Below are 144,179 nucleotides of genomic sequence, written 5' to 3' on the forward strand. Positions count from 1 at the left end.
GAAGGAAAGAATCACATTTTATAATCTATTAGGTTCCACTTAGGACTAGAAAGAAAGAAGAAAGAAGCAATTTTCTATTTTGAGCAAATGCACAGGGTGACGATGAGTCAAGTAAATTAGCTAAGAAACAGTGCTAGGAAGAAGGAGAGAAAATAATTTGCTATTTTTTTAAAAAAATGGCTGGGGTGACAATGATTTAATTACTTTAGCTAAGAAATGAGTCGTGCTTATGGTATCTTTTAGGGGAGAGGTCTGGAGACTTGAATCTAGGACAAATCTGGAAGCTTGACAGCAAGCAGAGAAAGAAACAAAGATTTGATAAATGATACAAAATGATATTGTCATCTGTATCTGTCTTTCTGGGGAATCATTGGGAATGGTAATGAAAAGTTCAGGGGGCAGCCCAGGTGGCTCAGCGGTTTAGCACCGCCTTCAGCCCAAGGCCTGATCCTGAAGAACTGGAATGGAGTCCCATGTCAGGCTCCCTGCATGGAGCCTGCTTCTCCCTTGGCCTGTGTCTAATGCCTCTCTCTCTCTCTGTTTCTCGTGAATAAATAAATAACATCTTAAAAAAAAAAAAAAAAGTTCAGGGTTCTATGTCCCACATTCATGTCTTCCTGTATCCATGTCAGTCTGTTAAAGAAGTCTGCTGAGATAAAACCAATGGACAAGAAGCAGAGAGTGTATCATCTCAGGCCAAAATAGGATTGTAGGGGATTCATTTGGAATAGACACAGTAGAAACGCAAAGGAAGGGACGCCTGAGTGGCTCAGCGGTTGAGTGCTTGCCTCTGGCTCAGGGTGTGATCCTGGGGTCCTGGGATCAAGTCCCACATCGGGCTCCCTGCATGGAGCTTGCTTCTCCCTCTGTATGTCTCTGCCTTCTCTCTGTGTCTTTCATGAATAAATAAATAAAATCTTAAAAAAAACACACACACACACAAAGGCAAGTTCAGTGATATGTAAGTCTTCATCTCTATTCATTTTGTTTGTTTTTAAAAAGATTTTGAGAGAGAGAATGGATGAGAGCAAGAGCAAGAGTGAGACCAAGAGTATATAAGCAGGGGAGGGAGCCAGACAGAGGGAGAGGGAGAAGTAGGCTCCCTGTTAAGCAGAAAGCCGGATGCAGGGATTGATTCCAGGACACTTAAGGATCTTAAGGCAGATCCTTAACCCACTGAGCCACCCAGGCACCCCCCATTTTGTTTGTTTTATGTTTCATTTAACAATAGCTCTAGTTTCTTTTGATTCAGTGTCATTATCAAATAATGCAAATAATAGGTGATACGTAAAGAATTTACAAGGTGCCAGGCACTATGCTAAGTAGTTAAAATTTATTAATTAATCTCAAGAAGGGACTATTATTTATTTTCCCTTTATAGATGAGGAAATTAAGATACAGGAGAGGTTGGATAACCTAAACCTGCACACAAAGCTAGTAACAAAACTTGTGTTATTGTCTACTCTGGAATATTCTCAGGACTTTTAGAGTGCTAAGCACTTTTTATTGTATTTGTGTGTTTGTGCAAAACGTTTTTTGAATTATGATATTCTATCCTAATACTGAAAACTGAGGGGCACCTGGGTGGCTCAGTTGGTTGGGTGTTGGACTTTTGGTTTCAGCCGGGCTCATGATCTCAGGGTTGTGGGATCCAGACCGGGTCAGGCTCCATGTTTAGTGTGGAGCCTGCTTAAGATTCTCTTTTTCTATCCCTCCCCCACTTGTGCTTGCTCTTTCTGAAAAATGGGTAAATCTTAAAAATAGAAAAAAAGAACGAAAAGAATAAGGGGTGCCTGGATGGCTCAGTTGGTTAAGTGCTCAACTCTTGGTTTCATCTCAGGGTCTTGGAATCAAGCCCTGGGTCAGGTGCCACACTTGGCAGAGTCAGCTTGTCCCTTTCCGTCTGCTCCTTCCCACCCCTGCTACTCTCCCCCATAAATAAATAAAATCTTTAAAAAAACAATTAAAAAAAAGAAAACTGAGCAGAACTTTCAGGTCTTCACAGAGATTTTAAGGTAGAAAAACGTAGCTACTCTTTCTTGTGAATTCAAACAATTTCTGGGAGCATTCATCCACGTGAGCATTATGTAATTGTTGAATCAGAGCTGTCTGGAAGGTTTGGGGAATGATATATTATTCATATTACTAATTGCCTTATCACTAAAATTATGACTTTACACAATGTTTATTGTGATATTCTTTAGGTAGAGTTTAGTTATTAAATGATTTCTGACTTTAGGTATACATATGAATCAAGGATAGCTTGCCATGTTCTTTTCAATACTGATATTTAACAACTAATAAAATATTAAATTTACACAATTCACCTACAGAAAAGAGCTGATGGGAAGTATGAAAAGAGATGGCTGCAAATAGATTTAAAAAGTGTGAGAGAAAAATTTATTTATATAAGTTAGCAGAACCCTGTCCCCCTCTTTAGAATTGTAAAGGATGAAAAGTGAAACAAAGAAATCAGAAGATATTCTTGTTAGGCATAAGGTCTCTCCATCCTGTAATATAAGTAGTTCATAAGAGCACTACTCCATCGTCTGGAAAAAGAGTGGGTATTCTGGGGTTGCTTCCCCTCCTTTTTTTCCTCAATGATAGTGTGCTCACACGAGAATACTATTATACTTTAAACTCTAAGGGTGGAATCAAATTTCTTCATTTGTATTTTAGCTACTATCTAGTGCTATGCTTTGCGTAGTGGAGGGTGTTAATATTGATTTAGCTGGGTGTGCCGGTTAATTTTATGTGCCAGCTTCACTGAGCTCAAGGATGTTGGTAAAACATTATTTTTGGAGAGCTGGTGGTAGATTTCAGCTTGTAAAACATTTCTGGATGTATCTGTAAGGAGGTCTCTGGAAGATTAGGATTTAAACAGCAGACCAAGTAAAGATCTCTCTTACCAATGTGGTTAGGCGTCATCTAATCCACTGAGGGCCTAAATAGAACAAAAATGTTGAGGAAGGGCAAATTCATTCTTTTTGTATGAGACATCCACCTTCACCTGTCCTCAGACACTGACACTCCTGGTCTTTGTGGTCTCAGATTCAGGACTGGGGGTCTCAGGCTTTCAGATCAGGATGGACACCACTGGGCTCCCCAACCCCCAACCCTCTTCCCGAGTCTTTAGTTTGGACTGGTTATACCAGTGGCCTTCCTGATTCTCTGGTTTGGAGATGGCAGATAGTGGTTGACCTCCATGACAGTGTGAAACTATTAGTTATATATATTGGTTCTGTTTCTCTGGAAAATACTAACTACTACACGAGGAGATAGAATGGATGAGCAGATATTTAGTTTCAGGTGAGAGACACACAAACATTTGGCCTTCAAGACACACAAAGAAGTGTGTATAACTTGGGAGATTAAAGTCAAATATACACAGGCACCAATAATGCAGAACTGTGCCCTAGTAATTAGTCCATAGCACCTGCTTCACAAAAATACCACTTGACAAATGGCTCATCCTGAGAAAAATTCCAGGAATAGTTCTGTCCTGATTTGCTTTCTGATCTTAAATAATTTATTACCTTCTATCATTCTACCTCATTTTCTACATCTATAATAGGATATTCTATCAAGGTGCCACAAGAGTCCATTAGCTAAATGTGCTGTTGCAGATGGAATTAGGTGTTATGTGCTGCCTGCTTGGAAATATTTTCTGAGAAACAAGTCAAAAGTATTTTTAAAATAGAGTTATTCCTAAAACAAATGACATAATTAAATGCAAATATATGGGCAGAGCATTATGTGCTGACAGCTTACACTTATAGAAAGTCAGTACATCTAAGTATTTCCTGTATCAACCATTACTCATCCAAACTGATATAAAATATAGAGGAATTCGTGATCATAAGCAGATATAATCAAAACCTTATTTTGATAGATACCTACATTACAGTTACTGTGGCAACCCACAACTTTTCTTTTCCTGCATCACATATTAAAGCCACATGATGTTTTGGCAAATGACATTTTAGCAGCCCGGGTTCTAAGTACAAAAGTTAATGACCCATCTCGGTGAACTGTATTATTTTTCAGTCTTACTTGTTCAGTATTATGGAGGGAAGTAATAAAGTGCTACAGTTCCTGGAAAAAAATGGTCAAACTTTATTTTTAGTGTAAATAGTCAGAATTGAGGTATATTCACAATAAGTAACAAATATATAAAAGCTTTTAGGGAGCTTCCTAGTGCCAGACTTATTTAAATGGTAATTGATAATTTTTGAATCTATAATTTTTGAATCTTTTGAATCTTGAGCTTCACTTATTGGTTTAGTTTATACCATTATTATTATTATTATTATTATTATTATTATTATACTGTTATTAAATAACAAAAATGTTTTTTGTTTTTCAGATATGTGTTGTGTTCAGGTCACCACACCAAGATCACAGGTAGGGGCTAACAATCTATTGTAAACTGCACATTTTTTTGGAACTTCCTTTTTAAATAAAAGTCTTTTTTGTTAGCATAATACACACATATACAGAAAGGCACATAAACTGCATGTAAGCTCAGTGAATTTTCAAAGTGAACACTGTGTAATCCCCACTTTGATCAAAATACAAGAGCATTAGTAATACTCCAATAATTTGTTTCCAGTTTGGGCTAATATATTAGTGACCACTTTTGTATGTCTTTGGTAAACATAGTTCCATAGCTCAGAGTGCAAATACTGGATCATAGGGTATACATATGTCTAGCTTTTGTAAATACAGCCAAACAGGATTCCAAAGTTGGACCAATATGCATTCCTGTCAGCAACATATGAGAGCCCTAGATGCTCCACGTCCTTATCAACTCTTGTTATTATCTGTCATTTACATTTTAGTCATTCCAGTAGGCATGTAGTGATGTTGCCTTCCACTTATATTTTCCATTTCCATGATGAGTAATACAGTCGAATACCTTTTGCATAGATTCATTGACTAATTAAAAAATCCCCTGTTGGAGAGGTCTGCTCAAGTCTTATGCCCATTTTTTCTAATGTTATATCTTTAATATACTGATTTGGGAGAATTATTTACATAATTTGGATATGAATCAGATATATGTATTACAAATAACATATTCCACTCTGCAGTCTGCCTATTCATTTTCTTAATGTATCCTTGGCAAAAGGTTCTTAAGTTTAATGTAGCCTAAATGATCATTTTTTTTCCTTATGGTTAATTATTTTTTGTGCTTAAGAAATTCCCTACCCCAAAGTCATAAAGGCTTTATTGTTTTCTTTTTCATATTTAAATCTACACAACATTCAGAATGGATTTTTTTTTTTAAGATTTTATTTATTTATTCATGAGAGACACAGAGAAAGGCAGAAACACAGGCAGAGGCAGAAGCAGGCTCCCTGCTGGGAGCCCCATGCAGGACTCGATCCCAGGACCCTAGGACCCCAGGATCATGCCCTGAGCTGAAGGCAGACACTCAACCACTTAGCCACTCAAGCATTCCCAGAATAGATTTTTTAGTATGGTGTGAGATATGGTCCAATATATTTTTTTCATATTAATATCCTATTCACTCACTACCATTTGTGGAAAAGAACATATTTTCTAAATCATGTTTTTGAGACAAACCTATATGAGAAGGCACATTCAGAAAACATTAAGTCTTTAAAAGCAGAACTGTATATAATCATGTGACTAATTTGGAATGCTTTAGATTGCCAATATAGATGTAAGAAATTTGATTTATCTTTTTTTTTTTTTTTAAAGATTTTACTTATTTAGTCATGAAAGACATAGAGAGAGGCAGAGACACAGGTAGAGGGAGAAGCAGGCCTCATGCAGGGAGCCCGACAAGGGACTCAGTCCTGGGTCTCCAGGATCCCGCCCTGGGCTGAAGGCGGCGTTAAACCGCTGAGCCATAGGGGCTGCCCTTGATTTATCTTTAGAGTTGGCAAACTTCTTATGTAAGGAAGGAGACAGTAGGAACACCTGACTGGCTCAGTCAGTTCAGCATGCAACTCTTGATTTTGGGGTAATGAGTTCAAGCCCCATGTTGGGGGTGGAGCTTACTTAAAAAAAAAAAAAAAGAATGAGTAAATATTTTAGGCTTTGGGGTCATATAATTTCTGTCCTGACTACTCACTTATTCCTACAGTGTGCTACTGTAGCAAAAAGAATAGCTATAGACAACATGTAAATAAATGGGCATGGTAGTATTCCAATCAAAATTTATTTACAAAACTAAGTAGAAGGTTTGATTTGGCCTGATGGCTATGGTTTGTCAACTCCTGCTCTACATTGTCAAAAAATGACCAATAATTATGTATTTCTCTATTTCTTTGTATCAGTGAAAACGTGTTACAGGAATAGGCCTTTGGCAGACAGATGGTCTGATCCCTCTTAGGAATGGTTCACAGGAGATACTGATTCATCCAGTCTAAGCTACCTTAGCTGTTTCATGTGTATTTAAGTTAAGACTGAATGGATCAATATTACTTCTCCAGTGAATCATCCCTAGGCAGTCCTTTAGTGAGACTTTTCAGAATGGTTTGGAAGGAAGGATTAATGTGGTATAAAGTTCCCTGAGAGGAAAGGGAATGGAATTCTTGAGGACCTGATTGGATCATCCTCCCAAGTCAGGCTATTTTATTGGCAGCTTGATAACTCTGTGGGGACCTGAAGATCGGGGAAGTTTGCACCTAACACTGGAAACACTGCTGGGTTCCTTGTTTTAGTGCAAATGAACTGTGTTCTCTACCTAAACTAAAGACTGTATCCTCACCCTGTGTCCATAGCCTGTTTTTGTCAATCACTTCAGAAACTCTCAGAATAGGGGCACCTGGGTGGCTCAGAGGTTGAGTGTCTTCCTTCAGCTCGGGTCATGATCCTGGGGTTCTCCTCATGAGGAGCCTGCTTCTCCCTCTGCCTATATATCTGCCTCTCTTTGTGTGTCTCTCATGAATAAATAAATAAAATCTTGAAAAAAAATTAGAAACTCTTATGATAGTTACTTTTCTTGTTACAGAAAATAACCTTCATTGTAAGTGAATATCAGAAACTGATTTAAAAGCCACACACCAATCACAAATCAAGAAAAAACATCTTTAATCCATTTACATTTATATTTACATTTTCCCCTTCTGAAAATGTTCTTTTTTTGCACTTCATGATATTTTATTATCAGCTTAATGAACACTGTCAGTTTTGTATGGGTCTAAACAGAAAAGTGAAGTTGTCAATGCATTTTGCTGAGGGATTTAAGCTTCAACCTCTCGTTTAATTGTCAAATTTCCATTCACAATTTATGTATTTTAATCAACCACTATAAGTTTTAAATGGCATCATTCAAGAATCTGTGAAAAGTGAATCAAATTTTATTTAAGTAGCTGCTTAATCAAATCATAGGATTTTAGAGATAACAGCAGTGGACAAGTTAGCTGCCACAGAGCATTGTCCTAAATGTTTTCTGGAAACTTCTCTCCTACTAGGTTCCTCAACTAGACACAGCTGTTTGAATCAGAAGTTGTTCCCTTCATACACATTTGGCCAACAAGCACTGTTCCTAGACAATCTGGAACTGAGACCAAGGGATTTTTAGCCTGGGTGTGGCTGCTGTCTTGAATACAGGAAATGAAAACTCAAGAGCTGCTGTTTGTGTTATTTTCCACATGTGACCTGAAAATCATAGTGAGCTGGACTACAGCAATAGTGAAAAATAAAACAAATGCAGAGGTTGGGATAGAGGGCGTCCCTGCATGGCTCTAAGCCTTCAGTCTATTCCTGAAGCTCAGCTTCAACCCAGCTTCTGTGAAATGCACATTTATTCTTTAAACCAATTCCTTCTTCTCTCTTTCTATCTCAAGCTAGGTAAAGGGGGTTTCTGTTAGTCATAATTAAAAATATTTCTAACTAATACATCATGTAGTCCACACTCCTCATTGTACAAAAGAGAAACACAAGTTCAGGAATGATAAATGATTTGCTCAAAGACCCCCTTTTCAATGACAGACTAGAACCTAGCCTTCTCCCTCTTTGCCAGGTTTTGCTCCAGGTGATGCTAGATAGACATTTATTGAATAAATGAATGAATGAATGACCCCATGAATGAATTAATCTTTAATTTCAGCTTGTAATTAGCTTTTCCTAATGGGTTTGCTCTCTTCTTTTGGCCCGAATAAGTGACAAACTGCCTCTGGACTACTTACTTCCAGAAGGGAAAACACTCAGCTTTAGAGTTGTGCTTCTCCTGCTCAGTTTGAGCTAATTATGGAAAGGCCTTATTTGGTATAGTAGATTCTGTGCACTGCCCAGGTGTCCCCTTCAGAAGGAGGCATTCATTTCTCTAGCTCCTGGCTGCTGAAGGTTTGTAACTGTTGCTCCTTCTAGTTGTCCCACTGAAGGGAATTGCCTTGGCAAGATTATGCAGGTTATGCCTTTTCCTTGGGGTCTGTCCTCAATGATTGCTGATGCCAGGAAACAAAAGTCCGGTCCCTTGCCTCAGCTCAGCACAATTCTGAAGGTCATTTCATCTCCAGGCTTCCTTTGCAGCTGTGTGGAAGTTCAACAACTCCCTCTGCCCAATCTTCCTTACTCCCTCACAGGGGCTTATTCCTGAGCACACTCCTTAATTTAAAACTTCTGCATGCACAAAGTTGGTTTCTGTGGGAATCTTATCTAAGACAGTACTACTTTCACTCTGTTACCAGAGTAAAAGATAAGAGGAGCAGAAAAGCTACATAAAGCAATTTGTGTCAGAAAGTTTAAGATTCCCCCAAAGTTCTCCTATCTCACAAATGAAACTCTATTTTTTTCATTCTAATTGATATTTTTAAAATAGTGTTAGCTGTGAATTATTTTAAACTGTTTACTTAAGAGATGAAAAGTATAGCATCTTGGGCATCTGAGGGGCTTATTTGGTCAAAACATCTGCCTTTGGCTCAGGTTAGAGTTAGATCTGGGCTCTGGGGTCCTCGGGCTGAATCCCGTGTTTGCCTCCCTGTTTAGTGGGGAGTCTGCTTCTCTCTCTGCCCCTCCCCACCTGCCATTCTCTCTCGCTCAAACGAATAAGTAAAATCTTTAAAAAAATTTTTAAGTAAAAAAAAACCCAACACATCTTGTATCTTGTATTCTATTAACCACTTTCTAATAAATTACTTTTATATTTTTAAAACTCTGCTTAATCCATATATAACATTAATTACACTACAGCTGTCTCCTTTGCTGGTCTTTCCTGCTAGATTGTCTTGTCTTTGAATATCTAGCACCTAACTTTCAGACTGTCTCTGAGCAATTCAGGTAATGTTGGTTGAATAAATAGGTTGCATTCAGTTGAAAATCAGAAAAAGATTATAGCAGGAAAATAATTCTTAAACTGAAGGCCTGAATCACATTTCATTAAATAAAATTTTTTTAAAAATTTTTCTTAAGTTTTTATTTATTTTAAAGATTCTATTCATATCTTTGAAAGAGTGACAGCACAGTGGTGGGGAGGGTGGGAGAGGGAGAGAGAAGAGCAGACTCCCCACTGAGCCTGGGGTCATGACCTGAGGGACCCAGGCGCCCCTGAATAAGATTTCTTAAACTCAGAAGCCTTGAGATATTAACAATGGATTGTCAGAAAGACATTTTAGAAACTTGTTTGTCTCTAAAAGAATTAGTATCTGGATTTCTGAGTTTGGCAACATGTGAACTAAACAAATGTAGAAAACCATTCCCTTGGGATCCCTGGGTGGCGCAGCGGTTTAGCGCCTGCCTTTGACCCAGGGCGCGATCCTGGAGACCCGGGATCGAATCCCACATCGGGCTCCCAGTGCATGGAGCCTGCTTCTCCCTCTGCCTATGTCTCTGCCTCTCTCTCTCTCTCTCTCTGTGACTATCATAAATAAAAAAAAAAAAAAAAAAAAAAAAAAAGAACCATTCCCTCAACAAAATGCTGAAAGAGATTCAGTTTTAGTTTCCTTCAATTTTTACTTTGAAAAATTTCAAAGCTACAGAAATTTTTTTCAGTTTGGGGCCATTACACTCAAAGTCTGTAAACAAACAAAAAACACTTGCCCTTTTTTTTCTTTCTCTGAGTGTCTTTATGAAGTCATGGGTTATTTTTTAATTAAATTTATTAGTCTATGAGAGTCTTATTATTTTTGATCCATAAATTGTCACAAATTTGACTGAAGAGTTCTTTTGATCTGACTTCTGTATCTCTTTAACATTATATTAGTCTTTTAGTATTTCTTTGCATTCTCGCTCATATTACATGGCTGACCTCACAAGAAAACAAAGGAAATTCCTATTTGCTAGAAAAAAAAGATAACTGAAAGCCAAAGCAGATTATAATTATAAACTGACACTGAGGTAGCCTGGGAGGCTGTGAGGGGACCTGGAACTGGATCTTAACAGCTAGGGGTGATGAGCCCCTTAACCTGGGTGTAGCATGGAATAGAACTGAGATCTCTGTATAAAGCAAGTGCCCTTCAAAGAGCTGCAAGTACCATGAAAGGGGACTGAAAACTGTTCATAAGGCCAGAGAGACAGCAAAGATCCAGAAACTCAAGGAGGAGGAAAAAAAAAATCCCCGGTGAGAGAAGAAAATCATTACACCATTCAGTGATTCAGGATGAATTTTAAATTACCTGAGTGGGCAGTCTGGGTGGCTCAGCGGTTTAGCCCCGCCTTCAGCCTAGGGTGTGATCCTGGAGACCCAGGATCGAGTCCCAAGTCAGGGTTCCTGCATGAAACCAGCTTCTCCCTCTGCCTGTCTCTCTCTTTCTCTCTCTCATGAATAAATAAATAAAATCTTAAAAAAAAAATTACCTGAGTGGTATGGACATCTCCAAGGTACTCTTGGCATACCTGGCAAAGGCATTCATAAAATCCCTTTGGAGGGACACTGTAATAATCTACAATTCCACATTAGATTTTCAGAGAAATAACAACTGCCATCCAAGATATACACATAATCAAAACGTTAAAAGACACATGAGTAATGACTGTCATGAACACAGGAGTACTGAAAATCTAGACAGTTGATAAAATAGAATATTTGGAGAGATACTATAAAATTAGTATCTTTTCTTAGACAGAGTATATATGTGAGCGAGGGAGTTGGGGGGGAAGGAAGAGGAGCAGACTCCACACCCAGCATGGAGCCATTACCCTGAGATGGCAACCTGAGCTGAAATCAAGAGTTAGATGCTTAAATGACTAAGCCACCCAGGCACCCTTAAATTAGTATCTTTTTTTTTTAAATTAGTATCTTTAAATGATCAAACATATAAGGAACTATGACTAGAGATTAAATCACTGTGCAAAAGTGTATTTGATATAAAACCCAAACACAATGACCAGAAATGAAAAATTAAGTCAATGAAATTATAAGAGAAACCCATGGTGTGAATAAACAGATCAGATACAGATGAATAAAGCGGTAATCAATTAGAGCAGATACTAAGCCAGTAAAATTGAGCAAAGTACCGGAATGAAGAGATAGATGTCTAAGAGAAGCTCTACTAGAAAAAAACTGTAGAGAATGTTTGTGAGATAATAGTGGGTAAGAAATTTCCAAAATTGAAACATGGTATGAATCCTCAGAAAAATGAAATACACAAAGTTTGAGCAGCAGGATAAACAAAAATAAAATCCCTACCTAGAATACCAAAGAAAACACAATAATCTTAAAACCAATCATAAAGAAAGGGCAGATTAGGCAAAAAGGATTGAAATTAGACTGCTAATAAATATCTAAGCAGTAAAACAAGGTTACAAGACAATGCAACAGTGTCTGTGAAGTGCTAAGAGCAAAAAATAAAACATAGAATTCTGTACCTAGTAAGTAAACTATTATTTAAGAGAAAGAGTGAAAATTAATATTTTCAGATACAGATAACCACTGAAAGAGATATTAAGAATGTATAGAATAGTCAACTGCTACTATTTTTCAGTTTTTGACCAACACTACACTTAAAAAGAAAACCACTGGCTTTGTAGAATATTTAAATAGCTTTATTGTATTATAATTAACATATAAGTTAACTATATATAAGGATACATATGCATTTTGTACATTTTTTGACATGTGCATACACCTATGAAACCATCGTCACAATCAAGGTAATGAACATCTATACATCAACCTCCAAAATTTCCTCATGCACCTCTTTATTTTTATTTTTTAAAGATTTTATTTATTTATTCTTGAGAGATACAGACACCGAGAGAGGCAGAGACACAGGCAGAGGGAGAAGCAGGCTCCATGCAGGGGGCCTGACATGGGACTCAATCCCGGGTCTCCAGGATCAGGCCCTGGGCCGAAGGCGGTGCTAAACTGCTGAGCCACCGGGCTGCCCCTCATGCACCTTTTTAATCTCACCGTCCATCTCATCCCCTGGAAACTACTGATATGCTTCCTATCCTTATGAAATTAGTTTGCAGTTTCTAAGATTTTATATAAACAGAATCATAAAATACGTACTTGTTTTTATCTGGTTTCTTTCACAGAGGTTAAGTATTTTGAGATTCATCTATGTGGCTGCAGGCAGCAATAGCTCATTTTCTTTTTTTATTCCAGAGAGGTATTTCCTTTGTATGAATATACTAAAATCTGTTTATTCATTCATCTGCTGATGAATATCTGGATTGTTTCCAGTTTGGGGCCATTACAAAGAAAGTTGCCAGAAATAAGTCTTTTTTATTGAGATATAATTGACAATAAAACATTGTATCAGTTTCAGATGTACAATGTAATGACTCAGTATTTGTATGTATTATGAAATAATCACAATAACAATAATTAAAATAAAAGTCTAGTTAAAATCCATCATAGCACATAGTTGCAATATCTTTTCTTGGGAAGAAAACTTTTAAAATTTACTCTTAGCATCTTTCAAATATACAATATTACTAACTATAGTCACCATGTTGTACATTACATCCCCATGATTTTTTTTACAACTGGAAGTTTGTACCTTTTGAGCACCTTTGATCACCTATTTTGCCCATCCCCCACTCCTTGTCTCTGGTAGCTACCAATCTGTTCTCTGTACCTATATGTTCAGTCTTTTTGTTTTCAGAGTCCACATATAAATGAGATCATACAATATTTGTCTTTCTCTGAGCATAAACTTCACTTAGCATAATGTCCTCAAGGGCTATCCATGTTGTTGCAAGTGGCAAGATTTTATTCTTTTTTATAACTGAATAATATTCCTATGTATGTATGATACACACACATTTCCTTTATCCATTCATCCATCGATGACACTTAGGTTACTTCCATGTCTTGGCTCCTGTAAACTTACTGCATTGAACACAGGGGTGCATATATCTTTTCCTGTTAGTGTTTTCATTTTCTTTGGATAAATACTTAGAAGTGATGGATCATATGGTAGTTTTATTTTTAATATTTTGAAAAACTTCCATACTGTTTTTCCATCATGACTGCACCAATTTATATTCTACCAACAGTGTTCAAATATTCCCTTTTTGTCCAGTCACACCAAAACTTGTCTTTTAGATAGATAATAGTTATTCTAACAGATATGAGGTGGTATCTCATCGTGGCTTTATTTGCATTTCATGGATAGTGATTGTGAACATCTTTTCATGTACTTATTGTACATTTGTATCTCCTCTTTGGAAAAATGTCTATTCAGATCCTCTAGCCATTTATTAAACTGGATTGTTTTTTGCTAGTGAGTTGTATAGATTCTTTATATTTTTTTAATATTAGCCCCTAATCAGATATGATCCGCAAATATTTTCTCCAAGTCCACAGGTTGCCTTTTCATCTGGTTGACAGTTGCCTTTGCTGTGCAATAAAAATAAGTCTTTGCATGGATAAATACTTTTATTTCTCTTAGGTAAAAACCAAGGAGTGGAAAGTGTGGATTATATGGGGAGTATATGTTTAACTTCTTAATAGTTTTTAAAAGTTGTTATTTTGCATTGCATTCAGTGATGAGTGGGAATTTCAGTTCCCCTAGATTCTTGCCAACCCTTGGTATGGTTACTCATCTTAATTTTAGCCACCAGAAAAGGTATGTAGCAGCATCCAATTGTGATTTTAATTTCTAATGACTAATGATGTTGAATATCTTTTCATGTGTCTATTTCCCCTTTGTACATCTTTTTGATAATTTGATAACTTGATAATTTTTTCAAATATTGATCTATTTTAAAAGTTAGGTCATCTCCTTATTGTAAAAGTTTTTTTATATATATTTGGGATATAAGTTCTTTATCAGTTTACTATTTGTGAATATTTTCTCCCAGTCTGTGGCTTTCTTTCTTTTCATTCTCTTTACAGTTGCCTTTGACAGAGCAAAGGTTTTTAATTTTGATAAAATCGAGTTTATTAATTTTTTTCTTTAATGTATGGTGCATTCTGTGTCATATCTAAGAAATCTGTGCCTAACCCAAAGTCACAAATATTCTCCCATTGCTTCAAGGTTTAAGATTTAGGTTTTACATTTAAGTCTATGATCGATTTTGAATTAATTTTTATATATTGTGTGAGGTAGGATTAAAGTTCCATTTTTTGCATATGGGTATCTAATTTTACTCTTTTGTTATAGCTGATTTAGCTATTTATGGACCTTTATTTTTCCTCATAAATTTCTGAGTAAATTTTAGTAGTTCCTCAAAAATCCTACCACAATTTTAACTGAGATTACAATGAATTTAAAGGTCAATTTGGGTAGAATCAATATGACCTTAAGTTTCCCCAATTACATCACAGAAATTCTCTTGCCTTAGTCGTCAAAACCACCTCCATATTTCTAAATCCTACTGAAAATTTCATTGTGATTACACTATAACACTGCCTCTCCAATGAAACACTTTTTTTCACTTTGCTTCCAGGACCCTACACCAGGGGTCAACAAACTTTTTCTACATGGGGACCAGATAGCAATTTGAGTTTGTGGACCAAACAGTTTCTCTTACAGTTACTCAACTATGCCATTACAGTATGAAAGCAGCTAAAGAAAATATATAAATGAAATGTGGTAGTATATTCCAATAAAATTTTATTTATAAAAAAAGGCAGTGGGTCAGATTTAGTATCTGTAAGCCACGGTCTGCCAATCTCGCTTTTTGTTTTCATCCCACCTTACTGAAAACTTCTCTGTCTCTTGTGCTTATTGTTCCCTATCTCCTTAACCTCTCAACACTGGAGTATTCCAGGACTCAACTTTCCTTCTGTAGGTATAATCAATTTCTTGGTGATTTCATCCAATATTAGGATTTTAAATACTTTATCTATATTAATGGCTGCCAAATAGGTAGGTCCAGTCCAGACAACTTCCTGAAATCCAGCTGTTACATTCTATGTCTTATTTGTTGTGCCCAAGATTGCGAATCCGAGAAACCACCAAGGAGCTGACACCAATGCAAGCGCACGAGGGTTTATTAGCAAGCTCGAGCTTGGTTCCAAGTATACCCGACACAGAGGAGCAGGGACTTGGACCCCGAAGTGGGTTACAGCTGGGTTTTTTATAGGCTGGTCTAGGGGATCTCCAGAAGGGATGGAAGAATTCTAAGATGGGACTTTCTACCATGGGCGTGGGCTCTGTTGTCTTTCTGATATGGGATTCTCTGCCGAGGGCAATTCTGAGCTCTGTTGTCTTTCTGATATGGGACTATTTGCTGAGGACATTGAGGACATTCCGCAGTTTTTCCCCTTAAAGTTCAGCTCTTATTCACAGAGACCTAAGATGGCTGTACTTGTGCTAATGCTAAACTTTAGGTGGGATGGCCTTAATTTTTCTCGGCCTCCACATTATTAATATCTCCACCTGGATAACTAATAGGCATTTCAATCAATATATGTTCAAAACTAAACTCCCAATCTTTTTTCATAAACCTAGTCTGCTTTCACCATAATAATTGATGACAACAATATATTTCCAGTTGCTCAGACCAAAACCCTTGGCAATCACCCCTTCCTTTTTTTTTTTTTTAAGATTTTATTTTATTTATTCATGAGAGAGAGAGAAAGAGAGAGAGAGAGAGGGGCAGAGACACAGGCAGAGGGAGAAGCAGGCTCCATGCAGGGAGCCTGATAAGGGACTCGATCCCGGGACCCCAGGATCATGCCCTGGGCCGAAGGTAGGCACTAAACCACTGAGCCACCCAGGAACCCCCATCTTTTCAAAATCATCCTAATGGCTCTGCATTTTATTAAGAGTGAAAACCACAGTCCTTGTAATAGCCCACGTAAACTGGCACCCACTCCCCACCTCCTTGCACCACCATATCATTTCTATGATTTCATCTCCTACTATTCACCCATAAACCACTTTGCTCTGGTCACTGCATTATCTTTAAAGACAGCAGCCATGAATCAGTCTTACAACACTGCACTAGCAGTTTGCTGTTTGGAAGGCTCTCCCCTTCGATATATGCATGGTTAGATGGTTTATTTCCTTGTCTTTGCTCAACTATCACTTTTTTTCGTGAGACCTTCCCTGATCACATCATCACCCTATAGTTCCCGGCTTCCCTCCTTTTTCTTCCTTACCTTTCTTCAACTTACTTATCACCTTCTAATTTACTTGTTAATTTTGTTTACTGTCTATCTATCACCTCCAGAAGTAAGTTCCCCCAGGGCAGTGAATTAGTGAGACTCCCAAAAGGAAATAGATGGTACATTTAAAACAGTTTGAGAATGATTTACTTGTAAAGAGACTATTTACAAAACTATGAGTATAGGGGAACCCACATGGATAGTAGCAGATGAGCTGTTGCAACCCAGGCCTGAAGAGGAAAGGGAAGCTCTTACCCAAACCGAAAGGAGAGAACTATACAGAACTCACCTTGAGAAAAGCTTTGAAGGGTTGTGCAGCCTGAGGCAACCTCCCAGGGATTTTGGAATGTTGAATGCTGTGAAAACAATCCAGTGGAGAGATGGGGGGGAAAAAAGATTTGGTAGAGGAGAGGGATAATAATTGTAAGAAAAATGTCCTTAAATGATTCTAATATACAGTAACTTGGGATATGATCAAAGTTGTCTTATATGTAATTAGGAAAAGAATGGGCTATCTAGGGCAGCCCTGGTGGCTCAGCAGTTTAGCGCTGTCTTTGGCCCAGGGCGTGATCCTGGAGACCAGGGATTGAGTCCCATGTTGGGCTCCTTGCATGGAGCCTGCTTCTCCCTCTGACTGTGTCTCTGCCTCTTTCTCTCTGTGTGTCTCTCATGAATAAATAAAATCTTTAAAAAAAAAAAAAAAGGGCTATCTAATAAATGATGTTGAGGCAAACCTTTTCTATAAAAAATATAAAATTAAACCTCACCCTCATATTACAAACAAAAATAAATTCTAGATGGCATAAAGGACCAAACATAAAAAGCACAACTTAAATGCTCAAAGGAAAATGTATTAGAACATCTTTATGACAACAGAGTAGAAAAGAACTACTTAAAAAGTTACAAAAGCAAAATAAATAAAAGATCTTTTAAAATGGATACACTAAAATAAACTTCCATACTACTTTCAGGTTTATTATAAATAGTGTTAAAAGACAAGTCACATTATGGAAGAAGACATTTACATCACAGATAACAGGATTAGCACCCAAAATATATAAAAAGGAATCAGTAAGAAAAAGCCAGACAATCCAAGAGAAAAAAGTGGACAAAGGATATGAACACATTCATAAAGGAAAACTGTAATGACTAATAAACACAAGATGATCTACCTCACCTGTAATTCAGAAATGCAATTAAAACATGATGCCATTTCATATCCATCGATTTGACAAAAATGAGAAACCATATATAAGGATATGGAAAAATGGGACTGCTCTCACAGTGTTGACTAGAATATAAATTGTACAACTACTTTAAAGAACAATTAAAAAATTCCTGAAAGGGGACACCTGGGTAGCTCAGTGGTTTAGCGCCTGCCTTCAGCCCAGGGCATAATCCGGTAATCCTGGGATCGAGTCCCACATCGGGCTCCTTGCGTGGAGCCTGCTTCTCCCTCTGCCTGTGTCTCTGCCTCTGAGTCTCTCATGAATAAATAAATAAAATCTTAAAAAAAGAATTCCTGAAAGGATTTATGTATATACCTCATGAGTCAATGGTTCTGCTTCCTCATATAAATTCAGATAAACTTTGGGTACAAGAATCCATGTGCTGGAGTTTTTGGTAAATTTGTTTGCAATTTCAAAAAAACAAGACAATACTATTGTTCAAGAGACATGGATAAGTTAGTCATTCTTATAATGGATTGAGACATAAAAGACCCAGAAATTTATGCAACAAAATAGATAAATCTCAAATAAAAAAATAGATCTCTAAAACCTAATGTATGATGAAAATAAATTACAGAATACATGGAACATAACACTATTTTCATTTTAAGATCTCAAAACAACATATTGTTTTGAATATACACATATTTGGTAAAAGTATAAAAATAAGTATGGAGTGATATCCACCAGTAGTAAAACAGTAATTATACCTGAAAAGAGGAGAAAGAAAAGGAAGTGGGACTTCAGCTTTTTAAGACTTTGTGACTTATAAGGAAGGACATTTTTAAACAAATATGGCAAAATGTAACCTCTGTCAAATGTGGGAATGAGATTCATGAGCATCTGATACTCTAGATGCTAAAATTTGAACTATTTCATAATTAAGTTTTAAATAAATCAGTAGTAGGAACGCCCAGGTGGCTCAGTGGTTGAGTGTCTGCCTTTGGCTCAGGCTGTGACCCCTGTGTCCCTGGGTCCCCACAGGGAGCCTGCTTCACCCTCTGCCAATGTCTCTGCCTTTCTCTGTGTGTGTCTCTCATGAATAAATAAATAAAATCTTTAAAAAAATCAATCCCTAGTAACTTAAGTACTGTACTTTAAAAATTAAACATTGTTTTACTCACTGAAAAAAAAAATTTAAACATGTATTAGTTACCATAATAAAAACCCCCAATTTACCAATCTTTTCACCAAATCTCATTTTTGTACCTAACTACAATTGGCCCTTGAACAACAATGGGGGTTAGGGGCATTGAACTCCTCACAGTTGAAAACTGACACATAACTTTTAATTGCTCCAAAACCTAACTACTAATAACTTCCTTGTTGGCCCTACTAATAACATAAATAATTAACATATATTTTGTTATATGTATTATACTCACAATTTTAATAATAAGGTAAGCTAGAGAAAAGAAATTAGTAAGGAAATCATAAGGACAAGAAAATACATTTATAATACTGTACTCTATAAAAAAAATAAGGCCCACATAGAAGTGCACCTGTAAATAGTTCAAGTACTTGTTGTTCAAAGGTCAACTGTACTAACATAAAGCATATGTATTTTTTAAAAGTATGTAGATTTTTATTTATTTGTATGTATCTGTATATGCATAAATGTGGGCAAAAATACTTTTTTTTTTTAAGATTTTATTTATTCATAGAGATGCAGAGAGAGAGAGAGACAGAGGCAGAGACACAGGCAGAGGGAGAAGCAGGCTCCATACAGGGAGCCCGACGTGGGACTCGATCCAGGGTCTCCAGGATCATGCCCTGGGCTGCAGGCGGCACTAAACCGCTGCGCCACCGGGGCTGCCTCAAAAATACTTTTTTGAATGTAAATGGCTTCATAGAGAACATAAATTCTGCGACTTGCTTTTCACTTGATGGTATATATATTTTGCACTTATCTTTTCAACACGTGCATAATATCCTAAAGCTACACTTCCTGTAATTGTTTCCCTAAATTTGGAAATTTAGGGTGTTTTCAATTTTTTAAGATTATAAACAATGCTACAGAAATTCCTGTACATATCTCTGAGTGTTCACTTATTTATTACTCTTGTGTACTATGGAGATAAAGACTGACAAACAGGCCCGTGCCTGGCTGGGCTGGGTGGTATAAGTCCTCCACCCCTTACTGGGACACAGAGCAGTCACGTTGCCTCAGCAGCCAAGGGCTGGTGCTGGGTTTGGGGAGGCTCTGGAGATGGAACAATAGACTACGTCTGTGCCAGGACAGGCTTTTGGATGACCCAGCAGTGGGGAATGACAGGAGATCAGGAGTATCCCCAAATGTAGGACACTTGCCCCACCACCCTGTTGTCTCTCGCTCAAGTCCTGGAGTCTAAAACACAGTCTTAGAAGGGTTTTCCTCTGGTAGAGAGTCTTAGCCCACTTCCTGGAAGATTATGGTTTCTTAAATTTTAATGTCAGTTTTCCCTTCAAAAAGGCCCTATCACTTACATCCCTTCCAGAAATTTATGAGATTCCCCATTTCCTCACATCCATGCTACCTTTACAAATAATGGATATAATCAGTTTAACTTTTGCAAATTTCATAAACAAAGAAACTTTCATTTTAATTTACATTTTTCTGATCACTAGAGAGACAATAATTCTTCTTTTGTGAACTTTATATAATTTGTCCATTTTTCACGGGGTTATCTTTTACTGAGTCATAGGAGCACTTATATCTTAAAATTATTTTGATCATTATGTTGGTGGCAAAAACCTCTAAACTTTATAGTAGCTTTCACAGAGTACAGAAATTTACACAGATTTATCTATAAACATAAATCTTCAATTTTGGGGGATTTTGATAGATCATGTTTAAACTGTTCATGTCCGTAATTTTCAATTGTCTCATCTAGGAACATTGTATGTCTTTTATTTTAAGGTACAGGTTTTTTTTTTTTTTAAGATTTATTTATTCATGACAGACATAGAAAGAGAGAGAGAGGCAGAGACACAGGCAGAGGGAGAAGCAGGCTCCATGCAGGGAGCCTGATGTGGGACTCGATTCCAGGTCTCCAGGATCACACCGCGGGCCGAAGGCAGTGCTAAACCACTGGGCCACCGAGGCTGCCCCAGTTTTTTTTTTTTTTTAAGTCGATTGCTATTTTATAGTTTTGTCTGCTAATATAAACAAGATTTTTTTCTTATATATATATATATATATATAAATATATATATCTTGAAGAAAATTTCAAAGCCACTGGTTTTAATAAAATAAACATGTAAATTATTAATCTTTACTGCTCCTAATGGTAAGTTTATTAAAAAAATCTGTTGAGATATTCAAATTAATGTAAATAAAGAATGGGACATAGGATTAATAAAATTCAAGGAAAAAAAAATAGGAACTGCTAAAAATGTTCAGTGATACTGAAATAATTTAAAAACATTAAGTTAACCTAAGTCAGTCAATTTTCCTCCATATATATAATATAGATACTTAATGAAACAATAGCAAGTCAGGGAATTTACCAGTGACTGCGTTTTAACAACTTTCAGCATTCTATTCTAAGAACAAATTTCAAATATGAAACAACTTTTTATGTAGGTATAATTTCCACATAAATAAAGCTAAACATGGGAGATGAAAAATTAATGTAGCAAACCTTTTGACATGCATAAACCATTTTACAGACTACTAAATACTTTATATATATATATATATATATTTTTTTTTTTTATTGGAGTTCGATTTGCCAACATATAACACCCAGTGCTCATCTCATCAAGTGCCCCCCTCAGTGCCCATCACCCAGTCCCCCCGTCTCCCTGTCCACCCCCCTTTCCACTACCCTTTGTTCGTTTCCCAGAGTTAGAGGAGTCTCTCATGTTCTGTCATCCTCTCTGATCTAAATACTCTTCTTACAAGTATAAGAAGGCATTAAAGATAGTCAATGACTTCATGTCAAGTATAATATGAAGAATTTAGAAAAGTCTTTGATCTCCTAAAATCATTTTATTATTTTTAAATTATTTTAAAATATGACATTTTATATCCAGTATGGATATACCTATGTTTTGCCAACAAACAAAGCTTGCATTAAGAATCCTACAAAAATTAAAAACCCTGTATCATCATTGAATGGGAGAAGAAACACAGTCCCAGAGAACACAATGTTCACTAAGAAAAGAGAATGGGGATCCCTGGGTGGCGCAGCGGTTTGGCGCCTGCCTTTGGCCCAGGGCGCGATCCTGGAGACCCAGGATCGAATCCCACATCAGGCTCCCGGTGCATGGAGCCTGCTTCTCCCTCCGCCTGTGCCTCTGCCTCTCTCTCTCTCTCTCTCTCTGTGACTATCATAAATAAATTTAAAAAAAAAAAATTAAAAAAGAAAAGAGAATGGTAAAGATACACAGATAAAAGAGAAACAAGAAGAATATTAAGTACAATTTTATAGTTCCCACCATTTAGATGGTAGGATGGCAAGCTGTTTTGTGATACTGCCAATCACATCAGGGATGGATGGGACATGTGGAAGAAGAGCCATTTAAGTTTTATTGATTAAAATGGGAAGAATGTAGCCACATAATACATTTTCACAATAAAGTCTAGCTGTGGTCTAAGTACATTATTTCTACTAAGGCTGTATTATATAGTTTGATTAAGGTCATTATTTCCTTAAAAAAAAATAATAAAGGATTTCTTTATTCTACAGTGATCCTAGGTGATTTTGATATTTTATTCATCTATCCTTGAAAGACTTATTAGAAAAATATCTTTACAGAAACAGAGAGATATATTCTATTTCTGAGAGGAAACCAAATAATTATTTCTTAGCTATAGAAAGAATTTCAGTGCTTTAGGAGACAAAGGCCACTTTCTGTTGAGAGTTGGCACATACTATGATTTTTTTTTTGACCAATTTAATGTTTGTGGGACTAAACAAATTTAATCTAATAATTTCAATCTGTTTCATTTCACATGGGAGGAAAATCTACCAGTTTGTCAAAAACACTGCATTCTTAGTTAAGAACAAAATACTCTTCAAGGTCAAAGGGAAATGAATATGACATACCTCCTGAGCATATATTTTAGTTCATAAAGCTTGATTTTCAAAACAAATGACATGTCTTATCTAATGCTATTTAGAAATATTTAACTATGTTCTGCAGTTTTCAACAATGTTCTCTTAATGTGAAATTTAATTATGAGACTTTAATTCATTCATTTTCAAGAAGCTAGTTCTGAAATATGTGCATTTCTAAAACTTTTGCCAGTGTTATATATTTAAGATTAAAAACTACAAAGACTTGATTTTATACTCATTGCTTCTGAGTTGGTGCATCACAATATGGCACATTTTCTACAAGGAGTTCTTTCCTAGGGACCAATTCTGAAAGAAAAACAAAAAGTAATTGATATCATTAAAATTAAAATAAAATGAATATACACTCTTCCTCCTAACATTTGTAACAGTAAAATAATGAATTTTAAGGTAAGTCTTCCAGAAATATTTTATTTCAGTTAACTTCAAAGGTAAAGTCCTTGATTTTATTTTTTTATTTATTTATTTTCTTTAAGTCCTTGATTTTAAATGGAGACTGTTAACAGGATTCTCATTTCAGATTCTATCAAAATATATATGATCAACTTAACCCTTTATCATTTATTTATTTATTAAATATAACTAATTACTTGAACAGAATTCTGCTAATGCACATTATCACCTATCTGATGACAGATTACTGAGAATTAAAACAATCAACTTGAAACTTTGTTAAACTGCCTACTATACAAAAAGCAAGACCATTTTCCTAATTTAAAGATTCTAAATTTTACTGAATAGTGGTTCTCAAATGGGGGTATTTTCGGTTGTCACACCAAGTGAAGAATGCTGCTGGCATTTAGCAAGCAGGAGCCAGGGATGTATGGGACAATCTGGTGCTGTAAAGAACTATGTTGTTTAAAATGTCAACAGTGCCTTATTGAGAATCCCAGTTAAACAACAACAACAACAAAAATCTTACTGGAGGGATGCCTGAGTGGCTCAGTGGTTGAGTGTCTGCCTTCTGCTCAGGGCGTGATCCCAGGATCCAAGATTGAGTCCTGCATTGGGCTCTTGCAGAGAGCCTGCTTCTCCCTCTGCTTGTGTCTCTGCCTCTCTCTGTGTGTCTCTCATGGATAATTAAATAAAATCTTTAAAAAAAATAAAAATTATATAAAAAAGCTTACTGGAGATCAAGTGAGATATAGCTTTTAATTAAAATACAAAATTTTGTAAAGATCAATGATTTTTCCTTTTTTTCTCTAGAAGAGCTGAATGATTAAAAAAATGCTCATATCACATTCTATGAAATAACTTGGATATAGTCTTCAAAAATATCAGGGTCACGAAAGACAAAGAAAGACTGATCGCTTCAGATTAAGGAAGACTAAAAAACATGGTAACTAAATGCTATTTGTGTGATTCTCAACTGGATCCTAGGCCAGAGCGAATTTTTCTTCTTTTACAGAAAACAAGTTAGGACAAATGAAAACATTTGAATGATCGAGTTTGGTAATTACATTGTGGTTTTATAAGGGAATATCCTTGCAAATTTAGCAAACATATATGTAGGTATTTTTTAAAAATGCACTCTTTCTCCAAATCCAATCCTAGTGGGCTGTTATGATTTTAAAAATGACCATTTGGGGTAAAGAAGCATTATGTTTACAATTTATCCTCAGACCATTCAGAAAAAAATTGAAGGACGGATAATAAAGCAAATGTGGTAAATGTTAGCATTTATGGAATCTGGGTAAAGAAAATTTCTATACCCTTCAACTTTTCTTACATCTTTCCTGTAAATTTGAATTATTAAAAAATTTTTAAAAGGTATCACTAAAACAAATTCAAAAGGAAAAATAACTTAAAAATAATGTTATGAGCCAGATTATAATTGTGGTTTACCAAAATGAAAATCAGCTAAGTCATTATTATTTAGCCATTGTTTGTATCTCATCTACTACCAATCTTTGGCGATACCACCAGAGAGCAAATTATAGTTTAGGTTTTAACTTATTAGCAATGGCAGTAAATTGTTTCACTTATCAAACACATATGTGCCATTTTATGCTGAACATCACCAAATGAAGATGCAGAGGTGAATATCTAAGTCTCTTCTGCACAGCATGACTACAGTCAATAATATTGTATTGCATATCTGAAAGCTGCTAAAAGAGTAGATCTTAAAAGTTCCCAAGAGAAACAATTTGTAACTATGTACTTAAATAGACATTAACTAGACTTACTGTGGTAATCCTTTTGCAATATATGTATTGAACAGGGGACTCGAACCTCCCCTGCTGAGGGCTGCATGCTACTGCATTTAAATTGCTACCTTGGCTATGGGGTTAACAGCTGTTGTTGTGGCAGCACTTGGAGAGCAAGTCTAATAGGCCCACGTGTAATCTGCTGTGAAAAACCATTTGTATAGTGTGTGTTTAATTTTTTTAATGTGTGAAAATAAAGACAATTAAAGGGAAAAAAAAGGAATCATGTACAAATGAAACTATTATTTTCAATTATACCTCAATTTTAAAAGGAAGAGATTTAATTTTCTCAAATATCAAGAAATACAGATTAAGGCAATCCTGGGCTACTTCATACCTCAGGTCTTTGCTACCACTAAGAAGCCAGGCTCTTTTTACTTTTTTCCTAATCATTGTTATGTACAGGTAGCCACAGGCAAAGATCCTGATAGTTTTTAAGCGTGAAGATTTTCATCCTTTGGTAATGGTCTCTGTGTTCTGCCCATTCCCCCAACTCTAAGATTAATGGATACTTCTTAAAGTAATGAAAAATTACAGGCCTCAGTAAGTAAATGAATTGTATGTATATCTGATCTTTTTCTGGCAAATGGAAATTGCTTGAGGCGCTGATTTTATTTCATGTCAGAACTCAAAAGCCACCTGTCTGTACTGGCTATAGGGTGAGTGGGTAAGAGCAATTCTCATTTTCAACACTGCAAGACTGTAAATCTCAAGTATAGGACTCTCAATCAGATAGAAAAGTGCCCTTAGCAAAATAGTACTTCCTTCCATATTTGCTTTGCACCAACTAGCTTAATCTGCATTCATCCTCTTTTTCAATGTTTTGCTGAAGGCAGGAAGAAATAACCAGAACATCTTGCCATTCTGGTTATTTCTCTTATTTCTGTAGCCTCAGCTGGTCCTTGGTCTGTGTCTCAAGAAACACAATGAGCCACTGACCTTATGTTTCATTACTACATAATGAGGACCATCAGCCTAAAGGTTGTAAAGGTCAGGTCCACATAGTCCTATCCCCCCTCTAGTTTTTTGCCTTCCATTCAACTAATTCCACATTTTAGGTTATGTAATTTTCTGTATCCTACTTCTGATAACAACTTCTATTGTTTTTAGTTAAAAGAAACAGAAGATGACTCTGGCTGATGAAGCAGAAAAGTCATTTATTAAAAAGGTTATTAGTCTAACTCATGCAATGATTTTAAGGGCTTAAGCATCAGGCAAGCTTAAGGCTAAGCTTCCAGGAACAACGTATAAAAATTATACTGCAAAACTGGCCTCATAATGAAAGCTGCGGGTGCCTACTGGGCACTAAAAGAAACTGCCACCACTTATACTACCATGGAAAACAAGATGTTACATTTCAAACGCTGCTGGAAACTCAATTTTACTACATCTACTCCTGCCACCACACCTATGCCACTTCTCAATCAGTAACTTGACTCTGCAACCACTGATGCTACTTCTGCCTGCAATAGAGATTCTAAGCCAACCCTCTTTTCTCAAGTTCATTTCTGAATATAAGTAAGTATACTGCACCTATATCAAATTCTATGCCTGAGGTATAAAGAAAACTGAGGAACTGAATTTCCTAGATTTTATAATGGGAATTTAGAACTCAGCAAGATGGATATCCCTGAAACAAAATGATCAATTCAAAGAGTGGTAAATAACCAGAAAACTTGCCAAAATTCACTACTCCATCCCTTTATCCAATTCACTTTAAATGATTTTTGAAATCAAAACTGCCTTACAATTGAATTTTTCTAAATTAACTCCTAGCACTTTCATTAGGCCAAATATATCATAGGCATATTTACATGCTGTTATGCTATTTTTCACTGTAATACTGCTTTATGGATTATAAAATCCCTGATTTTGCTCTCTGTATTAGACATCAACGTATCATAACAACATAAGTTTACTGAAGTTGTCAAATCTTGAAAAAGAAGTATACTGAGATCATGATTTATTTCCTCTACTTTAGGCCCCGGAAAAACCTTATCTATTATGGTCATATGAAATATAACAATTAAAAAGTAATTTCGTCAAATAAAAAGCCTTTAATTCACTTGTGGCCCAAATCAAAATGTAGGTCAAAATTAAAAATAAATAAATAAAAGAGGAAGGAGTATTTCTTTTTCTTTTTTTTTAAAGATTTTATTTGTTTATTTGAGAGAGAGAGAGCATGAGCTAGGTGAGGGGCAGAGGGAGAAGCAGACTTCCCGCTGAGCAGGGAGGTGGACGTGGGGTTTGATCCCAGAACTCCAGGATTATGCATAACCTGAGCCGCAGGCAGATGCTCAACCAACTGACCCACCCAGGTGTGTGAGGAACGAATACGTCCAAACTCTTTATGAAGCCAGAATTACTCTGATACCAAAACCAGACAAAGACACTATAAGAAAAGAAAACCAGAGGCCTAGATTTATTTATTCAACCAACGTTTGTCGAATCACATGAACTTGTCTTAGAACAAAAACCATAAGATAGTTTTAGGCATAGACATGTATGAAAAACCACAGAACAGAAGTTTAAAAATGCACCTGAAATAAAGAATAGTTTCCTGGAACTTTTTTTTTAATGTAACACTCATGTATTTTGTTTGTCTCAATATATGTTAGAGAAGAAGTTAAAAAATATGGATAATGCTGTTTAGAAATGAAGTATGATTAATACATAGCCACCTGAAGTCCTAAGTTTTCTTTTCTTTTTTAAATATTTTATTTATTTATTCATGATAGACATAGAAAGAGAAGGAGAGAGGCGAGACACAGGCAGAAGGAGAAGCAGGTTCCATGCCGGGAGCCCGACGTGGGACTCGATTCTGGGGCTTCAGGATCACGCCCTGGGCCAAAGGCAGGCGCCAAACTGCTGAGCCACCCAGGGATCCCAGTCCTAAGTTTTCTTGTTCACAATTTGTTTATCATACATTTTCTTATTCATAATTTTTCTAATTCACAAATTTGGTGACTGTCTATAAAATACATGTTTGATAAAGGTCAACAATGAAACCAGCTGCCAAAGTTCATATGAGAAAGAGGGCTTTCACAAATGTCAATAATCAATGAACAGTGTAATCAAGGGGATAAATTCAATATTTTTGTAAGACATAGTTATTATTTTTCTATGCACTATCTAGGAAGGATAGGCTAAGACCAATGATGAAAATGATATGAATCAAAGATTATGATCAATCCAAATGCATGTACTTGAGATACCAAAAACAAATACACAAATAAACAAGCTACACACAGAAAAAAGTAGGGGATAAATGGAAAGAAGAGTTTCCCTAACATTTTTCCTTTGTCCTGCCCCCAGTTTCCCCAATATTTTAAAAAGATTTTAGAAATAATGAATCAACAAAACTAAAATTCAACCTAGGGAATGGGAGAAGATATGTGCAAGTGACATATCCAATAAAGGGTTAGTATCCAAAATATATAAAGAATTGATACAACTCAACACCAAAAAATCCAATTAAAAATGGGCAGAAGATATGAACAGACTTTTCTCCGAAGATATACAGATGGCCAATAGAAATGAAAAAGATGCTCAACATTACTCATCATCAGGAAAATGCAAATCAAAACCACAATGAGATCTCACCACACGCCTGTCAGAAGGGCTAAAATAAAAAAGACAGGAAACAAAAAAGTGTTGAGGATGTGGAGAAAACAGAACCTTCAATCATTATTGGTGAGAATGCAAACTGGTGCAGTCATTGAGGAAAATATGGACATTTCTCAAAACATTAAAAATAGAACTACTCCATGAGCCAGTAATTCCAATAGTGGGCTTTTACCCAAAGAATAAGAAAACAATAATTCAAAAAGATACATGCACCCCTGTGTTTAGTGCAGCATTATTTACAATAGTACATAGGCAGAGGGAGAAGCAGACTCCCTGCGGGGAACCCAATTGCAGGACTGGATCCCAGGACCCCGGGATCATGACCTGAGCCAAAGGCAAACACTCAATCACTGAGCCACGCAGGCACCACTGTTTACTGCTCTTATAAATACAATTCAGATCTAATAATTTCTGATATATTCTCATGAACTAAAAATAAAGCTCTGTAGGACTTACACTATTAAATATGAAGATTTATTATGAGGTTGCAATTATCAAGACATTATGACATATGATTCATGGATAGAAACACTAATTAGAGTATAAAGTTCAGAAACAGATATATGCATATATAGTTATCTGATTTTACAAGAGTGATCCTGCAGTGCAGTGGGGAAAAAGTGTTCTCAATAAATGAGGCTGGATTATTAACTGGACAGTCACATGTAAAAAAGTAATTTTTGACAAATAGCTTATGATTTCACTTCTATGTGTGACCAATAAACAACAAAAACAATGGATTAAAAAAAAAAAAGCAGAAAGAGACCTAGAGATACAGAGAACAAACTGGTAGTTGCCAGAGGGGACAGTGGTGGGGGAGTGGGCAAAAGGGGGTTAAAGGGGAGTAGGAGCTACAGGCTTCCAGTTTTGGAATAACTAAGTCACAGGGAAAAGGTACAGAATAGGGAATATAGTCAATGATTATATTATTATACTATACAAAGTGCCGTCTGGTGACTAATGGAAGCTACACTTGGGATTAGCATAGCATGTACAGTGTTGTCGTATCACTATGCTGTATACCAGAACCTAACATAACATTTTGTCAACTATACTTCATTTCAAAAAAAAAATCTTGACTCCTATCTCACACCATATACAAAAATCAATTCTAGTTGATATGAACAACCACAAGAAAAGATCAAACAATAAAGCTGGGAAGAAAGTATAGGAGAATCTCTTTATGACCTTGCTTGAGATAGACAAAGATTTTTTTTTTTTTGAGATAGACAAAGATTTCTTAAACAAGACTCAAAAGTATATACAATAAATGAAAAAACTGACAAAGTAGATTACATTAAAATTAAGAACTTCTTAGCAAAAGATAACATTACCAAAACAAAAGGCAAGTCACCAAATAGAAGATTCTTGCATATCCAACAAAGAATATGTTTTCAGAACATACAAAGAATTTATTCAAGTCAAAAATAAAAAGGCAGATAAGCCCTTGGAAAAATGGGGGAAAGACTTGAACAGACATTTTATAAAAGAGAGTATCAAAATGGCCTTTTAACAACTGAAAAGGTGCTAATACTTCATAGGTTACCAAAGAAATGCAAATTAAAATCACAATGCACTAACATTACACAACCATCAGAAAGGCTAACATTCCAGAGATAAAGAGTACCAAGTGTTGGTGAGGGTGTCAAGCAACTGGAGCCAGACACTGCTGCTGGAAGTGTAAATTAGTCTAACCACTTCCGAAAACTGGTTAGCAGTATCATACATTAATTTTGATAATTACAGTGGAGTATTACAAATGTATTTTTCTCTTATGATTTTAATATTCTTTTCCCTAGCTTACTGTACTGTAAGACTATAGTATATAATATATATACAAAACGTGTTAATGTACTGCTTATGTTCTTGGTAAGGCTTCTCATTAATAGTTGGCTAACAGGGGCTAAGTTTTTGGGTAGTTAAAAGTTAACTAAGAATTCTTTTTTTTTTTTTTTAAGAGAGAGCGAGCAATTAAGCAGGGGGTAGGGACAGAGAGAGAATCTTAAGTAGGTTCCATGTCCAACTCAGAGCCTGATGTGGGGCTCTTGTCCAAGACTCTGAGATCATGACCTGAGCCAAAATCATCAGATGCTTAACTAGTTGAGCTACCCATGTGCTCCTATACATTAATTTTCTAATGTGCAGGAGGATAGCAACTCTAGCCCCTGCACTGTTCAAGGGTCAACTGTACACACACACACACACACACACATGTAAATGTATATGTAAATATATGTAGAAAATTTTATTTTTCATATATGTATAAATTTTAAACCAAAAGGCACATTCAATAATGTTCAAGGAATCAATATTCATTATAGTCCAAAACTAGGAATAACCCAAACAAACAGGAAGGATAAACTGTGGTATATTTAATCAGTATTTTTTTTTTAAGATTTTATTTATTTATTCATGAGACACAGAGAGAGGCAGAGACATAGGAAGAGGGAGGAGAAGCAGGCTCCATGCAGATGTGGGACTCAACCCCAGGACCCTGGATTCATGACCTGAGCCAAAGGCAGATGCTCAAACGCTGAGCCACCCAGGTGTCTCTATTCAAACAATATTTATCGAATTGTTACTATAGAACAATACAGATGAATCTCCCAAATACAATGTTGAGAGGAAGAAACCAGACAAAGTAGTAATCCTATATGATTCCATTTACATGAAGTTCAAACATTTTATTATATTAAATTAAACAGTTAGGATAGTTGTTAGCTTGTTGGAAGGCGGTATCTGGAAGGGACATGAGGGGCTTTGGGGATGTTGGTAATATTAAATAGCTTACTATGGATGTTGGTTACATGGATATTTCACTTTGTGAAACAGGATGCATAGTTACAAATTGTGCACTTTTCTGTTTGTATGTTATACTTCAATAGTTTACTTTAAAAAAAGAGAAGGCTTTCAAAAATTTGAGTATCATTTTTGTTGTTGTTGTTGTTGTCTCCAAAGACACTTTAGGGAAATTTTAAAAAATGTAACGTGAAATAAAAATTCTGCTGAAGCCCTATAAAGAGTCTGGAAGTATAACGGAGGATCCTCAACCATATTTCCATTTCCTAGAATTATTTTTAAAGTAACTCTAATCATAGAATAAAAGGTAAAGAACTAGATAGTCTAGGCACATGATAAATGGTAAATGTTAAAAACCCCAAATATGATGAAAAACAAGTCATACTGTCTTTTAACTATAGTTCTGTAATGTAACCAGTAGTTAAGATTAAAAAGAAAAAGTAAAGTCAGAAAACATTTTTCTTTAATTTTACTTACTTAGTGTATTGTGGTCTGTGTGAATACCTTGTATAACAGATGTTCTGAGTAACAATTCAACATCGGAACCTATTTTTATTAGCTGTTAAGAAACCAAACAGAATAAATCCTTTGGGTATTTTTTTCAATGGTCCATATGAATGCACTGTTTTTGAAAATTGTAGATTTACTGTTATTTCTTTTTTGGTAATGCAGCCTTTAACTTACCATTTCAAGCATACAGAAAACTCAGACATGTGTGTACTTTTAACTTTTATCCATCTGTTCTGTATTTTGTTTCAAAATAGATTCAGAGTATTTTTTGTTAGAATATATATTTTATGTTTAAAATTCTGTTTTCTTTTTCTTTTGGAGGAGATTGAATCTTTTTTTTTTTTTTTTTAAGATTTTATTTATTTATTCATGAGCAACAGAGACAGAGAGAGAGAGGCAGAGACATAGGCAGAGGAAGAAGCAGGCTCCATGCAGGAAGCCTGATGTGGGACTCAATCCAGCCATTCCGGGATCATACCCTGAAGTGAAGGCAGGTGCCCAACTGCTGAGCCACCCAGGCATCCCTGATTCTTTTTTTATACAGTTGGATATTCTAAACACTAGGAAAAAAAAAAAAAACACTAGAAATAATACTGAATTAGGAGTTGGAACACTTGGATTCCATAAATGGCTCTATCATTAAGTATAAGGCTTTGGGTTAATAACTAAGTTTCAGTACTTATAAGCAAAATTAAGAAGTGGACTAGAAAAGATTCTCAAAGCTGAGGATCCCTGAGGGACCCTGAGACCCTTTCAGATATCATGAAGTAAAAATGATTTTCTCAATAGTAGAGCTTTCTGCATTGTTTGAGTTGTGAGCAGAAGTAGAACCTGCTCCATGGAATACCATTTTATATGAATGAACCACAGAAAAAGTATGATCATTCAGACTTGGGTATATGGCAAACATTTCCTTGAAAATGAACGAGCTGACTCTGTTACTTCAAGAAAACAAGTGTATTTGCTAACAATAATGAAATTCAAGTCTTCAAGAAAAAATTAGAATTCTAGGGAAATTGTATCTGCCACTATGAGCTTGATAGTTTCTCAATAATTACAGATCTTTCTGATAAGATAGATATTAATATTAATAAATACAATTTTAAAATATTATATACTGAACTATGTCAACATTTAGAAGATATGTATACTTGGTGAACCTATATTTTCCAAATCAATGGTACAAGACGTTACAAAATCATGCATGGTTAAAAATCTATTCAAACAGAAAGATAGATTAAATCTATTGGTCTAGTAAATGAAGACTTGAGGGCAGCAGATATCATATAACGCCTCTATTTTCATCATTTCCTCTTAGTGGCTAAGAAAATTATAAGGGCTTTGTAATAATTGAAAGACTCAATTACTATACCTCTTCTATTTTCTTGGGAGAAGTTTCACTTTTATTACTTTTGAATTCTTCATTTATCTTTATTCTGGCTGCTAGAGAAAGAAAAAATATATAATTATTTCTTTTCTAATTCATAATTCCTATCCCAAGAATGTATATGTTACTTGTTATAAATGACTACTTCTCTAGTAGTCGAAATAGTTTTGCCCTATGTGAAACTAATTCTAAAAAATTAGGTATTTATTTAAAAAGTGTCCTGGAAGCCTTTGACAGGCTGGCAAATTTGTAATTAAACCTACTGTATTCTAATACTTTTGTTTCCTGCTTTTTACTTCCAAGTTCATTTGTATACTTATAGCTATCAGATTCCAATGAATAATTTTCAATGCTTTCTTTCCATGAATCTAAAAATTTAAATTAAATGCCTTAAGATACAAGCATGTTAAATTTCACACACACACACACACACACACACACACACACAAATAAAATAAAGACACAGTAGCAAAATATATATATAAGTGGTTTGGGTGGCACGTAAAGTGAATGATAAATAAACCTTTTGTTCCTGTATACCACTGACACTTTGACATCATTATAGTATAATATAGTCTAATATGAAACTCTTATTGTTGCTGTGAGCATATAATGGAACAACCCATGTAAAGTGCATGGTAATTATGCAATGTTAGTTGTTCTCATATCATTTAATAACACTTAAAATGCTGTTGATGGAGAAGAGTCAGAAAACCTTCCTTCTATGTTTTATATATTTCAGTATAAGGTGGTGAAGATTGGGATTTGGAGTCAAACTGCTTAGGCTAATTCCCAGGTCTACCTCTTACTACTAAGATGTGGGACAAATCCTTTCACATTTTGTCAGTTTTTTCCCATTGGAAAAAAAAACAGAAATTATAACAGTAACTACCTCACAGGGATCTATGAAGATTTAAATGAATTTGGTAAAGTATATATAACATGATATATATACTTTAATGTTCAAGAAATTATTCTTGGTGAATTACAAAAACTTGAATTCCTGATGGGGATACTACCTAGGTGTATCCTAGGTGCCCTCTTAAAGAGCTTCAGAAATCTATGTAGTACTGCATATGACCAACACAGAACCTAAGCTTTAGAGCTATGACTTCCAGATATAATAGAAGCCACTTAAAACATGAAATAATAAGTCTGTAATCATTTGGAATACATTCTCTTTCATAGCTGCTATCACTTCTAGAATGATATAATATGGAAGTATCTGGTCCTAGAGAGTGTGAAAATGTGATTATATAATAGAGAAATAAGTTTAATGACTTGACAAGCAATGGAGCATGCTGAAATTCTGATGTTTCCTGATTCTTTATGAAAACTTGATCTTTGAAAATTTTTCTTTAAGTATATACTCCTCAAACTAGTGTAATGTAAAGTAATCTTTATAAAACGTAACATTACAGGAGAGATGTGAAGATCATTCTCTAAGATGGGTCTTTAAAAAAAAAAAAAAAAAAGATTTTATTTATTTATTCATGAGAGACACAGAGAGAGAGAGGCAGAGACACAGGCAGAGGGAGAAGCAGACTCCATGCATGCAAGGAGCCCCATGCGGGATTCGATCCAGGGATCCTGGGATCATGCCCTGAGCCGAAGGCAGATGCTCAACCACTGAGCCATCTAGGTGTCCCTCTAAGATGGATCTTGATCATACAAGTTCTCTTGGATATATCAGTAGCCATGTGAAGAACTGACTTACTCCAAAATGGCAAAAAATAAACCTACTTTTTAAATTTTTTTTAAAGATTTGGTTTATTTATTCATGAGAGACACACACAGAGAGAGAGGCAGAGACACAGGCAGAGGGAGAAGCAGGCTCCATACAGAAGCCCGACATGTGACCCGATCCCGGGACTCCAGGATCACGCTCTGGACCGAAGGCCGGTGCTAAGCCACTGAGCCACCCAGGGATTCCCTAAACCTACCTTCTAATGCTCTGGTATCATTTTTAAAAACCTGTTGTCTGGTCCTGTGTAATGTTTTAAAGAGCTGTAAAACCTGTAAAAAAAAAAAAAAATCAGAATTCAGATCTTAAAAGAAAAAAGATTTATATTTTATGTAATTACAAGGATTACAAAGTGTTTCTTTTCTGCTACTTAGACTATTTTTCAAAATAGCTGGTGAAAACCAGCGTTTGCCAAAACAACTTTCCCTTCGCTATTTACTTTTAGATTGTAAAAAATTAGCTTTATTTACAAAAATAATACCAAATTCTTTGAAAAAGAAAAACAACAAAGGATGGTTAAAAAACATTAATAATCTCTCTGCCAAAATCAGACTGCTATAGTAACAAACTTTGTCCGGTATGTATTTGTTCTCACTTTTCTTAACATGCTGCGGCCTTTCATCTGCTCTTAAAGTTTACACACAGATACACAAACTCATGAACTTATTATATCTTACGAGAGCCCAGAAGGAAGATCTTTCAGATAATTTAGTAAAATGTAATTGTGATTTCCCAAAGAGAAGTGGAATGCTGATACTTCAGAATATACTAAGACTGTTAAAAAAATAGAAGAGCCTGACATTTTGGTAGAAGACAGATTGTGTAGAGGCTTTGGTGTCAGGCCAAGCCTACCTCATACTTATCAGGTTTAAAAACGTACTCAATATTGTTCCCTCAATATTGCTTTTTCTCCTGTCTTCTCAATTGTAGAGAATAGAAGACACTGAGTTTTTCAAGTTGGAAATCTCTAGGCAATTCTTTAAATCTACATTACTCTTTGCGTAGAAATTTTAGGAATGCTTAATGTTTTTTTTTTTGAATGCTTAATGTTTTTGATATTCTCCATCCCTGAAAATTTTTTAAGTTCAGACCCTCCCATCTCCTGTTTAGACTACTTAACACAGATTTGTCACTCTGCCACTATTCCCTCCTTTCCTTCAATCCATTCACTAGATAAAATAGCTAATATTTATTTACTAAGTATACCCTGTGTGCTAGGCAGTTTTAGGTATTTACATATATTAGAAAATCTATAACATGAAAGGCAGACATCAAAACAGAAACAGGAAACATGGAGCAAAAAACATAAAAACAAAAATCAAACCACAATGAACTTCCTCAGAAACATAAGTAACTGAAAGATGGAATAACAACAAAAAGAAATCATAGTAAATTAAAAAAGGAAAGTTCAGAAAACGCCCCAAAGCTCTCAGACATCAAATGAATGATAGCAAATATTAAGGTGAGAAAAAACAGCCAAGAAATAGAATAAAAACACAGAAATTGAGGGGAGAAATGAAAATTAAGAGAGTAGTCTAGATGGACCAACAGTGGGATGCCTGGGTAGCTCAGCGGTTGAGCATCTGCCTTTGGCTCAGGGAGTGATCTTGGGGCCCAGGGATCGAGTCCCACATCAGGCTCTGCACAAAGAACCTGCCTCTCCCTCTGCCTATGTCTCTCTGCATCTCTCATGAATAAATAAGTATCTTAAAAAAAAAAAAAAAAAGATGGACCAACAGTTACATTAATAGCGTTTATAACAAGAACAGTGGGGGGCCTGGGTGGCTTGGTTAAGCATCCAACTCTTCATTTCAGCTCAGGTCATGATCCCAGCATTCTGGGAGGGAACTCCTGAGTTGGGCTCTACATTCAGCATGGCGTTTGCTTAAAATTCCCTCTCTCTCAAATAAACAGATCTTAAAAACAAAAAACAAAAACAAAAACAGAGAAAGAAGACAAAAGAAATTAAAGGGGAAAAATGTCACCAAGTAAGGTGCAAAAGTTACTTGATTGAAAAAACTCCAAGTGCCCAAATCAAAACTCGTACTATAGTACATCATGATAAAAATTCGGCACAATGCTAATAAAAAGAAAAATTTCGAAGATAAAAAAAGTTCACATACAAAGAACAGAAAATCAGAACGTCTAACTTCTAAATAGCATCGCTGTGAGAAGACAATAGTCTAATTTCTTCAAGTTTTAAAAAAATACCCAGCTTAGAATACTGTATATAGCCAAATTATCACTTAATGCAGCAGGAAACAGACATTTTTAAAAAATGTGGAGTGTCTTACCTGCCATACATCCTTTCTTGTAAAGCTATAGAATAATGTGCTCCACAAGGGGATGAACTGGTGAGACAGGTGATCCAACACAGAGATGGTAAAGGACAAATACATGTCAGCATTTGTGCAGTCAGCCTAGAAAGCAACCAGTCTAGACTACAGAAAAAGGTTGAACTGCTCCAGAAAAGATGTTCCCAGGAAAAAAATCAAACTGACACTGATTTTGGGAACAGATAAGTAGGAAACCAACCAATGTTAATAAAATCAAGGCTATTAATTTCAAGAGAAACAGAATTAGAAAAGAAAGGCAATGTAATCATATATTAGAGGACTCAGAGGTGGACAATTTAATACAACCATAACAAAAAAAAGAAAAAGTGATTCACCAAGATTTGTATAATGAAAGGACTAAGACATAAGGGGGTTGCTTAGTCATCAACTTTCCTTTTTTATTTTATTTATTTATTTTTATTTTTTAGAGATTTTATTTATTCATGAGACACACACACACAGAGAGGCAAAGACATAGGCAGAGGGAGAAGCAGGCTCCATGAAGGGAGCCCGACATGGGGCTCAATCTGGGTCTCTAGGATCACACCCTGGGCTGAAGGCGGCGCTAAACTGCTGAGCCACCAGGGCTGCCCAACTTTTCTTGTTAAAAGTCAGTAAATAGCACCTCCAAAGAGAAAAAAATTAATGAATAGCAGTTTAAATATGTTCTTTAGAAACATGGAGGCAAATATGAGAATAGCTAAAAGACTTAAAAGCACTTTTCTCTGGGGAGCAGGAATTAGGAGTATTAGAAGGAAGTACACACCTATTAGTTTCTGTAGTAACACTATTTGATTTCTTAAACCTTACACATTTATCAACTTTATAAAAACTAAAAAAACTTACTTTAGAAAGAGAAAGGGAAAAGACATTATCAAAAAAGAGATCAGACAAGCCTTGACTGGAAGAAAATATTTGCGAACCATATATCTGGTAAGGGGCTATTATCTGGAACATTTAAAGAACTTTTACAATCAGTAACTAAAACACAGACAAAGGATTTCAAAAGACATTTCTCTAAAGATAAACAAATGGTCATCAAGGCCATGAAAAGATGTGTAATATGATTTGGTATCTGGGAAATACAAATTAAATCTCAGTGAAGTACACTTAGGCCCAGCAAAATGGCTGTAATGAAAAAGAAAATCAGGAACGAGTATTGGGAAGAATGTGGAAAAATTGGAACTCTTTTGTTATTATCTGATCTAGCAATTCCATACTTAGGTATATACCCAAGAGAAATGAAAACATGTTTACTCAAAAACCTGTACATGAATGATCATAGTAGCATTATTCACAAGAGTCAAAAAGTAGAAACAACTCAATTCTACCAATTCATGAACAAATAGATAAAATGTGGTATATCCATACTGTTACCACTTGAACTGTGTTCCCAAAAAGGTCATGTTGTAGTCCTAATTCCTAGTACTTGTAAAATGTGACTTTATTTGGAAAAAGGGTCTCTGCAGATGAATTAGGTTAAGATGAGATCATTAAAACGGGCTCTAATACAATATAAGTAGTATTTTTTTAAAAAGATTTTATTTATTTATTCATGAGAGACACAGAGAGAGAGGCAGAGACATAGGCAGAGGGAGAAACAGGCTCCATGCAGGGAGCCCAATGTGAGACTCAATCCCAGACCCCGGGATCACGCCCTGAGTCGAAGGCAGATGCTCAACCGCTGAGACATCCATGTGTCCCTATAACTAGTATTCTTAAAAGAAGAAGCAAATGCCATGATTACACAGACACACACAGACGGCCATGTGAAGACAAAGGGAGGGCTCAGAGTGATGCAAGAATAAGCCAGCAAGCCAAAGAGCCGATGGACACCAAGAATTGACCGCCACTATCAGAAGCTGAGAAGAAGCAGGGATTCTACCAAGTTTCAGAGGAAACATGGCTCTGCTGGCACCTTCATTTCAGACTTCCAGCCTCCAGAACTGTGCAGACAATAGCTTTCTGTTGCTTTAAGCCATCTAGTTTGTGGTACTTTGTTAGAACAGCCATAGGAAACTAATACGGATTTTGGTACTGGGAAGCAGGGTACTGCTAATGAGTACCTAAAAATATCAGAAGTAGCTTTGAAATTGAGATGTGTAGAGGCTGAAAGAATTCTGAGGTGTCTGACAGTAAAAGACAAGACTGCCTTGAAGATTGTGGAAATATGGACTTTAAATGTAATAGGGTAATAGAAATCCAGGCAGTTTAATATTAAAGAGTGGTAGAAGACAAGTTGCATGGAATTAAGAGTGGAGAGTTAAATAAATCTAATCACTTTACAAGTTTAGGGAAAAAAGAAAGTAATTTCATTAACACAACAGCCAGCATCCCTAATTTAAGAACTAGTATACACAAAAATAAATTCAAAATGGATTAAGGGGGCAGCCCCAGTGGCACAGCAGTTTAGCGCCACCTGCAGCCCAGGGCGTGATCCTGGAGACCCTGGATCGAGTCCCAGGTCAGGCTCTCTGCATGGAGCCTGCTTCTCCCTTTGCCTGTGTCTCTGCCTCTCTCTCTCTCTCTGTGTGTCTCTATGAATAAATAAATAAAATCTTAAAAAAAAATGGATTAAGGACCTTAATATGAAACATGAAACCATAAAAATCCTAGAGAACATAGGCAGTAACCTCTTTGACATTGGCTGTAGCAACTTCTTTCTAGATATGCCTCCTGAGGCAAGAGAAACAAAAATAAACCACTGGGAATACATCACAATAAAAAGCTTCTGTGCAGTGAAGGAAATAATAAAACTAAAAGGCAGCCACAGAATGGGAAAAGATATCTGCAAATGACATATCTGATAAAGGGTTAGTATCTAAAACATACAAAGAACTTATAATACTTAATACCCAAAAAATGAATAATCCAGTTAAAAAAGAAGACGTGAATAGACATCTTTCCAAACAAGACATACAGATGGCCAACAGACACATGAAAAGATGCTCAACATCACTCATCATCAGGGAAATACAAATCAAAACTACAATGAGTTATCACCTCACACCTGTGAGAATGCCTAAAATCAACACAAGAAGCAACAGGTGTTGGTGTGGATGTGGAGTACAACTGCACCAATAGGTACTTACCCACAGAATACAAAAATACTAATTCAAAGAGTTATATGCACCTTGATGTTTATAGCAGCATTACTTACAATAGCAAAATTATGGAAATAGCCCCACTGTCCAGGGACTGATGAATGGATAAATAAGACATGGCATATAAATATACAATGGAATATTACTCAGCCATAAAAAGAATGAAAATTTTCCATTTGCAATGTTGTGGATGGAGCTAGAAGGTATTATGTTAAGTGAAATAAGTCAGAGAACGACAAATACCACGTGATTTCACTCATATGTGGGATTTAAGAAACAAAACAAATGAGTAAAGGGGAAATAAAGGAAGAGAGGCAAACCAAGAAACATACTCTTAACTATAGAGAATAAACAGATGGTTATCTGAGGGGGGATGGATTAAATAGGTGGTGGGGAATAAGGAGTGCACTTGCTGTGATTAGAACCAAGTGTGGGGATCCCTGGGTGGCGCAGCGGTTTGGCGCCTGCCTTTGGCCCAGGGCGCGATCCTGGAGATCCGGGATCGAATCCCATGTCGGGCTCCCGGTGCATGGAGTCTGCCTATGTCTCTGCCTATGTCTCTGCCTCTCTCTCACTCTCTCTCTCTGTGTGTGTGACTATCATAAATAAATAAAAATTAAAAAAAAAAAAAAAGATAGAACCAAGTGTGATGTGGAAGTGTTGAATTATGATATTGTAGACCTGAAACTAAAATTACTCTGTAGGTTAACTAACTGGCATTTAGATAAAAACTTAAAATAACAGAACTAGTATAAGAAAAAGAAAATGTCATCGGTACTGTCTTGGAACTATAAGAGCTAATGTTACCTTGGAGTCAATAAATTTTTATTAAAATGTAAAAAACATGGTCACAGATTATCTTCTCTCCCTCATTTACTTATACTAACTGGTTAATTTAGGTAGTGTAAATGGCAAGTGGATTCTCTACAGATCAGTTGGAACAAGATATTGTTACTTACTGTAAGCTTGGACAAGTTACTCAGCTTTTTTGTCTACATTTTCTTACATAATGTGTTAATATTAAAGATGTATGGGGTAATTTCTGTACTAGGTTTCAATTTAGTTATACCTACCTATCTCTTCTAAGTCTAGGTTATATGCCCTTCCTGAGTACATCCACAGCACTGAGCACTTACTATACTGTATGGGAATCAAATGTTTACTTGCTGTAGTCCTATACTTCCTCAAAGGCTATGTATTCTTTACACTTACCATAAGTATCTTCTATATGTGGTAGACCTCCCCAAAAGGGTTTTTGGAATGAATCTTACTTCTTTTGTATTCAGGTTTTCCAAGCAATTTCCCACTTCAAGGACTTTCCATTTACTACTTCCTCTTTCTGAATTACTCTTTCCTCTCTTCTTCTGGCTAATTTCTAACCAAATTTCAGTCCTCAACTTACCTTTTAATTCTAGGAGAGCCTTTTTTTCTTCTTTAGAGTAGGCTCCATGATGGAGCCTAACCGCAGGGCTCCAACTCAGATCCTGAGATGAAGACCTGAGCTAAGATCAAGAGTAGGATGCTAGGATGCTCAACTGAGCAGGCACCCCAAGATTTTTTTTTTTTTTGCATCCCTCCGGAGAGGTTAAACCCCAGTTATAAGCTCACAAAATACATATTTCAACTCAAAATCTCCCTACCTGCTAAATTTCTTGATGAAGGCAAAAGTGGTCTGTTTACCGTTGCATCCACTATGCCTAGACAGTGTAGGCTAAATGCTGGCCGGAAGGTATTATTGGCAGCTATTATGGATAGTCAATAAATTATCTGAATAACTCTGTACAATTGTTTCTACTGGTGTTCTGACAGATACTAAAATGTACTGAGAACACCAAAGTAGTACAGGAGGCACCGCCTGATGGTTCCTTACTACTGACCAACCATAGGCATTGCTTTTTCCTCACTGTACTGTAACAGGCCTTTCCCCGCTCTTTACCATGCTTATATTGCAGCCAGTGACAGGGACAGGACTCGACTGGCCATGCTGATATTTAAAGTTAGGGACGGTCAGTCTCTGAGAAAAGTGTGCACCAGCCAGGAACGTGCATCAGTTGGACAAGAGCTGAATCTGAGACCAGGTCCTGAGGAAAGCACCCGAGGAGGCCATCACTTCCCAAGGTCATTGCGAGTACTCAGGTCTCGTGTTCATTTTTGGCAAGTGATTCTGCCGCGATTTTCCGGTCATCTGACTAAATTTTTCTCCCATCTGACCTTTCATTCATTAGATGGTTGCAATCGTAGGCTGCCTTTGTCGTCTCGTCCACCTCTCAAGGATGTTAAAAAGGTCCCTCAGACAAACACTCGGTGTGGGGATGAAACAGGTGCAGAATTTGCATGACGGAGAAACAAACTATTTGCACCCTAGGAGGCGAGGAAGGAAGCACTGGTACCACCCTCCCTCCTTGCACCCGCGCAAACCCTCCACCGCCCTTCCACGGTGGTCACCGGGCTCCTCAGCGGCAACGTTCACATGCTCCATGGGGGATCCTGATGCCCCATCTGCTGAGATTCCAGACAACCTGTGCAAGGCCGTCCATTTCCCCTCCCTGTCCGCAACGCACCCAAGCCCTCCAGGCCCCCGTCACCTTGGCCGCCTGACCCATGGCTCTCCTCACCGCGGCGACCACCTCTCCTGCGGTCGAGTCGCCCCGCCTCTCGGCGACCAATCACTGCCCGGCGTGGGCCATCCAACTTCGAAGTCACGTTCCTAAAGTGACGCAACCAATCACCGCGCAGAATCCCCTTTTTAGCCCCGCCTTCCACGGAGGAACACAGGAGACGAGTATGCTGCTGGTAAGACCGCGAGAAGCTGCCAAGCCCAACTACTGGAGAGAGGAGAACGGAAATGACGTGAACGCCATGTTAGTTAGGGGCAGAGCCACTTCCGGTCTTTTCTGACGCGGTCAAGTGGCGGAGGGTGGTTTGAGATGTAGCGGGTGGCTTCGTCGTCTCTACGTTAATCCTATTGTTTGGGGGTTGGGGTTAACTATTAAAGAACATTTATGTTAACGTTTCCCAAATGGGATTGTCTCCTTGTGAAAGTGCATAAGAGCCAGGCCGTAACTACTACAACTGTCGTTAATTGGAATTCTGGCTCCCCAAAGCGCTGTTTGTACATTCTCTCAATCCCCGTAAAGGTGAGGTAGAGTTACCTGCTCTAGACCTAGGCTAGAGGGGTGCCTGGGTGACTGGGTGAGTTAAGGCTGACAACTCGATTTCAGTTTAGGTCGTGAACTCTGGGTGGTGAGATTGAGTCCCCCTCCCCCCTCGGACTCCACGCTCAGCGGGAAGTCTGCTTTTCCCCTTCTTCCTCTCCCCTTTGCTCCTCCTTGCTCAGGTGTTCGCCAGCACACTCTCTCTAAAATAAATAATTCTTAAAACAAAAACAAAACCCATACAGCTGGTAATGGAGGTCTGAGACACAAATCCGTATGCCTGATCTCAAAAACCTAGCGTTAACCCTCTACACAGCCACCTACTCTGGTTTTGCTGGTCAAGAGGTAGAGAAATGTTATTTAAGTATATTTAACTTAGGACCTGGCAAACTTCAAGAAAAATCTCAACCTTTTCCCCCATCGCATAACCATTGCTTCTTTCCCTACTTAACAGCCTTTCAGATTAATTTCTAGGTAAAACTGACTTTTAAGGTTTACCTAGTAGGAGAGAACGATTTGAAGCAATGGATCTTAAAGACCTTTTTCCTTCTCTGTGGCTTATGTCATTTTAAAGAATATTGCAAGTCATCAAAATAGCAAGATAATAGTTGACTTTTTAAGTTATAATTCATTAGATTTGCTAATAAGTGTTTAGCTTAAGTTTTTTTTATTTTTATTTTTATTTATTTATTCATGAGAGACACAGAGAGAGAGAGAGAGAGAGAGAGGCAGAGACGTAGCGTGAGGGAGAAGCAGGCTCCTTGGAAGGAGCCCGATGCAGGACCCGGGGATCAAGCCCCGGCCGAAGGCCGCTGAGCCACCCAGGCCTCCGTAGCTTAACCAAGTTAAACCAAATATACACTGTAGTTTTATATAGGAAACAATAGATGATCTCGTGACATTGCATGATGGTGCCTTCTAATTTTTAAAGAATGATTGAAACATGCTTATTTTCATTTCTAATTTAGAATCCTTGCCCAATTTCCTGAAAATTCATAATTTATTGTTATAATTTCTGGCTAACTAGGGTCCTGTATTCAGTTAACTAAAACCCCTCATCTGCCAATACTTGAAAATATAGTTCCCACAGGGCCAAAATCAGTTCAGTACTGAAGCTTCTCTTAGGTAAACCTGTATGGTTCCTTCAGCTGTTCCATAAACAAGATGACTATTTTGGTTATTCTACGAATATGTCCTGGTTTGTTAACATCTCAAAGCATGAGACCCAGAACTGAACAAGAAATTCCGATTTGTTAATCCCATAAGTTCATGGAACTATAAGTAGGCAGAATAAAGCCCTCCAAAAGATGCTATTTAAATCCCAGGAATTTTTTTAATGTTACCTTCTATGACAAAAGGGACTTTACAGATGTGATTAAATTAAGACTTTTGAGAAGGGAAAGTTCTCCTGAATTATCTGGTGGGCCCAATTGTAAGTAATCAAAAGGCTGCTTGTAAGTGGAAGAAGGAAACAGAGTCAGGGAGAGGTTTAAAGATGCCCTGCTTCTGAAGATGGAGAAAGAGGCCTCAAGCCAAGAAATGCGGGGAGCTTCTAGAAGGTAAGGTAAATGTTCTCCCCTAGAGCCTCTAGAAGAAATGCAGCCCTGCTAACATCATGATTTTAGCCCAGTGAAATTCAGATTTCCAACTTCCAGAATGTTACCTGTTTGTGTCCTCTTCCATCTTGAAAGCCAATAGTAGGGCATCTTCAATCTTTAACCGCCACCTCTGCTTCCATCATCATATCTCCTATCTCTCCCGTGTCCCTCTTTGATTTATGAATGCCCCCATGATTACATTTAGCCTACCTGGACAATCAGGAATCTCATCACTGCAAGATCCTTTAATGACATCTGGAAATCCCCCTTATCATGTAAAGTAACATATTCATAGGCTTCAGAGATTGGAACATGGGCATCCTCTGCCCACCACATGCAGTCTGGTTAACACTGGTCAATAATCTTGAAATGCATGGGCCTGAGATCATGTGAGAACCCTATGCGCCAAGGTAAGGATTTTGGATTTAATTCTGTGATGAAATGCTTAATAAGCAAGACAATGAGATCATGATTTGTATTTTACAAAAATCACTTTCTGTGCTGAATGCCAAATTGACTATAGTGGAAGCAGAAGCAAGCTGGAAGGCACTCAAAGTACAATGGTTTGGATTAGGGTGGTGTAGTAGAAGAGGTGAAAAGTGACTGGATTCATAATATATATTCCAAGTGTAAAAGAGAGGAGTTAAGGATGATTTCAAGGCTTTTGACGTGAGCTATTTGGTGGATGGTACTATGGTAGACGTAGAATTTGCAGGAGGAGATTTTATCATTTGCTTATTGTACAAAGAGTAAAAATAAATTTGAATTGCCTGGTAGACATCCATATGGAGGTGATAAGTAGACAGTAATATATATACCATAGGCCAATCTAGAATTAAGGGGAAAGGTAGTTCAGGAGATGATACATGCTGGAAAATCATTGTTCTGCAAATGATAAAGCCTTAGTGAAAGGTGACCACATTTATTATCCAAACCAGTATATATCTCTTCTTAATTTTGTATTTTTACAATTTCAGTCTTACAGGAAAGTTGCAAGAATAACAGGATTTGCATATACCTCTCACTTGGATTCCCCAAATGTTAATATTTGACTACAACCACTGTATCCTTTTCTCTCTACATATGAACATTTTTTGGTATTTCTTTATTGTTTGAAAGTGAGCTGCAAATGTGATACTCCTATACTCCTAAATACTTCATTATTTTTTATTCCTGCAAAAACAAAAACAAAAAACAAAACCCATAGCAGTCTCTTATATCAGTGGCACTCAAAGTATGATTCCAGGGCAAGCAGCAAATGTATCACTTGGAAACATGTTAAAAACCTAAACTCTAAGACCCCACACCAGATTAACTAATTTTGATAATTTTGCTGTGGTTATGTGAGGAAATTAACACAACTTTCAAAACTATCTAACTTATAGGCATTATTTAGAATTTTGCCAGTTGTCCCAGTAATGTCTTTGATAGCAACAGTAGCAAATGGGCCACTTTTGAGATTCAAAGGATCCACTATCAATAATTTTTATTAGCAAGGGACAAGACAAACTGGTAAAGTATTATCATGTTGAGTACTCCTGGAGCTACAGTTAATTTTTCTTAACAAGGGCATGTGGAAATTAAATGTTGGCTAGAGAGGATGGCTAAGTATGGAACCTATTATGAAGTCTGGAACTGGAGGCTTACTGTGAGGTTGAAATAGCAACCAGAGGGATAGGAGACAAGACTACAAACGTGAAGACTTCCTGAAAAGAGGAAATGATCAACATTAGCAAATGATGCTAAGAGGTCTAGTATGATAAGAAATGGAAATGTTCAGGGACGCCTGGGTGGCTCAGCAGTTGAGCCTCTGCCTTCTGCCCAGGGTGTGATCCTGGAATCACAGGATCAAGTCCCGCATTGGGCTTCGTGCATGGAGCCTGCTTCTCCCTCTGCCTAGGTCTCTGCCTCTCTCTGTGGGTGTGTCTCTCATGAATAAATAAATAAAACCTTAAAAAAAAAAAAAAAGGAAAGGAAAGAAATGGAAATGTCCACAGAATTTTTTAAGTGGAGGTCCTCAAAAACATTGGCAAGAGCGAAATGGGTTTAGAAAGGATGAGAAAGTAGACACAAAATAAAGAAAAGTTTTAAAAAATCATCAAAGATATGAGGGGGTATGTCAAATTAAGGAAGGTGTTATTTCGTTAAGATGGGGCATGTTGCATTATGCTGATTACTTCTGGGGAGAAGTCTTTGTTTTAGAGTGGAGGGAGAATTACAAGCTACAGATGCCTGAGTCCCAACTCCGGAGTCTGATCTAATTGATCTGGCCAGGTTCAAGAGGATTTTTCAAAAGTCCCCCCAAGTGATTTTAATATGCACCGAAAACAACTGCTCTAGAGAGGAAAAAACAGTGGTGCAAACAGAGCTTACTTCCCGGAGCCAAGCCCTCCTGTAGCCGAGAAGGTAAGTGGTGCCTCAGCACGCATGACCAGCACTTTTTGGATTATCAAATCTTTTCAGCTACAGTATCTAATTTTTCCTACAAGTTCCATAAAGCAAGTGAAGAAGGGCGTATACAGTAACTCTACTCCCCAAGACACACTCAAGGAAATTAAAAAAAAAAAAAGAAAAAGAAAAAAGACCTCAGCGCGGCTCCCTAGGGCCCCAGACCAGGAGCCTCCCTTCCGCCGGGTCTCGACGGGCTGCTCCGGGACGCTCCCGCGCGCTCTCTGCACCCGCAGCGCAGCGGGCCAGTGCGCACGCGCAGGACCCGTCCGGGCGCCCGAGCAGCGGTCCCCGCGCAGGCTTGGCCGCGCACTCCCGCCCTCCGCCCGCCGCCCCGGCTCCTCCCTCCTCCCGAGCTTCTCCCCGGGGCGGCCGCGCGGGAGGAGGCCGCGATGGCCGATGAGATCGCCAAGGCTCAGGCCGCCCGGCCTGGAGGCGACACGATCTTCGGAAAGATCATCCGCAAGGAAATCCCAGCCAAAATCATTTTTGAGGATGACCAGGTAGGCAGCGGGCGTCGCCTCGCCGGCAGGCTGAGCAAGGCAGTCGCCCGAGGACACGCGGGTTCCTCGCGGACGGAAGGGACGGGAAAGGGTCGGGCGGCGTGGCGCAGGGAAGGAGCCGGCGCCCCGCACGGCCTCCGCCGCGGGCCCCCAGCCAGCGGGCAGGGCCGCGGCCGCCCCGAGGCCGCCTGCCGGCGCGTGCCGGCGCTCCGGTTACGCGTTATCAGCCCGGGGCGCGGGTCAGGCTGCCGGGCGCTCGCGGGGCCGGCCCCGCGGGGTCCGGGCGCGTGTGGGGCCGCGCAGGCTCCTCGGCGTGGGTGCCCGCCTGCTCCGCGGCCGCCTGGGACCCCGCCCGGGACCCCGCCCGGGTCAGGAATCTCACAATCTCGCCCGCGCTCTGCCCGGCGGGGAGAAATCCGATCGCGCCCTGAGTAGGGCCCAATCTCCGCGATCTCCCGCGCGCAGCCTGCTCGCCTGGGCTTCCCCGGGCGCCGGCGCGCCGCAGTGCGGGAGGTCGCCGCGGGCCGCCGCGGGCCGCCTGGGCGGGGTGGGCGGGGTGGGCGAGTCGACCCGCCCCTCCCCCGCCCGCTCGGGCCGCCGGCTCCCTGGGTCCGCTTCGGGGCGGGGGGGGGGGGGGGGGGGGTTGTTTTCCTTTGGTCCCGCCTGGTAGCAAAGGTTCCTTTCCTAGTTGACAGGAAGCGGTAGTTTTTGTTGACTTCATCGTCGGTGAAATTCCGTGTAGATCTGTATGCCAAGTACACGCGACATCTTGTGTAAAAGACTTCCTGGGCAGTTGTATTCATGGGTTTGGATCTCAGATAAAGCTGGGCAGGAGGTTGGCCCATCCAGACAAATGATTTTGTAAACTGTCAAATTAACTTTAAGAAATATGGAGCATCGGGGAAGCATTCTCTTTATACTCCCAGTAGCGTTCTTAGATTCGAAACGTTACCTAAGATTTAATTAGATTAGGTAGCTTTTTATTTATTACCAAGTTCTTCTGTTCTAGAAAAAATGCGTATTTCCTTTTTAAGTATTTTTCACTTGCTTTTTTTTTTTTTTATAAATGATGCCTGAAATATTGATTTTTGAGCCACCTAAGACCCAACAGTACAACTGCATGAAGCAATCTGAATGATACAGCATTTTGCATGGATTACTAAATAGAATTAGTCCTGAGACCTTTGAGCCTGGAAGGTCCTATTAAGCAGCTTCCACCTTGAGTAGAGAAGAAGAGATTTTAAAAATTCATGTGGTTTTATAATTTGTCTAAATGCTACTTCAAAAAAAAAAAAAAAGAAAGAAAGAAAACCAAACAGGTATATTACTTAAATAGTTGAGTAGGGTGGGAAGAAATAGATGTCAAGTCAAAATATCAAATACATAATTACAAAGCTGATCATTGTAGTAAAGAAAAAACAGGAAATTGCACAATCAGGACTCCTAACCTAGGGAAAGTGGGGTCGGAAATCAGATTTCTTTCAGAAATTTTATATATGCTGGGAGCTGAGGAGTGAATATCAGGTGAAGACAGAAGTTGGGGTTGAAGGGAGAGAAGACCATTGCAGTAGAGGGAATGGCCTTTGAAAAAAAGCCTGGGAGTGTGGAGAGAGATGAAAGATACTGTGATTTGAGCAGAAGAGTTGCATGAGATCAAACTGAAGAGATAGACAACGGATTATCATGCCTAATTTCTACTTCACTTTTGGATCTCACTTTAAATGTCCCTACCTCAGAGTGGTTGTCTTTGATTCCCTAGTCAAAATTTGGCTTTTTCTGTGATAATCATTTATTTCAGTCTTTACTCTTCTTTTGTAATGTGTAGGTAGGATCTTAACTTTTTTATACCTTTATTGGTTTAAGGTCAGCCTTTCCATTAGACTAAGTTCCATGAAACTGACCAGGGATCACATGTATTGTGTACACTTCTGATTTCCTAGCAGTGCTTCTCATGGGGCTAGTGTGAAAGAATAAATGTAGCCTATAAGATAATATACTAAAACTGGTTTTTCTCCCCTTTTTCTCTAGTGTCTTGCTTTCCATGACATTTCCCCTCAAGCACCAACTCATTTTCTGGTGATACCCAAGAAGCATATATCCCAGATCTCTGTAGCAGAAGATGATGATGAAAGTGTAAGTAAATTTACTAACACAATTGATTTCCTTGCCTTTTTTTTTTTTTTTAATTTGGGAGATTGGGCAGCCTGGGTGGCTCAGCGGTTTAACGCCGCCTTTGGTCCAGGGTGTGATCCTGGAGACCAGAATCAAGTCCCACATCTGGCTCCCTGCATGGAGCCTGCTTCTCCCTCTGCCTGTGTCTCTGCCTCTTTCTCTCTCTCTGTGTCTCTCATGAGTAAATAAATAGAATCTTTAAAATAAATCTATAAATAAATTTGGGAGACTAAATTTTGACCTGAAAGTGATGTCACATTTTCATCTTCTTAAGGGTATTATTGAGGGGGGAAAACACAATCATTTGGAAGTCAGTGCAATGTAGAAAAAGTTTGATTTCTTAAAATTGATATAGTTGACACAAAATTATGTTTTAGGTGTGCAACATAGTGGTTTGATATTTGTATATTACAAAATGATCACCACAGTCAAGTTAACATCCATCACCACAAATTCTTTTTTTTTTTTTTAAATTTTATTTATTTATTCATGAGAGACACAGAGAGCGAGCGAGGCAGAGATACAGGCAGAGGAAGAAGCAGGCTCCATGCAGGGAGCCTGATGTGGGACTCCATCCTGGTCTCCAGCCAGGGCGTGCCCTGGGCTGAAGGCAGCACTAAAGTGCAGAGCCACCTGGGCTGCCCCATCACCACAAATTCTTAAACACGATGGTTCCTAACAAGAAATAGTTGGTGAGACCCGTTTTTCCTTTTTTTAAAAAGATTATTTGAGAGGAAGAGCGGGAGTACATTTGAGTAGGGGTGGGGCAGAGGGAGAAGGAGAAGCAGGCCCCCCACTGAGCAGGGAGCCCCAGGCTGGGCTTGATTCCAGGACCCTTAGATCATGACCTGAGTCGAAAACGCTTAACCAGCTGAGTCACCCGGGCACCCTTCATTTTTCCTCAATAAAGAAATAGTACGTCATACAGGGGAGGGTTCAGTGATTCTGTTTCTGTTAATGATTTAAAGGAGAGAAAAATCATTATTTGGTTTTGCCAGACATATAGGCCTTAATTAAATGTTTTCCTAATGCTCCTTGTGGTAGATTGTATAATTGTTTATAAATACTGGCTCTTCTTCAGAAGTGCTTTAATACTTGCTGCGTTATTGAAGTCAGGCCTGGTCATGTGACTTGATTTGGCTGGCAGTTGCAAGCAGAAGTGATATTTCTTGCATAGAAACTATAAGAGAGGGGGATCCCTGGGTGGCGCAGCGGTTTGGCGCCTGCCTTTGGCCCAGGGCACGATCCTGGAGACTCGGGATCGAATCCCACGTCAGGCTCCCGGTCCATGGAGCCTGCTTCTCCCTCTGGCTGTGTCTCTGCCTCTCTCTCTCTCTCACTGTGTGCCTATCATAAATAAATAAAATAAATTTAAAAAAAAAAAAAAAAAAAAAAAGAAACTATAAGAGAGGGGATCCCTGGGTGGCTCAGCGGTTTGGCGCTGCCTTTGGCCCAGGGTGCGATCCTGGAGTCCCGGGATGGAGTCCCGCGTTGGGCTCCCCGCATGGAGCCTGCTTTTCCCTCCTCCTGTGTCTCTGCCTCTCTCTCTCTCTCTCTCTCTCTCTCTCTCTCTCTCATGAATCAATCAATCAATCTAAAAAATTCTTTTTTTTTTTTTTTTTAAATTTTTTTTTTTTTAATTAATTTATTTATTTATTATAGTCACAGAGAGAGAGAGGCAGAGACATAGGCAGAGGGAGAGAAGCAGGCTCCATGCACCGGGAGCCTGATGTGGGATTCGATCCCGGTTCTCCAGGATCGTGCCCTGGGCCAAAGGCAGGCGCCAAACCGCTGCGCCACCCAGGGATCCCAATCTAAAAAATTCTTATAAAAAAAAAAGAAACTATAAGAGACTAGCACTTGGTTATGTTGTGGCTTCACTTTGCCACTATGGTCTTACAGAGACTACTCCATCAGCCTAGTTTTCAAGGTGAAAAAATTGAGGAATTTAGAGCCTAGTCAACTTGTGATGAGCATGTAGTGAGCACAAGAAATATATCTTTGTTGTAAACCAGTATTTGGGGTGGTTTGTTACCACAGCTTAACCAAATCTAGCCTGATTGATATACTCTCCTGTTAAAAGAAAGGAAGATGTATTTAACATTTAAACAACCCACTTGGAAAATGATTTTAAAATTGTTTTAATTGAGCAGATTTATATCTAATTTGTTTATTGGAATTAGTAATGAATAAATAGCTAATCTATGGGTTTTTAATTATAAATTATGTTGTGTTAGTATTAATGCCCAGTAGGGTACGTTTTAATTTGGTAGTCTTTTAATATATGAACTTGGTAGTATGTTATTTAGTGGCAAGAATTTGTAAATTGCCTATTGCTTAAGAAACTTTTTTTTCTTTTCCAGCTTCTTGGACATTTAATGATTGTTGGCAAGAAATGTGCTGCTGATCTGGGCCTGAAGAAAGGTTATCGAATGGTGGTGAATGAAGGTTCAGATGGGGGACAGTCTGTCTATCATGTTCATCTTCATGTTCTTGGAGGCCGGCAGATGAATTGGCCTCCTGGTTAAGCATGTTTTAGGGATAATTTTCCCTTCTCTAGGCAATGATCAATATTTCTAAGTTCCAGTATGTTAAACAGTATACTTACTTTTGCCTGTGTATGGATAGATTGAGGAAGTAATTTTTAAAACCCATATATAATAAAAGACAATGTTGCATGGTTTATAGTTTCTCTGACTCTTGTATTTGATTTTTTTTTTTTTTAAGATTTTATTTATTTATTCATAGACACAGAGAGAGAGAGAGAGAGGCAGAGACACAGGCAGAGGGAGAAGTAAGCTCCATGCAGGGAGCCCGATGTGGGACTCGATCCCGGGTCTCCAGGAGCACACCCCAGGCTGCAGGCGGCGCCAAACCACTGCACCACTGGGACTGCCCTTGTATTTGATTTATTTAAAAAAAAAAAATTGTTGGAACATCTGAAGGTAGAGTTCATAATTTGGGAGGTTTTTGGGTTTTTCTTCCCAAAGAGGACACTACACATGTACATTGTTAGAATGGTGTGACTGGTTTCTGAAGGCGAATTACAAGATTTCACCAATTTGGTTTTAGCTTTGAAATAATCCTTTTAGGGTAAGATATTAGTCCAGGAGAAGATTTCCTAATCTAATTCTCTGTTTTCTGAGGAACAAAGGAGTATCCTAGAGTATGGGGATAATTTAGAAGGGATGAAAATAGATTTGTCACAGAATCTTTGATGACCATGTGAAGCCATACATTGGTATTTCTTTTGCTATCTAAACTGTCTAAATATTTATTATAATCATATTGCTTAGAATTAACTTTCCAAATTGAAAACTCACTGTTTTGAATGTACATGTGCACACTAGCAAAAATATTTAAGTTGTACATGAATCTGGCTTATGTGGAGTTGGGGAGGGCACCTCATGGTATGAGTTCTCCTTATATAGACTGACTAGCCTTTTTTAGTTGTACCATGCACCTTAGCCTTTCTGAGATGCTGTAGGGCAAGTAGTTTTGTCTTTTGGCTTTCCTTCACATAGGCACTTAACATTTTCAGAAACTTACTTGATATTTCCTGTCTGCCTTACTTTCCTCTTTGATAATCTTTGTGCTTATGGATTACTTCCATTATTAATCTCTCTATAGACCATTTTAGTAAGGTTTGACACTAATTGAAAACTTTTTTCTCTACATTTTAAATTATGTTATTGATTTTTAAATATCTGGGGCAATTAGGAATATTGGCATTTCAGTCTTAAAATAATTTTTTCCTAATTGTCATTTTTAAACTTTTTTATGGTGTTTAAAATATTTGCATAATGTGTCAAGTTTTTAATTTATTTCATATTTTAAAAAGCCTTCCCATCCCAGGAAGATTTTTAAAAATCATTATTTTTTCCTCAAGACTTTAATGGGTTTATGTACTTCTAGGACTTTTTTTTTTTTTTAAAGTGAGCTGTAGCCCAAGATGGGACTTGAATTTATGACCCTGAGATCGAGAGTCAGATGCTCCGTTGACTAGGAGCCAACTAGGCACTCTGACTTTTTTTTCAATGAGGGAAGATGTGGGGAGTGTGGGGAGGAGTTTGGGAAGGACTTGTACCATTATAAAGGATGTAATAATGAGAGAACCATTTGTATTATGTTTAAGAGGGTAGAATCTGCTTTCTTGAGGCATATTCTCTTTCCCACCGATTTCTTCAAACCAGTGCTAATAAGTCAGGTAGACAACTAAGTTGTCTTGCTGGTTGTGCCTCTTGACCTTTCTGCCTTAAACAGGCTTGTGGAAGCTGGTCATCACCGACTCATTTCTGTGAGTATAGTAGGTACAACTTTTATTCCAAGTTAAAGCTCCTTCCTTGCTGCATTCATTTATGGTGTTTTATTATACTGATAACTTTTTGTTTTGCTGTTCACGTTATGTACGAAATAACACGTAATTAAATTTTAAAAAGCCCTTTTCTTATAGCACGGATTTTAGTTAAATAGAATAAAAAGTGGTTAAGCCTTCCTCAAATACGTACTGCAAGTATCCCAAGAGTTGCTTCAAACTTTGCATATCAGTCCTTTAATTAGTTGGAAAGCAAAGTATTTGAGAACACAAGCAGGTAACAGTAATTACTTTTTGAATTGTTGTCCATGATATACAGGATCATTTAATAAAGAGATTTTTGCCTATCCTGGCATACCCTGGAGATATTGCAGGTTCTGTTCCAGACCACTGCAATAACATGAATATCACAAAAGCTAAATCAAATGAATTTTTTGGTGTCCCAGTGCATATAAAAATTATGTTTATACTATACTGTAGTCTGTTAAGTGGTAATAGCATCATGAATAAAAAAACAATGTACATCCTTTATTTCTAAAAAATGCTAACCATCATCTGAGCTTTAAGGGAGACAGTCTTTGCTGTCAGAGGGTCTTGCCTTGATGTTGATGGCTGCTACCTGATAAGATTGGGGTTGCTGTAGCAATTTCATAAGACAACAGTGAAATTTGTTGCAGTGATGGACTCTTCATTTCATGAATGATTTCTATGTGGCTTACAGTGCTGTTTGATAGCATCTGGCCACAGCAGAACTGCTTTCACAACTGGATTCAATCTTCTCAAACCCTGCCACTGTTTATCAACTAAGTAATATTCTAAGTCCTTTGTTGTCATTTCAACAGTCTTCACAGCATCTTTCCAGGCACAGATCCTATCAGAAGAAAGCACTTTCTTTGCTTACTCTTAAGCAACTTCTTATCCATTAACATTTTATGAGATTGCAGCAAAGCAGTCGCATCTCAGGCTCCACTTCTAACTCTAGTTCTCTGGCTGTTCCCACTATATCTGCAATTAAACTTTTTGTTTTTTAAGATCTTACTTACTCATTTGAAAGAGAGTGAGAGAGCACACACACGAGTGGGGTTGGGGAGAGGCAGAGGGACAAGGGAACTCTCACTGAGCATGGAGCCTGTTGTAGGACTGTCATCTCAAGACCCGGGATCATGACCTGAGCCAAAGTCAGACACAACCAACTGAGCCACCTGGGCACCCCATCCCTATGCTATTTTAAAGGGGACAATTTCTAATCTTTTTCTAAAATTTCAGATACTCTCATTTGTGCCACCATTTACTTTTTAGTTTTTATTTATATTAGCACCATTTGGAATTACATATGCTTAAGAGTAGGCCAAGAGAGTGCCTATCTTAGCAGGCATGAAAACAACCTTAATTTCATTGTACATCTCCATCAGAGCTCTTGGGTGACCGCATACATTGTCAGTGAGCAGTAATATTTTTAAAGTAATATTTTTAAAGGACTTTATTTCCTCCCTAAGCAGCAAATATCAAGAGTGGGCTTAAAATATTCAGTAAATATTATTGTAAACATTGTAAACAGATGTACTGTCATCCAGATTTTGTCCCATTTATAAGGCAAAGGTGGAGCAGATTTAGGATAATTCTTTCTTTCTTTATTTTTTTATTCATGAGAGACTGAGAGAGAGGCAGACACAGGCAGAGGGAGAAGCAGGCTCCATGCAGGGAGCCCAGTGTGGAACTCGAACCCGGGACTCCAGGATCACACCCTGGGCTGAAGGCAGGCGCCAAACTGCTGAGCCACCCAGGGATCTCCAGATTTAAGATAATTCTTAAGGGCCCTAGGAGTTTCAAAATGGTAAATGAACATTGGCTTCAATTTTTAAGTTTCCAGCTGCATTAGCCTGTAACAAGAGAGTCAGCTTGTCCTTTGATGCTTTGAAGCCAGGCAGTGACCTCTCTGCTATGAAAGTCTTAGGATCTTTTTCTGATAGAAGGCTCTCCCGTCTATGTTGAAAATCTGTTTAGTATAGTCACCTTCATTAATTATCTTCACTAGATCTTCTGGAAAATTTGCTCCAGCTTTTACATCAGCACTTGCAATTATGTTATGGAGATGGCTTCTTAAATTTCCTGAACCAACCTCTGCTACTTTTAAACTTCTGGACCCTCCTTACCTCTCTCAGCCTTCATAGAATTGAAAAGAGTTAGGACCTTGCTCTGGATTAGGCTTTGGTTTATGGGAATGCGGCCGGTTTGATTCTAGACCATTAAAAATTCTCCATATCAAGGGTGCCTGGGTGGCTCAGACAGTTAAGTGTCTGCCTTTGGCTTAGGTTATGATCTCAGGGTCTGGGATTGAGCCCTGTATCAGGCTACCTGCTTGTTGGGGAATCCGCTTCTCCCTCCTGTCTGCCCATTCCAGTTCCCCCTACCCCATCCCTGTGTGCGCTCTCTCTCTCCCCCTCCCTCTCCCCCTTTCAAATAAATAAAATCTTAAAAAAAAAATTTCTCCATTATCAGCAGTAAGGCTGTTTGCTTTCTTATCATTCTCACATCCACTAGAGTTGAACTTTTAATTTCCTTCAAGAACTTTTCCTTGGCATTTACAACTTGGCTAACTGGTTCAAGAGGCCTACCTGTCAACCTGTCATGGCTTTTGACATGCCTTCCTCACTAAGCTTAATCATTTCTGTCTTCTGATTTAAGCAGAGGATAGAAATGTGACTCTCTGTGACTCTTTTCACTTGAACACTTAGAGGCCATTATAGGGTTATTAAGTAGCATTTGCTTGAGTATTATATGTGTAATGGACACTTGTAATTATTGGTGTCCAGCATTTGAACGCTCTTCACATTTGAGGGATTCCATACCTCCCCAAAGAGGAGCTGAAATGAAGAGACATCTAGTTTTCTAGCTCCTCTGCCAGCTGGGAGGTAGGCCCTTGACTTAGGCTCTGCCAATCAGATACACTCATCTGGGATTTTGAATTTGAAACTAATGATACAAAGAAACAAGGACAGTGGAGACTTCTTTCTGGTGTCAGTGGCAGCAGCATCCAGTTGGCAGGCACAATAGTACCTGTGTTGCCAGTCGTTGGATCCGGTATTAAATACCAGGGATGACAGCAATGCTGGCCGTGGTTCCTGTGTTCAGCAACAGGGGTAGCAGTGCTCTACTAGACTAGCTCTCAGGTGTTATTTTTGAGTGTGGTATTATCTATATAGCTTCTCTTTATTCTTGCCCATTTTCCTAGTTAATCTGTGACTAGCCATTAAATACTGTTTCAAGAAATGGATGGCTGGAGAAATTTTTACTAGGAATGTTTACAGACCGTAATAGATTCTCCGTTAAAGGTGGAGTGAGGTGCTGGAGAGCTGAGATTAGCTATTTGGCCCGGTTTGGTATGAAGGCAAGAAGGATCCAGTAAACATTAAGAACTATTTTCAAGGCCCATGGTAAATAGTATCAAAGTAGCTAATTAAGTCATTCTCTGGGTCACTTGTACCGATATGCCAGTTGAAGGCAAGGCTTGGGTTATCAGGTGCTACACCATAGGATAGTATGAAGGATAGGGAGAATTCAGGGACCGTGGAGGTGTTGTGATTGCTTCTAACTGCTGACCATCTTAAAAGATGATGACAAGCTAAGGTTTAAATTTTTTTTGATAAGCTAAGATTTTTTTTTTTTAAAGTTTATTTATTTGAGAGAGAGAGAGAGAGCAGGTTCAGGGTGGGGAGGGACGGAGAGAGAGGGAGAATCCCAGGAAGACACCCCAAGAATCAAGGAGCCTAATGTGGGGCTCAATCCCACAACCCCAAGATCAAGATCTGAGCTGAAATCAAGAGTCAGAAGCTCAACCTACTGAGCCATCTAGGTGCCCCAAGCTAAGATTTCTAAATTATTAGTCCAAGTTACCAGATGAAACCCAAGGGCTTTCTATGACAATGCTATTAAAATCTATGAGAGCTTTTTTTTTTTTTTTTTTAAAGAAATAAGCTGTTTCAGCTAAAGAACTCAAACAGTTGTAAGCCAAACACATTTGATTCTTAAGGTTGCCAAATTTTATTACTTCAATTCATAGCTTAGTGTCTTATGAGAAAGTTAGAATATCGATAAGCAAATAATGGTATCTGAATGAAAGGAGCTATATGGGACAATTTGATTGACTCAGAGCATCCCAAATTCCCAACCTACTGAGCCTTTCTTGTCAGCTAATGCAGCATCTCCTCTTGTATAAAAGGTACTGAATGCTTAAAGAAACTTCTTAATTATTTCTCTTATTTATTGCAGCTATTCCTGTGTCCCACTATTTTTTCTAAATTTATTTATTCATGAGAGACACACAGAGAGAGGCAGAGACATAGAGGGAGACATAGACACAGGGATCCTGATGTGGAACTTGATCCCAGGAGCCCGGGATCATGCCCTGAGCCAAAGGCAGACGTTCAACCACTGAGCCACCCATGCGCCCCTGTGCCTCACTCTTTAAGGAGAAAAGGAAACTCTCATGCTTAATCTTCCACACACCTCTTAAATTTATTTCTCTGCAATTATATCAGAAGATCCCAAGAGACCCTAAGTAGTATATTTGGGACCATTCTCAGAAGTGAAGAAAAAGAAATCGCCAGCCAAAACGAGCACTTTCTACTACTGACAAGGATGGAGGAAGGCTGAAAACACCCAAGAGTTAAAAAGCTAAATGTAAATTAAAAAGATAAAAAGTAGAGCCTAAAATCAAATGCAATTAGAATCAAATGAAATCAACTATATATAAATATTAAAAAACATAAACACAAAATATAATTCAAGTTGCTTTTTAACACAATACATGGACTCTAGATCCTAAACCAAATAAATTCTGAGGACAATAACAATTACAAAGAAATCCTAAATATTATCTCATGATATTGTTGTTTGGAATATAATTTGTAACAGTTTTTGTGTGTATCATAGGATTGAGCAAACGAGCAGAGATATTGGTGTGAGTGGGAGTCAGATTTTTATGGTGGAAAAAGGGAGATAAAGATACGGAACGAGGCAAGATGAGAAAGAACCTCATGAAGTTGAGAAATACCAGTATACAGTGATGGTTTAAAAAAAAGCCTCGTTTTATCCACTAGGCCTAGTGACAGTAACACTATGTAATGCCTAACTTTTGGTCTTTAACTAGCATTCCTCACTAAAAGATTCCTTGAAGAAAATGGCTGATTCCAGGTGTGGAAAGGGAAAGTACCAGGTGAGCATGGAGTATCTTGTTCTTGTAGGCTGGGCAGTGGGAGTGCTCACAGGCTGAGCAGGTCATGTCCAAAGGACACGGGAATTAGACTGAATGGGCTCCACGTGGCCAAATTTGGGATAGTTTGAGCAAAAGAATAATTAATAATGGTTATAATACATGAATAAATAAATATGTGAATATATATTGATATGAGAGAGAACGTTTTTTTTTAGCTTAAGTGCCAACTAGTAAATGTAAAAAAAATGATCAAATGAAAAAAATCACAATTTTTCCACTCACAAATGACATATATACAACAAGGTAACACAGTATAACAACTGATTCAGTCAAGGATCATCAATGAATGCTAGCACCATTGGGGGATATAGTCTCAAAGCATCACTTTGTTGGTTTGCAACCTCAGAGTTTCTCAGGTGAAATTCAAAAGTGGGCCTCAAATGTGGAGGGCAAAGAGAGACTGAAGAAACAAGCAGACCCCTTCAGAGTGGTGGGTAGAAGTTTTAATGAGCAAGGGAACTTACATATGAGGATACGAGCCTTACTTGGGACGAGTAGATCTTGAGACGAGTAGATCTTGAGACGAGTAGATCTCTGGATCTACACAACAGAATCATTACGTTTTTATTTAGAGGTCTTAGCAAAGCTCAGGCATATTTATTATCCAGATAGTCTCAATAACAGTCCTTTTAAGATTGCATCCTTGAAGGGGCTGCTAGTAAAGGAATAATAGGTGGAATATAGATTCCAAGGATGAGGAGAGAGTAAGGAGCCTTTAATCACCTGGGTGCAGTTCGCAAGTCAACCAGTGGTCACATCCTCTCCGTGACCTCCTCCAACACATTTCTAAGTCACTTTTTAGTTACAAAAGAAGAAAGTGTATATCCACGGTGAAGAGATCTGATAGCACATTAAGTATATGTACAAAAATAGCATTGCCAGTTGTGGTGTAATGGGTATATGACACTAGCTGGGTAGTATTCTTGCCAGACGAGTTTAGTCTGAATCTAATAAAAGAGGAAACAATCAGATAACTCTTCAAATTCAGAATGTGGGACATTTTATAAGGGTAAAACTCTTTTAAAAAGTCAGTGTCATGAAAAACATCAATACCACAACTATCAACATCACAAACCATAACCACCAGCACCAGAAGGTAATTATAGTCTAGATTAAAAGTGCTTTAAGGGACTTAAATATACAATGTATTTATAGTGATTGAGTCTTGGATTAAAAAAAGGCTACTAAAGACATTCCTGGAACAATTGGGAGATTTGAATATAAACTATAGTATTATTTTTTGAATACAAACTGTATATTAAATAACACTATTGAATTGTTAACTTCCCTAGGTGGGTAACTGTGTTGTAGCATAGGAGAATATCCTTGTTCTTAGGAAATGCATGCTGAAGTATGGAGGGATAAAGTAAAGTGTAAGGATCTCTACAACGTACCCATTAGCAATCATGTTCCATTTCCCTCTAAACCCACTAACCCCAGGCCTGGACAACCATTATTTTCTGTCTTTATGGAGTTGCCTATTCTGGACATTTCATATAAATGGAATCATACAGTATTTGGTCTTTTGTGACTGACTTCTTTAACTTAGCATCCATGTTGTAGCATGTATCAATAATTCATTCCTTTTTATATGCCATGTTTTTCCATTCAACAGTTGATGGACATTTGGATTGTTTCCACATTTGATCTTATGAATAATGTTGCTATAATTATCTGTGGACAAGTTTTTATGTGGATATAGGTTTTATTTCTATTAGGTATTTACCTAAGGAATTGGAATAGGGGTAGAATTGCTTATAAGGTTACAAATTTGGTCACATGATTAGTCTACACGTAACCTTTTGAATATTTGCCAAAGTGGGGGCTGACCCACTTTCCAATTCCATCAGCAGTGTGTAAGGGCTCCAATTTCTCTACATCTTGACCAACATTGCCTTTCTTATTATAGTCATCCTAGGGGGTGTGAAGTGGTATTTTGTAGTTTTGATTTGCATTTCTCTGATGGCTGATGATTATCTTGATTATCTATTGATTATCTTTTCATGTGCTTATTGCCCATTAAATATCTTCTTTGAAGAAATGTCTATTTAGATCATTTGCCCATTTTTAAAATTGTCTTATTTGTCTTTTTATTAGACCCTTATTAGATATATGAACTGTGAAAATTTTCCATTTTTTCAGTCATTTTCTTCCTTTCTTCATTGTGTCCTTTGAAGCACACACTTTTTTTTAATTCTTTTTTTTTTTAAGGATTTAAAAAAAATTTATTCATGAGAGACACGCAGAGAGAGGCAGAGACATAGACAGAGGGAGAAGCAGGCTCCATGCAGGAAGCCCCATGTGGGACTTGATCCTGAGACTCTCAGATCACGCCCTGAGTCAAAGGCAGTGCTCAACGGCTGAGCCACCCAGGCATTCCTGTAGATGTTCTTTATTAAGTTGAGGAAGTCCCCCTCTATTCCTAGTTTGCTGAGAACTTTTATCATAAATGAGTGTTAGATTTTGTCAGATACTTCTCCTGCATCTACTAATATTATGTAGTAATACATTACTACATTAAATGATTTTCAAATGTTGAACTAATTTTGCAGACCTGGGATAATTCCCACTTGGTCATGGTGTACAATTCTTTTTACACATTGGTGGATTCAATTTGTTAATATTTTGTTGGATATTCCTGCATCTGTATTCACAAGAGATATTGGTCTGCTTTTTTGTTTTGTTGTTGTTTTTTACTTTGTAATGTCTTTGTCTGGCTTTGGTATTAGGGCAATGCTGGCCTCACAGAATGAGTTAGGAAGAATCACCTCTGCTTCTGAAAGAGATTGTATGTATGGTAAAATTTCTTCCTTAAATGTTTGCTAGAATTCATTAGCAAACCCATCTGGGTCTGGTGCTTTTTCTTTTGGAAGGTTATTGATTATTGATTATATTTCTTTAGTGTATGTAGGCCTATTCAGATTGTGTATTTCTTCTAGTGTGAGTTTTGGTAGATTGTTTCTTTGGAAGAAGTGGTCCATTCCATCTAGGTTATCAAATTCGTGAGCAGAGAATTGTTCAGAGATAGTATTCCTTTATAATCTTTTTGATATTCATGGGGTCTGTAGTGATGTTCACACTTTCTTTTTTTTTTTTTCACGCTTTCATTTTTGATATTAGTAACTTGTGTCTTCTCTTTTTCTTGGCTAGCTTGGCTAGAAGCTTTTTAGGTTTTAGTGATCTTTTCGAAGAATAAGCTTTTCATTTCAGTGATTTTCAGTATTTAATGGAGAAGTTTAATTTTATCAATTTCTTCTTTAATTTTTATTATATCTTTACTTCTGCTTACTTTGAATGTAATTTACTCTTCTTTTTCCAGTTATAGGTAGAGCTTAAATTAATGATTTTAAATCTTTCTATTTTAATACATGCATGCATTCAATGCTATAAATTTCCCTCTAAGCATTGTTTTTGCTGTATCCCACAAATTATGTTATAGTTTCACTTAGTTCAAAATATTTAAAAATTATTCTTGAGATTTTCTTTTGATCCATATGTCCACATGAATTTTTGAATTAGCTTGTTATTTTTTGCAAAGCAGCCAGTTAGAGTTCTTATTCTTCAATAAGAATAAATGAATTCGGGCTGCCAGGGTAGCTCAGTGGTTTAGCGCCGCCTTCAGCCCAGGGCCTCATCCTGGAGACGGGGGATTCAGTCCCATGTCAGGCTCCCTGCATGGAGCCTGCTTCTCTCTCTGCCTGTGTCTCTGCCTCTCTGTGTGTGTGTCTCTCATGAATAAATAAATAAAATCTTAAAAAAAAAAAGAATAAATAATTTCTAATGACTAAAAGTACTTTGGAACCACTGTAATTGAGGTCTACAATTATTACAATTGGGGTCTACAATACTCTCCTCCTTTATCTTCACTCTTGCTCTGAATGCACCACATTAAAACAGGAATAATTTAGAGGCACCTAGCTGGCTCAGTTGGTTAAGTATGTGACTCTTGGTTTTGGCTCAGGTCATGATATCAGGGTGGTAAGACTGAGTCCTGCATCAGGCTCAGCATGTGTGTGTGTGGGGGGGGTGAGGTGGGGGGGGGACGTCTGCTTGAGGTTCTTTCCCTCTCCTTCTACCCCTTCCCCTGCTCCCTCTTTCTCTAAAATGAAATAAATTTTAAAAATATTAAAGAAAATAAAACAGGAATAATTACTAAATGATTCACAATTCCTCCTAGTATTTTTTTTAAGATTTTAATTTTTGGGATCCCTGGGTGGCGCAGCGGTTTGGCGCCTGCCTTTGGCCCAGGGCGCGATCCTGGAGACCCGGGATCGAATCCCACATCGGGCTCCTGGTGCATGGAGCCTGCTTCTCCCTCTGCCTATGTCTCTGCCTCTCTCTCTCTCTCTCTCTCTCTCTCTCGCTGTGTGGCTATCATAAATAAAAAAAAAAAAAAAAAAAAAAAAAAAAAAAAAAAGATTTTAATTTTTAAGTAATCTCTACACCAAATGTGGGGCTCAAACTTACAACTTTGAGATCAAGAGTCACGTCTTTCACTGACCAAGACAGCCAGGCATCCTCCTCCCAGTATTTTTTATGGCATATTACAAAATGTATTTTGTCACTATTCTATCTCATATTTCCTCTTTTTTGATGTATCTGTCCTGTGGAAAGCATCAACAATTCCTGAAAATAATAGAGCCCAAAGGCCATCACTAGCTAGAATAATGATAAGAATCTTATTCTTGAGAGCAGCAGTGTATCCTTTTTAAATCTTATTTTTGAAGAAGAAAAAAAAATCTTATTTTTGTCACATTAGACACTTATATTTGGCAGCATAGTACAGGTTGGGTTCCGGAGAACATTAAGCTTTGCTAAGACTGCATTTCATCATTCAATAAAAGTCTCATGGAGCACATTTTTGTTATTAAAGAAAATAAATTAGGCTCTATTCAATAGGTCTTCCTCTGGATTTTAGTTAATGCTGATTTTTAAAAATATCTGGTATAATAAAAGGAGTTGCAATGATTTTCCTTTCTGAGTTCAGGAAATGTCTCATTCAATTATTGGTTTGCTATTAAGTACTGTTAGGCAGAAAACAAAGGAATGAACTCTCTTTCTGGTATAAATAATAGAAAGTTCAGCATATAGTAAATGTTTTGCAGTTTATACTACTTATATTTTACTGACCGTGGCTGTAAGTGATTCAGGGAAAGATGGATATCAGAGAATGCTCATGTTTGCTAAGGGGAGGATATAATTCCTCTTAATATTGATATTGCATGTCTTCAAGATTCAGCTATTTGGTGTGTTTGGGATTCTGTAAAAGGTTTTGTTTAAGAGTACTCATCATGATAGCACTGAGTAGTGTACAGAACTGTTGTTGAATTACTTAACTATATACCTGCAATTAATATAATCACTATATTTTAACTATACTGGAATTATTATTTTTTTAAAGATTTATTTATTTATTTATGATAGGCATAGAGAGAGAGAGAGAGAGAGAGGCAGAGACACAGGAGAAGGGAGAAGCAGGCTCCCTGCCGGGAGCCCGACGCAGGACTGGATCCCTGGACTCCAGGACCGTGCCCTGGGCCAAAGGCAGGTGCTAAACCGCTGAGCCACCCAGGGATCCCCACTATACTGGAATTAAAACAAGAAAGAGGTTTTGTTATTTACTCCTCTGAAATCATAATGAATAGCATTTCTCTTTGGAAAATATTAAGTCCCCAGGAGGACCCCCAATAAATAGTACTTCTTTTCCTTTCTTGATTTATAGACAAACTGAGAAAATAAAACAGAGTATATATAGAACCCACATTCTGATTACATCTTATTGTTGGTAGAAATGAGGTTGAAGAAGGATATGGCTCTAAGTCTGTAGCCATGTGTTCTTACTAATAGTCATCTCACAATTAAGCAGATTTAATCCAGAAGGGGTAAGGGAACTGGGGGACTACCTTAGGATAGGAGCTTCTTGAGGGCAGCTGGCTTCTAAGAGGAAGAACAGCAGAGCAAAGAATTTGCATTAGTGGTTTTCTTCAGAGATTTACTAAACAGATAAATCACCCCATTCTCTTGGGATGTAGTGGGAAAAAGGGAAGAGTGTGCTTAGGAAGAAGCCTTCCTCAAGTAAGCCAGGAGTAGAAGAAAGGAATTCCATTCCTACATTCCCCAGTTCTTTGTTCTTTGGGTTCATTTATTTAGCTACTAAGCCTGTGGAGAACCACAGGCTATTCTGTTTAATTGTATTCATAAAACTGCTCTTCCCAATACATACACTTTTCTTTTGGGCATTATTCTGGGACTGTTGGTGGGAATTTAGATTTTGATTCAAGAAGCCTAGGAAATGAGTGAGCAAGTATACTTATTAGTCAATACTAAAGATATTCCATTTCAAAGGCTAGAAACTAATTCTCCACTTTCCATTCCAAACTAAGCACAGTCACAATGCCCAACAGAGTGTATCAGAGGTGCCACATGAGACTGAATGAATATATTGATATATAATAAATAATAAAAACTGAAAATATGGAATTTTATCAAATGTGAATGTAAATCTTTCCTCATTATCAAATTCCCGGAAAGAAATTAAAGTATAAAGATAAAATCTTTTTGCAAATTTTGTAAACCAGAGACAATTAAGTACAAAGGAATTAAAATTCCAAATTAAAATTTTTTGTTCTTTTGAACTCAAAGTTTGAAGTTAAAAATTTTTCAGGTCCCAAACTCATCCTCTCAAATTTCTTTTTTTTTTAGTTTTAGCCAGAGACTATGATTGAGTGGGACTGAGGTTCCTTCTATAGCCATGGTTTCAGCTGGCTGTCATGTAGGGAGTATGCTTTCTTTAGAATTTCAGAAATAATACCTGTTCAGAGCCATGTCTTTCCTGGGTCTCTCATTTTAAAAAGTTCAAAGTGTCCACAGACCCTATAACAGCCACAAATTTAGGAAAGGAGATTTCTCTATCCCAAGAGCAAGAGATGAGGGAAAGCCAGACCACTCCGCTTTATCTCCACTCAGGAGATGGGGAGTGCATGAATCCTTGGGCACAGAGCTCCAGGCTGGAGAAACCCACTGTCAAGAAAACCCACATTCACGGCTACATGCAAAAGAATGAGACTGGACACTTCCTTGCATCATTAAGCACCAAATGCTTAAATGTAAGAACTGAAACCATAAAAACTCCAAGAAAATATGTCAGTCTTAGCAATATTTTTCCAGATCTGTCTCCTCAAGCAAGGGAAATGAAAACGAAAATAAACTATTGGGACTATATCAACCTAAAAAGCTTTTTTGCAAAGTGAATGAAACCATGAAAATGAACAGACAATCTACTGAATGGGAAATGTTTGCAAATGACATATACAATAAGGGGTTAACATCTAAAATATATAAAGAACTCATAATCATTCAACGCCAGGGAAAGCAAACAATGATTTTAAAAATGGGCAGAGGACCTAAATAGACATTTTTCTAAAGAAGACATACAGATAGCCAACAGACACATGAAAAGATGCTCAACATCATTAACTATCAGGGGAATGTAAATCAAAACCACAATGAGATTTCACCTCACACCACTTAGAAGAGTTAGTATCAAAAAGTAACAGACAATAACAAAAAATGATGAGGATATGGAGAAAGGGAACTCTTAAACACTATTGGCAGAAATGTAAACTGGTGCTGCTACTATGAAAAACAGCATGGAGGTTCTTCAAAAAGTTAAAAATATAAACCATCCAGTAATTCAACTTCTGGGTATTTACCCCAAGAAAATGAAAGCACGAATTCAAAAAGACATATGCATCCCTATGTTCACTGCAGCATTATACATAGTAGCCAAAATGTGGAATCAAACTAAGTAGTCCATTGATAAATATATGTGATGTAATATTACTCATATAATGTATAAAAAAGAATGAAATCTTTCCATTTCCAACAACATGGATAGGCCTAGAGAGTATAATGCTAAGCAAAACAAGCCAGTCAAAGAAAGATAAATACCATATGATTTCATTTATGTATGGAATCTAAAAACAAATGAACAAACAACAAAAAAAGAGAAACAGAATGATAAATAAGAGAATAAACTGGTGGCTGCTAGAGGGGATGGGGTGGGGAGATGGGTGAAATAGGTGAAGGAGAGTAAGTGGAATAAATTCCAGTTATAAAATAAATGAGTCATGAGAATGAAAACTACACATAGGGAATATAGTTAATAATAATGTAGTAACTTTGTATGGTGACTCATAGTAACAACAATTACTGTGGTGAGCATTTTCTAATGTATATAATTGTCAAATCATTAAGTTGTACTCTTTTTTTTTCCCCCAGTATGATCCATGCTCAACGCGGGGCTCAAACTCACAACCCTGGTATCAAGAATTACATGCTCTACCGATTGATCAAGCCAAGCACCCCACTATGTTGTACTCTCAAAACTAATATTTATGTCGATCATATTTCAATTTAAAAAACTCCCACACTCAATCACCATTTACTTCTCAAAACAGCCCTGGTGATCAGGTGTTCCCCCTTTGCCTCTGTATTTGTAAGAGTTTTTCCAGGGAAATAGAGCCAACAGAATACAGAGAGATGTAAACAGATATAGATACAGATGAGGAGATTTATAATAGGAATTGGCTCACTGTGGTTATGGAGGCTGTCCCATGATCTGTCACGTGCAAGCTGGAGAACCAGGAAAGCAGTTTATATTTAGTTTGAGGCCTGAGAATCATGGGGCTGCTGATGTAAGTTCCAGAGTCTGAAGGCTGGAGAACCAGGAGTTCCAACATCTGATATCCAGAGTCAGAAGATGGATGTCCTAGCCCCAGATGAGACAGAGAGACTGACAGAGAGATACACAGAGAGAAAATTCTCAAAAACAACTGAATGATACCTGCCCACATTATCAAGGTGGAACTTCTTTACTCAGCTCACTGATTCAGATACTAATCTCTTCCTCAAACGGCCTCACAGATGCACCCAGCAACAATGTCTGATCAGCTCTCTGGGTATGCCTTAGCTCAGCCAAGTTGACAAGTAAAAATAACTGTCAGAGCCTCCTATGGAGACACAGCATAGGAGGGTACTCCTTGGCTGTACTTCCCCAACTCTGAAGTTTCTAAGCATCTACCCAAGGTCACTTAGTCCCCTTATTTGTCTGCTCCTCTCATATGCACAGGACTTCATCTTAAAATTAACCTAATTTTAATCCTGAGGACACCTGGACACTGGGCTGCTGGTAAAGGCTTAACAACTGGCTGGGGGTTATTGGGCGGGGGGCTTGATTTGTAGAGTTGGCTGATCTTTGTGGCATAAGTACTCCCACCAGGGCCAATTTCAAGCTGCTAACTGAAAGTGAAGTTGAGAGGAGATATGCAGTAGCATAATATTATATAATGTTTCCACCATACAAGTATAATACATATAAATAACATCAGGGATATAGAAAATTACAAATTGTAGTAAAATAATCAGGAAGTGTTGACTTTTGAATATTATAAAGAAAACTGACCTTTTTAATTTTTACATTGTTTTAGATTCACCAGAAGTTGCAAAATAGAGCAGGGAGGTTCTAGGTATCCATCACCTTGTTTCCCTCAATGGTATTACCTTTTTTTTTTTTTTCCTCAATGGTATTATATGATGATAATATATTATGAAAGTCAGGAAATTGAGATTATAATTCCTTTGATTTTTTTGAAATTTTACTTTTTTTTTCTTTTAAAGAGGGAGAGAGAGCACACAAGTGAGCGGGAGAGATGGAGGGAAAGGGAGAGAGAATCTTAAGCAGGCTCCATGCTCAGCACAGAGCCCATGGGACTCAATAGCAGGATCCTGAGATTGTGACCTAAGCTGATATCAAGGGTTGAGGTTACCCTAAATTTTACTTTTAACTGTGGTAAAATACATGTAACACAAAATTTACTATCTTAATCATTTTTCAGTGTACAGTTCAGTATTACTGTTTATTTACAATGCTGTGAAAGTAATTCCAGAATTTTTACCTTGCAAAAAACTGGAACTCTATACTTACTAACTCCCCACTTCTCCTATCCTCAACTCCTGGCAACCACCATTCTATTTCCTGTGTCTATGAATTTGACTACTTTTGGTATCTCATATAAATAGAATCATAGAGTATTTGTCTTTTTGTATCTCACTTATTTTGTGTCTGACTTAGCATAATGTCCTTAAGATTCGTGCATGTTTTAGCTTGTGTTAAAAAATACTTCCTTTTTAAGGCTGAATAGAATTCCAATGTGTATTTCCAGGGAATCATCCCTGGAAGTTTTGTGGACTGCTTTAGTTTTCCTGAATGCCTAACATACAGTCAGAGAATTTCTGCTTGGATTGTAAATTGGGAGAATGGGCCTTAGGAAGTACTCAAGTGGAGCCAAGAAGGCTTTAACATAGTTATGGTTTGTTAGTACACTGTTAACTTTCCAAAAAAGAGTATTTCTTTTTTTGCTGTAAACCATATTATATTTATTTAAAAGCCAAAAACAATATGATGAAGCATGAAAACACACAAATTTCAGAGAGTAGCTTTTTTTTCTGTGAATCTGGTCAATTTTACACAATGAAACACTATTAAGAAATATAGAGATTATAATATGAACCATAATATAAAAATATAAGACACATAGTAATACTTTTAAGAAAAGTGAAATAATAACTGTAAGAGACAACTTAATACCACAAAAACTTTAAATGTCATATGTTAAAAGTAACTTTTTTCTTAGTATTATGCAGCAGGTCTTGGGATGTAGGGATATAGGCAAATAAAAAAGGAGGTTTATAGAAATAAACTTTCTCAATACTATTTGTCTGATTTCATATATAAAATGTCAGACATTATAAGAAATAATATAAATGTTTAAGACTAAATGTCTAATTATATTTTCAAATATAAGGTAGTTTTTTAAAAAGCAGAAGTTTTCATTTTTTTAATAAGCTAGTAGTAGCACCCAGAAATAAAAATTACAATACATTGAGTAAAACAACTTTACCATGAAAAGATAAATATAATTTAAAGACAAAGCACCTTTCTTTGACTTCAATAGGAACTGTGGGCAAAGGCCCTCATCTCCGAATAATCCCATCTGAGTACACTCAGGCTTGTTTTATTTAACAAGGAGAATTTAAGCTCAAATTTTGAAATCATTATGTTCACACAAGGTCCTGTGTCATCATGAACCTATTTCTTTTTTGAGAGTGTAGTATTCAATTAGAAGTTGTAGTAAGCCATTTACATGGTACAGTTATACTTTTGATGAGTGCTATTCATAAACATTAGCCATGTACTTAGGGGACTCATTACATTTCATTTAGGTGACACATTTAAAAATTCATAGTTTTTAAAAAATATTTTATTTATTTATTCATGAGAGACACACACGCACAGAGAGAGGCAGAGACACAGGCAGAGGGAGAAGCAGGCTCCATGCAGGGAGCCCGACACGGCAACCCAGGTCTCCTGGATCACATCCTGGGCTGAAGGCGGCGATAAACTGCTGAGCCACCCGGGCTGCCCTAAAAATTCATAGATCTGATAGGAAGTTGTAATTAATCTCCATTTCTCTGCAGGGTAGAAGCTGAGAAATGTGTTTGCTTATGACTTGGTATTTTTGCCAATTATTTAGTAAGATTAAAAGTGTGTGTGTTCCTGTGCTTTTTTTTTTTTTTTTTTTTTTTTTGCCAATTACACAGCACGTACCACCCAATGACATCTGAACATTTACTTATTGAATAAATTTATCTTGAGATTCCTTCCACGTAGTCTGCCAATGTGTTATTTCTCCTTAGGGAATAGACTTTGCTTCCTGTACAATAAGCATCAATTAGGTCTTGGGCAGGAAGTCCTACATGCAAGAATATCATTTTGGTGTATTAGATAAAAACCTTAGAGACATATTTTAGTGATAAATAAATGTGTATGTGTGTGTGTGTGTGTGGTTTTCCTTGCACTGTTTGCAAGAGAGTCCAGGTTTCAGGAGTAATGGCTCACTAAATTGAGAGAACAAACCAGTTGTAGCTCAGTATATATGGCAGTCAACAATTCCACGCAGATGGCATTTAGTTCAGTTTTGATTTAAAAAAAAGAAAGATGCTTGTGTTTTGGCAAAGAAAACCAGGGTGTGCCTGTTATTCTTGGCTTATCACGGAATGCAAGGATTTTAGGAATCTCATTCTTTTTTTGCAGATAATGTATGTGACAGAGTCTACCCTTGACCACACTTTAGTCAGGTTCATTGGAACTCTTTCTTCACCTGGTACTGATTTTTGGACTTCTGTGTCTTTCTCTGCATTACCTAATTTTAGCAAGAATCCTGTCAAGTTGGTTTAGACAGACTCTCCCACCTTCCATAGCTGATCACCCTCGATATCTGTTTGGGTTCCTCATCCTCCACTGTTCCCCAGATGGTCCCATCACTCTGGCCTGCCTCCAGCAAGTATCCTGTTAGATGGGCTTAGCCAGAATCTTCTCTTACCCCTGATATTTCCTCTTAATAATTCTCCATTCACCCAACCCACATCCTCCCACCCAACCTTGCTCATTGGCAATACATTTCCACTTTTCCTTGCTGTATTTGGAGTTGAGCCTGATTTCTCTCCCCATCTACAGAACTCCTTTGTAGCAGCCCCCTTTGAATAGTTTTCTTTACCATCTTGAAAATGTGATTGCATTTTTTTTTTCTTTTAGCATATGAACACTTGCTTAGCTGAATGGTGAGCAGAGTTGGGTTAAGGATAGGATGTGTCTTTGTTTCTCAGATGGCTGAAATGTATTACTAAACTTTTGGAGGAAAATGCTGATTCTAATTATAAGTGTTTTATAAAGACATGTGTGCACAGGCACACACACCCTGCTTTGACTATGAGAACCTTATCACCTGTGGTAGAATTTGGATTGTCAGCTTATCTCTGGGGTCATAAGAGATAGAGCAGCAGGTGGGAAAAGCAGACAAAGATTGAGGCTCCTGGCCTTAACCATACTTCTAAAAACTCCTCCCATGCCCCATTTTTCTCAGTGTTTTACTTCATTTTTTTAACTGCATGAAATTCCACAAAATGAAAATTAACTTGGGGGCACTTGGGTAGCTCAGTGGTTGAGCAACTATCTGCCTTTCGCTCAGGTCATAATCCCAGGGTCCTAGGATCAAGTCCGGCATTGGGTTTCCTGCAGGGAGCCTGCTTCTCCCTCTGCCTATGTCTCTGCCTCTCTCTGTGTGTCTCTCATGAATAAATAAAATCTTTAAAAAAATGAAAATTAACTTATATTAGTGAGTATCATCACTAAAAATATGAAAAATCTAGAGGGCTGAATAACTACTCAGTCATTTATAGTTAGGGTGAGTGAATCCTCTTCTTGAGTCACATGGGGCTCTCCTCCTGGGATAATCTATTCAGCTACATCAGAGATTATACGTGAAATTCATGAATTAATGCACATTATAAAAGTGTCAAACAAGGGGTGCCTGGGTGGGTCAGCCATTTAGGTGTTTGCTTTTGGCTCAGGTCATGATTCGGAAGTCCGGGGTTGCACCCTGCACCTGTAGGGCTCTCTGCTCAGTGGGGTGGGGGGAGGGTGTCTACCTCTCCCTCTGTCCCTCACCCTGCTCTCATTCTCTCTCACTCTCTTTCTCTTTTTCAAATAAATAAATAAAATATTTTTAAAAGTGTCTACTTGGGTATATATGGAGTAAAAATACAATCCACTCATCTCAATTCCTTCTCACTCCAAGTTCTTTTTTTTTTTTTTTAGTGAGCCTTTTTATTGTTGTGTGTGTTGTTGTTTTTTTTTTTAATTGAAGGTCCCTTACTGGTCCTGTTTCCATGAGTGCCAAGACCAGGGGAAAAGGGGAGGGGAACCAGGTGGCGCAAAGAAGGGTCATCTCCACAACATTCCATTTATACACAGAACTAAACAGACAAGCACAGAGTCACTATTGCAGTTAGAAGTTGGCAGCATGGGAAAAGGGAGGAACAGGTGAGGAACTGGGGTGTCATTAAAAAAAATACAGGCCCCCCCCAAACTGGGGTGCCTGGGGGGAACTTGGTCTGCTTCAACCCAAGAGGAATCAGAAGATCAAAAGCGGTTTGGGAAAGCCAGAACCGTCAGGGATAGAGGGAGGAGGAAGGTCCAGGGGGTGAGGGGGCTGTTTGGCAACTGGGGTGAAGGGATTGCCCTCCCCCTGCTGGGATCCCCCCAGCCCCTCCGGTCTGGCAGGGAGGGGGCAGCCTGCAACCCCCATGGGCAGGTCTGGGGCTGCCAGATGCTCCAGGCAGGGGGCTGGAGGGGGCTCACAAAGGCTTGCCCTCCAGAGAGATGACGGCACTGACCCCCAGTTTCTCTGCCAGGGTGCAGCGGTCCTTGACCTCCTCGTAGCAGTTTGCTTGTAACTCATGCTTGATCCCAGTCAGCTTTTTCTTGATGGCATCCTTGGAGCTGGCATAAATCATTTTGTTCTTAAGGGGTGCAGACTCAGGTGCCCAGAAGATAAACACCAGGTCCTCCTTCTTGCTCTCCTTGGTCTCATAGGTTGCGTCATAGAGGGCATAGTGGCAGTCCTTGTCTGGTAGCATCTTGACAAAGGTGGCGTAGGGGTCATCTACAGTCTGGCCCACATCACCTACCAGGATCTCCTTGCCCTCCTCGAGGATGATGTTCTTCTTGTCCTCGCTCAGGCAGAAAAGAACTGCCTTCTTGCGCTTCTTCACCTCCTCGGGTGTTGAAGACTTACGCACCTTCATGTCATTGAACACTTTGATGACGCCATCAGAAACCGCCACGCCAGAGGCCATGTTTCCGGAAGCGAAAGGGAGACAGCAAAAAGGGTCAGAAGAGATGAGAGCCGCTGCAGCTGCCGCCGGGATCCGACTGAACCTCACTCCAAGTTCTAAGCATATATATACACATATATTTTTCACTGAACAATATATCTTAAAGATCTTTCTATACCAGTGTACAATGATTAGTCAAAATTTAAACAAATTGCTGTGTGGTATCATGTTAGGTGGACAAAAAATTATTCAGCAGAAGTTCAGCTTTGGTTAAAATAAAAAAAAAAAGAAAAAGAAACTTTCCAAATCTCAATGGTAAAGAAATATCAAGGGGGGGGGGGGGAAGAGGAAGAAGCTACTTATCAGGTTAATTTCCAAAAAGAAGGAAGTGCGCTTAGAATTGGTTATCTCAAGAACACAGCAGACAAAACCTGAAGCTAAGACAAAGTTCTTGAAGGTTGATTTTGATGTTCTTTTCCTGCAAACACAATTATACTATGTTTTAAATTTTTGTGGTAACCAGCTACTAAAGGTTATAACCTGTAAATTTAAGAAAATACAAAAAAGGCTCTTTACAGGAAATTGTAATTTGCTCTAGGGAATTGTATTTGTTCAGGAAATTAAAAATTTTCATGAGCCTCTGATAATCCATTTATATCGTCTCATTCACCTTATTTTTTTAGAGATTTATTTATTTATTTGAGAGAGACAGAGAGAGAAAGAGAAAGAGAGGAGGCTCAGAGGGAGAGCAGCTTAGGCAGACTTTGCACTGAATGTGGAGCCTGATGTGGGCTTCAATCTCAAGACCCTGAAGTCATGACCTGAGCCAAAATGAAGAGTCAGACGCTTAACCAACTAAGCCACCCAAGCGTCCCTACGATCTCACTCATTTTATAGTAATACATTGGTATATAAATTATGTAAATTCTCCTGCTATGTAATGGAAAATAAGTAGGCTCAAAATTGTAGATATCTTTCCTTTCTTGTAGTTGAACAAATTAAAAAATTTGGCATCGCGAATAGACATACTTCCCAAAACAAAACAAAGAATTTCATTCTTTAACGGGAGTATGAAAGCACCATAACATACGATGGTATTGTTGTTCTCTAACTGATGACCATTTAGGTTGATTTCTATATTTAACTATTACAACATCTGTGACAAACATCTTTGTATAAATCTTTGCAAATATGTGCAAATATGCACCAATAGAAGAGAGGTCTAGATTTGGAATTTCATGTCAAAACATATGTGCATATTATATTTTGAAAGGAATAATCTTCTTTAAAGGTTGCCTATTTCTAGCAGTATCTAAGAATATCTTTTATGGATTTTGTGGGAGCGAAGCGGTCGCGGGGCTGCTCGCGGGTCGGTCGCTGCTTGGGTTTTCCTGTTGCGCTTCCCAGCCGCGGGCTCGCGGAGAAATAAAGAGATGTCCGAGTCGATTCGGGTGATGGAGAGAACGACGAGCGCATCGAGATCCCGTCGGAGGGTGACCGCACGGCGCTGCTGTCCACCGTGACCGCCCGGTTCCCCGGGGCGTGCGGCCGGCGGAGGGGATCCTGCACGCCCCCGACGCCGGCTGGGGCAACCTGGGGCACGTGGTCAACTACCCCAAAGATAACAAAAGAAAATTGGATGAGACAGATGCTTCTTCAGCAGTGAAAGTGAAAAGAGCTGTCCAGAAAACTTCTGATTTAACAGTGTTGGGTCTTCCATGGAAAACGACTGAACGGGATCTAAAAGAATATTTTAGTACCTTTGGAGAAGTTCTTATGGTTCAGGTCAAGAAAGATATTAAAACTGGTCATTCAAAGGGGTTTGGCTTTGTTCGTTTTACGGAGTATGAAACCCAGGTTAAAGTAATGTCACAGCGACGTACGATAGATGGACGGTGGTGGGATTGTAAACTTCCTAATTCCAAGCAAAGCCCAGACGAGCCTCTGAGAAGTAGGAAGGTGTTTGTTGGGCCTGTACGGAGGACACGACCGCCGAGGAGCTGCGGCAGTTCTTCTGCCAGTACGGAGAAATGGTAGACGTCTTCATTCTCAAACCGTTCAGGGCCTTTGCCTTTGTTACATTTGCAGATGATCAGGTTGCCCAGTCTCTTTGTGGAGAGGACTTGACCATTAAAGGAATCAGCGTACATATATCCAATGCAGAACCTAAGCACAATAGCAATAGACAGAAAGAAGTGGAAGATTTGGTGGTAATCCAGGTCGCTTTGGGAATCAGGGTGGATTTGGTAACGGTAGAGGGGGTGAAGCTGGTTTGGGAAACAATCAAGATAGTAATATGGGTGGAGGGCTGAACTTTGGTGCTTTTAGCCTTAATTCAGCTATGATGGCTGCGGCCCAGGCAGCGCTGCAGAGCAGCTGGGGCATGATGGGCATGTTAGCCAGTCAGCAGAACCAGTCAGGCCCATCAGGTAACAACCAAAGCCAAGGCAACATGCAGAGGGGGCCAAATCAGGCTTTGGTTCTAGAAATAACTCCTATAGTGGTTCTAATTCAGGTGCAGCGATTGGTTGGGGATCCGCATCAAATGCAGGGTCAGGCAGCGGTTTTAATGGAGGCTTTGGCTCAAGCATGGATTCTAAATCCTCTGGCTGGGGGATGTAGACAGTGGAGTTGGTAGAGACTGGTGGGATTTCAGATTTTTCTAAACACATGGTAAGTATATTGTAAAATACATATGTACTAAGAATTTTCAAAATTGGTTTGTTCAGTGTAGAGTATATTCAGCAGTATTTTTGACATTTTTCTTTAGAAAAAGAGGAAAAGCTAAAGGAATTTTATAAGTTTTGTTACATAAAGGGTTGAAATATTGAGTTTTTGAAAGTGAACTGCTGTTTGCCTGATGGGTAAAAACCAACGCACTACAATTGATATCAAAAGGTTTCTCCTGTAATCTTTTATCCCTGGACTTGTCAAGTGAATTCTTTGCATGTTCAAATGGAAACCATTGATTAGAACTACATTCTTTTCTCCTTGTTTTAATTTGAACCCCACCATATGGATTTTTCCCTTAGGAAAATCTCCTTTTTGGAGACCATGGTGTCATAGTGTTTGGTTCTTTTGTTTTTGTTTTTTTAACACTTGTCTCCCTTCACATGCAAAAGTACAATATGAAGCCTTCATTTAATCTCTTCAGTTCATCTCATTTCAAATGTTTATGGAAGAAGCACATCATTGAAAGTAGTGCTGTAAATGTTCTGCCATAGGAATACTTCTTCTGTCTGCAAGCTTTCTCATTCAAGAACTCGTGAGCATGCTGCACAGGCCGTGTCTTTGACGGTGGGTGTCCCATTTTTATCTGCTACTTTTATTTTATTTCATGGAGTCGTATCAACGCTATGAATGCAAGGCTGTGATATGGAACCAGAAGGCTGTTTGAACTTTTGAAACCTTGTGTGGGATTGATGGTGGTGCTGAGGCATGAAAGGCAAGTAGGAGGGAGAAAAGGCGAGAGCGCGTGCAGAGACTTGGTGGTGGTGCATAATGGATATTTTTTAACTTGGCGAGATGTGTCTCTCAATCCTGTGGCTTTGGTGAGAGAGTGTGCATAGAGCAATGATAGCAAATAATGTACGAATGTTTTTGCATTCAAAGGACATCCACATCTGTTGGAAGACTTTCAGTGAGTTTTGTTCCTCGGTAACCCACGTTAGTTGAATGTGTTAAGTGAACCGATACTTGTACTTCCCCACCCCTTTGTCAACGGCTGTGAATGCTGTATGGTGTGTGTTCTCCTCTGTTACTGATCTGTAAGTGTGCTCATGTGACCTGAAGCTGGTGGGTTGAGAACTTGGACTGAGCTTGTGGTGTGCTTTGCAGGAGTACTTGGAAGCAGAGTTCACCAGTGAGTTGGGGGTGTCGCACAGAAGGGTGGAAGTCCTAATGTCTGTTAGCTCCCCTAAGAATGCTGTCTGAGGCAGTTCTGTGTCCTGTGCTTGGATGCTTTTTATAAGAGTTGTCAATGTTGGAAATTCTTAAATAAAACTGATTTAAATTAAAAAAAAAGAATATCTTTTATGCAGTATAATCACCAACACTGCATTTTAAAAGATTGTTTTACTGAAATATAAATCACATACTGTAAAATGTGCCAATTTAAAACGTATAATTCAATGGTTTTTAGTGTACTCACAGAGTTGTACAACCGTCACTACAATCTAAATTGAGAATACTGTCTTCACTCCAAAAAGAATCCTTGTTCCCACTAGCAGTCACTCTATTCTCCCCTTACTCCTCGTCTTTCAGCCCTAGGCAGCCATTAATCCTCTGTTTCTACAGATTTGCCAATTCAGGACATTTCACATAAATCAGAATCATAAGATATACGATCTTTTGTATCTGGCTTTTCATCAATCTTTTAATTACTGTCAATCTGATAGGCGGAAAAGTTGTCTCACTGAGTATTTTATATCATTTTCATCAGGTTGAACTCATTTTTTAAAAAGTTTTTTATCTTTAAGTAATCTCTACACCCAACATGGAGCTCAAACTCACAACCCTGAGACAAAGAGTGGCAAGCTCCACTGAAGATCCAGCCAGGTGCCCCAACTCACTTTCATATACTTACTAGCTATTATTAGTGTTTCTAATGTAGGTAGCCTGGTTTTATATTTATCACGTTTTGTTAAAATCTAGCTAATAAAAAATGTGAATAAAATATTTGGTTCTAGCCTCCTTCTTTGCGGATACACCATTGTAAGGACTTAGAAGACTAGATTTGAATTTTTCAGACTCTTAGATTTCTGTAGACTGTGGCACTGCAGGGAGGGCTAGTCTTCAGTCCAGCTCTAGGTCCATCCCATTCTTCCCTTTTTTCTGAGGCAGTGCACAGGGTGCTTATACTCTGGCTCTCATGAGCGCATTCCTTCCATCCCCCTATGGAAGACTTGTGTATCCCCACCCCTGCTGAACCAGGGAGTCCAGGTACCAGTATTTGGGGCAGACTGTGTGTGTGTGAGGGGCATGCTCACTGCTCTGTGGACTCCCTACTCCTTGCCTCAGGCAGAGGGGGGAGCTGAATGAAGTGTCAAAGCTGGCACAGGGACCCTTGACTCCCCTGTAAATAAAATTTTGTAGCCCACTTATCCCTGTTCTGTCAAGTCCATGTTAATTTGATCCTAAACCTTGCACTTGTTAATTTATGTTTGTAGTTGTGAACTGTCAGGAAGACAGCCTGATGTTGGGAATTTTATTTTTGGAAACATAAAATATATAAAATGTCTTGATCTGGAGGAGCTTCTTTGGGGAGATCAAGCTAAGTTTAGAATGTAGTTTTCAAATACAATTCACCATAAGATTAAAAGTTACAAATCTAAACGATGGCCATTGTTTGCCTCAAAGCAACTAAAAATCAAACCATCAAAACAAAAATACGGGCAGCTTGGGTGGGTCAGCAGTTTAACACTGCCTTCTGCCCAGGGCATGATCCTGGAGACCGGGGATCGAGTCCCACGTCAGGCTCCCTGCATGCAGCCCGCTTCTCCCTCTGCCTGTGTCTCTGCCTCTCTCTGTGTCTCTCATGAATAAATAAATAAAATCTTTAAAAAACAAAAACAGGCTCTCTGCTCCTCCCCATTCGACAGACAGCCGCATCTTCTGGTGCAGTGTCACCCACGTTCCCAAGACACGATGGTGAAGGTTGGAGTGAGCACATTTGGCTGTACTGGGTGCCTGGTCACCAGGGCTGCTTTTAATTCTGGCAAAGTGGATATTGTCACCATCGATGACCCCTTCACTGACCTCAACCACATGGTGTACATGTTCCATGATTCTACCCACGGCAAATTCCATGGCATGGTCAAGGCTGAGAATGGGAAACTTGTCATCAACGGGAAGTCCATCTCCATCTTCCAGGAGCAAGATCCTGCCAACATCAAATGGGGTGATGCTGTGGAGTCCACTGGGGTCTTCACCACCATGGAGAAGGTTGGGGCTCACTTGAAGGGCAGGGCCAAGAGGGTCATCATCTCTGCTCCTTCTGCTGATGCGCCCATGTTTGTGATGGGCGTGCACCATGAGAAGTATGACAATTCCCTCAAGATTGTCAGTAATGCCTCCTGCACCACCAACTGCTTGGCTCCTCTGGCCAAAGTCATCCATGACCACTTCGGCCTTGTGGAGGGCCTCATGACCACCATCCATGCCATCACCGCCACCCAGAAGACTGTGGATGGCTCCTCTGGGAAGCTGTGGCGTGAAGGCCGAGGGGCTGCCCAGAACATCATCCCTGCTTCCACTGGCGCCACCAAGGCTGTGGGCAAGGTCATCCCTGAGCTGAACAGGACGCTCACTGGCATGGCCTTCCGTGTCCCCACTCCCAATGTGTCAGTTGTGGATCTGACCTGCCGCCTGGAGAAAGCTGCCAAATATGATGACATCAAGAAGGTGGTGAAGCAGGCATCAGAGGGCCCCCTCAAAGGCATCCTGGGCTACACTGAGGACGAGGTTGTCTCCTGCGACTTCAACAGTGACACCCACTCTTCCACCTTTGACGCTGGGGTTGACATTGGCGTCGATGACCACTAAGTCAAGCTCATTTCCTGGTATGACAATGAATTTGGCTACAGCAACCGGGGGGTGGACCTCATGGTCCACATGGCCTCCAAGGAGTAAGAGCCTCCTAGACCACCAGCCCCAGCAAGAACAAGAGGAAGAGAGAGACCCTAAGCTGCTGGGGAGTCCCTGCCCCAACTTAATCCCCCAACACACACTGAGAATCTCCTGAGCTCCAATTTACATCCCAGACCCCGAGGAAGGGAGGGGCTTGGGGGAGCCCTATCTTGTCATGTACCATCAATAAAGTATACTGTATCCCAAAAACAAAAACAAAAACAAAAACAAACAAAAACAAAAACACAAACAAAAGCCAGAATGAACTGGTGGCCTGTCAAGACTGAGTCTTATTAGCTCCTTGAGAAGTCTCATATGAATGCCTAGATGTTAGGAACTGGACATAATGAGGTAGGTCATATCAGTGGGGAGAAAGACGGAAAGTTCAAGTTAATTTTGGGTCTTCAGATGGGGCTTAATGCTAATTAACTTATCTTAAACCAAATCTACTTAACATATAATGGAATAAGTAATTATGCCTTGTTGTTTTGTGACTTAGCATTCTTTTCTTCCAATGTTAAAAACAGTGAAGAGAAAACCTGTAATTGTCAGATGCAGTCATAATACTTTCTGTTTATTCAGCTTTGATAGGTATTTCTCAATCAAGATTAGTTTGGTTGATGTCTTTTCCTTAGGGCTGTAAAGCAAACATCTTTGTGCCAATGAAATTAAATACTGCCCTGGGAGTCAGGAGACTTGGACTCTGATTCCGTTCCCTAGAAGTCTACCTACCTATTCAGTCCCAGGTCTTTGAGGCGTCTTGGGTATCATGAGGTTCCCTGTCTCCCTCACAGCACTGTGTAGGGAACAACAGAAATCACTTCTGTGAAAGTGCTTTGAAAAGTATCCAGGGCTTGTATGCCACGTCAGGAGTTTGTTGTGAGGATTAAAGAAATTAATATTTGCCTGGTACCTGATCTATAGTAATGGCTCAGTTAATGTTAACTGTTATTATTTTTTTAAAAGATTTTATTTATTTATTCATGACAGACACAGGGAGAGAGGCAGAGGGAGAAGCAGGCTCCATGTGGGGAGCCTGATGTGGGACTTGATCCCGGGTCTCCAGGATCACATCCTGGGCCAAAGGCAGGTGCTAAACCACTGAGCCACCCAGGGATCCCAATGTTAACTGTTATTATAGTTATCCCTGCTTTTCACATTTAAACCCATACCGTGTTTTACACAGCATCAAATTCTTACCTTGGAAAAAAGAGAGGTATACAGGAATATTAAATTCAACTTTACAAGTGGATAAATTAAAAAGAAATCTGACCTTCGCTGCTTTCCCTCTAGGTCCCTCTAGGTTTATATGTTACTCTTTTTTTCCATAATACTGTGCTCAGAAATAGGAATATTTAATATTTTCTTATTAAAAGAAAAGCCTCTGTTTTTTATTTGTGCTTTGCCTGTTTCTCTGACTGAAGGCATTTACATTAGCTGATTCCAAGTCTTCTCATGCACTTCTCAGCATTCCCACAGCAGGGCAGAGCAGCACCATAGAATGAACTCGAGTCAAGCTGAGCTGTAATGGAACACAGGGTCTGCGGCCCTTCACCTTGCTTGAATATGCAGTCTCACATGTAACCCTGTGAATGCTCCGTTTGCAGTTATTCTTATCACATTTACCAGGCTGTTCTTCAAGCACTGTTATGCCCTCTTAGCATTTTGTGGGTGTGTATGTTCAGTATAATCAGAAGGGCAACAACTAAATGTATACCCTATAAAACTGCCCTTCCTTTAGTTGGATGCATTCTTCTGTGGAAGGGAAGACAAACTTAACCTGGTGCTTGAGACAACCACTGGTTTTGCTGTTGAGACTGAGTGCAGCCCTTTGAGAAAGCAGGAGCTTGCTGCTGCTGTTGGTGTTTTCATTCCTTACGTATAGAAGTGAAATTATGAAAGGCTGCATCTGAGGCTTACATGTTGTTTTCACAGCCACCGTTTAACACTTATATGGGGATCCAGACATTTTGTGGAGGCTTTCACTACAGCCTGAATTTTAGAGTAATCTGTAGATAGGTCTCTGAGTAGACATTGATAAATTTTTGACACACACACACACACACACACACACACACACACACACAGAGAGAGAGAGGCAGAGACACAGGCAGAGGGAGAAGCAGGCTCTATGCAGGGAGCCCGACGTGGGACTCGATCCCAGGTCCTCAAGATCAGGCCCCGGGCTGAAGGCCGCGCTAAACCACTGAGCCACCCGGTCTGCTCTAGACATTGATAAATTTAAAAATAAAATAAAAAAAAAATAGAGTAAATGACCTTACCTGGGCAAAATATTCCAATGACTATCTATTTGGATGTAAATCTAATCACTCACTATTAACTTTTCTTTTTCTATCTTGACAATGCTTTCAAGGAAAGCACCCATGAAAGAGAGCATTTACTTAGCTACCTTACTCTTCATAAGACCTAGGACCTTTCATGATACCAATAGTATTTGTTCTATGATTAATTAATGTAGAAAAAAAAAGACTTTATAATACCCCTGTTTTGAGCAGTTATAGTGGTGTGTGTGCATGTGTGTGCATGCAAATGCGCTTGTGTGCACTTGCGCGTACTTATTGCTCATTTGATAGATCCACATACAAATCAACAAGTATTTGTTAAACACCATGTATAGAACACTGACAAAATGGGGGATTTCAATCAAGTAAAGAAGTAGACTTTACAAATGTACTCAAGTTTGAGGTTGAGAGGTAAGACCTGTGTTAAATAACTATTGGCATTCTAAATAACTGATGTTAAATAACTAACTGATGTTAAATTTATTTATTATTCTAAATAAATAACTGATGTTAAACACTATTGGCATTCTAAATTTTTGCCATCGACAATGGTAAGTACTGAGATTTTTCTAGTTGTAAAATTTTGCGTCTATGATTTAGAGGACAAAGAAAATGAATATATATAAAGAGATACTAAATTTTATGGCATTGCTCTAAGCACTGCCTTGGAAGATTAATGATGATGATAATGATTTAAGGTTGATTTTTTTTAAAAGATTTTTTTATCTATTTATTCATGAGAGACACAGAAAGAGAGAGGCAGAGATATAGGCAGAGGGAGAAGCAGGCTTCCTGCAGGGAGCCCAATGTGGGACTCCGTCCTGGGACTCCAGGATCACGCCCTGAGCTGAAGGCAGACGATCAACAGCTGAGCCACCAAGGCGTCCCAAAGTTGATTTTTTTTCTTTTTTTGGTCCAAAAACTGTTACTAGTGATTAAATTAAGGCACAAAAGGAAGAATTCTTATTTTTTCATTTTTTCGGGAAAGAAGTAACCAGAGTTTTTCCAACTTCTGTGGGCTTTTTCTATATTCTTAACAATAGGTACTTAGGATAAAAATTGGACTCTTTAAATGCTTCCCAATGTCTTTTTAAGGTATATTAACCATCTCAAAACTAGCTGTCATTTTAATTTAATCAACAAGTATTTTGGGGCCAACAATTGGGTGCAAGACAGGAAATACAAAGACAAATAAGAATAGGCTTTATTGTTCTGCATGATCTATACTGACTTCATTATATTTATTGTGACTTCTAAAGAAAAGTACTAATTGTGAAACAGAGTCTTCCTACTTTTCTCTCACTTGGGATTACAAAAACATAGGGAATGATTTTCTTGTGGGTCCACATAAAAGAGCCACAATATCTGTGGCTTTTCAGAAGTCAGTGACTATTCTCAGACTGTAATTTCAACATTGGCAGAACCCTTTACACAGATGACTTCCAAATCCGCATCCCTAGCTTTGAACACTTCTGAATTCCAGTCATAAAACTCCAACCACTTAGTGGAAATACATTTGGATATCCTGCTCTCCTCAGTTGAACCTAACTAGAAGAGTCATCATCCACCCCTCCCCCCACCCCCTTTCAACTTCTCCTCATAGTTGTGTTCAGCTAGGGTTGAAGGTCTAGACTTATCTTAGACACCTTCTTCTTTCTATGGCATAATCAGTCACTAAACCCTGTCAGTTCTTACTTCATAACTTCTCTCAATTAGACTCCTTAACTTGACTTCTGAAGTCATCATTAATGAAGTATAAGCCCTTATCTCCTGTCTCTTGTCTTTTTGCCTCCAGGTTCTCTGTTCTCTAATCTAGCCAGCGACCATTTTCATATTAATCTTCTGAGAGCACTACTTAGATCTCTAAAGGCATTTACAGTTCAAAAGTACTATAATTTCATTACTCAAGAACATTTAGAACTTCCCTGTTGTTTAGAAGATTAAGCCCAAATCGGAATTCAAAGATTTTCAGTTCCAACACATTTCTAATGATGTCCTCCAGTACACTAATATCAGGATCCTATATAGCATTCATACCTTGGTACTTTCCACACCTTGTTTATCTGATGTTTCTTCTTTATATTCACATGTTAATTATCTGTCCGAGTTGAGCCCTATTATCATTTTTTTTCCCAATTGAATCTTCCTTCACTGCTCTATTTGTAGTGATTTCTCCATGGTTAAATCAAAAGTGATGTCTGTGCTCATATATGGCATTGTTATGTGTATGATGGTCTAATTCTACCACTTAAAGAGGCTGTCTATTATTTTCCATATCTCTTATTGCAGATAAAGCTGCTCTCAGAACATATTTGTCAATCAGCCAACTGAATGAATGATTCAGTAAATAGAGAATGAATAAAAAGTTAGGCCAAGCTGACCGGAACTCAAAGCCTTACATGTGATTTTGACCACTTAAAACTTCAAGACTGCCATTATGTTCTTCCTAAATGCTTTGACTGGACTGTAATCAAGTCAGGAAGAAGATATCATCTGTCCTTCTGGAGGAGCTTACAGGCTTGGGAAGTCAGTCAGGAAGCTTCTGCTGGAATGCCCAAAGGGGACTTGTAGTCCTACATTCTTCTGAGCTTCAGGTCTCTGAATATTCTGTGAAAACTATAGGACACTTGCAGGGAAAGGAGTTCAAAACTTGCTTTTACTCTGTCCAGAATAAACTAAAGCCACAAATTAATATCCCTGATCCTCTTCCCAGACTTCTGGAAAATGCATCTGCCAAGAAGGCACCAAGCATCCCTTTGCATTAGGTCAAGAGGTTTTGACAAATATCAAGTGACCTCTGTTGGATATTTACCAGTAGAGCTGTCAAATTCTATCTCTAGAGCTAGGTGTCCAATGTCCCGGCTTGATTAGAATTACCTTAGGATTTAAGTCTCAGAGTTTGTCTGCCCAGATTAGCACACACAGAAGTCCACAGAATAGTTAAGGGTCTACTGAATAACTTCCAATGGGTAATGGGATTGAGATGGAAAATTGATTAACCCACTCTGTATTTTCTTTACTGGCAGTACAAATGCTTAGGTTTATAAATTTGTATACAGTAAGTATGATGAAATATTTAAAAGTCTTACTTTTTTATTGAGATTGTTTTATTTTGAGATTGTTTTATTGTGCTTGGTTCAAAAAGTGAAAGAAGAATTTTACTGACACTTGCATTATATCAGTAATCAGTTATCTGAGTGCACGATTCAGATATATCCCCTTGGCTCAATTTCCATGACATCACTGCTTTGAATCTATGAGGTTGTTGACCAAACAAGTTGACTTGTAGAAGCTCTAATTATGCCACCTTTCTATGATTGGTTTCCTACATGGCAACAGAAAGGGACTTTCTTTCTCTTTTCATATACTTGTTGTTTACAAAGGAAGGGAAGGAACCCTTTATTGACACTGTGATAATGATTTAGTGTAAGGCTGAGCTCTCACAATAATCAAAGCATACCTATACAATTTCCACCTTCTCAACAGCAGATATTCTGAGCCTACAAATATTCCTCTATTTTCCTTTTCCTAGGAAGTTCACTGATGATCACTATGTGAGCCTCTGCTTCTTCTTTAAAGCCCAAGCAAAAGCATTGTGCTTGCTCAGATAGTTGCCCCCCCTCCAAAATTATTTCCTGAAGATCTGTACTACATTTCCTCATCTTTAAGGATTTCTAGGGTGTAATGATTTCTAGTGACTCTTCATCAGTTTTAAATAGATATCTACTTAATATCAGTCCTACTATGGTGACAGAGCACATTACTAAGAAATCAGTAACACCAATACATGATTGTCAGATAGTATGGGATAATGAAGATGACTCTTTCAATCAATAATAATTCATTTTGATCAAGAACCATTCATTCATTCATTCAACAAGTAATTCCTGAGCACCTACTTTGTGTCAAGTGCCATGCTAGTATCTGGGGATACAACAATGAACAAGGTAAGGAAATTCCTTATTTTCAATGATCTTATATTCTAGCAGGTAAGACAGATTGTAGGCAAGTAGACAAGTGAATAAATAACACAAGTGCACTTTATATTGTGTGTTATTAAGGAAATAACCAAACATTGCAACTGGGTGGTCATGAAAGCCTTCTCTGAGGAGGAGAAGTATGAGACTTGAGGCCTGTAAAGAAGCTAGACATATGAAAAGTCAGGGAGGGGATTCCCCAAAAGATCAAACAATAAGTGTAAAGACTTTAAGAGAAGAAGTGAAACTACATAGATTAGAGAGATGGGTGGGATCCAAATTATGTTTTGAGAACCTCAGAGGATAAAGTATAGAGATTGTTCACTATAAAACTCCAAGTAGAATGGGAAGATCTGAAGGGTTTAATCTGGGTTATGGTAGGAAGTGAATTTTATTTTGAAAGATCATTCTGGATGCTGTGAAGAGGTGGAGATGGGGAAAGGTTAGAAGTTCAGTTAGAATATACAAGTGCAGAATGTCTTGTTTGTACCTACATATCCACCTTATACCCTATCCTAGGTGGCTAATCTGAATGGATTACTTCAACAGGGTTCCCATGCCCCGTGTCTTCAACAAGGTTTGACCAAAAGTTAGTTGAAGGTTAGAGAAAGAGAATGAGGTTAGGCTAATTATTCACTTGGATTCTTTCCTGCAGGAGCTGTTTTACTTAACTAAGACCCTTGCTTCTCTTGATGTGGTCTACTCTTTTATGATTCTTTCTTTTTTTGGGTTCTGGTAACCCTTCCCTCCCTTAATCTTTGTGAGGTTAGATAACAGCTCTGATACTGCTAGCCTGAGTTGCTTCAATCCTTCATTCCCTTAACTTTACTTTGTGTGCTTGTTTGAAGATACACCTTGAATTTCTAGAAATCTGACAGAGTCTTTCAGACTAAAACACTCCCAGGATTCCACCTTTCACTTCTTTAGTTTCTGTAGATTCCTTATTTCCTTGCATTTCAGAAATTCATTCAATATGATGACTGTTATTATTATTTAGCTTTTGTAGTCAATTCTTTGGGAGAATCCTTAGTATATCTAAACAAGAAGCTTACCCTCCATTTATCCTTGTAACAGACCCTGAACTTCCTGATCATGGGATGGACACATGACATAGGCTGAGGCAATCTTAGCCTCTAATTTCTCCAGGACCATGATTGGTCCAGGTGGAGCATGTGACCCAAATGGAGATAATCAGAGAACTTCCCATGGATTCTTTTAGCCAGAGCCAATAGGAGAAAAAGACTTTTTTATCTTCTTGGTTTTGTGCTGTGAGGATACAAGAAACCAGGATTTCCAGCAATCATTTTTCCCGCTGCCATGGAGCAAAAGTCTGTTTGCTATGAGAGAGGTTGAAGACAAGCAGACATCCACAAAGATTAGAGATGGGTTGAAAAAGAGAAAAAAAGAGTACTTTGGAAGTATCAGTTTTCTAGTTCCAATTGCTGAGATCCTTGGAACTGCATGAGTCTCTGTAGCCCTCCCTTTGATTCTGTGGCAAATTTCAATATCCTTCCTGTAAATTCCTTAAGTCAGTATGGGTAAGCATCCCTATGGAACTCAGGGCCTACATTGTGGGATATTCAGGAGACAGCCTTACAGCTACACTTTTAGCAGTATGACCCTGTTGGAGACTGGCAGTTTTTGAAAATAATCATGAGTTTTCCTTCTAATCCCAAAGTAAGATGACTAAACAGCCTGGCTCTCAGGCTAAGGATTCAGGATCAAACAGTCTAGTTATGAGCTCTGCACAGGGTACCTGATTCAGAAGCCAAATCAAAGATAGCTTAGATGAGGCAATCTTTACCATGACCTCAAAGACAAAATTAAAGCTGTAGCCCCCTAATCTGTCAATCCAGAGCCTTCACCAGCTCTCTGTCAATTCAAATTAACTCTTAGGAGAAATTAGCTTTCTTATATTTTCTGTTAAATTTCCAGTCATTGTCAAAATTCTGGCACATAAGATATCGTGAAGCAGGATTGAATATTTAACATATTTTAGAAAGTGAATATGAAGAATTAATTTCTAGATTAATTTTATTTTTTCTTTTAGAAATTAAACTAACACGAGATTTTACAAAACCGTTTAACATTTACTAAAAAAAAAAAAGAGAAGCACATTACATTAGCATTCATGTTCCACTTTTGAACTTTGTCAGATTTGAAGTTTTAAATAGCTGATAGGCAAAACAGAGTCACTGCACTATAATCAAGTTACTTCCCTCTTGATGTCAAGGAGTTTGTCTTGTGATGTTAGATTTATTTGAACTGAAGTCAATAGGTGGGAATGGAGATGTGCAGCTCTTTGTTCTTCATGATTAATAAACTCAATTTCCCAACAGCTTCCTGAAAGACTCACTAAACTCTCAAGATCAGTCAAGATCCTAGTACATTTATATCACCATTACTGGAGTTCCTGAACTCTAACAGGCAAAACACTTTAAATGATCTACGAGCACATGATGCAAGTGCCTCTACTCCCAACCGTTCTTTTAAAGATCAACAGGATCAAGTGAGATGACACCTGATCAGCCTGGGACATCATCAAAGGGACTAGATGTGCAAATACTACCTAATGGTGTCTCTCTCTCTCTCTCTCTTCTTCCTTCCCTCACTCTCCCAGCTACTATGCTTTCCTATTGCTGCTATAAGAAATATGCACAAATATAGTAGCTTAAAATAACGCAAAAACTTTATCTTATTGGTCAGAAGCTAGAAATGATATTCCCTGAACTAAAACCAACATGTCAACAAGGCTCCATGCTTTCTAGTGGCTCTAAGGAAGCCCACCTTTTCCAGCTTCTGAAGGTCACCTACTATATTCCTTGACTCCTGACCTCTCCAATCATCTTCAAATCAGCAACTGGAATATTTTGACCTCTGCTTTCCTAATCAAATCTCCTCTGACTTCGACAAAGACTCTTCTGCTTCCTTCTTTTACACTTAAAGACCATTGTGATTACATTGGATCCACATAGATAATCTGGGATAATCTCCCCATTTCAAGGTCAGCTGATTAGCAAACTTAATGTCATTCACAATCTTAATCTTCCTCTTCTATGTAACCTAACACGTTCATAGGCCCTGGGGATGAGGATGTAGACATTGGGTGTTTGTATATATATATTATTTTGTCTACCACACACTCTCTCTCTTAAACCATTACAAATTAAAATTAATTTTTTAAAATAAAAAATAAGTCTAGGATGATAAAAATGTTCTAGAATGGAACAGTGGTGATGGTGCATATCCTTGTGAATATGCTAGAAAACAACTGAATTGTATACTTTAAAATGGTGGATTTTATGGCATATAGATTATATCACAATAAAAAATTTATGTATACATATCCTGTGGGCTTACTATATGCTGGTCAAATGCTTGATCACTAAAAATAATCTTAGTGGAGTGGCGCTTGGGTGGCTCAGTCAGTTAAGCATCTGACTCTTGATTTCAGCTCAGGTCATGATCTCAGGTTTGTGAGGTTGAGCCCTGTGTTGGGCTCTGTGCTGGATGTGGAATTTGCTTAAGATTCTCCCTTTCCCTCTCCCTCTGCCCCTACGTACTGTCCCTGCTTAAAAAAAAATCTTAGTAGAAAGAAAAAGTATATATATATATACATATACATATATATATATGTCTACAACAAAGTCTTGGTTGACTATATGGGTTCTATCCACTTTGTTTTACTTTTCTGTAAACAGGAAATATCACTCACAGTCACTCCTCCCCAACTTCATCCAATTCAATTTTCTCCTCAGTGGGAAAAAGTTAATGAATCCAGACATATCAATTTCAAGAAAGATTAAAGAAGAGATAGATAAGCAATAAAATAGGGTATATTGACCCAGAAGTGGACCCTGAACTTTATGATCAACTAATATTCGATAAAGGAGGAAAGACTATCCATTGGAAAAAAGACAGTCTCCTCAATAAATGGTGCTGGGAAAATTGGACAGCCACATGCAGAAGAATGAAACTAGACCACTCTCTTTCACCATACACAAAGATAAACTCAAAATGGATGAAAGACCTAAATGTGAGACAAGATTCCATCAAAATCCTAGAGGAGAACACAGGCAACACCCTTTTTGAACTCAGTCACAGTAACTTCTTGCAAGATACATCCACGAAAGCAAAAGAAACAAAAGCAAAAATGAACTATTGGGACTTAATCAGGATAAAAAGCTTTTGCACAGCAAAGGATACAGTCAACAAAACTCAAAGAACCTGCAGAATGGGAGAAGATATTTGCAAATGACGTATCAGATAAAGGGCTAGTTTCCAAGATCTTTATAGAACTTATTAAACTCAACAGCAAAGAAACAAACAATCCAATCATGAAATGGGCAAAAGACATGAAGAGAAATCTCACAAAGGAAGACATAGACATGGCCAACAAGCACATGAGAAAATGCTCTGCATCACTTGCCATCAGGGAAATACAAATCAAAACCACAATGAGATACCACCTCACACCAGTGAGAATGGGGAAAATTAACAAGTCAGGAAACCACAAACGTTGGAGAGGATGCGGAGAAAAGGGAACCCTCTTACCCTGTTGGTGGGAATGTGAACTGGTGCAGCCACTCTGGAAAACTGTGTGGAGGTTCCTCAAAGAGTTAAAAATAGACCTGCCCTACATCCCAGCAATTGCACTGTTGGGGATTTACCCCAAAGATTCAGATGCAATGAAACGCTGAGACACCTGCACCCCAATGTTTATAGCAACAATGTCCACAATAGCCAAACTGTGGAAGGAGCCTCGGTGTCCATTGAAAGATGAATGGATAAAGAAGCTGTGGTTTATGTATACAATGGAATATTAGCCATTAGAAACGACAAATACCCACCATTTGCTTCAACGTGGATGGAACTGGAGGGTATTATGCTGAGTGAAGTGAGTCAGTTGGAGAAGGACAAACATTGTATGTTCTCATTCATTTGGGGAATATAAATAATAGTGAAAGGGAATATAAGGGAAGGGAGAAGAAATGAGTGGGAAATATCAGAAAGGGAGACAGAACATAAAGACTCCTAACTCTGGGAAATGAACTAGGGGTGGTGGAAGCGGAGGAGGGGGGGGGTGGGGGTGAATGAGTGACGGGCACTGAGGGGGGCACTTGACGGGATGAGCACTGGGTGTTATTCTGTATGTTGGTAATTGCACACCAATAAAAAATAAATTTATTATAAAAAATAAAATAGGGTATATTGGAGCTTTAAAGATGTTTTAAGATAACTGAGGCTTTCAGCCCCAAGAGCACCGTAAGTCACACTCCAGCAGATCTTATTGGGCTCTAGCAGAATTTAGAATAATCCCCAAGTAAATGGAGTGCGTGCTTAAAAAAGTCCTGGGAAGGGGACACCTGGGTGGCTCAGCGGTTGGGTGTCTGCCTTCAACTCATGGCATGATTGTGGAGTCCCAGGATGGAGTCCCACACTGGGCTCCCTGCATGGAGCCTGCTTCTCCCTCTGCCTGTGTCTCTCCCTCTTTCTCTCTGTGTCTCTCATGAATAAATAAATAAAATCTAAAAAAAAAAGTCCTGGGAAGGTACAAATAGATAGATGTTTAAATGGTATATGTTAGTAAATATCTGAAGGAGGAAATAGAGGTGATGACAAATCAGCTGCAGTGCCCCCCAGAATAAGTAAGTAAAGGTCCCCCATGACCGAAGAGAATCCTAGGCAGGTTTTTATTTTTTGTTTTATTTATTCATTTATTTTTTAATTTAAATTCATTTTGCCTATATATAGTATAACATCCAGTGCACATCATTTCATATGCCCTCCTTAGTGCCCGTCATCCAGGTCGGTTTTAATGACAATTATGAAGAAAATAAAAGAAGAAAAGAGCTCCAGGGGTCCTTTATGTGAAACCACAGGCTTAAACCACATAGAATCAACCAAGTAAGCCTTATTCTGACAACACGGCCTCAGTAGAGGAGGGAGTGGTAAGGCTCCCAGGGCACAGAGCCTAGAGCACAGGGCACAGCCATTATGTGGACCAGTGGTTTGGAAAGCTTCTCTGTGCTATACATCTGAAAAATCGATGTATAGAATATGTGTGAATGTTGCAGCAAGCCTTCCCAGCTTTACTTCTCAAACATCAACTTGGTTAGAAGTGAGAAGATATTAGAAATAGGGAGGGTGGAGATGGAGAAGGTGCAGTGTCAGGTAATAACGAAAACTGAACCCTTGAACTGGTGTTCATGTCTGGGAATACCGTAATATAACAACTAACTAGTTACCCTGGCTGTCTCCTTTATCTCTCTACTCACCTTAGGGGAAATTCAAAACTTATGTTGACAAAAATGGTATTTGTATCTATTAAAACTATTTTTATTCAGTCTGAAAAGTGCCTTTATTCTTCAGGAAAAATCTCACAACATTTATTAATCCTCCCACAGTGCTGTCATAAAAGACAAACCTGAGATGAACTTTTTTTTTTTTTTTTTTTTTTTGCTTTTGAGTTTGCATTTAAAAGAATATGATGCTGGAAGAGAGGTTTCAAGAATTTACAATGAACTCACTGAGTTATTTATTGCTGAACTTTTCCTTCACTCTCACCAAGGGAACACATTTATTATATTTTCTTCCTCTGTGCATTTACATTTCTGAGAAGTCTCCAGAAATGCAAGGAAATGGGGAATCGGTACACTTACTCCGCAGCCAGGGAGACTCTTCATTTTTTAATAGCTCATAATACCAGTGGGATGGCTGAATCAAATAAATTTCTTGGCCAGAGACTGTGTCAGTCTAGCTTGATTTTTTAAACTGTAATCAATCCATTTCTATGCTGCTCTTACAGCTGGATGTAGTTTATATTTCAAAGTCTCTGAAAACACAGGTTACAAATTTTCTGGTTTTAGATGAGGTGGGAAAAACTTTTGATGTTTTTGAAGTGAAAATTACCCATCAAAGTAGAGTTAAGCATGTGCACCAGAAAAAAAAAAAAATCCTAGTTCCATACTGGAAAAAAAAGAAGGAAAACAAAAATCAAAGACCTGTAATTCAGCGAATGAATTTTATTAATTTTGGCCTTTCCTAGTAATATTATCCTGATCTCTCATGGGCTCTAAAAGATGTTAAGACAATCAAACCAAAATTATCAGTAGGTTTATTATCCAAGCCATAACTTATCCAAAACAAATTATGAAACCTCAGATTGATTTTGCATTAAAAATATTTTTGTATTATTAACCTCAAAATTCTCCCTCCTTCTCCCCCTTTCTGTCTCTCTCTCTCTCTCTCTCTCTCTCTCTCTCTCTCTCTCACACACACACACACACACACACACACACAGTATCAATTGGTTAGCCTTTATGTATTCCAACAAAGCTTAATGCAGTAAAATTCTATCCTAGGACAATTTGCTTTCCCACAGATTCGAAGGACGGTGTGAAATATAGAATTCATTTCTTTTCCAAGCTTAAGCAGTTGGGTTCCAATGCAATTAGCCTAAGGTATATAAACTCTCAGGAAAAGTAAACAAATAATCACTTCCTCAAATAGGTTATCTAAAGCAGGGTTTCTCAAGCTTGGCATCATTGACACCTGGGGCCAGATAATGCAATGTTGCGGCTGTTCTGTACACTGTAGGATATTTAGCAGCATCTCTGGCCTCTACCCACTAGATGCCACTGTCACTCCTCCTCCAATTGTGATAACCAAAAATGCCTCCAGACATTTCCATGAATTCCCAGAGGAGTAAAACCATCTCTAGTTGAGAAACATTGAATGAAAGTAATTGAGGGGCACCTGGGTGGCTCAGTGGTTGAGTGTCTGCCTTTGGCTCAGGGCATGATCCTGGGGTCCTGGGATTGAGTCCTGCATCAGGCTCCCCAAGGGGAGCCTGCTTCTCCCTCTGCCTATGTCTCTGCCTCTCTCTCTGCATCTCTCATGAATAAATACATAAAATCTTAAAAAAAAAAAAGAAAGTAATTGAGATTTTTGGATACTAGTTTCGGATCATCAGCTCTACTGCTCTTCTTTTATCTCTATGAATTGGGCGTGCATTCTTCTGTAAAGTAGTTTATGTAAAATATGGACATTATGCAAAATGGGTTACTAGACTTATGCAAAGTCCTATTCCTCACCCAACTGCAATTTCACAGAACCAACACCTTCTAGATTGATGGTCAAATTGCTTCACTCACATTGTTCAGTAGTTCTTTTTTTTTTTCACTTAAACTTTTTCATAAAAATTAGAGAGGGAGACAAACCATGAGAGACTCTTGGTTCTGGGAAACAAAGTGTTGCAGAAGTGGAGGAGGGGGGCATAGGGTGCCTGGGTGATGGGCCCTAAGGAGGGCACTTGATGGGATGAGCACTGGTTGTTATACTATATGTTGACAAATTGATTTTGAATAAAATATTAAACAAGCAAATAAACAAAAATAAACCATGATGATCAAGCCAGTATTTCTCCCTGTGTTGTCAACTGGGAAACCTGCAGACCCCTTGCAAATCACACCTTGCATTATCTCTTGGGTCAATACTACCTCACTTGCCTTGTTCTGTGGGCCTTCCAAATCCTCTCAATTCAGTAGTATAATCACATTTTCTTGAGAGACACTTTCTCAGTAAAAGGTGCCTTAGTCATATGCTTTGTTGCAGTTTAACTTTGCTTGGCTGGGCCTTTAAAAAAAATCTTTCTTTCATTCTTGAGGGATGTGTGTATGTGTGTGTACACTAAAACTGCAAAAAGAAGTTTTTAAATAATCTCCAGTCTCCCAAAGCCTTAAAACAACCTTTTTTTTAAAAAAAAATTTTTTTAACTACTTTATTCCAGTTTTATTAAGATATAATTGACATATAATAGACATTGTATTATTTTAAGGTGTCCAGTATATGACTATATTGCAAAATTATCACCACAATAAATTTAGTTACCATCATTACTTCATTGCGATACCAAAAAAAAAAAGAGAGAAAGGAAATTTTTTTTTTTTATGTGATGAGAACTCCCAAGATTTACTCTCATCATCCCTCCTACTTGCATCTGGAAGTATATAACTTTTGACCACCTTGATCCAATTCCTTCCCCTCTTCCCTCTACCTTCTGCAACCACAAATCTTACTATGTTTTTTCTTCTCTCTTTTTTTCAGATTCTACATTATAAGTGAGATCATACAGTGTTTGTCTTTCTCAATCTGACTTGTCATTTAGCATAATGCCCTCAAGGTCCATTCTATAACCACAAATGGCACGATTTCTTTTCTTTTCTTTTTTGGCTGAATAATATTTCATTGTGTATATATACCACACTTTTTTTAATCCATCCATTCATCCATCAATGGATACTTAAGGTTGTTTCTGGGTGTTCTCTATTGTGAATAATGCTGCAATGACAATGCAGATGCATATATTTCTTTGAGACAGTTTCTTTTCTTTTCTTTTTTTAAGATTTTATTTATTTATTCATGAGAGACAGAGAGAGAGAGGCAGAGACACAGGCAGAAGGAGAAGCAGGCTCCCTGTGGGGAGCCCGATGCAGGACTCCAACCTGGGACTCCGGGATCACGCCCTGGGCTGAAGGCAGGCGCTAAACCACTGAGCCACCCAGGGATACTTGAGACAGTTTATTTTCTTAACAGTATCCTTTGCTGTGCAGAAACTTTTAAATTTGATGTAGTCCTGCTTATTTACTTTTGTTGTTGTGGCCTTCTCCTATGGAGTCAAGTCCAAAAAATCATTGCAAGACCAATGTCAAGGAGCTTATCCTCTATGTGTTTTTATAGGAGTTCTATGGTTTCAGGCCTTCACTCAACACTTTAATCCTTATACCTCTTATATCTGCTACTACTGTATTTTTAAAATTTTCTTAACCACTTAGTGGTCCCTGTTACTATAATCTTCTGTTACAGGTTAATAATTCTATTAAACTTTTTCTATTTAATTACTGTGTGGTCTCTGTCTACTGACTAGACCCTAACTGATACAAACTACCACCATTTGACTTTATAAATACTTTGCCATCCCATTATTTTAGTTTCAAAAAAGCAGGGTGCTAGGGCACCAGACTGGCTCAGTTGATAGACCATGCAACTTTTTATCTCTGAGTTATAAGTTCAAACCCCAAGGTAGGTGTAGAGATGACTTAAAAATAAAATCTTAAAAAAAAAGCAGGGTACTGATTTAGAACAGGATGAATCAATAACTCCCATATCAGCTTTGGCTTTGCCAAAGGAGACCACATTTTCATGCTACAGCAGTGTGACCAGTCAGAACCTCATTTGAAAGAGACAGTGGTCTTTAGAAAACAAACAGAGATCCTGGGTATCAGTCAAAGCAGTGAGTGTTTGCAGTATCACATATATTAAAACCAAAAAAATATACTTTATTAGAAGGAGTAGGCTAAAAGTACTAGCAGCCCAACTTATACTAAATTAAGCATATAAAGGAATTTATTAGAACGATATTGGGATTTGTATTAGAATCAAAGGAAGGGATACAGAAACTCATGCAGCTCCAAGGGTCTTAGCAATTGGAACCAGAAACTCGATATTTCTAAAGTACTCTTTTTTTCCTCTATCATTCTTTTCAAACCATCTGTAATTTTTGTGGATGTCTGCTTGTCTTCAACCTCTCCCACAGCAAACAGACTTTTGCTCCATGGCAGGGGGAAAAATGAATGCTGGAAATTCTGGTTTTCTACATCCTCACAGCGCAAAACCAAGAAGAGAAAAAGTCTCTCTACTCTATTGGATCTGGTTAGAAGAATCCCTAAGAAGGTCTCTGATTGTCTCCACTTGGGCCACATTCTCCACCCGGACCAATCATGGGCTTGGAGAAATTGGAGCCTAAGATTGCCTCAGCCTGTGTCATGTGTCCATTCCATGATCAGGAAGTTCTGGGTCTGTTACAGTGATGAATGGAAGGCAAACTTGTTGCTTAGATATTCTAAGGATTCTCCCAATGAAATGACTAAAAAGCTACATAATAAGCTTTTTTCTTTTCTTTTTTTTTAAGATTCATTTCTTTATTTGAGAAAGAGAGAGACAGACACACAGTAAGCAAGCTGGGGGAGGAGAGAGGGAGAGGAAGAAGCAGATTCTCTGCTGAACAAGAAGCTCAACTCTGGGCTCGATCTCATGAGCCTGAGATCATGACCTGCACCAAAATCAAGAGCTGGTCACTTAACTGACAGCCGCCCAGGTAGCCCTAAATAATATGCTATTAGTAATACATAAACGACCATCATGTTAAATAGTTGCTGAGATGGCAAGAAAGTAAAGAATCCACAGAAGTAAAAAACAAAGTGAAAGGGAATCCTGAGAGTGGTTTAGTCTAAAAGACTGTCCAATGCTGGTTACTGAGAGCTTCTCTCATGATTGCTACAGCAAGTACGAGAGATAAGATATGTTTTTATTGTAAGGTTTTAAACTCATGGCTGCCTTACTGTTGATGTTTCATTAAAGACTAAAGCGACCTTGTCTTAACAAGAGCTAGCCCTCCAAGATCCTGGAGACCTTGCTTTTAACATGCACACACATTCCTCAGAGACGTAAGTTATCTCTAACCCCCACCAACTAAAAAGTGTATAATCAGTTACTCCTCATGATCCCAGTGCAGCATTTTCTGCTAACAGATCCTGTCCATGTGCTGTAATAAAATATCATTTTACACACACACACACACACACACACACACACACACAGTGTTAAAAAAAATGTGACCTGAAAATATGAGCAAGGAACAAAAGTCTGTAAAAATGATCTAGCAGACTTGAGAAAGAGTCAAATAGAACTTCATGTCAGAGACTGTCTGCCTAGATTTTGTTCCCGAAAGACATAGAATGACCTTAAGCTACCACTCGGACATGCCACTGATCATCTCTGGGGACTGTGAACTGAGACTTTGGGCCTGTGATAAAATTGCCTTCTGTGCTCTAAGTGATCCCCTTTCAGCTTCATTTATTTACTCATTCTACAAATATGCCACCACCAGGTTGTGTGTGCCCTGAAGGAGGTCAGAGCATAATATGTACTCGGGTTCACAATCAGATCACAACAATGCTGGGTGACAGGTGCTATAGCAGAAGAGGGCACAAGGGGTGAGAGGAGTTCAAGAGGAAATTCCTATATCTAGCTGGGTAACTAGGAGTAGTTTCAAATTGTGGTCTGAAGCCAGACAGTTGAGATCGGGCATCTTGGGCAGTGGGGAGAACATGTGCAACAATAGCATGTACAATGGGCACCTAGGAAGGAGTGTGGTACATTTGGAGAATTTCCAGAGGTTCAGTATTCTTGACTCACAGGGAGAGAAGGATTCAGGGGGCAATCAACAGGGACCAGGCCCCAAAGACCTTGTCTGCCATGCTTAAGAGCTGAGATTATATTCTGCAGGGTAGGGGAGGGGTGTTATAGGATTTTAATTTGGGCAGTGACAGGACACTCAGGACTGTGTAGCAGCTTATCCAGACCAGAGGTAGCAAAGGCCTAAACCGGGCAGTGGGAGCCAGGGGGATGAATCTGAGATACTTAGCAGGTCAGAACACCATTATTACTGAGAAAGTACAATAAAAGAGAGAGGCAGGGTTTTTGGGTAAATGGGTGTAGATAAAGTTTGAATAAATATTGTCTCAAGAAAATGAAAGGTAAATGTAAGTTATAAGAATATAATTTTAAAACTATAGGAAACCTGTAGCAAAAAATCCCAAGGAGGAAAAAAAATGGCCTGAATTTATCAGCTGAGCATAAAGAAATGTTATTGGACAAAAGTAGAAAGGGCTGGCTTTCAGAAAGGCTCAGGGCTGGTGAAATGAGCCAAAGAGAGGAGGAAGAGGATTTTCTTAGTTTCCTGGTGCCATAAAATGCAGCTGGGATGGATGCCCAGGATCCTAACTTAGCAGTTTTAGCCTCCTCTAGAGACAGAACTTCTGCTGCTTCTTACTTCACCAATGAGACCAAGGAAAGTTTTTGGTATTTTACATAGAGTGATTATTTCTCCAAAGGAAAAATTAAATCTTACTTTATCCTGTCAGGCTTATAAATGTTTTAGTTAAAACATCAAGACAATCAAATGTGCATAGGTTACTCTCACCTGCATTTAATGCTGCCACTAACCAACTTGCTAGCTGGCTTTGCTTCTTGCTAAGCATGGAGTGTCCTCAGAACACATACACTGGCATATGTGCTTTCCAAAGGGAAGGTGGGAAAAAGAACAATATCCAATCATTGCTGGGCTTGTTAAAACTTGTCATTCTGCTGTCTCATTCTGTGTCTGACTTGACCCACGAACCATGAAGCTGAGTCCTTTTTTTTTTTTTTTAATTTTTTTTAATTTTTATTTATTTATGATAGTCACAGAGAGAGAGAGAGAGAGAGAGAGAGAGAGAGAGAGAGAGGCAGAGACACAGGCAGAGGGAGAAGCAGGCTCCATGCACCGGGAGGCCGACGTGGGATTCGATCCCCAGTCTCCAGGATCGCGCCCTGGGCCAAAGGCAGGCGCTAAACCGCTGCGCCACCCAGGGATCCCCTGAAGCTGAGTCCTATTTTTATATTCTTTGCCTCTGCTACTGCTCATGTCTGCAAGCCTGACTTGCACCCAACTTTTCTGCTCAGTGGCTTCTCCTCACCACACGGTACACCTTTCAGCTGTATTGCTCTTATAACCTGAGTGAATTCAAAGGCTCCACGTTGCCCAATGTCAGCATGCTGTCACATTCAAAGAACTGATTAATCAGAAGCAATTAAAATTCATTTGAAACCTTGCTTATGTCTCTCAAAGAACATTGAGGGAGATCCAATTCAAAATTCACAGGAGCACTTTTTAAACTAGCCATTTTCCCATTCTTTTCATTCTCTCTCTCTCTTTTTTTTTTCTAGCAGCTTGACAGTTGCTTCCATGCCATTAGTTTCCTGTCAGATTCCTGGTCCTAACTTATGACTTGTTTCTGCATAGTAGGATTAGGGTGGGGTGGTGGGGGTGGTGGGGGGGAGGGACATGCCAGATGTTCCTTAGTGGGCTGGGGTGGGAGATGCTATTGGTTTTGGTTACACTGTTCTTGAACTTTTAACACTGTATTGTAATTATTTATATTCTTGTCTCTATCACCTAGATCAGCAGGCCTCCACAGAAGTATCCTAGCCCACAGATGTGTTAGAGTCAGGCTAGAGGAAGGGCTGGGGTTATAACTATTGCTCAGGGAATGTGTTTAACTCTCAATCTCTGCCAAACTCTCAGTCTCTGCCAAAGCCTGGAGGGAGTGACCATAAAGATCTGGATGTATTAAGACAGTAAAATCCTAGACAGTAAAATGGTAGGAAAGCCACTATATTAATTTCTATTCTTTACCTGCAGAAGGAATGAATAAACTCATTTTCACACTGTAGATTAGGATTTACTTAAATGTGTTAAGCTCCAGTGGTTATAAGTCTTAGTCACAAGTTAGTTGCTTTCAACTTGAAGTTATTAACACAAATTTTGTGATTCACATATTCCTAAAAGGAATACATGTGGTAGGAAGAAAGAAGACAAAAAGCAATTCTAAATTCATCTGATGGATGTAGTTGTTGGGAATTTTTTTCCAGGAGAAAAAAAAATGAGTCTCACATTATCAGTTCAGATCTCATGATGCTGGATTTGCTTGAAACTCAGTATGATATTTGCTGCTAAAATTTTTATATAACTCTGTATTGATTCTGTACTAAAGGATATAGAAAACTGGTTTTAGGCAAATAGTGTGTGCTGGACTGTTTTTCTTTTTTTAACTTTGCCTTGTCATATATTATTGCCAAACTCCTCGTGCTTATGTGGCTCATAAGATTTTGCATTTCTGGATAGCATTCCATCTGATTTATCAAAACTGTGAAGCTGTCTCTTTGGTTTGGGGAAAAACAGGAGATAGAGTTTAGGTGCCAGAATATGAAAAACTTGTTCTCTTTCTCTTAATACTTATAAAATAAGCAAATCACCAGTAAATTACATATATATAATAATTATATATATATATATATATATATATATGAAAAAGAGAGAGATTCTCTGAAAATCTAGCCCTTTTCCCCTAAGATACATATTCATACAACCAAGTGTCTAAAAAGCCCTTCAAATATAATACATCTACAAAAGATTCTTAATTTATTCCCTTCTCAGTTTACGCTTTTCCAGCCTGTTCATCCTCATAATAAATGGTAGCACCATCCACCCAATTCAAGGACTAAAAGCTAGAAGTCATCTTTTTAGTTTCTCCATTTATCACCCTCCACATATAATGCATTAGCAAATTCTATGGGGTCTACCTTCAAAAGCCTCTTGAATTTGTCCATTTTTCTCTATGTCCCAAACTACTATCATAATCCAACTATATTACCTTTCCCCCCCCTAGACCTCTATAATAGCTGCCTAACTCGTCTTCCTGATTGTATTCCCACTCTCCACTCCATCCTTGATATAGTCCATTCTTCACACAGAAAAGTGAACTTTTATCTTTTGGTCATTATATTCGTTTCTTAAAACCGTCTAAATATTTCCTATTATTTAAAATAAATTCCAGACTCTGTACCTTGGCCTGCATGGTGTTGTGTGCCCACTTGCCTGACCTCAACTCATGCCCCTGTAATCCTCACTGCCATGCTGTAGCCGTGACAAGTTTACTCCCATTTCTGCACCTTTATAGCCACTGTTTGTTTGTTTGTTTCTTTCTTTCTTTTTTAAGATTTTATTTGTTCATCAGCGACACAGAGAGAGAGGCAGAGATGCAGGCGGAGGGAGAAGCAGGCTCCATGCAGGGAGCCCGATGTGGGACTCGATCCCGGGTCTCCAGGATCACGCCCTGGGCTGAAGGCAGGCGCCAAACCGCTGAGCCACCTAGGCGTCCCTCCACTGTGTTTCTAACAGGGCTTTTTTTTTTTCTTACTAATGGAACAACGGTTCACCATTTGTCAGAGATCAGTTTTCCTGGGCACTGACACTGAGATGGAGATTTATGTGCACAAAATACACTGGGAGCTCTTGGGATGGATATCCGTGGGGGGAGTGAACCAAGCAGAATTAGGCAGAGGGAGAAGTTGAACTGCAATATAGTTGCAACAGAGGCATCATCCAATTCTAAAAAACTGGCCAAATTCCAAAAAAAAAAAAAAAAAAAAAAAAAAAAGAGCTCTGGAATTGGGTCCTGAATTGGGGCAAGGTGGCTGAACCTCTCTAGTCTTTTATCAGCCAGTCATGGGGTAAGAATGCCCTGGGAAAATGGTATAATCTTAGGAGAAAAAGCCTTTTTCAAAGTGAACATTCCCTAGAGAGGGGCTCAGCTGAGGGCTGTCATCAGGCAAGGCTCCTGGGAGCTGAGAGATGAATGATTCATTCCTGATTGAACTGGGTAGCTAGGTGGTGCTCCATGGCAACCACCACAGCTTCAAGGCGGCGGCTGTGCCTCAGCTTGCTCACGTTCTTCGTCACCTTGTGGCCCTTGTTGTGGCTTCTGCTCCTCAGAGAGAATGGTCCATGACCATTCCTAAACTGACAATGCCCACCTCTTATCTCCATCTAAAACTATCTTACCTATTTGTGACTTCTCTACTTTCTGACTATACAAACAGTATGTACACATTAGAAAAACAGGGTTCTTGGTTATCTTGTTCGATACTATTGCCGCAGTACCCTGAAAAGTGTTTGGTAGGCCAACAATTGATCCAAATGAATAATATCCTGAGTAAGTTTAGTCTCAGACAGGCAAAAGCTTTTTATATTCTATATCCTTCCCCATAGAAATGGAAAATCATCATTATGAGTATGAAACCCTCATGAAATAGATTTAAAGGAACTGATTTTGAAAAGAAATCCTGACCTGTAAGAGAGAAAAATAAAATCTTCCTGCTCCCTAGCAAATAAACATCCAACCTGGCTTAGGTTACCTATTTGGACCTCAATGTCATCATGTTAAAAAAGCTTCTATAATGCTGATATTAATGATTCTAAGCCTAAGGCATGTGGAATATAAATACATAATTACTGATTTAAAAGGTGAAAGGACTCCACTTCTGTAAATATAACCTCAATTTTGTGTTTACAACAAAAATAAACTTGCCTTATTAAGTAAGACAGTATCACTATTGGACAATTATAGTTCAATGTGATAAATACAAACTTGTTAGGTGTAAATAATATAAATAACCAGAATTTACTCAATTGCTGGTTTACTTAAAAAATATTTGTTTTTTGGGACACCTGGGTGGCTCAGTGGTTAAGCATCTGCCTTTGACGCAGAGCATAATCCTGGAATCCGGGATCGGAGTCCTGCATCGGGCTCCTCGTGGGGAGCTTGCTTCTCCCTCTGCCTATGTCTCTGCCTCTCTCTCTGGGTGTCTCTCATGAATAAATAAATAAAATCTTTAAAAAAATCTGTTTTTCAAGTAATTCAATTAAAAATGGGCAGAAGATCTGAACAGTCATTTTTCCACAGAAGACATACAGATGGTCAACAGACACATGAAAAGATGCTCAATACCACTAATCATCAGGCTCAATACCACTAATCATCAAGCTTTCAACTTGACATTAACAATCAAAACAACAATGAGATATCACCTTTCATCTGTCAGAATGGCTAAAATAAAAAAGACAAGAAATAACAAGTGTGGGTGAGGATGTAGAGAAAAAAGAACCCTTGAGGATTGGTGAGAATGCAAACTGGTGCAGCCACTATGAAAAACAGTATGGAGTTTCCTCAAAAAATAAAAAATAGGAATACCATATGATCCAGTAATTCCATTACTTGTATTTACCCAAAGAAAATAGAAATATGCATTCAAAAAGATATATGTACCAATATATTCATAGCAATATTTACAATAGCCAAGAAATGGAAGCAAGCTAAGAATTCATGGACAGATAACAGATAAAGAAGATGCAGCTCTCTCTCTCTATATATATATAAATATATATAATGGAATATTAACTAGCCATAAAAAAGGACACAATTTTGCCATTTTTGACATGGATACCCCTAGAAGATATTATGCTAAGTGAAATAGGTCAGAGAAAGACAAATACCATATGACTTCACTTTTTTGTAGAATCTGAAAAACAAAACAAATGAATAAACAAATAAACAAAAGCAGAATCAGACCTATAAATATAGAGAACAAACCAATGGTTGCCAGAGAGAACACAGGACAAGAGGAGTGGTAGATACAAGCTTCTAATTATGGAATGAGTAAGTCATGGGGTTGAAAGGTATAATATAAGAAATATAGAAAATGGTGTTGAAATGGCATTGTAAAGTGACAGATGGTAGCTATGCTTATGGTGAGAATATATAATTTCAAATGATGCTAATAATATAAATAAAAACTAAAAAGTAAATGGTGGCCACAAATGATAATATCTGAAACCTTAGTAAAAGGTCAGAAATTGTCCCCTTTAAAATTTGTCCCCCTTTAAAAATAGCATAGGGATGGGGCACCCGGGTGGCTCAGTTGGTTGTCTGCCTTCAGCTCAAGTCATGAGCTCAGGGTCCTGGGATCAAGCCCCACATCGGGGTCCTTGCTCACTGGGGAGTCTGCTTCTCCCTTTCCCTCAGCCCTTCTCCCTCTTTGTGCTTGATCTTTCTCCCAAATAAAGAAGTAAATAAATAAAATCTAAAAAAAAAAATAAAATAGCATAGGGATCATTAGAATATAGATAATGTATAATATACAGTATTAAGATATAGCTAATTTAAATGTCTCTGTAAGCATGATGTTGGTATAACTAGGGTGTTAAATACATCTCAGTAAGAATTAGGAGCATCCTTGAAAACAGAGATATCAAATTCCAAATTAAGATGGCTAATTGAACAGAGACATAGAATTTCATTACTTCTAAATGTAACTAAAGCTAGAGTAAAGGATTAAAAATATTAATCCACAAAGGCAGTTGAGAATAGAAAAAGGGAAAACATACATGAAATTCTGGAAGCTAGAAAAGAGGTGGATACATAGTAAGCAACTAAGAATATAGAACTGAATACTAAGTGAATAATTGGCAAAAACTGAGAAATAACTTGATTTTCACTGAAGAATATTTAAAGACTTGGAAACCAGCAGTACCAAGTACCTCTGAAATGGATGCCAAAGAAAATACTAAATGATATTGATTTGATGAAAAGTGTATAAAAATGGTATTTCTAGACCCATCTGCACCGTTATATGTTTCTGGTAAATTGACTCTACTCTACCCATGATAATAATTTGGGACGGGAGAAAGTAAAACACAGGGCATTTAGCCTGGGGAATGTAGGCAAAGTTAGAGGTACAGGTACAGAAACAAAAATAGGTTGATTAAATGGTCTTGTGCAGACCACCGGGATCCCCAACTTCCTTCACTTACTTCCCAGAGCTCTGGTAGATGGAGCTTTACCCTCCAAAGAGAAAATAAAAGACTTCTATTTAGAAAACTGATGATCCAAAAAAAAAAAAATCTAAAAATATTGTCCATTGGTTTCTCAGCAAATAACCTACCTGATCACTCTACCAGAGAAGGCTAAACTCAGCGAATCAATCCACTTGTTCAAAACTTCTGATCAGCTTTTTAAATGCTTAATGGGAGACGTATAAAAATAAGTAAACAAAAAGAAAAATAAAAACAACTTGCTGGAGACAGAAGTTATGTCATTAAAAATAAAACAAAACTATAGAAGACTTAGATGAAGACACCAGGTGTATGAATTGAGAGATTCAATAAGGAAAATGTTCAATAACTCTAATTTGATCTACAGATTAAGTGTAACCCCAATAAAAATCAAGGTAAGAACTTTAAAGATAGAAATTAATAAACTCATCCCAAAATGTATATGGAAATGCAAAGGGTCAAAGATAACTAAGATAACTCTAAAAGGGGATGAAACTTGTGAAATTTTGCTTCAAGATGTCAAGACTTATTGCAAAGATACAGAAAATATGACAGTGTGATATTAAACAAGAATTAATAGGTAGATCAATGGGACACAATAAGAAGCCAAATAAAAAAACAGAAATATAGACAAATGCATATGGAGTTATTTATTCTACATGTAGTGTCATTCTTATGCTGTGAAGAGAAAATGGTCTTTCACCCAAATTTCAGGTGTATAATTGACAACCATATAGAAAGATTATCTATCTAGACCACTCCAATCCATATCATATCTATGCCAGGAATGTCTTCCTCTGGCACAGCAGAGTCAGTGTCAGAGAAATATTCACAATGGCAAAGTTGTTACCACGACTAGCCAACAAGAAACTTAGAGCTACTCATACTGGCAAGTTGAGAATGATCTGTAGCCCATCTAAGAAAGAGGTGATGTCATTAATAACTTCTGCCAGAGTTGGTAATAAGTTCCTTTCAGTCTTTCATTGTTTTTTTAAAGATTTATTTATTTGAGAAAGAGAAAGAAAGCATGAGAGCCAGTATGAGTGGAGGGAGTGGGAGAGGGAGAGAAGACTCCACATTTAGCTTGGAGCTTGATGTGGGGCTCAATCCTATGACTCCGAGATGATGACCTGAGCTGAAACCAAGAGTTGGATGCTCAACCACCTAAGCCACCCAGTTGCCCCTATTTTAGTCTTTTTATTTATAACATTCTCACCATTGGGAAAACTGCTCTGATTGTATAAACACCGAGTGAGTAATTCTTCCGGTTAGAGTTACCTAAATAATCCAAGGTAGCCACATTTGGGAAGTCTGTGTAAGTTGGAATTTCCAACTTTAATGCTTTACAGAATTATATTTCAGAATACTATTCCTAAAACACATGACATATTAAGGCAAGATGGACCATGAGTCCTGGAATGTAAATGTAGTAGTAGCTGGTAAGGGCACAGGAAAAAAGAAGGTGTTTAAAAGATCAGTACCAACATCTTGCATTGGCTTGGTTACATATTTGGATTTCTATTAATGTCTTCTAAGTGGCAGTTTTTGGCCCCTTATCTAATGAATGGTGTTGATTTCATATTTAAAATCACCTCTAATTGATCAATTGAAATAATTAGTTTTTTTTTCTGGGGAAGGGAGAGCCATCAAAGTCAGACATTAAGGTCACTTGTCCACATAGGTACAATGGAAATGCCATTAGCTACAATTCCCTGTGTCTCGTTTGATGAGAGCTGAACTGCCCAGAGGTTTTTTATTATGGAGGTCTGGATGGATGGCATATTCAGCAGCTGGTAAGATTAAGTGTAGTGGTTACTGTTTGGGAAAACCTAAAAATACCATTAGAATAAATTTGCTCTAATCTAACAGTTATCACAGAGAGGAAAGAAAAGAGAAATAGGGTCATTATGGGTGGACAACAACAATGATCAAATATAATTGAAAAGACAAAGGTATATCCTGAGCACTTACCCTTGATTATGAATACAAGAGTCCTTAGGAACCTCTAGAAATATTCTTTTTGGTGGATATATAATGTTACAGTCCTATTTTTTACAAAGCAAGTCTCTCTTTGTTAAAGGAGTGATGATGTAGGGCAGGGAGAAATATTTTTCAGTCAAGGGCCCAAGAATTACAGGTCAAGGATTAGGAAAAAGGGTCTGTGGATTATTTAAAACACCTACAATCTGTGTGGCATGTTTACTCCAAAGAAGAGACTGAATAAAGATGGCAGGGTGTTTTGTTTTGTTTTTTAAGATTTTATTGATTTATTTGACAGAGAGAGAGAGAGAGAGCAAGAGAGAGCAAGAGAGAGAGAGCACAAGCAGGGGGAATAGCAGAAGGAGAGGGAGAGGCAGGCTCCCTGCCAAGCGATGCTAGGCTCAATCCCAGAACCTTGGGATCATGACCTGAGCCAAAGAGAGACGCGTAACCAACTGAGCCATCCAGGCGCCCCAAGATGGCAGGTGTTGTTGTTGTTGTTGTTTTGTTTTTTTGAGCCAATGGTTCTTTTACTTCCACAATTTTATATAAGGGAACATGCACAGAAGTGAGTCTTTCTTTTTTTTTTTTTTTGATAAACTTATTTTTATTTTATTTTACATTTATTTTTATTTAAATCCAATTTGCCAATATATAATATAACACCCAGTGCTCATTCGGTCAAGTGCCCTCCTCATGCCCATCACCCAGTTACCCCATCCCCCTGCCCATCTTCTCTTCTGCAACCCTTTGTTTGTTTTCCAGAGTTAGGAGTCTCTCATGGTTTGTCTCCCTCTCTAATTTTTCCCACTCAGTTCCCCTCCTTTCCCATATAATCCCTTTCACTATTTCTTATATTCCACATATGAGTGAAACCATATGATGATTGTCCTTCTTCAATTGACTTATTTTACTCAGCATAATACCCTCCATTTCCATCCATGTCAGAGCAAATGGTGGGTATTCTCTCTTCTGATGGCTGAGTAATATTCCATTGTATACATAAACCACATCTTCTTTATCCATTCATCTGTTGAAGGACATCGTGGCTCCTTCCACAGTTTGGCTATTGTGGACATTGCTGCTATAAACATTGGGATGCAGGTATCCGGCCATTTCACTGCATCTGTATCTTTGGGATAAATACCCAGTAGTGCAATTGCTGGGTCATAGGATAGCTCTATTTTTAACTTCTTGAGGAACCTCCACACTGTTTTCCAGACTGGCTGTGCCAGTTCACAGTGTAAGAGGGTTCTCCTTCTCCATATCTTCTCCAACATTTGCTGTTTCCGGTCTTGTTAATTTTCACCATTCTCACTTGTGTGAGGTGGTATCTCATCGTGGTTTTTATTTGTATTTCCCTGATGGCAAGTGATGGCAAGAGCATTTTCTCATGTGCTTGTTGGCCATGTTGGCCATGTGTATGTCTTCTTTGGAGAAATTTCTGTTCATGTCTTCTGCCCATTTCATGATTGGATTTTTTGTTTCTTGGGTGTTGAGTTTGATAAGTTCTTTTTTTTTTTTGATAAGTTCTTTATAGATCTTGGATATTAGCCCTTTATCTGATGTGTCATTTGCAAATACCTTCTCTCATTCTGTAAGTTGTCTTATAGTTTTGTTGACTGTTTCTTTTGCCGTGCAGAAGGTTTTTATCCTGATTAAGTCCCAATAGTTCATTTTTGCTTTTGTTTCCCTTGCCTTCATTGATGTATCTTGCAAGAAGTTACTGTGGCCAAGTTAAAAAAAGTTGTTGACTGTGTTCTCCTCTAGGATTTTGATGGATTCTTGTCTCACATTTAGGTTTTTCATCCATTTTGAGTTTATCTTTGTGTCTGGTGTAAGAGAATGGTCTAGTTTCATTCTTCTGCATGTGGCTGTCCAGTTTTCCCAACACCATTTATTGAAGAGACTGTCCTTTTCTCCAGTGGATATTCTTTACTGCTTTGTCAAATATTAGTTGACCATAGAGTTGAGTGTCCATTTTTGGTTTCTCTATTCTGTTCCATTGATCTATGTGTCTGTTTTTGTGCTGATACTGTACTGTCTTGATGATCACAGCTTTGTAGTTCAGCTTGAAATCTGGCATTGTGATGCCCCAGCATTGGTTTTCTTTTTCAATATTCCTCTGGCTATTTGGGGTCTTTTCTGATTCGATACAAATCTTAAGATTGTTTGTTCCAACTCTCTGAGGAAAGTCCATGGTATTTTTATAGGGATTGCATTAAATGTGTAAATTGCCCTGGTAGCATTGACATTTTCACAATATTAATTCTTCCAATCCGTGAGCGTGGAATATTTTTCCATCTTTTTGTGTCCTCCTCGATTCTTTCAGAAGTGTTCTGTAGTTTTTAGGGTATAGATCCTTTACCTCTTTGTTTAGGTTTATTCCTAGATATCTTATGGTTTAGGGTGCAATTGTAAATGGGATTGATTTCTTAATTTCTCTTTATTCAATCTCATTGTTAGCATATAGAAATGCCACTGATTTCTGTGCACTGATTTTGTATCCTGCCACATTGCTGAATTGCTGTATGTGTTCTAGCAATCTTGGGGTGGAGTCTTTTGGGTTTTCTATATACAGTATCATGTCAAGATGGCAGGTTTTAATGTAGAAAGAATAATGGTGATACCTACTGCAAACTGATGAAGATTACCATCTATATTTATAATCAATTCACTTTGAGTGTTTAAGGTGGAGGTAGCAATCTAAAGGATCAATGGGTGCTTTATCCATGCTCAGAGCATTCTCATTGATCTGAATTGAGGGATTTTTTTCTTTGTCTCAATTTTCTGTAAGATGGATTAATGGTTTTTGCTAGTGTTCTTTTAACTTATAATATTTACAAGCGTTCTTGTTAATAAGTGGTCCTTTAGGAAGAGGGCTACCCACCTTCTGTATCTGTAAGGCCATTTAAGTTTATTTGTTAAGGCTTTGTTTTGTCCTGGACCCCTTTCAAAATGTCTTGACAGGTATTGCAGGACTAGTTCCCATTCTATTTTCTGTTTTCTAATTAGGTCTCTGATGCAGGTTTCATTCTGTTGCTAAAGAGAAAAAAGGTTTGCATTCGTGCCTTCTTTAACTTTCAAATTTTGATAGTTAAAAGTTGTCAGAAGACATTTTCTAGTCTATCCCATAAACATCCTATCATTAAAGAGCCTAACTTTCTCTTGGAAAATCACAGTGCAATCAATGAAATCAAAATCTCTGACAGATCCTTCAAACAGAGAAATTTTCCTATCAGGGATAGTGAAACATTGTGGGAAATGTTGTATTATATAAAGTGCTTTTATGAGCTAGAAAGATCTATCGTCAGTTAAGATTAGTAAATCATTTCATAAATTGAGATCTTATTAGTTTGGCCAGGTGACTCCTATTCACAGAGCAAGAATACAATTAATGAAATTAAACAACTAAACATGCAAAGTTGAGGTCGTAATTCTGAATTTTCAGGCGCCCAGTAAAGTACAGATGCCCTGAAGTTTCAGTCATAGCTGCAGAAAAAATGCAGTGTGTTCGTCTTTACTACTTTGCTGTAGTGCTATCATGTGGCATAGAATTTTAAATTTAAATTATATATTTTTAAAATATTTTTAAAGGTCATTCAATTTTTTGATTGAGTCTATCTAATTCACTGTTTCCAGAAATGTGTTCTTTTTTTTTTTTTTTACTTTTGTGTCTGCTTATTTACTTATTTATCTATTTTAATTCCAGTGTAGTTAACATACAGTGCTATATTAATTTCAGGTATATAGTATAGTGACTCAACACTTCCATATATTACTCACTGCTCATCAAGAGAAGTGCACTCCTAATCCTCATCACTTATGTCAACCATCGCCTACCCACCTCTCCTTTGGTAACCATCAGATTGTTCTCTAGAGTTAAGAGTATGTTTCTTGGTTTCTCTTTCTCTTTTTTCCCTTTGTTTTGTTTCTTAAGTGTCACATATGAGTGAAATCATACATATTTATCTTTCTGTGATTGATTTATTTTGCTTAGCATTAATCCATCCATGTTGTTGGATGGCAAATGGCAGGATTTTCATTCTTTTTTATGGCTGAGTAGCAGTTCATTGTGTGTGTGTGTGTGTGTGTGTGTGTGTGTGTGTGTGTATACACCACATCTTCTTTTCTATTCATCTGTCCTTTGACACTTGAGCTGCTCCCATAATTTGGCTATTGTAAATAATGCTGCAATAAACATGGGGGTAAATACACATATCCCTTCAAATTAGCATTTTTGTGTTCTTTGGGTAAATACCCAGTAGTGTGATTACTGGATTACAGGGCATTTCTGTTTTTAATTTTTTGACAAAACTCTATACTGTTTTCCACAGTGAGTGTATCACTTTGCATTCCCACCAACAGTGTATGAGGCCACCATTTTCTCCACATCCTCACCAACACCTGTTGTTTCTTGAGTTTTTTATTTTAACCATTCCAGAAGTGAGTTCTTTAGAATACCCTCACTGCATCTTATAATACCTCACAGGTGTTATAAGAATATAGGAGAGGAGGTAGGGAGAGATTGAGATCAAACGAGTTTAGGAAAAAAGTAATGTAGTAGTCAATGAAAAATCATTTGGTTTTGTTTTTCCCTTTAAATATTTCTCAAAGTATGTCCTTTATTTCAAAATGGAAACATATAGTTTTATTTTTCAGTGTATAAACCACATAAAACCATTAAAACGCATTAGGTCATGAAATTATCAGACAAGTCAATCTTTTGTGAAGAAAATGGCTACAGGGACGCCTGGGTGGCTCAGTGTTTGAGAGGCTGCCTTTGGCTCAGGGAGTGAGTGATCTTGGGGTCCTGGGATAGACCTGCATTGGGTTCACCACAGGGAGCCTGCTTCTCCCTCTGCCTATGTCTCTGCCTCTCTCTGTGTGTCTCTCATGAATAAATAAATACAATCCTTAAAAAAAAGAAAAGAAAAGAAAAGAAAATGGCTGCAAAGAAGCAATGAATAAGTGCTTAAATAGTTTGTTCAGTTTAAGAAATAATGCCACAAGGAACACAAAACTAGACCTTTCAGAATTTTCTCTCTCCAACAGTTGAATCCTGTGAAGAATTCCAGCTTCAGGGGAATGAATCATGGCAGCTGCCTTTCTGTCTTATTAGAATGGCATTTCTGGCCTGATTATGTTGAAATTCTTTCATAGCATTCATCATATGATCTTTCCTATGAAAACCTGTGAGAATACTAAATTTAAATTTATCCTCAATAACATTTAAGAAAAAAGCATCTAAAATTTTAGGATTCAATTAATGTAACTAAGAAAAATAAAAAATCTTGCATTCAGAAGATGGACTAGAGTAAGTACAAAATTTAAAAGGGTGTATGTAAGGGTAGAAACATTAAGGATTAAAGAATAGCATGAAACACTAAAAACAGGCAATGAATATTATTATTATGGAAGTTTTTTTATTTTTTATTTTTTTATGGAAGTTTTATAAATAGATTTTTATGGAAAATTGTTCAAATATTATTCATGACACATTTTACACAAAGCTTCACCCCTAAGGAAGAGAAATTATGCCTTGGTATTAAGGGAAGGTGGTATAAAACTTAACAGGGAGTGGAAAAAAACTGTAAATTTTTTGAAGCAAACATATTCCTCTATAGAGTATTATACACACCCCCGCTATTCTCTCTTGCATCATTCTACTTGCTCTCTCCCTTATTCTTTATATTTTGCTGGTGTATGCCATGAAGTTGATTTCATGAATCTTTCTCAGGTTGAGCTTTAAAGATTTTATTTTTATTTATTTTAGAGAGAGAGAGAGCATGAACGGGGGAATGGCAGAGAGGGGGAGGGAGAGAGAATCTGGAGCATACTCCTCACTCAGCACGGAGCCTCACGTGGGGCTTGATTCCCTGATTTCGAGATCATGACCTGAGCTGAAGTCAAGAGTCAGATGCTTAACCAATTGAGACACCCAGGCACCCCAGGTTAAGCCTGAAAATAAAGAATAAAAGGAACATTCAAGGATCATATATATGCCTTTATAACTAGCCAAGACAGGAGTTCAGGTAGGTTATCAAAGCCATAGCTTCAATAACACTTTCAGGCATCCAGGTGGGTGCTGATGCTCATGAGGCAGCAACATTCTGGGTTTCAGAAATCCTGAGGTCATTACCTCAGGAAGAAGGACAGTACAAATATTTTTGGTGAAATTTCAAAGAATCTTGCTTGGATTACAAAACAGCAATCTATCTGGTAATATGGAACCACAGGTATATGAAAAAATATTTGCCTGCATTGTGAGCCATATTTTTTTAATTAAACATGTTTATTGCCTGGGGTTTGCATAATTTTAAATGTTAGATGTGCAGGTCCAATATAATTTATATATTCGGCATAATATCTAAAGTTATCTGAGGACAATTGAAAGGTTTTGAGGGTTCTATATTGTCAAAGCAAAAACCGACAAAGTTAAAGATGCCAGGAAAACTTTATTCATGGATATTACCAATAGGGGAAAAAGTTCAAAACTGGTCTCAACACTACTGAAACAAAGGGCAGAGGGGTTTTTCAATGCTGGCATAAGAAGGAAAACACAGGCTGTATTTGCCAACTGACTTTACCCAAAGAAAGAATAAACTTTCTCTTATCCTTGTGACAGCAGGTAGTTTTATAACTTGGGTCAAGGCACCCACCCAAGTTAGCCATCTATTCTCCCACCCGAACTGAAAGGTAGGGGTACTTTCTTTACTGGTGATTATATTTCATAAGGGATGGTTCTCAGCTCAGCAAGTTGAGAAAATCTCTAGACAATGGGCTTGAAAGGTGTTTAGATGGTGGAGTAAGAATGGCAGTGGTAATCCAATGGATTTCCGGATTTGCAGTCTGAATGTTTTTGATGTGACGTAAACCTCAGAGAGGTTTTGGTCAGATTGTCCATAGTAATGGCTATTTCCTGCAGCAGAGGATGGAAGTCAAATGAGTGGCTCATAAGGTAGCAGTTTCAGGCATGAAATGTGCCTACACACGATTAGCTCTAGTATAAGCTTCAAGCAATCCAGCGTTAGCTTGCAGGATTTCTTCAGATCTGTGTGTGTGTTGGCGGGGGGGTGGGGGCGAGAAGGCCAGCCATGAAATAATACAGAGTCCCAGAAAGTATCTGGGCAGTCAGATTTTAGTTCTCAGTGATGCCAAGATGTAAGGGCCAGAAAAAGTTGGAAGCATAAATTTGTAGTGTTGTAGTGAAATACTGAAGGAAGTTACAAACATTTAAAATTTGGAAAGGGTTGCCAATTTGTGCAAGATGACAGGATTGAATGTAACATATAGGTAGGTCACAGAACCAAGTAGTTTATACAGAGGTGAAAAAATCACTCAAAGACAATGAACAAGACTCGAATTTCAAAACCCACAAGGTTGAGCTATAGTTTTCTACTAAAACATAAAATTTCTCTCTACAGTTTATGCTCTTTCAATCAAAGTTAATCAATTAAGATTATGTTAAGTCACATAATAAGTCTGGTCTCATTAGATTTGGTTTGATCATTTGTGTTCATACAGAAAGAATGGTAATAGATTATATAGGCCTTTTATAATTTACTTTACTGGAAGTTTTCATAAGAAATCCAAGGCAAGAATTTGCTACCAGATTTCACCCTTAGTATTTACAGATTTGGGTGAATTCCTCTCTTTCTGGGGTCCCCCAAATACACTAAAATACCTGTGTCTACCAGGAAGTGATCTTCCTTACTCATCTCTAAGGCTGGGAACCCTATAAGCCAGATACCAGACTAGTTTTCCTGAGAGAGCTTTGTACTGACTCCATAAAGTCAACCTTAGTTCCTTAAAATCTCTGGTCATATCTGATTCTGGGCACATCATTCTCAAATATGGCATGCCAGTTAAAGCCTTATACAGCCAATGTTTCCAATTATGTCTTGTTATAAGGAAGATAGATTCTTATTGAACCTATGAAAATAATGATATTGCAATGATATAAGTATACTCATTTAGAGTTTCTGAATTCTGGAGGAACCAGGCAGGGAGAAAAAGATAATGTTTTATTTCTGTTTACAAAAAGTATACTGTACTAAGTTGTTATGAGTTATAGATGGCTTAAGAGAAAAGAAAGGAGTTCCTTATATCCAGAAAATAGAACATTAAAACATCAGCAATATTTCAAACAAAACCCATAATCATCCTTCATTGGTTCATTCAGCTCCATGTAATTATTTCCTGTCTGGTTTGATCATGGGTTAGCAGTCTCATGAACCCATCTGTATCTCCACCCATCTCATGAACCCATCTGTAAAGAAATTCTGACTCAATTCAGTGGTATAGTCTTAAAGTCATTAAGCCATTATTATGTCCTCAAAATTTGTGCTTCCCAGTACCTTACATAGTCCTTTCCATGGGTTTCATAAACAGTCTCTTTACATTGAAGACAAAGTGTTCTGATCTATAGCTAATTGCAAGTGCTTTCCAAGAAGAATTAGAGTAAAACAAACTATCTGTGGATAACAAAAGAATTAAAATGGCTGTGGTTAAAAATCTGATGAGAGTTCATTACAAAAATAATGCAATTGGGCAAGCAGTTTGGTTGCTGGGAATGTAAACTGGTGCAGCCACTATGGAAAATAGTATGGCGGTTCCTGAAAAAACTAAAAATAGAACTACCATTTGATCAAGCATTCTCACTTCTTGGTATATATTCAAAGAAACTGAAACAGGATTTCTTTTTTTAAAAGATTCATTCATTTATTTATTCTAAAGAGGGGAGGCAGAGGGAGGGAGAGAGAGAAAGAGAATCTCAAGCAGACTCCCAAGCTGAGCAGGGAACCTAACATGAGGCTCCATCTCATGACCCTGAGATCATGACCTGAGCTGAAACCAAGAATTTGATGCTCAACTGCCTGAGCCACCCAGGTGGCCCTGAAGCAGGATTTCAAAGAGGTGTGAACACTGTCATGTTCACTATAATATTACTTGCAATAGCCAAGACATGGAAGCAACCTAAATGTACCCTAACAGATAACTGATGGATAAAGAAAACATATATACATACAATAGAACATTACTCATCCATTAAAAAAGGAAATCCTGTCATTGTAACAATGTGGATGACCTGGAGGACAAATACTACACTATGCCATTTCTATGAGGAATCTAAAACAGTCACTCATAGAAAAAGAGACTAGAATAGTAATTGCTGGGGATGGCAGCAGGAGGGGAGAAAATGTACCCTTACTCAAAGAGTACAAGGTTATAGTTATGCAAAATTAGTAAGTCCTACAGATCTACTATATAGCATAATGTCCATGGTTAACAATATTGTATACTTAAAATTTTTCTTTTTTTTTCTTTTTTAGATTTATTTATTTATTTATTCATGATAGACACAGAGAGAGAGAGAGAGAGAGAGAGAGAGAGAGAGAGGCAGAGACACAGGCAGAGGGAGAAGCAGGCTCCATGCCAGGAGCCTGATGCGGGACTCGATCCTGGGACTCCAGGACTGTGCCCCAGGCCAAAGGCAGGCTCTAAACTGCTGAACCACCCAGGGATCCCCATACTTAAAATTTTTGTAAGAGGACAGATCTTATATTATTATTATTATTTTTTAAAGATTTTATTTTTATTTATTTATGAGAGTGAGAGAGAGAGAGAGGCAAAGACACAGGCAGAGGGAAAAGCAGGCTCCATGCTGGGAGCCCGACGCGGGACTCGATCCCGGGACTCCAGGATCGGGCCCTGGGCCGAAGGCGGGCGCCAAACTGCTGAGCCACCCAGGGATCCCCTTATATTATTTTTATCATCAAAGTAATAATAATAATTAATAATAATAATAGTAATAATAAATAAAGAGCCAGAGGAAACTTTTAGGGGTGATAGATATGTTAATGGCATAGATTGGGTGCTAGTTTCACAGATGTATGCTAACCTCCAAATTCATCAAATTGTATATAGTAAATACACAGTTTTTGTATGCCAGTCATACCTCAATAAAATAGGTTAAAAGAAAAAAAGATTTCTTTCAGTATTTTACTTCATTAAAAAAATATCAAAAGTTGTTAAATTTGTTTTTGTTTTTTTTAAAAGATTTATTTATTTATTCATGAGAGACACAGAGAGAGGCAGAGACATAGGCAGAGGGAGAAGCAGGTTCCATACAGGAAACCTGATGTAGGACTCCATCCTGCCTGAGCCTAAGGCAGACACTCAACCACTGAGCCACCCAGGCTTCCCAAAAGTTGTCAAATTTGAACACTTGGTAAATAGAATCACGAGTCACTGAGAAACAATATTTAGCTACTTAGTAATCCAAGGGACAATAAAATATTTAAAAAGTAAATATAAAAGTTAACGTGATTTTAAAAAATACACTTTAACTCATTCAAAACTATGAAGGTTTGATTTTCTTAAATAATCAAGGATATGGAAATGTCAACATAAAGAACAGGAAATAATTCTAAGGCACAGATTGTGTTGTGTCTTACAAATTAATTTTTCAAAAGGTAAAGAAAGAGCTTTTACAACCTCTTATTAGGAGTAGACCAATAATCCAAGAACATATTTCTCATTTTAAAAGACAGAAAACCAAACTCTAGTGTTGCATCCTTGTGCTATTGATACTAAAGCTTTTTAAAAAAGCCTTATAAATAAACCCATCAACTCTGTTCGCCAATGTTTTTCTGAGGTCCACTTACTCATCTGGGAAGATCTCAAGCATACTAAAATGCAGGGGTTCTATGTAAAAAAATGAGAATCACAAAATTGGAATTCACAGGGTTGAAGATATGTATTTCCTGCTAAAAGCAAAGAGCTAACTGTTAATGATCTCTTCCAATTATCATTGGAACCACATTTAATTCCATTTGCTAGGTAAGAATTCCCTTCTTCCCTGACCAAAGCAATTCCCAGCCAACAAGTTTTAAATTGTGAGTTAAATGAATATGAGTCTTTGATCAAAGATACCTACTTCTCTTCCCATCTATCCTTTTGGAAATCCAGTCACTTGTTAGCACTAATTGAGCTTGCCATATGGTACTGCATATGACATTGTTAATCAATCCCTTCTTCAAAGAAGTTTTTCTTCCCTTGTTTTTTCATTTTTCCCTTCTCTCCCAGAAAGCTATCCAAATAAGAACCCAAAAGTTATTCTTATCTTTTATATTTTGTTTATGTTACTTCTCTAATTTTCACTCAGATATGTTCTTCTGTATAGCAGAGTTATTTTAAGAGTGGAAACTTGAACCAAATTTAAAGTGCAGTTCTGTTGTCTATAAGCTACATGTTCCTGGGACATAATGATACTAATAAAAATAAGGATAGAAATAAGAATAAGGCACTTGTCGCAGACACTATTCTATATCATATTCTATATGATATATGTATATTCTATATACATATATCACCTCAATTATCACAACAATTTATGAGATAGGTCCTTTTATTTCTCTCATTTGAAGATAAGAAAACTGAAAACAGAGGTTAAATAACTCATTGAAGGTCACATAAATAGTAAATGTTCAGCCAGGATTCAAACCCAAATAGTCTAACTAAAGAGTTCATGCTTTTATCCACTTAATTTTTCCTCCTAGGTTTCAGTTTGGTACCTACCAGATAGTAAAGAATAAATATTCTAGAATTTTTATTAATACAAAAGCATGACTTTTACCAAGCTTTCATTATTTCTTACTTGTATTATTGTATTAGTCTAACTGAATATCCCTAGTTTAGTTGACCTCTCACACTGCTACCAAGGCCATCTTTCAAAAAACAGAGCTAGCCATGTTACATATTTGTATTCAAAGATTTTAATGGTTGCCATTAAATCTATCAAATAATATTCAAACACAGCATAGTGCCCAAAGATCTTAATGATTTTGATAAATATTCTTATTCCAAATTAATTAATTTTCTTGCCTCATATTTAATCATTCCTCTTTACCACTCATTCCACATATGCCTAATCCCTAGCCACATCAACAGCTTACTAGTCAACAATGGCTCTACAGATTTTTGCATCTTTTAAAATATTTATTTATTTATTTATTTGGGGAGGTGGAGGAGGGGCAGAGGGCAAGAAACTCTTAATCAGACTCTGAGCTGAAATGGAGCCCCAGGGTTCAATCTCAGGACCCTGAAATCATGATCTGAGCTGAAACCAAGATTTGGACACTTAGCCGACTATGCCACCCAGGCACCTCGACAGATTTTTACATTTTGGGGTAAACTTAGTGGCGTCACCTCACTATGTTGGACTGACAGTTGGGCATTACACTTAGGTCCAACTTGGGTTTCAGTTGATAAGTATAAGGTAAGAGGGCCTCTGGGTAGAATCTGTTAGTGTGTGAAAGCCACATAGGAGATAGGGAAGCCAGGGCCATGGAGTAAACCAGTGGGGTGTCCTAGTCCTGAGCACTCAAAGCCTGATTCCCACAGAGAATGCAGCAAGCAGACAGTGAAGGGGATGTTTCATAAGAGTCTTAGGTTCTAAGACCTGCTACACTGAAAGTCTGGGACCAAGCTTAACTTTAGCTTGGGAGTAGGACTCTCCCATCTCTGAAACAAAAGCAAGACAACGCCAGGTACAGAGAGAAAGCAAGAGAGTAGCACATTATTCAGCACCTGGGGAGTGGGAACACTGAGAAAGATCTCCTTAGGCAGGTAGCGGGGTGGCTATTGAGAAGAATGCATGAAACTGCTGGTTTTGAGCATATGAAAAGTACTCTTGGGGAAAAAAAAGGAAAAGAAAATTATTCTCAAGATCCCCAGAATAATAGAGGAGATAGTGTGGCTACTGGGTAGTTGGGATATAGAGATAAATATTCTGCAGTTAGGCTGGAAAGTGGGATGGGTAATGGGGCACAAATCAGTGGAGTAAGGATGATAATGTGCCTTTTTATATGTAAGTGGGATTACTGAGACACTTAAGTATATTAGTCATAATATATATTTTGTGATATACTCTAAAATTGGATTTAGCTAGACTAGTATATTGTAACATTATGTTTAAGAATAATTCTTCTGGAATGCCTGTGTGGTACACTCGGTTAAGTGTCTGACTCTTGCTTTTGGCTCAGTTCATGATCTCAGAGTTGTGAGACTGATCCTTGTGGCAGACTCTGTGCTCAGCACAAAGTCTGCTTAAGAGTCTCTCTCTCACCCTCTCCCCCATGCCACTTCTCATTATCTCTCAAATAAATAAGTAAATCTTAAAAAAAGAAAAAATTATTATTCTTTATAGCAGCATTATCAACAATAGCCAAACTATGGAAAGAACCCAAATGTCCATCAACTGATGAATGGATAAAGAAGATGTAGTATATATACACAATAGAATATTACCCAGCCATCAAAAAGAATGAAATCTTGCCATTTGCAATGATGTAGATAGAGCTAGAGTGTTTACGTTAAGTGAAATAAATCACTCAGAGAAAGACAAATATATAATCTCAGTCATATGTAGAATTTAAGAAACAAAATAGAAGAACATATGGGTGGGGGAAATAAGATAGAGAGGGAAACAAGCCATAAGAGACTTAGAGATAGGGAACAAACAGAGGGTTGATGGAGGGAGGTGGGTGGGAGATGGGCTAGATGGGTGATAGGTAATAAGGAGGGCACTTGTGTTGAGCACTGGGTGTAGTATGTAAGTGATGAGTCACTGAATTCTACTCCTGAAACCAATATTGCACTGTATGCTAATTAACTTGAATTTAAATAAAAATTTAAATTAAAAAAAGAATTATTGGGGAGGGGCAAGATGGCTGAAGAGCAGGGTCCCCAAATCACCTGTCCCCATCAAATTCCCTAGATAACCTTCCAATCATCCTGAAAATCTACGAATTCGGCCTGAGATTTAAAGAGAGACCAGCTGGAATGCTACAGTGAGAAGAGTTCGCGCTTCTATCAAGGTAGGAAGACGGGGAAAAAAATAAAGAAGCAAAAGGCCTCCAAGGGGGAGGGGCCCCGAGGAGCCGGGCTGAGGCCGGGGCGAGTGTCCCCAGGACAGGAGAGCCCCGTCCCGGAGGAGCAGGAGCTGCACCAACCTTCCCCGGCGGAAAGGGGCTCGCAGGGAGGTGGAGCAGGACGCAGGAGGGCGGGGATGCCCTCGGGCTCCCTGGGACACTAACAGGCACCTGCGCCCTGGGAGATGCGCCGAGCTCCCTAAGGGCTGCAGCGCGCACGGCGGGACTGGGAGCAGCTCGGAGGGGCTCGGGCGGCGGCTCCGCGGAGGGGGCTGCGCGGCTGGAGCGCGAATCCAACAGCGCAGGCCCCCGAGCACAGGGCGCCGGGACACAGCCCAGGATCCGGCCTCCCCTCGGGACAGGCAGAGGCCGGGAGGGCCCAGGACAGCGAGGACGCTCCTGCCCCGAGCTGAGCAGATCAGCGGCCCCGCCCCGGAGCCTCCAGGCCCTGCAGACGGAGAGCCCCGGAGCTACTGCGGGGATGAATCCAGGGCTCCAGAGCTGCCCCCGCCACTGGGGCTGTTCCTCCTGGGGCCTCACGGGGTAAACAACCCCCACTGACCCCTGCACCAGGCCGGGGGGCAGAGCACCTCCCCCATGTGCTAACACCTGAAAATCAGCACAGCAGGCCCCTCCCCCAGAAGATCAACTAGACGGACCAGTTCCAGGGGAAGTCAAGGGACTTAAAGTACACAGAATCGGAAGATACTCCCCCGTGTTTTGTTTGTTTGTTTGTTTGTTTGTTTGTTTTGCTTTTTGATTTCTGTTTGCTTCCCCCACCCTTTTTTCCCCTTTCTTTCTCTTTTTATCTTTTTTCTTTTTTCTTTTTCTCTTTTCTTTCCTTCTTTCTCTCCTCTCTTTTTCTCCTTTTCCCAATACAACTTGTTTTTGGCCACTCTGCACTGAGCAAAATGAGTAGAATGAAAACCTCAAAAGAAAGAATCAGAAACAGTCCTCTCTCCCACAGAGTTACAAAATCTGGATTACAATTCAATGTCAGAAAGCCAATTCAGAAGCACTATTATACAGCTACTGGTGGCTCTAGAAAAAAGCATAAAGGACTCAAGAGACTTCATGACTGCAGGATTTATTTGTATTTTTTTTTTTTTGTGACTGCAGGATTTAGAGCTAATCAGGCAGAAATTAAAAATCAATTGCATGAGATGCAATCCAAACTAGAAGTCCTAACGACGAGGGTTAACAAAGTGGAAGAACGAGTGAGTGACATAGAAGACAAGTTGATGGCAAAGAGGGAAACTGAGGAAAAAAGAGACAAACAATTAAAAGACCATGAGGATAGATTAAGGGAAATAAATGACAGCCTGAGGAAGAAAAACCTACGTTTAATTGGGGTTCCCGAGGGTGCGGAAAGGGACAGAGGGCCAGAATATGTATTTGAACAAATCATGGCTGAAAACTTTCCTAATCTGGGAAGGGAAACAGCCATTCAGATCCAGGAAATAGGGAGATTTCCCCCCCTAAAATTGATAAAAACCGTTGAATACCTCGACATCTAATAGTTAAGCTTGCAAATTCCAAAGATAAAGAGAAGATCCTTAAAGCAGCAAGAGACAAGAAATCCCTGACCTTTATGGGGAGGAGTATTAGGGTAACAGCAGACCTCTCTACAGAGACCTGGCAGGCCAGAAAAGGCTGGCAGGATATATTCAGGGTCCTAAATGAGAAGAACATGCAACCAAGAATACTTTATCCAGCAAGGCTCTCATTCAAAATGGAAGGAGAGATAAAGAGCTTCCAAGACGGGCAGGAACTGAAAGAATATGTGACCTCCAAACCAGCTCTGCAAGAAATTTTAAGGGGGACTCTTAAAGTTCCCCTTTAAGAAGAAGTTCAGTGGAACAATCCACAAAAACAAGGACTGAATAGATATCATGATGACACTAAACTCATATCTTTCAATAGTAACTCTGAACGTGAACGGGCTTAATGACCCCATCAAAAGGTGCAGGGTTGGGCAGCCCAGGTGGCTCAGCGGTTTAGCGCCGCCTTCAGCCCAGGGCCTGATCCCTGCAGGGAGCCTGCTTCTCCCTCTGCCTGTGTCTCTGCCTCTCTATCTCTGTGTCTCTCATGAATAAATATCTTTAAAAAAAAAAAAGGTTCAGGGTTTCAGACTGGATAAAAAAGCAGGACCCATCTATTTGCTGTCTACAAGAGACTCATTTTAGACAGAAGGACACCTACAGCCTGAAAAAAAAGGTTGGAGAACCATTTACCATTCAAATGGTCCTCAAAAGAAAGCAGGGGTAGCCATCCTTATATCAGATAAACTAAAATTTACCCCAAAGACTGTAGTGAGAGATGAAGAGGGACACTATCTCATACTTAAAGGATCTAACCAGGGATCCCTGGGTGGCGCAGCGGTTTAGTGCCTGCCTTTGGCCCAGGGCGCGATCCTGGAGACCCGGGATCGAATCCCACGTCGGTCTCCCGGTGCATGGAGCCTGCTTCTCCCTCTGCCTATGTCTCTGCCTCTCTCTCTCTCCCTCTCTCTGTGTGACTATCATAAATAAATAAAAATTAAAAAAAAAAGATTTAAAAAAAAATAAAGGATCTAACCAACAAGAGGACTTAACAATCCTCAATATATATGCCCCAAATGTGGGAGCTACCAAATATTTAAATAAATTAATAACCAAAGTGAAGAAATACTTAGACAATAATACACTTATACTTGGTGACTTCAATCTAGCTCTTTCTATATTGGATAAGTCTTCTAAGCACAACATCTCCAAAGAAACGAGACTTTAAATGATACACTGGACCAGATGGTTTTCACAGATATCTACAGAACTTTACATCCAAACTCAACTGAATATACATTCTTCTCAAGTACACATGGAACTTTCTCCAGAATAGATCACATACTGGGTCACATATCGGGTCTGAACCGATACCAAAATATTGGGATCGTCCCCTGCATATTCTCAGACCATAATGCCTTGAAATTAGAACTTAATCACAACAAGAAGTTTGGAAGGACCTCAAACACGTGGAGGTTAAGGACCATCTTGCTAAAAGATGAAAGGGTCAACTAGGAAATTAAGGAAGAATTAAAAAGATTCATGGAAACTAATGAGAATGAAGATACAATGGTTCAAAATCTTTGGGATGCAGCAAAAGCAGTCCTAAGGGGGAAATACATCGCAACACAAGCATCCATCCAAAAACTGGAAAGAACTCAAATACAAAAGCTCACCTTACACATAAAGGAGCTAGAGAAAAAACAGCAAATAGATCCGACACCCAGCAGAAGAAGAGAGTTAATAAAGATTCGAGCAGAACTCAACAAAATCGAGACCAGAAGAACTGTGGAACAGATCAACAGAACCAGGAGTTGGTTCTTTGAAAGAATTAATAAGATAGATAAACCATTAGGCAGCCTTATTAAAAAGAAGAGAGAGAAGACTCAAATTAATAAAATCATGAATGAGAAAGGAGAGATCACTACCAACACCAAGGAAATACAAACGATTTTAAAAACATATAATGAACAGCTATACGCCAATAAATTAGGCAATCTAGAAGAAATGGACGCATTCCTGGAAGGCCACAAACTACCAAAACTGGAACAGGAAGAAATAGAAAACCTGAACAGGCTAATAGCCAGGGAGGAAATTAAAGCAGTCATCAAAAACCTCCCAAGACACAAGAGTCCAGGGCCAGATGGCTTCCCAGGGGAATTCTATCAAACGTTTAAAGAAGAAACCATACCTGTTCTACTAAAGCTGTTTGGAAAGATAGAAAGAGATGGAGTACTTCCAAATTCATTCTATGAGGCCAGCATCACCTTAATTCCAAAACCAGACAAAGACCCCACCTAAAAGGAGAATTACAGACCAATATCCCTGATGAACATGGATGCAAAAATTCTCAACAAGATACTAGTCAATAGGATCCAACAGTACATTAAGAAAATTATTCACCATGACCAAGTAGGATTTATCCCCGGGACACAAGGCTGGTTCAACACTCGTAAAACAATCAATGTGATTCATCATATCAGCAAGAGAAAAACCAAGAACCATATGATCCTCTCATTAGATGCAGAGAAAGCATTTGACAAAATACAGCATCCATTCCTGATCAAAACTCTTCAGACTGTAGGGATAGAGGGAAGATTCCTCAACATCTTAAAAGCCATCTATGAAAAGCCCACAGCAAATATCATTCTCAATGGGGAAGCACTGGGAGCCTTTCCCCTAAGATCAGGAACAAGACAGGGATGTCCACTCTCACCCCTGCTATTCAACATAGTACTGGAAGTCCTCGCCTCAGCAATCAGACAACAAAAAGACATTTAAGGCATTCAAATTGGCAAAGAAGAAGTCAAACTCTCCCTCTTTGCAGATGACATGATACTCTACATAGAAAACCCAAAAGCCTCCACCCCAAGATTGCTAGAACTCATACAGCAATTTGGTAGTGTGGCAGGATACAAAATCAATGCCCAGAAATCAGTGGCATTTCTATACACTAACAATGAGACTGAAGAAGGAGAAATTAAGGAGTCAATCCCATTTACAATTGCACCCAAAAACATAAGATACCTAGGAATAAACCTAACCAAAGAGGTAAAGGATCTATACCCTAAAAACTACAGAACACTTCTGAAAGAAATTGAGGAAGACACAAAGAGATGGAAAAATATTCCATGCTCATGGATTGGCAGAATTAATATTGTGAAAATGTCAATGTTACCCAGGGCACTTTACACGATTAATGCAATCCCTATCAAAATACCATGGACTTTCTTCAGAGAGTTAGAATAAATTATTTTAAGATTTGGAATCAAATCTTATTCAGAAAAGATTTGGAATTAGAATAGACCCCCCATAACCAGAGGAATTTTAAAAAAGAAAACCATATCAGGGGGCATCACAATGCCAGATTTCAGGTTGTACTATAAAGCTGTGGTCATCAAGACAGTGTGGTACTGGCACAAAAACAGACACATAGATCAATGGAACAGAATAGAGAACCCAGAAGTGGACCCTGAACTTTATGGTCAACTAATATTCGATCAAGGAGGAAAGACTATCCATTGGAAAAAAGACAGTCTCCTCAATAAATGGTGCTGGGAAAATTGGACATCCAGCTGCAGAAGAATGAAACTGGACCACTCTCTTTCACCATACACGAAGATAAACTCAAAATGGATGAAAGATCTAAATGTGAGACAAGATTCCATCAAAATCCTAGAGGAGAACACAGGCAACACCCTTTTTGAACTTGGCCACATTAACTTCTTGCAAGATACATCCACAAAGGCAAAAGAAACAAAAGGAAAAATGAACTATTGGGACTTCATCAAGATAAGAAGCTTTTGCACAGCAAAGGATACAGTCAACAAAACTCAAAGACAACCTGCAGAATGGGAGAAGATAATTGCAAATGACGTATCAGATAAAGGGCTAGTTTCCAAGATCTATAAAGAACTTCTTAAACTCAACACCAAAGAAACAAACAATCCAGTCATGAAATGTGCAAAAGACATGAAGAGAAATCTCACAGAGGAAGACATAGACATGGCCAACAAGCACATGAGAAAATGCTCTGCATCACTTGCCATCAGGGAAATACCAATCAAAACCACAATGAGATACCACCTCACACCAGTGAGAATGGGGAAAATTAACAAGGCAGGAAACAACAAATGTTGGAGAGGATGCGGAGAAAAGGGAACCCTCTTACACTGTTGGTGGGAATGTGAACTGGTGCAGCCACCCTGGAAAACTGGGTGGAGGTTCCTCAAAGAGTTAAAAATAGACCTGCCCTACGACCCAGCAATTGCACTGCTGGGGATTTACCCCAAAGATACAGATGCAATGAAACGCTGGGACATCTGCACCCGATTTTTATAGCAGCAATGTCCACAATAGCCAAACTGTGGAAGGAGCCTCGGTGTCCATCGAAAGATGAATGGATAAAGAGGATGTGGTCTATGTATACAATGGAATATTACTCAGCCATTAGAAACGACAAATACCCACCATTTGCTTCAACGTGGATGGAACTGGAGGGTATTATGCTGAGTGAAGTAAGTCAATCGGAGAAGGACAAACATTATATGGCCTCATTCATTTGGGGAATATAAATAATAGTGAAAGGGAATATAAGGGAAGGGAGAAGAAATGTGTGGGAAATATCAGAAAGGGAGACAGAACATAAAGACTCCTAACTCTGGGAAATGAACTGGGGGTGGTGGAAAGGGAGGAGGGCGGGGGTGGGGGAGATTGGGTGATAGGCACTGAGGGGGTCACTTGACGGGACGAGCACTTGGTGTTATTGTGTATGTTGGTAAATTGAAAACCAATAAAAAATAAATTAAAAAAAAAAGAATTAGTATTCCTCCAAATTTGCTGCTACCCTCCTGGCAGTACACAGCATTTCTCGGGTTTCCCCCTGCACTTTCCATCAGTGGAAAAAAGAAGGGTTCTGGGACCCAGTGGAAGACTGGGTTGGAATCCTGTGTGCCTGAGTGTGAGTCTCAGGATTGAAAATGGATGACTAAATCAATCCTGACTTGTGATAGCCAGCAGTGGTGCACTGTGAATATTAAAAGATGTCAACATCCGCAGTGGTCAAATTCCAGGTCTCAAAATTAGAACCTCATACAATGTGTGGTGCCTCGTCCAAGACACTCATAGATGATTCATACTCTCACTCCTTCCTCCAAATGGCTCTTCAGTCACTTGTCATCCAGGGATGACTCACTCTGCTACTGTTTATCCTTGAGCACATCAGACTGTAGCTATCTTCATATATGTCACACATGTCATGACTTACTTGATGATATATTTTTCCAGAGTGACGCTAGAACACACACTTGTACAGAATTTCTCCCATGTGTGATGTGACATAGGGCCCTAGTTGGGGCTCTGGCATTTAAGCTTAGAGTCCGTCTCTAGGAATCAAAGAGTCCTTAACAGGCACTGTAAATAACCTTTTATTTCCTTTATGCTTTTTTTTTTTTTTTTTGTAGTAAAGAAACATTAGAATTTAGTGGATACAAGTTGTTAGTGAGCAAGGAGAAAGACCAGTGAACCTGTTCCTTTAACTTTACTCTTAGTGCTTGTGGCCTATAATTCCCCACCTGAAACCTCACAGAATTAGATTATTTCTAATTACCAATGAAAAAGTTAGATACTTCATTCTTTACTATCTCTCTGCTGTCTTACTTATGACAATAAATAATCTGATTTCACATAATCCTAAAAGTAAATATCATTAGTAGAGTATTTATTATTACAATAACACCCCATATAACAATACTCTACTTATTTGTTTGCTTGAATTGTTGCCAAAGATTTCCATTAATACTAATTTTACCACACTTTTTGATGCATCTCACAGACACTTATGCATCTTCTTTGAGGAGATTATAACTGCCTGTATGGTTTATGTTGCAATAAGAACAAAAAGGAAACTAGCAAAGATGATATCTAAGTCAAAATCTTCTAGTTTATAAGGAAAACCATAGAAAAGCATTTCAGCAGTTGATTTAAATGTTTAAAAAAGTATACTTTTAAACATTAAAAACAAATAGAAACCATACAGGCAGACTAAAAGTTTCTCACATCCTAGCGTTTGATTCACAGTTGACTTGTAAAATAAACTTTTCAATAGTTCCAGAGAATGATTTAATATGCATGAAGGGAGAAGTTATGTATGTATATACATGTGTATCAAAATCTCCAAATTTGTAAAATGGAGATAAAAATATATATTCCCAGATATTATTTTCTTGGGATTTTATGTGAATAGATTGAAAAATCCAAGAGATTCCATTAACTTAAAAATACTGTTTTTAGCAAAGAAAGCAATCTTTCCTTTTACATAATAACTAGTATGATCTCACTGATGGACTTAACATACCATAAGGTTACTCTCTCTGTGGCTGAGCAGGATTCTTATAATGTTCAAGAGGCAGTGCACAGAATCATGATCATAAATAGCAAATTAACACTTCATGAAATCAAATGGTACCTAAAGCATCAAAGTTATATCCTTAAGTATACTGCATATATTTAGGAAAGGCATTATGGTTTAAAAATGTCCAAAGGAAAGATTTTTTTAAAAAACCTCATTAGAAAAAATTTTTTGACCTGGAGGTGAGGGACTATTTTGTGTTGGGTTGAGTGGCTGAGCCAGTGAGGGGATGGATGTGAGTCCCTGTGGGAGCCTGAAACCTTGTACTCCACCTTCACCCCAGCAATGACTATGTTCTCTAGCCAAGGAGAAGGACCCTTCATCTAGGTCTAGTAGCAAATATAAAAGGATATCCAAATATCAACTAACCCAAACTAAACCTTTTGGACACTAATAAGTCCATGTACGGATTGTTGTGGCCACAGTAAACCACTGCAGGTGCAAAAATGAAAACAGGGATTGAGGACTCTTTCATTAACTGCTAAATTCCCAGGTCCTGGAATAATAGTGCCTGGTATAGAACAGGTATTCAATAACTATTTGGTGTATAAATCTCTACTTCCTACTTACTAACCAATCGGGCCACACTGATAGGCATGACATAATATTTGCTTTATAAAGAGCATGTTTGGTCTGTATATGCCAAAAACCTGAGACATGATGATAACCCAGCAATCTCAGACACACAGACATGTTGGGTATATGTTTCTTTAATTAATTGCTTTAAGAAATTAACCTTAATACAATGGGAAAGGGACAACCTCTTCAATAAATTGTGTGGGGTAAAGTGGACAACCAAATGCGAAAGAATGAAATTGAACCACTATCTTATACTATACAAAAAAATTAACCTCAAATAGTTTTTTTAAAAATTTTATTTTTTTAGATTTTATTTATTTATTTATAGAGATACAGACAGAGGCAGAGACACAGGCAGAGGGAGAAGCAGGCTCCATGCAGAGAGCCTGAGGTGGGATTCCATCCAGGGTCTTCAGGATCACTCCGTGGGCTGCAGGCGGCGCTAACCCGCTGCGCCACCGGGGTGCCCTAACCTCAAATAGATTAAAGACTTGAATGTAAACTTGAAACCATAAAACTCCTAGAAGAAAACACAGTCAGCTCCTTGACAGAGGTTTTGGCAATGACTTTCTTTCTTTTCTTTTTTTTTTAAGATTATATTTATTTATTCATGAGAGACACACAGAGAGATGCAGAGACATAGGCAGAGGGAGAAGCAGACTCCCTGTGAGGAGCCTGATGTGGGACTTAATCCCAGGACCCCGGGATCATAACCTGAGCCAAAGTCAGACACTCAACCACTGAGCCATCCAGTTGCCCCTTGCCAATGACTTTCTGCATTTGACATTCGACCTAAAGAGAACAAAATAAAAAACAAACAAGTGGGACTACATCAAACTAAAAAGCTTCTACACAGCAAACAAAACCATTAACAAAATGAAAACGCCACCTACAGAATGGGAGAAAATTGTTGAAAATCATATATCTGACTAGGGGTTAGTATCCAAAATGTATAAAGAACTCATAAACTTAATAGCAAAAATACAACCAATCTGATTAAAAAACGGGCAGAGGAGATGGAAAGACATTTTTCCAAAGAAGACATACAGATGGCTAACACCCATGAAAAGATGCTCAGCATTAGGGCAGCCTGGGTGGCTCAGTGGTTTAGCGCCGCCTTCAGCCCAGGATGTGATCCTGGAGATCCAGGATTGAGTCCCACGTCAGGCTCCCTACATGGAGCCTGCTTCTCCCTCTGCCTGTGTCTCTACCTCTCTCTCTCTCTGTATCATCCATGAATAAATAAATAAATCTTTAAAAAAAATAAAATTAAATTAAAAAAAGATGCTCAGCATTACTAGTTGTCATGGAAATGTAAATCAAAACCATAATGAGAGATTACCTCATATCTGTTAGAACAGCTAGCATCAAAAAGACAAGAAATAAGTGTTGGCAAGGATGTGGAGGAAAGAGAACCCTTGTGCACTGTTGATGTGAATGTAAATTGATGCAGCCACTATGGAAAACAGTATGCAAATTCCCTTCCAAAATTAAAAACAGAACTACTATATAGATCCAGAATTCTCAGTTCTGGGTATTTGTCCAAAGAAAATGAAAACTCTAAATGAAAAAGATATATTTCCTCTCCTTGTTCATTGTAGTATTGTTTATAATAGCCAAAATATGGAAACGGCCTAAGTGTCCATTGATGAATGAATGGAGAAGGAAAGTGTAGTATATATAAACAATGGAATATGGGCCCTGAAGGCATTTTGCTAAGTGAACTCTTATAGGAAAGACAAATACTGTATAATCTCACTTATATGTGGAATCTAAAATAAATGGATTACCCCCCCTCCCCGTCCCCAGAGGAAAACACCAAACAAGTTCACAGATACAGAGAACAGATTTTTGGTTGCCAGAGACAGGGGGTGACAGGTGGGCTAAATGGGTAAAAGAAGTCAAAAGATAAAAATTTCGAGTTATAAAATAAATAAGGTATGGAGATGGAATGTGCAGTACAATGACTATAGTTAATAGTATTATATGCATATTTGAAAGTTGCTGAGAGTGGTTTGAAAAGTTCTCATTACAAGAAAAAAAATCTGTAACTATGTATGGTGATGGATGTTGACTAGATTTATTGTGCTGAGCATGTGCAATATATACAAATATCTAATGATGTTGTATATCTGAAACTAATATAATGTTGTATGTTAATTATACCTCAATAAAAAATTAAATTAATTTAAAAAGAGGAATCAATCTTAGAATTTCTACAGTGCATACTACAGTTTCCATCTAATTTAAACCTCAGGTACTGCATAAACATGCCTATAAAGTTGTTTATATCATTTAAAAATTGTGGTAAGAACATTTACCAGGAAATCTTCCCCCTAAACAAAATTTTAAGTGTACTATAAAGTGTTTTAAACTATGTCATAAAACAGATCTCTAGGCCTTAACCATCTTGCACAACTGGAACTTTATGCTCTTTGAGTAGCAACTCCCCGTTTCCATCTTCTCCCAGTCCATGGTACCCACAACCCTACTCTCTGTTTCTGAGTTTGGCTGCATTAGGACCTCATATAAGTGGGATTGTGCAGTATTTGTCCTTCTGTGACTGGCTTATTTCACTTAGGGGAATGTACTCAAGGTTCATCCATGTTGCTGCAAATGGCAAGGTTATCTTCTTTCTTAAGGTACCTTTAAGTCTTGATAGAAATTCTTCATATCCTCTGAAGCCTGTATCTTGCTATGAGAAACTTTTTATTGATTTCCTAACGGTTTGTTCAGTGGACTTAAATGTTTATTTTAATCGTATTTATAATTAAATATAATAATAAATAAATGTTAAAGTTCTATAATTAGCTATACATTCTGCTACAATGGCATGCACACATATACATTTAAATAATTTAATAGATACAGTTATTTATATCTGTATAAATAACTTAAATAACAATCACAGGCACCATTTACTTAGAGCTAATATGTACCAGGTCCTGGCATTCATTTCAAAATTTTAATCCCTATGAAACATCTATGCAGAATACATAATTATCCTTATTTTATAGATGAAGAAAGTGAGGCTTAAGGAAACTGCACATTCAAGAATATTAAGTCTATATGCAGCAAGGTACAAAATACGTATGATATGACCAGTGCTGCTGCTTAAGTAGCAGATCTGAATCATTTGTTATGGGTCCAACATGAGATAAGAGGCTTGTGCTGAAATGTAAATCAAATCAATCACAATTCATTTTTCCATTAGCATATCAGCATTGTCAATTAGAAGGTGTCTGTTATCCTTGTATAAAAACAGAACCCCTATTTCAGTATTTGTTAGTGTACTGATGTGTTATTCATTGAGAAAGCCTTGTTTTAAAAAAATAAAATAAAACCAGTCAGTTGAATTCTATAATGTGCTCAGTGGATAGTTTATTGACATTCTGATGTAAATTCATATCTGGGCAGGGACCACAAGCAAACACTCCATGCTCTTGTCAGGGTCTACAGCCCACTTTTTGAGTAGCACTGTATCTGTGGGGTCTGAACAAATACCTAACACTTCAGTTTAAGCAGAGTTCAAGCTGGACTAAAAAAATAAGAACATTTATGTGAAATGCTCAGGGTATCTTTAATCACTTCATTGAAGTATTCAGAACACTAATATTTACTCAGTGTACATAATGGGCAAGGCACTATAATAGAAGGGGGGGGGGACTTAAAAAATCAAGGTCATCGCCCACTTTAAGAAGTTTGCCATCTGGATGCAGACAAACACTAATGCAGAAACAAGAAACAAAAAAGTCATGATACTTAGGTATTAAAGGCCTAGTCTGCTGATGTAGACCACAAGAGTCAATGCAGGTTGCTGAGGGAGACAGCTCTGGGGTAATCTGCCAAAGCTCTGTGGTAGAGGGAAAGGATAATCAGGTCCTTTAATGATGAAATACTCCATATGGTCTGAGAAAAATGTAGAGAGAGAAATTGTCACATTCTGAAGAAAATAAGAGAAAGTAATCAAGTGGAGTGGAGACTTTGAAGGGAAGAAAGAGATGGAGAGTGGGAAAGTAAACTTTCCCTCAGGGACATGAGGTGCAGATGCTTAATAAGGATCCTGAGTTTTTGAAGGAAAGCTTTTTATTGCTGAAGGCTGACTGTCTTAATAAGGGAGCAGGGACTTGGGTAGGGACAGTGTTTTCCATTTTTAGTATGCAAGAGTGCACTTTTCTGCATAATTTTTATTTTGCATGAATTGTCATGAATACCCTGCAGGTTTAGTTTTAGTTCAGGTTTATGTATTAAGGATGGGACATTTTATGTATGAACAACTTCTAAAAAGCTCTACCCTGGTAAATAATGCATATATTCATAGCCTTTAGAAGTATCTGATCCAGGGTTTAGGCCTAAATCAAAATGAATTTTCCCAGGAAGCCTTTAGTAAGTAATATCCTGGGATATGTTCCAGGAATAATCAGTTTCTATGATATTTTCCAAGTTTTATGTGGTGAGTTTAAATTGAGAAAGCTCCTTAAACTATATACATTTGTTACAGAGAAGAAAACAGCCAACTTACTAGGGGCAGATATTTCTTTAAGATTCAATATACATTTTCCTCTCTGTTAAGACCTTTTCTCAAACTTGGTTTTTATATTTACAAAATGCTAAACATATGAATCCCTAAATTCAAACCAGTGAAAGATGATGGTTGAATGTGAGGTTTGCTCCTTTCCATTTCCAAGTTCAAATGCCTAACTCTATCCTAATTCATAAGGGAACCATTTGGGAATCCCTATACTGCTGGTTATGTCTGTATCTCCATGCAATTTGCATAGTATAAGAAAAGTCTACAGTTCTCTTTAAACCTGTGTAAGTGACCAGCAAACACTTACTGAAAGATTTAATGACCTAGATTATTTCACAGAAGGAGGGAATACCTGCCAGAAAATCCATTAACATGCTAATAATTTCACTTAGTTTTGGCAATGGGAAGGTGAAATCAAGATGGGCTATATTTGCATTTGAGCTTAGAATAATAAACTGACATTTGCCTAACATTTTCAAGTGAGTTTGCACATCTTTCCCACAAGCATTTGTTTTCATATTAGTTGCTTCTCATTTCCAGATATACTCTTGTGTAATTAGGGTTAACGTCAAACTAGGCCTGGAAAACTTGTTCAAGAGAGTTAGAGTCAGAGGAAGACAGGAAACTCCAATTCGACATAACCACACAGTGGCCAAATATAACCTGGTCAGAGGCACAGGTTCTGATGATGAGGACTCAGGGAGGATGTGCCCGTGTCAGGTCAGGTCAAGGAAGCTTCTCAGAAGAAAATACAAAGACCGTGGAGAAAAGAGAACAAGAGAACAATTACTATCCAGGAATCTGAGCACAGACTAGAGAGATGCCTTGCCAGTTTTTACCAAGCTTTAAGAGCTGATGGGATCATATGAAAGAAGTCAGGACTTCTGGTATCAATGAGATGAATCTATTCCTTGGGGAGGGCCTGTCCTTGGAGTGGGTCCTGAAAATCAGAATTTCTCACAATGACACGTAAAGAAAGCTGTTAAAAAAAAAAAAAAAAAAAAAAAGAAAGCTGTTAAAGGTATAATTCCAGAAGCTTTTCAGTTTGCCTGTGTGTGCATTTGTGTTCTCTGCTAGAGAAAGGGCTTACTAGCTAAATTTCCATCTTTTTTTCCAGCACCCTTCTATTAGTGAACTTCAGACACAAAAATCAGGATTCAGTAGGCTCCTTGGGGTCAAAGTGTGGAAGGAGAGAGTTTTCTAATTTAGAGTTCTGGAATGCTTCCATAAAGCTATGACACTGTCTTCCATTCTACCTTTTGCTGTCAATTATGAGTTCCACTTTGCCTGCAGAGAAATTTTTTCATAAGCAGTTGCTTTCTTATAAGATGGAATAACACAGTTGACAGCATTCTCTGCTCTATCATTAATTTATGTTATTCATTGTGGTTGCAAAGATTAAAACCAAGTCCTGCTGCATTTGCAACTCATAGAATTCAATTTGAATTCAGCATTAATTAATGTGCCATTAAGCATGTTCTCCTTTTTTCCCTGACACCGCATGATATTAAATCCTTTAAGCTTTTACTTGTTCTTAGTCATTTATACTATTTGAAAATAATATGTTGTGACACAGCAAGCAGAAGTCAAATCTATAGCTGATTTAAGCCAATGCTTTCCAAATCACAATTCATTTACCAATTAATATATCAGAGTTGTCAACTATAAAGTGTCTGTTATCCTTATTTTAGTAATAAAATTTCTATTATAGTGTTTGTCATAAAAACTTCATAGAAAATATTTTTTGATGTGCTTAGGTCTCATTCCTTATGAGAGATGGTCTTGCTATGTGTGGAAATAGAAGTAGATGCCCTAGAAATCCTATTGTAGAGAAGAAGCCAGAATAAGAATATGACACTAAATTATTAATTCTTAGGATGAAAAAGAAAAATAAGTATAATAGAATTGATAAATGACTTTCTAATGTTTAACCAGAGTCTAGTATTTTTGTGTTACCATAAATCACCTGATCTTTAAATTCAGAGCATCCATATGAGGCATTAATTCATAGAAGCTTTTCATGAAGGTCAATTTTGAATATTTATAGCATGTGTTTATGCTTTTGTCTAGGAAATCAGTATTGGAGACAAGTCATTTTATCTCTGTATTTTGTGGAAAGCAGTACTCAGCTAGGTGATATTGGTTCTCATATTCAAACAATATATGCATGCCCACAGCTGAGCTTGAGAACAAGCGGATTAATGGTGGTGGCATGATATGAAGTACCTGGTCAGGTGGCTTCTTTTTCATTCCCACTCAGAAAAAGGAAAAAAAAAAAAAAGAGAGAGACCTTACAAAATCATTTTGTCTGCTCTTTCTCAGCTAGAGCAAATTATCTTTCCTTTTAAAATAACCTTCCTGGGCAGCCCCAGTGGTTCAGCAGTTCAGTGCCACCTCCAGCCCGGGGTGTGATCCTGGAGACCTGGGATCGAGTCCCATGTCTGGTTCCCTGCTTGGAGCCTGCTTCTCCCTCTGCCTGTGTCTCTGCCTCTCTCTCTCTCTCTGTGCCTCTCATGAATAAATAAAGAAAATCTTTAAAAAAAATAAAATGACCTTCCTTTTTATAGGATCATAAAACTATAACTGTCACAGCTGAAATTTATCAAACATATTAAATGTAACATCAAACATATTACATGCAAAGCAATATTCCACAGGCGAGGCTACAAAGGTGTGCCAAGTATCCTATAATTCCTTCTATAACAAAGAAATGAAGAGATGCTCTAGCAAGTAAGATGGAATTATTACTCAAGCTGGTTTATCTGAGCACCTGTTCTAAATAGAAATTAGTGATCACTACAGTCATTAGTTAAATGAATACACAAATGTAGTTCATTATAAACACAACTGGCAACATAATTCCTCTAAGACATCATGCTTGAGTCCAGTAATTAAAAATTTTGACATAGTTTCATGTACTTTTCCATTACTAACTACAAATTATAGAAGGTGATTCTATCAAAATGTTTAATTCTTATACTTTATGCACTGTTAAGTTTATTTTAAAAATCAATCAACTAATAAATTTGAGAGAGGGGAATGCCTGAGCAGGGGAGTGGCAGTGGGAGAGGGAGAGAGAGAGAATCATAAGCAGACCCTGTGCCCACCAAGGAGCCTGATGCTCAATCTCACAACCCTGAGATCATGACCTGAGCTGAAGCCAAGAGTCAGATGCTTGACTAACTGAGCCACTCAGGTGCCTTGGCACTGTTAAGTTTAAAATAGCTGACATCTTCTGATGCTTTGGATGTGTGATCCATCCAAGATGGGTTACTAAATGATCAATAAATAAATACTCTGAATCATATTCCTATCTGAAGCCAATTACTTACCTGTCAGAGTCCTGTAAACAGTAGCCTTTATTAAGTAAAAAAAAAAGCCTTTATTTAAAAAAAAAAGAAAAAGAAAGAAATATGGGCATTATTTTTTAAAAAAGATTTTATTTATTTATTCATGAGAGACACACACACACACAGAGGCAGAGAACAGGCAGAGGGGGAAGCAGGCTCCATGCAGGGAGACCGACGGGGGACTCGATCCCGCGTCTCCAGGATCACGCCCCGGGCCAAAGACGGCGCTAAACCACTGAGCCGCTGGAGCTGCCCTGGACATTATTTTTAATGTGCTTCCTGGATGCTTTTGTATTCAGAGCCTGAAGTAATTAAGTGAGAAGCATACTTTCTTATAACTATAGGAAGAGAGGAGATGAAAACTGTGAGCTAAGGTTGGTCAGGGGGATGCAGGGTATCCTCAGACGGGCTGCTTGGTATGAACCAGCAGTCACGCCTATCTGGGTACCTAAATTAGTTAGTGTGGGTGAGCTAGAAATCCTTGATGTCAGTCAGTGTGTCTGAACTGACAATGTGTCCAGACCATCAATTTGAACAGATCCCACGTCCAGGTTTTTATATGATTATTGGATGTTGGGTAACCATTTGCTGAAGTTTTAGCTGTGAGTTGCTATCAGCAAAATCTTAGAGGGAGATCTCTAAGTATGCAATGTATACAAACTATTTTAAACATAGTAAGGATTCCTTAGCAGAACACAAGCCTGGATGTCTGACGCTGCAGATGAGGGAATTCTAAGTTCATCATATCATAGATATGACTGAAAAGCATAATTATTTTGAACCTAGATAAAGGGCAGGAAAAGGAGCAGCAGCAGTTTAATCTCTCACTTTATCACTGAATAAAGAAATGCATTTTGTTTTTAGGGTTTCCAAACACAGACGCTGATTCTTGCCAGCATTTTCTGACTTCTCTCCCCTGCTCCAAAGGTAAGTCCTTCCGATGCTGTGTGAAAGATCACAGTACCATAAACTTGCCTTGTCCTTAACAAAGACATCTTTCTTCCTGAAATAACTCAGTGGAACCAAAATCTTAAATAAGTGTCTCTACTGAATTTCAAAGATCTTGAGTTGAAAGTGTTTCTGTCCCTTCTGGGTTTTGGATGATTGGTTCATTGGATGGTGCTAGCCCTGGTTAGTGCAGTTTTCATCCTGTGGCAGAACTCATGGTTCCAAATGGCACAGTGTTATCTTTTGTAGGCCAGACAATACCACAAATTGGTAGAGGAATAATCACATACATGGCTTCATTTTAAATGTATCCAGGCATCCAGCTATACAAAGTATTCCTCTTTACTCGATCCTGAATGACAAATTTGGGGAAATACAAGGGAGCACTAAAGAAATTTATCTTAAATTATTGCAGGGAATTGAATTTGTGGCTCAACTGAAATAGGTAACCACTTCTATTTAACAGGCTATAAAGAGATATCATATGGCATTGTGATGTATGTTCTTTAGGATGACCTTTGGCAGGCTATGGTAGGCCCTGAGTCACTTGAGGCCACAATGGATGGTACTACTTTCTTGTGAATTTTTCTCTCAACATTCTCTCTGAATTAGACAAGTCAAGAGGTTGGTGTCTTATCTAATAGATTTTTTTTGTGTGTACTTATTTCGCCTATTGCTGTAGGACCATCAGATGAACAAGGGCTTTAGGTGAAAGAAAGGGGGGATATTTGAATGCCACAATTTTATAGTAATAATTAATGCCACAATTTTATAGTAATAATTAATAATAAGGTGTGGACTGCATTTGGTCTTTAGCTTGGCCTGGTACAGTATCTATCACTTTTTATTTTACATACATTAGGTATGTAGCTTGGACTTAGAGTAATTTCAACTGACATATATTAGAAAAGATTATTATTCTCCCAAAATGGGATCCCTGGGTGGTGCAGCGGTTCAGCGCCTGCCTTTGGCCCAGGGTGCGATCCTGGAGACCCGGGACTGAATCCCACGTCGGGCTCCTGGCATGGAGCCTGCTTCTCCCTCTGCCTGTGTCTCTGCCTCTCCCTCTCTCTCTCTCTGTGTGTGTGTGAATGTGTGTGACTATCATAAATAAATTAAAAAAAATTAAAAAAAAAAAAAACAAAAAAAAACCATCCTTTATTGTAAGATAGTGATGCTAATTAGTGTAAACAGAACTAGAAAAAAAAAAGACAGGTAAAGATAAACTCTTAATTGAGATCATATTTTTAATCAAATAGTTCAGTATAGAATAATCAAAAAAATTAAATGTAGAATTATTAAATACAATTTAGTTGTTTTCTGTATCTTCCTTCAGATTTTCCAGAGCTATCATGTTAGAGTTAAACATGCCTCAAACTTCTGAAATTAAATGCTATTTCTATAGAAAATGCCCTTCTTGACCCTACAATTAATTTAAAATCAGCAATATTGATTTTTCAATGCTTCCAAGTTTCCACGAGGTTACCTAAATTATGTATATTATAAATATAATCATCCTTATCTCAGTCATCTTCTACTAAAGTTTTGCTAAGTATTGTAAAAAACAACATTGAGACGCTAGAAGCCTAAAATTCTGCATAAAGTTCACTTACACTTAAATTGAAAGGAGGCAAAAGGGAATGGAAGAGGTTATTAGCAAGTTACTCTAGAAAACAATAAGCAAAGGATAAGATCATTTTACAATACCCACTATTTCAGATTTCATATTATTCTTCCAAGTGGAAACATGAAAGAAATAAGAAAGGGTAAGGAAATCCTATTGAGAATGGAAAGGAAACAAGCTCTTAGATGAGGAATAAAATAAAAATTAAAAAGGAAAGGGAACAGGGCACCTGAGTGGCTCAGTGATTTAGCATCTGCCTTTGGCTCAGGTCATGATCTCAGGGTTCTGGGATGGAGTTCTGCATCAGGCTCCCTGCAGGGAGTCTGCTTCTCCCTCTGCCTATGTCTCTGCCTCTCTCTGTGTGTCTCTTATGAATAAAATAAATAAAATCTTAAAAAAAGGAAGAGGAAGGTAAATGAAAGAGCTAGATGATAATGTAGACAAAAGCAAACAATTTGCTTAAGAAAAGCATTCATGAAACATTCTTAGTAGGATGTTTCTAATCTTCTTAACTTGTTGCCTGGTTTCCAATAGAGGAAACAAGTAAGTGTGCAGAAGAAAGGGAACAATGAAAAAAATGAATAGTTTTTATCCATTATAAGTAATGATATCCAAAATGGAAAATTCAGTAGAAAACAGGGATGATTACATGGAAGATATTCTTCGGCATGTGGAGAAAAAAACTGAGAAAAAGTATAAATATTAGGAAATAGAGCATCATGAGAAACAGAGCATAATTTCATCTTTCAACTATTAGGAATGCTAAAAGAAAGAAGTGAGAAAATATGGGGAAGGAAATTGTCAAACAAGTAATAGAAGAAAGTATTTGAAAGTAAAAATATTTACATTGAAAGGGCCCACTGAGCAATGTCATCAACAAAGCAATCAGCACCAGAAATACAGTAGGGATGCATCCTTATCTGGTAGGAAGATTGGCAACAACAGATGCTAAAAAAGTAAGTAATACCTTCAGGGTGTGAGAAAAGAAGATACTTGACCTATGATGCATACCAGGTCAACTACCATTTAAGTATGAGTGTCCAATAAATCGATTTTCAGAAATGCAAGGACTCTATGTCATCTGTACTTTTTTTTAATGAAGAAAAGACTTGAAGTTTATTCTATAAAAACAAGAGGAAAATGAGACCGTGAAATGAAACAGTGACACCATCCAGGAGGCAGGAAATCAGTAGTTTTTATCAATGTTTCATTATTAATTCTTGACTTTACAAACATCAAATCCCAGTGTGCACTGTAAAGAATGCTGTATTACCTCGATGGCCTAACCAGTAGGTAGCTTCTCAGCTGTTATGACAGAAGGAAGGTCCATCATCAATGGTCATCACAACATCCTAAGACACTGGTCAAAATAACGCATTGATGGGCAAATCTATGTTCTAATGGATTTTACTGTCCATTACAGATATTATTTAAAATGGTTTCCTTCTGATACACAAATATTTCATTGTCTTAAAAATGGATGCAGTTGTACTGGTATGTACTGGTTAAATATTAGCCTTGAATGGGGCCATGTTAGAAGAGAAGGTAAAACTCCTCAAAGAATATCTCCAAGAAGAATAAAATTAAGTTAAACACTTAGCAACTCCGAAAAGAAGCTAGAAGATTACAACTTTCAACAAGGAAACAGAAATGTAAGAAACTCAGTGTAAAACTGAATTAAGCTACAAAGATGAATTTTATAAAAGAAAATAGTCCATTTAACTTTGATGCTAGGTACAGGACTCTTTGAGGAGCATAAGGATGATGCTATCAGAACCCAGAAAAAGGAATGTAATGGAGTATAATACCAATGTAAAAAAGAGATAATAATATGAAAACTGTTCATCACAGCTCATCTTTTATTTTTTTTCATAGTTCATCTTTTAAAATACATCTCTATGACTTTTCTATAAATAAGTAATTGTGGAGACAGAGGAGACTGTGAGATGTGTCAACCATAATCATATATATGACAGAAGTTGAGGGTATAGTTAGGAAGGAGTTGTGAGAAGAGGAATAAGCGTGGCTGTGCCTAGAATTGATGAGACAATAAGGTGAGGTATAGGCATGTTATTTAAAGTTAGAAGTAGGAAGAATAAGAAATATCATCTCTGTTAAATATTGGTAAGACAAGAAAGGTGTTCAGTTGGAATTAGTCCTCATTTTTAATAGTGGAGAAGCAACTGGTACCATCTCAAATTGATAAACCAATAAACAGTAATATGTTTATGCTATTTAGAGGAAGACAGGCAAATGTGCACACATAAGAAATAAAAACAAAATTCGAGTGGTTACTGACAAAGGGCTAGTGCTCATATGAGGTGAGAATACTGCCAACTATAAAGTATA

The 144,179-nt window shown here is 38.2% G+C and overlaps 3 protein-coding genes, 1 long non-coding RNA gene, 1 other non-coding gene and 2 pseudogenes across 11 annotated transcripts; 4 read left to right on the plus strand and 3 right to left on the minus strand.

The window, feature by feature from the left end:
• Nucleotides 1-22,201: 22,201 nt before the first annotated feature.
• Nucleotides 22,202-43,205, minus strand: LYRM7 (LYR motif containing 7). 7 transcript variants are annotated; one of them, XM_025994973.2, is made up of 5 exons: nucleotides 43,072-43,205; nucleotides 35,246-35,318; nucleotides 33,288-33,358; nucleotides 31,883-31,964; nucleotides 22,202-23,060 (listed from the first exon to the last, which is right to left on the minus strand). In XM_025994973.2, exons 1-5 carry the CDS (start codon nucleotides 43,087-43,089, stop codon nucleotides 22,990-22,992), a joined length of 315 nt encoding a protein of 104 aa, XP_025850758.2. In that variant the 5' UTR covers nucleotides 43,090-43,205; the 3' UTR covers nucleotides 22,202-22,989. The 7 variants fall into 7 exon arrangements, with proteins under 7 accessions (XP_025850758.2, XP_025850759.2, XP_072587941.1 ...); XM_025994974.2 differs by having other exon boundaries at nucleotides 33,288-33,355; nucleotides 43,072-43,189; XM_072731840.1 differs by having other exon boundaries at nucleotides 43,048-43,160.
• A 4,734-nt stretch (nucleotides 43,206-47,939) lies between these two features.
• Nucleotides 47,940-53,045, plus strand: HINT1 (histidine triad nucleotide binding protein 1). The gene is made up of 3 exons (XM_025994978.2): nucleotides 47,940-48,190; nucleotides 50,219-50,323; nucleotides 52,726-53,045. Exons 1-3 carry the CDS (start codon nucleotides 48,080-48,082, stop codon nucleotides 52,888-52,890), a joined length of 381 nt encoding a protein of 126 aa, XP_025850763.1. The 5' UTR covers nucleotides 47,940-48,079; the 3' UTR covers nucleotides 52,891-53,045.
• A 13,873-nt stretch (nucleotides 53,046-66,918) lies between these two features.
• LOC140594585 (uncharacterized) lies at nucleotides 66,919-70,037 on the plus strand. The gene is made up of 2 exons (XR_011995585.1): nucleotides 66,919-67,058; nucleotides 68,233-70,037. It is a non-coding gene; the product is annotated as an uncharacterized lncRNA (long non-coding RNA).
• A 991-nt stretch (nucleotides 70,038-71,028) lies between these two features.
• Nucleotides 71,029-71,102, minus strand: LOC112917178 (small nucleolar RNA SNORD107). Its single transcript, XR_003234433.1, has one exon. It is a non-coding gene; the product is annotated as a small nucleolar RNA SNORD107 (small nucleolar RNA).
• A 2,610-nt stretch (nucleotides 71,103-73,712) lies between these two features.
• On the minus strand, nucleotides 73,713-74,789 carry LOC112917100 (cofilin-1). The gene has a single exon (XM_025994979.2). The coding sequence runs from the start codon at nucleotides 74,707-74,709 to the stop codon at nucleotides 74,209-74,211; it is 501 nt and encodes a 166-aa protein (XP_025850764.2). The 5' UTR covers nucleotides 74,710-74,789; the 3' UTR covers nucleotides 73,713-74,208.
• On the plus strand, nucleotides 74,708-77,582 carry LOC112917056 (TAR DNA-binding protein 43 pseudogene; annotated as a pseudogene).
• Nucleotides 77,583-80,454: 2,872 nt separating this feature from the next.
• LOC112917157 (glyceraldehyde-3-phosphate dehydrogenase pseudogene) lies at nucleotides 80,455-81,231 on the plus strand (annotated as a pseudogene).
• The last annotated feature ends 62,948 nt before the right edge of the window (nucleotides 81,232-144,179 follow it).

Source organism: Vulpes vulpes, chromosome 12, assembly GCF_048418805.1.
Source record: "Vulpes vulpes isolate BD-2025 chromosome 12, VulVul3, whole genome shotgun sequence".
Taxonomy (NCBI): Eukaryota; Metazoa; Chordata; class Mammalia; order Carnivora; family Canidae; genus Vulpes; species Vulpes vulpes.

Bases quoted from the DNA above. Each gene is read 5' to 3' on its own strand.
- HINT1 (XM_025994978.2), top strand. From the start codon at position 48,080: ATGGCCGATGAGATCGCCAAGGCTCAGGCCGCCCGGCCTGGAGGCGAC. The intron at 48,191-50,218 runs GTAGGCAGCGGG...CTTTTTCTCTAG, and splicing joins TCATTTTTGAGGATGACCAG to TGTCTTGCTTTCCATGACAT. The intron at 50,324-52,725 runs GTAAGTAAATTT...TTTCTTTTCCAG, and splicing joins CAGAAGATGATGATGAAAGT to CTTCTTGGACATTTAATGAT.
- LYRM7 (XM_072731837.1), bottom strand. From the start codon at position 37,445: ATGTATTTGTCCTTTACCATCTCTGTGTTGGATCACCTGTCTCACCAG. The intron at 35,319-37,340 runs GTAAGACACTCC...TTTTTTTTACAG, and splicing joins CAAGAAAGGATGTATGGCAG to GTTTTACAGCTCTTTAAAAC. The intron at 23,061-31,882 runs GTAAGTAAAATT...TTTTTCTTTCAG, and splicing joins CACAGACCACAATACACTAA to AATTGGTCCCTAGGAAAGAA.
- LOC112917100 (XM_025994979.2), bottom strand. From the start codon at position 74,709: ATGGCCTCTGGCGTGGCGGTTTCTGATGGCGTCATCAAAGTGTTCAAT.